Below are 144,179 nucleotides of genomic sequence, written 5' to 3'. Positions count from 1 at the left end.
TTGATCTAGATGGCCTGTGTTCACACTCTGCTTTTGCCATTTACTACTTATGAGACTTTGGGACTCCATTTCCTCATCTGTAAAATAGGGGTGTTGGAATAGATTTCTAAGACTCCTTTTAGTTCTGATGCTATGAAATCTCATTTTTACAGTTAATGAATTTGAACTTCATTAAGATTTCCAAAAAGAAAAGTTTTTGAGCTAGCTAGTTTGGAGGGAGAGGAATTTTCTGATAGCTTTATGGATACTGTTTGAATTTATGACAATGATTAAATTGCATTGTAATTTCTCTGTGTTTATAGGCAGCAGGGTGGAACAGTAGATAGAGTGCTAGACTTGAAGTCATAAAGATGTGAGTTCAAACCTGACCTGAGACAGTTATTAGCTATGTGAGCTTGGGCACATCACTTAATCTTGTCTCAGTTTCTTTATCTATAAAATGGGCATAATAATAGTGTCTACCTAGCAGTGTTGTTGTGAAGCTAAAGTGAAATAATATTTGTAAAGCATGTCACAAACTTTAAAGCACTATGTCAATTTTAACTCATTTTATTGTTGTTTCTTTGAGATAAATTAGTGAAAGTATTGGCAGAATGGAGGCAGCTAGATGGTAGGGTGGATAGAGCACACTGGGCATGGAGTTAGGAAGACCTGAGTTCAAATCCAGTCTCATAAACTTCCTAGCTATGTGGACAAGTCATTTAACCTCTTTTTGCCATTGGAGAAGGAAATGGTAAACCACTCCAGTATCTTTGCCAAGGAATTCCATGGTCAGAAGTCCACAGGGTCACAAAGGGAGACATGTGGCTGAAATTACTGAATAATAATAACATTGGTGGAGTATTACTTTGGTGTTTGCAGGCCCATATATGAGATAGTTCTCATTTTTCTAGAAATTGAGATAAGAATCTAAATATCCTATATATCTCTATCACAAAACTAAGCTAATGAGTGGGTAAAACCATCCAATAGGATATTAATTTAAATGTCAAATTTCTAAAGATTACTATAAGTGGTAGAATAGAGTGATTTCCATTACCGTAAGAAGTTTCCCTACTGAGAATTCCCTATAGCAGTAAAATCACAGGCCCCATCAAAAAAAGGAAGAAAAGACCATGATTAAAATGTATTTCTCTCACTGGAAAAATAATAACAAAAATCAGTCACTTATTAAATCATTTAAGGAAAAGAATCAGCTGGCCAAACTGCAAAATTAGAATAGAACTACTCTAAAAAAAAGCTAAAGGGGTCCAAATCAGAACTATCCTTAACTTCCTAGTAGAATTTTGGTAACTCCCACAGAAAAATTACTCTTGGTGGAAAAAACTAATCATTAATGAGCTTTCCAGTTTAACAACTAGCTTTCCCAAGCCTTCTGCATCTAGTTCTCTTTGCTCCCTGGAAAATAATGGAAAAAATGCTCATCAAAATATTATACTCTACTATTTTATACACCATAAAGATTAAACAGTCAGGAAGTTGGGAATTAGACACTTTTAAATTACTAATAACAATAGTTATACTTAAATAATGCTTTAGGTTTGCAAAGTGATTTTTATCTAATTTTATTCATACAAGAACCCTGGGAGGTTGATGCCATTGTCATTGTTCAGTTGTGTCTGACTCTTTGTGACCCCACCATGGACCATAGCATGCCAATACTATCCATGGAGTTTTCTTAATAAAGATACTTGGAGTGGTTTGCCATTTCCTTCTTCAGTGAATTAAGGCAATCAGTGGTTAAATTACTTGCCCAGGGTCACATAGCTAGTAAGTGTCTGAGGTCAGACTCTCAGGTCTTCCTGACTCTTGACTTCCTGACTCCAAGCCCAGTGCTATTATCCACTGTGCCATCTAGCTGGCTAAATGCCCTTATTTTCCTTATTATCCCCATTTCACTGATAAGGCAACTGATACAGACTGCCCAGAATCACACCACCAATAAGTATATCTGAGTCAAGATTTGAACTCAGATCTTATCAACTCTATATCCAGCATTCTACCCAAAGTTCCCACCCAAGCACTCAGATGTTGTGTGCAGTATTTGTACTTTTGGAAAGAGCAGAGCAAGAAAGTCTTAAATTACATATGAAGATTTAAAGACAAATAAGGAATTGGAAGGTGAGAATAAATCATCCAAGAAAAAAATGATGATAGTATTAGAAGATTCAGTGAGGGAGAGAAGAGGCAGAAAGCTATAGAACAAAAGGCATTGATATAAATTTTTTTTAAAGGCAAATGTAGTGTTCTTTTGGCCCATAGGATAAGAAAAGAAAAAAATGGCACAAATCAAAAGATACATCCTTCTCTCTCTGAAAACAAGTAGTCTATCTGAGTCTTTATGACTTCAGAGCAGTTTTTAAAGTTTAAAAAGAAAAATATTGGACTTTCTACCCATCCATGAATAACAGCATAATTGTCATAAGGGAATTTTGCAATCTTTTTTTGTAATCTCTTTTTTTTTTTGAAGATGGCAGAAGATTATTTGGAAAATCCCAAGAAAAATCTAGGGATTTTAATAAGAATCAATATGTGAAATAACCAAGATGGTCATATATATTTTTTCAAAGTAATTCACATATTGCTTTCTCACCTCACCAGGAATGAATAAACATTAGTTAAGTGTATACTATGAACTGAGCACTGTGGTAAGCCACAGAAATGTAAAAACAAAGCTAAAGAGAATTCTCACCTCCAAGAAACATATTCTATTCTAAAAGAGATGGTGAATGGAATAATAAGAGAGCAGACTGGCACACTCTGTCTAGAATCAGGGGCAGAATTAGTTTGATCACAGCTCATGATACCAGAGCTGGAGGTAAGGGAGAATAGGGAGTGGAAAAAAGGATAGGTACTTGAAACAAGGTGAGAATGAGAGTTGAAGAGTAGGGAATGAAATGGGGCATTGTGGCTAAAGATTTCCTAAAATATTGGCCTAGGAGTGGCAGTCATGGAATAGGATAATGGGTCACAAAAATAGAAACCTAAAAAAACCTATTCCTTTTTTTCCCCTGGACCCATGAATTTCACATAATCATGTTTGTTTTTTATATTTAAATGTTTCCCTTTCCACATCTAGAGAAAGAACTGTTGGAGTAGAAATCCAGATGAAATATATGATTTATCACCTGTTTTTATGGGCATATGATTTGGGGTTTTAGTTTTAAAAGATTACTCTTTTACAAAAATGAATGAGGAAATAGGTTTTGAGTGATAATATATGTATAACCCAGTAAAATTGCTTGTCAACTCCGGAAGTGGGAAGGGGAGAGGAAAGGGAGACAACATGAATCATTTAAGCATGGAAATTTTTAAAAAATTAAATTTAAAATAAAATAAAACGTTTCCCTTGGTTTATCTTCAAGGATGCAAGGTGGCTGCAGATGAGGAAATGACTAGAAAGTAGGGAGCAGCTGCCAAGTGAAGTAGCATTTAATTTTCAAATTAAGTTGTAACTGCTTGCACAAAGAAATTCATTAGACATTTTCTCTGATTCCCCCAACCTCTTAAACTCTTGAAAACAGAAGTTATGAGGGAAAAATAAAGTAACTTCAGCTGCTGTCTCCATGATCTAGGATACCTAGAATCCAAAAGATTAAAGAGAATGAGTTCCACATATGGCAAGGCCTTCCTTGATGAGAGCTATCTTTGAGGGGCTCAAAAAAGAGAGGCAACAAAGCACCTCTAGCTTCTTCTCTGCCCATTCTATAAAGGAGATTTTGTTTCCTGCAAGAAAGGGAAGCAAGAGATCGGGGCCAGAAATTTCGCCTCAGAGAGGAATACTAGACTAGAATTTTACATATCCACTCCCTTAATATTGTTACTCTAGCAAATATGATAGGGTACAAGTTAACTTTCCATCACTTTGCCATTAAGGAAGGTGGAGGGGAGGAAGCGCCAAGTTTTATATCCAAGGTTTAACTTTCTTCCCACCAAATACAAGAAATATTTTAGTAAGAAAGAAACTTATTATCCAAAACATAGCACAGCAGAAATCAGAGAAGGTATACAGAGGAGACTATACACCAGATGATACAGAGTGAAAGAGCTCTCCCACTGGGAGCAAGCTCAGTTCAACCAAGAGAGTTCTAGATCTCATTGAAAGGGAAACTCCCCAAAATCTCTAAACTAATAAGATGAGGAAAATGATCAATACTTAATGAGCCAGAGGATTCTGTGGAATTTGAGTAGAACCCAGAACCATAACATGCTGTTCCTGAGAATATTCTGAAAAAGAAGTGAGAATTTGAAGAGTAAAATTCATGGCCTACCCAGCAAAAATAATGGACAGAGCAGAAAAACTAAAATAAGCAATGGTAAATCTTATTAAAGAAACGAAAGAGAGAACAATAGATTAAGAATACAAATTCACAAAAAGGAAGCACAGCTTAGAAGAAGAGAAGGGAAAAACCAAATAATATTAAAAGAAAATATGCTCACTATACTAGCAAAATATGCTGATCTTGAATACAGCATGTGCCAAGACAACCTAAGGATCATAGGTTATTCAGAAGAACATGACAAGACAAACAAACCTTAACATTCTAATGCAGGAAAAAATATAAAAGAACTGCCCGGAGCTTCTGAACACAGAAAATGAAATATTGAAATAATTCATAGATTGCCTTCAGAAATAAATTGTTATTGCTTCTTCAAAATTGTCAATTGAATTTCAATTTAACAAACGTTTATTAGGGTTTCCTATGTATGAAGAACACATGAGAGGCAGAAAGATATATTGGACAGAGAGTTAGCCTTGGAGTCAGGAGGACCTGGGTGCAAGTACTGCCTCTTAGTCATACAAGCTTTATGATTATGGACAAATCATTCAACATCTTACTCTCAAGTAACCTTAAGCAACTTTCTAATATTACAAAATATAGAAGAATTACCTTTCCTCATAAAGAATAGCATTTCTGCTCACCAAGTTCCCAACACTGATACGGTAACAGGTCTGGATTTTTTTTAATTTGCAAAGTACTTTAGTTGATACCAGGAGAGATGGATAGGTAAAAAAGACATTTCTTGCTATCCACATCGAGAGAAAGAACTATAGAAGTAGAAATGCAAAAGAAAAACATATGACTTATGACTTATCACATGTATATATGGGCATGCAATCCGGGGTTTAGGCTTTAAAAGATCGTTCTATAACAAAAATGAATAATATGGAAATAAGTATCAAGTGATGACATTTGTACAACCCAGTGGAATTGCTTGTTGGCTTTGGGAGGGGGAAGGGAAGAGGGGATGGAAAGGAAAGAAAATGAATCATGCAAACATGGAAAAATATTTTTAAATTAAAAAAAATTTTAACAAATAATTTTTTAAAAAGGAACATTTAAGCAAAATGTGCTCTGAGATTAGAACTGGCATATAAGTGTCAGGATAGCCTGTCTTTTGGAAGATTCATGGTGCCTGTTGAGAGAATACAGGAATACATGAGCAGCTAAGACTAGGGGGCAGCTTATAATGACTAGGCTATAGTGACCTTCTGTTCTAGCCTCCATTTCTGGTTATTGTCGGGGACAATATCTAACCCTCTGGGAAATCTCTGGCAATGATAGAGAGATGATGGACTGTAGGCAAGGAATAAGACATATGTTTACAAGCATGACCAATGTGTTGATTTTTTAAAATTTTGCTTTATTGTACTTAGTTTTACAAAGAAAAGTTCCCTGGGTAGCATGTGGGAGAAGTTTCTGGAAAGTGGCAATGATGTTAGAGGATGTACATTCAAGTTTCACCTTTATTATCTATGCAGCCTTGGACAAATCATCTAATTTATATAGGTCTCAGTTTCCTCATCTGTAAAATAAAATAGACTAGAGACTACTGAGGACCCTTCAAGCTCTAAATCTATGAAATGACAGAGAAAAACATTAATAAAACATTTTAAAAGAAAAGAAGGCAAAAAAGACATCTCTAAGACTTGGTGTAGATTATTGTATACTACTTACTACTGGGAAGAGATCAAGGAACTCTGGGAGAATTATGATGATGTGAAATCAAAGTACTTTGAAGAGAATGAACATATGTAGATACTCTTAAATTGGTTTTGATGTGCTAACCAAATAGCTAGGTGAAGTCTTCTCAAATAGCTGTATAATCACAACTGGCAATTCTTTCAAGAAGCGCTAACAATCACAACCTCAGATTCATTTTCTCTTTGTTCTCTTTTAGTTGGGACTCTTTTTATAATGGTAGGAAAGTCAAAGCAGTAATAAAAGAGAGGTTGGACCCTCTCCCTTCTGAAGCCAACATTGGGACAGGTATTATTTTTATTATTTAAAAAATTTTTTTTAAAACCCTTACCTTCCATCTTGGAATCAATACTGTGTATTGGTTCTAAGGCAGAAGAGTGGTAAGGGTAGGCAATGTAGGTCAAGTGACTTAGCCAGAGTCACACAGCTAGGAAGTATCTGAGGTCAGACTTGAACCCAGGAACTCCCTTTTCTGGACCTGGCTCTCAATCCACTGAGCCACCCAGCTGCCCCCAGGTTATTATTTTTGCTTCTGTGTTTAATTTCCATTTTAGGTAAAAGGTTTGGAGACTCCAACCTTGTGAGTTTCAAAAGGTTAAGAGAGCAAATGTTCCTATATACTACAGATTCTTTAATCATGCATGTATACATACAAAAGATATATAGTTGTTATTTGTCTTTTGTTTACAAGACCAATGATGTCACAAATGGTTGATGGCATAACTTGCTCCTGAGTTGGATTTTAGTGAGACATAGTTGTACAAAGTCATCAGCTTCCCTTTCTGTTCCAGAGTCGTTGAAGTCCAGGGGCAAGACAAAATTCAAGATGACTGGCAATGGCTTAGGATGAAGTGGATGACCTTGGCTTCTTTGACATCTGACTAAGCTCCAAATACTTCAACAGTGCCTGGCTCAGCTACTTTCATGGTCACTGGAACAAACTGTTCTCATCTGACCATTCCACCAAAGGAAGTCTTTGCATGCTTGGGGTAGACATCCCCTGACCCCACCAAGGGGATTATGGCCTGCCAGTTATTCTTAACCTGATTTAAACTATATGCTGAAATGCAATGATCCAAAACATTTCTTTTTTTTTTTTAATTTTTTTTTAAACCCTTAACTTCTGTGTATTGACTCATAGGTGGAAGAGTGGTAAGGGTAGGCAATAGGGGTCAAGTGACTTGCCCAGGGTCACGCAGCTGGGAAGTGTCTGAGGCCGGATTTGAACCTAGGACCTCCTGTCTCTAGGCCTGGCTCTCAATCCACTGAGCTACCCAGCTGCCCCCTAGATCCAAAACATTTCTGAGGGACTTATGAGAAAGAATGATATCTACATCCAGACAAAGAACTGTGGGAACAGAAACACAAAAGAAAAACAACTGCTTGATCGCATAAGTCAAAGGGGACATGATTGGGGATGTAGACTCTGAACCATCACCCTAATGCAAATACTAATAATATGGAAATAGGTCTTGATCAGTGACATATGTAAAACCCAGTGGAATTGCTTGTTGGCTACAGGAGGGGGGTAGGAGGAGGGAAGGGAAAGAACATGAATCATGTAACCATGGAAAATTTTTCTTAATCAATAAAATTAAATTTTAAAAAATAAACTATATGATGAGATGGTTACCTGTGTATGGCTGCTACAGCTTCTTAGAGCCACAGGTAAGAGTTAGGTGGAAGGTGGGCACCAAAGGAAGACAGCAAAAGTTGGATGAGCAGCCCTGAAAAGGACTTGTCCTTCAGACCAAACCATTATCCCTCAAACTCTGCTTGAATAACATTTCCTAATTGCCCTTACCATCTTTTCTTGTTTTTTCTCTAACTCTGCCTCTCCATTTGTTGAATCACTGACAATCTGTAGTATGTAGGAAGGAAAGGTCTTTCCATGTTTCTTTAGTGGCTCTGGTTTTCTGCAAAGGCATTCACTAAGGCTTTAAGGAAGAGGAACAGGATGTTATGTTTATTCAGTTTTTAAATACAATGTAGATGTAATAAGTTTTAAACATAATGCCACAGGCATCTCTTGCTAAGGTGACAAGTGGGAAATAAAGTCAGCAACTCTGGGTGGAAATGAAATTCAAGAATCTCAGAGAGCATCTTAGAGGATGGTGGTCCAACCTCTCCCTTTCTGAGACTAAGAAGAAATCTTGAGTCTTAGAGATATTTAAATATAAAAGATTGTTATTTCCAATGCTGAAGGTCTCAAGGATCAACTTTTCAAAACCCATCAGAAAATACATAAATATATATAGATACTACTACCCTCAGCCACAGTGATTGGACTCTGAGGCTTTTAAATATGCTACACCAAGCAATACTTTACTATTAGTTGAAACTGTCAAATTTTCTTATGCAATGAAGGGAAATTAAATCAAAGAGGAAAGAAGAAATCTTGTTTTGTCTGCTACATATGAAAGAAGTTGGTGCTAAAAATGCTCCAGAAGAATAGTGCAGGTTACAGAAAGTACATGAAATAAAAGATTAACATTGACTCATTTATTAGAATAAGATGAAGCCCTAGAGATTATGTAGCCCTTGAGGTCTAGAGACAAAGAGACAGAGCTGGAAAGAAAACCCATTCCTTCATGAATCCAAGGCCAGAACTCTTTCCACTACATTGTATTAAAGTACAAGGCATTTTTCCTGGAATAAAATACTTATTGATTTTGAGCTAAATACAAAGGCTTTGCAATCAGAAAAGGAATTAAAAATAAAGCTTTCCAAAGGTATTGACCCCTTTTCTAAACCAGCACTGACAATAACAGATAGTTATATCAATAAGGTGAAGAGGCACCAATTTTTTAAAAAATCTGGTGTATATATCCACAAATGTTTGTGTGTCACCTTTTTTTTTCAGTAGTGGTTCTTAGAATGCTGCTTTTGTAATATCTCTGAACAACAATTCTAATTGCTGGCATTTAAACATTACTTTAGGGTTTGTAATGTATATTACAAATTATATCTCATTTTTTCCTCACAACAGTTACATTAGTTAATCTAAGGATTATTATTCCCATTTTACAGAAGAGGATACTGAGGCAGATCAATGAGGTAGTTGACTTATCCAGGTTCTGAGGGGTTTTTTTTGAGTTTAGATTTGTTCTCAGATCTTCTTTACTCTAGGTATACTCTATTCATTGTGCGGCCAAGCTCTTTCTGGCTATAAAACTCTAAAATGTATATGTAGCTGGCAACAGGATGCTTTAGGAGATGCATTCTGTCACTGCCCCAAATTAGGTGATTTTTCAAAATGCTCCCTTTTGAAAATACTATGGATCAAACACTAAAATGTACCTTCTGCCTAGCAAATAAAACTAGTAAGTGCACGATTTATTTTGTACTTCCTTTCTGTATTTATCACATGACTTTATATTATATTTGTGTATTCAACTAACAAGGTAGCAAACATTTGGTGTATTCATGCTACATGTAGGTTAGTGACTACGAGGTTTGTAGAGATTTTTAAAAGTGGAAAAGGGTCTATTTGTACAAAAATATTTATAGCTGCCCTTTTTGTGTTGGCAAAAAAATTGAAAAATGAGGGGTTGTTCCTTGCTTGGGGAATGGCTGAACAAATTGTGGTATATGATCACAATGGAATACTATTGTGTTATAAGGAATGATGAACTGCTTGGTTTCTATAAAAACTGGAAAGACCTCCATGAAATGATGCAGAGTAAAATGAGCAGAACCAAGAGAACATTGTACACAGTAACTGAAACACTGGGACGATCAAATGTGATGGACTTTGCTACTTAAAGCAATGCAATGATCCAGGACAACTCTGAGAGATTTATGAGAAAGAATGCTATCCACATCTAGAAAAAGAAATGTGGGAGAAGAAATCCAGAAGCAAACATATGACTTATCACTTGTTTATTTGGGTATATGATTTGGGGTTTTGGTTTTATAAGAATACTCACAAAAATGAATAATATGGAAATAGATTTTGAGTGACAATACTTGTATAATTCAGGGGAATTGCTTGTCAACTCTGGTAGGGGGTAGAGAAGAAGGGAGGGAGAGAACATGAATTAGGTAACCATGGAAAAATTAAAAATAAACAAAAGTAGGTTAGTGTGGTAGGATAGCCACAAAGATAGTCCTTGCTATTAAGAAGACTATATAGTCTAATACAGAAGATATGACACATGCACATAAATATATTAGAATGTTATAGGGACAAAGGATTCCTAATTCTTAGTACCAACCTTGCATATGCCTTAACTAGAGGTTTTTTCGACTAGAGATGGGAGAATGTAGATTAAATGCTTTAGGAATATATGGGGAGAGAGCATTTTAGTCTGAAGACAAGAGTATAGGAAAAGACAGAGATTATGAAAGATTTCATAAAAGAGTAAGTTCAGTGGCTCAATGGATTGAAAGCCAGACCTAGAGATGAGAGGTCTGGGTTAAAATCTTCCCCAAAGCACTTCCTAGCTCTGTGACCCTGGGCAAGTCAATTAACTCCAATTGTCTAGCCCTTACAGTTCTTCTGCTTTGGAATAGATTCTCAGTATCAATATTAAGATAAAAGGTAAGGGTTTAAAAAAAAAGAAAAAGAAAAAATTCATAAAAGAGGTATTTTCTTGAACTAAGCTATCTATTATTATTTTTATAAGCATTTACTATTGCTGTTTCCCAGTATCCCCTCATGGAACACTTTTTTAAATGAAAAAGAAAATCTCAGTACAAATATGCATAATCCAGCAAAACAGATTCAGCTTTGGCCATGTTAAAAAATATACATCTCATTCTACAATTTAAGTCCACCAACTCTCTAGCAAGAAGTAGGTGGCCTGTTTTATATTCAGTCTTCTAGACTCTTGGTTTGTCATTACATTGCTTAGAGTTCTGAAGTATTTCAGATTTCATTTCTCTATGTTATCATTATGTAAATGGTTCTAGTTCTGCTCATTTGTATTTGTCCATAGATGTCTTTCCAGCTTCTTCTGAGACTGTACAATTATTTCTTATGAGACAATAATATTCATTACATTCATAGGCCACGATTTCCGTAGTCATTCCCCAATAAGTGAACATCCCTCCATTTCCATTTGGGGATTACTAATTATGAAAGGAGCAGCTATAAATATTTTTGTACATATAGCCCTTTTTGTTCTTGTGTGGTATGAGCTTAGAAGTGGTATAACTACGGCAATAGGTATGCATAATTTGGTAACTTTGCAGGGCGAGGGAGCTGAGTTCCAAACTGCTTTACAAAACAGTTGGACCAACTCACAACTATCTTTTTCTTCTTTTATCATCTTTGTCCATCTAATAGGTGTGAAGAAGAACCTCGAAGTTGCTTTGATTTTATATTCTTCAATTACTAGTTATTTGGAGTATTTCAATATAGTGTTTCATAGATTTGAAAGAAAATGATCTCAAAAAGTAGAGATGGGATTGTATTATATTCTCCTGCTAAACTGTAATCAGAGATAGTCTAAAGTTTGTATTGCCTGTTTTCTCTAGGGGAGGCAATAGGCTTCCCACTCAGACCTCACAAAGCACTTTATTTTGAAATTCCTTAATGTATTGATTATGTAGTATTTTGTATTAAAGCTCTCTGAACTGACATCTGATCCTCTGGTCAGTCAGTCAGACAATCAACAAGTATTTATTGGGTGGTTACAATGTTCCAGGAACTGTGCTCAGCCCTGGGATTTACAAAAAAAGGCAAAAATACAATATTGTCTTCAAAGAGATTGTTAGGTCATTCTAGATTGTTAGGTCCATGAGGTCAAGGATTATTATTTCTCAACTTTTTCTTTCCTCAATTGCCTACCATTGTATTCTGCATACAGTGGGTACTTAATAATGTTTTTCAAATTGAATTGAGTTATGCATAGCCTGAATTTTAAGTCGAGAAAAAGTAAGAAAACAACGGCAATCTTCTTGTTTAAAGATCTGGATGTCACCTACAGCAGCAAATACTTGGATCATTTAAATACATTTTTTCTAGAAATTTTCATTTTAAGCCAAATAACATTTTCAGAATCCTTGAGTAATTTCCTTCTTCTTTTTTTTTCCACCAGAAGAATCATGATTAAAAACAAGCAAGTTGACATTATGCAAATTTTTTTAAAAAACAGGATGTCTAGAGCACAAGTAAAACACTTTCACAATGTCTTGAACAGTCAATTATATGCACAAAACTTGCACTTTTTTTTAAAAGGGTTTAATAACAGAAAAGTTCTAAATTGCATTTGAATATCCTTGAATGGAAAAATGATGAGGTAGAGGCAGAGGAGGCAAAAGGGAGATTTTGTTATCTTTTGTTTTGTTTCAAATTGTTTATTGTTCAGCTGTGTCCAACTCTCTGTGACTCTGTGGACTTTTCGGGTCCTTGGGGTTTTCTTGGCAAAGATACTAGAATGTTTTGTCATTCCCTCCTCCAGTGTTTTCTCTGTTTTCTCCAGGCCAATAGGGATTACATGACTTGCCTAGGGTCAGGCAACTAGCAAGTGTCTCAATCAGAATTTGAACTCAGGTCTTTCCTACTCCAGGCCTAGCACTCTATCCACTGAGTCATTTAGAACTCTGATCCTATTAGCATATGGAGTGTAATTACCCTTAAATAGAACAAAGGAGAATAATAAATATGAAAAGAACAAGAAGTACATCTTTATCTTAAGATACAGATTTGTATCTCTGAGGAAGTTTGTTAAAGTCACCCTTTATGCAAGAGTTTAGAGGTCAATTCTTGCCTTGCCTAGGCTTGAACAGTCTCAGCCATATGTTAGTGCTTCACTAAGATAAGTCAACTGGAAAAAACCCTCAGTAGAGTGTAAGAACCTCATTATATGACCTATATCTGGTGTGTCTATAAAATGATATAAAAGCCCATTTTTTTAAATTTATAGCAGCTCTTTTTGTGGTGGCAGAGAATTGGAAATTGAGGACATGTCCATCATTTGGGGAATAGCTGAATAAATTGTAGTATATGTTAGTGATGGAATACTATTGTGTTATAAGAAATGATAAACAGGATGCTTTCAGAAAAAGCTGGGAAGATCTACATGACGTGATGCAGAGCAAAATAAGCAGAACTGGGAAAACACTGTACACAGTCATAGCAATATTGTGCAATGATCAATTGCGAAAGACTTATCTTCTCTCAGAATACAACGATCTGGAACAATTCTGAAGGACTGATGACAAAGAATGCTCTCCACCTCCAGTGGAAGAATTGTCGGAGTCAGATGCAGATCAAAGCAGACTATTTTTCACATTAGTTTATTTATAGTTTTATTTGAGGGGGCTGATTTTATATGAGTATTCTCTTATAACAGTGACCAATATGGAAGTATGTTTTACATGATAATACACATATAACCCAGATCAAATTACTTACCATCTTGGGGGGCAGGGGAGAGAGTCAATTTGGATCTTATAATTTCAGAAATTATATGTTGAAAATTATTATTACATGTAATTGGGAAGATAAAATATCTTTGATTTTTTTAAAAAGTATTTTCATGTATGTCTTAGAGAAATTGTCATTCTCTTGTACTTACTGAGTTGGACATGTTCCTATGTCCTAAGGTAGAATTTTTGAATGACTAGATTTCCCAATGCGTTGTTAGGCAAACTTCATTAATATGCTATAATTTAAGGCACATTAGTGACAATAAGAAACAATGGTTCTTTTTCCCTTAGTCAGGTTCTGAAGATGATATGATTAAAACGAAACTAGATTATGATAATGGTCTGCATTACAAAGTGGAAAATCTGGCCACTTTTAGGGATTTAGGATCTGTGAGGAATATTTGAGAATTATTTTTTCCCTCCACATTGAAAGAAAGATATTATTGAGCATATAATAATAGTTCGTGCTTATATGGAACTTAAAAATTGATAAAATATTTTTTCTTTACATCAATTCTGAGAGATAATACACATAAAACTATTCCTATTTTATGTGTAAGCTATATATGGGGAGGTTGGTCTCCACTTGTAATATTTAGGGGACAGACTTCTCTTTAGAGGGGACAACTAGATGGCACAGTGGATAGAGAGACAGTCCTGAAGTCATGAAGAATTCTCTTCACTTTAGCTTTATGACCCTGGACAAGTCACTTAACCCTGTTTGCCTCCGTTTAGCTATAAAATGAGCTAGAGAAGGAAATGGCAAACCACCCCAATATCTTTGCCAAGAAGACCTCAACTGGGGACAGGAAGAGTTGGACATGACTGAAACAACTGAACAGCATCCCTTTAGAGAGTGGCCTACCAATAATCAAGACAAGGGAGAGGTGGCAAGCAGGAATAGAGTGTAAAGAATTTAAGAAAAGATTTCTTGTAGCATGTTGTTTAGTCAGTGCATAGTGAGGGTAGATCTCCCTTCCCCAAGTTTGACTTGCTTTTGCCTTAGTGTTTATCTCTTCTACACCTCTGTGAGATTATTCTTTCCATGCTTAATGCTCTCTTGTTTATGGAAACTTGCACTTGCCCAACAGGGTATTATTTCATTATGCCTCCATTGTTTTAGGGACTTCCAAATGGAGATAATGTCTAACTTTTTCTTGCCTGGTGCCTCAGCCTTGCTGAAGTAGGAATGTGCCTATTTTTCCTCTACAAAGGTCCAATCTCTCCCCAAGTCTCTATCTACACCAGTATTAATCCTACAAGACAATGATTTTTGTGATCGTTATTGTTGTTTAGTAGTTTAGTCACGTCCAAACTCTTTGTAACCCTACAGACTGACCATGGGGTTTCCTTGGCAAAGATACTGGAGTGGTCTGCCCTTTCCTTCTACAGTAGGTCACCTTTTGTCAGAACTCTTCACTGTGGGCTGTCTATCTTGGATAACCCTCCATGACATAGCTCATAGTTTCATTGGAGCTATACAAGCCTCTTCACCAAAAGAAAGCAGCAACGGAGGAGGAGAGACAATGATTTAGGAGCCACCAAATGTGCTTCTCTATAATAGGAAGAGAATAAAAAGATAACAATGAAAGGGCAATGAGCAATGGGAGCTTGGTGGGGGCAGGGAGGGATGCAGAACAGTTCCTTTGGAAAAGAAAAGCCAAGGGCTTTTCCATTGGCCTCCACTAGAATCAGTTTCTCCTTCTAAAGCCAGCCTTCTCCCTTTGGGAAAAGAGATCATCCACTTGTTCAATGGAGACAAGAGCTTTGAGCTAATCCCTCTTTAACAAGGCTTCCTTTGACTGTTCTGTAATCTCACTATAAAGGCCCCATGAGTTCTCAATTGGAAGGAGGGGAAAACTATTCCTCAACAGCCACTTCTCATTGTCTGCAATCGTAGCTTATTGGGTTATAGAGAATGGAGTAAGGAAGCCTGCCCAGAGATGGGCTACCTGAGCCAGACCCTGCTCATCTGACTTCCTCATGAGTGATGGGGAAGAATGATGGTTGTTCATTCCAGTTTCTAGTAATCTTCAATCAGAAGCCTCCAAAAACATAGTCTCAGGAATCCAGATTCCCAAGATGACATCAACCAACAAGCTCTGGAATAGAATCTATTTGAGTTTCTCATACCCATGGTAGTGCCAGGCTACATTCATATGAAGAAAATCTAACTTCTCCACTAATGTCCTGCTCCCACCTTATCCTAACCTTGTATCAAGAATTCTTGGTTTTAAGAGGCTGTGTCAGTAAAGCAACTGCTCCAGAAGGTCTGATGAAGCCAGAAAGGCTTTGAGTATGAGAAAGGTATTAGACCCTATGTTTATATACTGAGCACCAATTAGATTCAATTTGGAAAAGCTCATCATCAGGGCAGTTACAAGGCAGTATATTTTTAAAATGAATTTTCAGGTCCCAACAATATTAAAAAAACAACTATAGGATAAAGGATGGGGGGAGGGGCAGGGAGTAGGATTTGCAAGTTGTAAGACTTTCAAATCCTTGAAATATTAAATTTTAGATAAGAAACTGAGGCAAAGAATAGTTAAGCAATTTATCTGGGGTCATACCATTATATGAGGTGGTACTGGAAAAAGTCCAGACATTCTAGAGCAGTGATGGGCAAACTACAGCCTGCGGGCCAGATGCGGCCCCCTAAAATGTTCTATCTGGTCTCCTGACATTATTCCTAATCTGATGAATACAATGAGTAGGATACAGTACAATGAAACTTCAAAAGAGTTGCCTTAGAAACAGACTGACAGAAGAGCATTTCCTTTCCTTTGGCCCCCTCTTTAAAAAGTTTGCCCATCGCTGGTCTAGAGACATGGATTAGGAGTTAAGGAGCAGTAACTAGCTTGGGATGAAGACTCACCCCTCATACAAAACAGAGGTGTTCTGATGGATATTTGGGAAGTAGCACTAAATACTTAGTTTAATGTGACTTTGCTCATCCATAGCTTCTTCCCACTGTCCTTTCCTTTTCTTCTCCAGTTCCCCGTTACTGCCTATATGGTATTGTGGAAAAAGAACTGTTTTTTGGAGGCAGAATATCTTAATTTGAATCCTGACTGCCAGAAATTTAGTTGTATTGTTTAACCTCTATAGCCCTTTAGTACCCTATCTATAGTAAAGGAATTAGACTAGATTTTGAAGGTTCCTTCCAGCCCTGTGATCCTAAGTATCAATTTAGATCTCCTGACCTCAAACTTGTGTTCTTTCAGGTGTACCTTATTGCCTCAAATATTTTTTTATATATATTTTTCAACCCTTAACTTCTGTGTATTAGTTCCTTGGTGGAAGAGTGGTAAGGGTAGGCAATGGGGGTCAAGTGACTTGCCCAGGGTCACACATCTGGGAAGTGGCTGAGGCTGGGTTTGAACCTAGGACCTCCCGTCTCTAGGCCTGGCTCTCAATCCACTGAGCTACCCAGCTGCCCCCAGGGGGCAAATATTTTAAACATGGCCATATCCTCAGAAGTCTAAGCTTTTCTGCCTCAAACTGTAAATGCCTCCACCATGAGAATAGCTAGATGATTGGTGAATTCTTGTCTGAAGCTACCATATCTCAGAGGTCTCAGCCAACTGTTCACTTCCTTCCATCCTTGCTCCCATGAAAGTACTCTTCTCCCCAGGAAGACTGTGAAGCTCAATGAGTATGAAGTGCTTTGCAAACCTTTAAGTAATATATAAATAGTAGTAGTAGTAGTAGTAGTAGTAGTAGTAGTAATGGTATTAATAGTAGTGGTGGTGGTGGTGGTGGTGATGGTGGTGGTGATGGTGATGGTAGTAGTAGTAGTACTACTACTAGTACTAGTAGTAGTGGTAGTAAGTAGTAGTAATATCCTATATACCAGTGATGGCAAACCTTTTAGAGACAGAGTACTGGGCCCCACCCCCAAACCATCCTTGACCAAGTGCTGTGCCTGCCCCTCCCCCCACCACATGATAAGCATGCTCTGCCCCCCCCCCCCTTTACAGCACACAGGGAAGGGAGAAAGCTCTCCCATTGGGTTGTTGGGCAGAGGGGTGAGTGATGCGAAAAAATGTCAAGCATGGTGGAGAGGGGGAGGGAAGTAGCTCCACTGGAGTCCCTCTGTCTTTCTAGTAACAAACAGTCAAGTGCCCACATAGAGAGCTCAGTGTGCCATCTTTGGCACCCATGCCATAGATTCACCATGCTATATACTGTCACCAGACCTCCAGGCAGGTGATGACTTCATTCTCTAAGCCTTGATCACTCCCACTGAGCTCATACAATGTTTATAGTATAATACAGAAATGTGCTAGCAAATGTTTGGCAACAAATCTTTAGGGGGTGAAAGTATGTACACATTTTAAAATGTAGTCTGAAATAAATAACAAAATATTTTACCTATTTAAATTACTCCCTAATAAAAAGCAAAGTGGCCAAATTGAGCTCTTTTATGACCTTTTTTGTTAATACACATAGCACCTACATCACCTTCCCTTCTCATACTTAGGACCACCAGATAAGCTACCCCAGGTTCAGGGTGTTTGGAGTCCATAGCTACTCAAAACCCTATCACAAGAGCCCCCCACCAGTGTATTTATATTTATTAGCAAGTCAGAAGACATAATCAGTATTTTTAAGGCATTTAATGAAACATCATAAAAAAAGAAATGTAGGAATAGAATATATTCTCCATGAATTTCCCCCAAATACACTATCAATAGAAACATTAGCCACCTATAGGAAACATACAGAGAGAGTTTATACATGTAGGGAATTTGTGTGACAAGGGCACATTCATGAATTGGTACCTCATGCCTCCAGATGCTATCAGTGCCAATATATGAGGGTAATATCAACATTCTCCTCCCACTGGCCCTTCTCCCAAGTGTTTTTCAGCTGAACTGAACTTTCTGCCAGGCATGTAGCCAATTCTTACTGAGGATGTGAGTATGGCATACAATTTTTGCCAATTCTCTGCTACTGTCATGGTATTAGGTATCACTCTACTAGGTACATGATTATAGAGCTTATTCTAATTTCTCAGCTTCTGATTTCAATTGGGACCTTAGCTATGATGTTCTTTCTCCCCCATAAAGAAAGAAATAGGTTCTGCCATCTCCCTTACAGTTTAAATCCCAAAGGCATGTTGTTCAGTTGTGCTTCATGATCCCACTTGGAATTTTCATGGCAAAGGTACAGGAGTGATGTGCTCTTTCCTTCTCCAGCTCATTCTATAGATAAGAAAACTGAGTCAAACAGAGTTATGTGACTTGCCCAGAGTCACAAAGGCAGGATTTAACTCAGATCTTCCCAACTCCAGGCTGGGTATTCTATCTACTGCACCTTCTAGCTGCTCCAAAGGCTTAAGCTTTAACTATTTTAATTTACATACCCAAAATGAAATTAGAGAAAAATGTTCAGAATATTAAAAAAAAAAGGTCAAGCTTTTTTTTCTCGCTAGAAAGAGGCTCTGTCAATTCATAAATCCTTAGCTATGTGAAACTCTTTTCTCCAGAAAAGGCTCTGCCTCCAGTAGCCAAGTTATTTTCAAACAGAACAGCCAGTCAACCAGGCAAAGACTTCCAAGGAAGTTTTTCTCAATCCTTCCAGGTGTTTCAAGCTCTCTCCACCTCCAATTGTCATCCATTTACTTACTTACATACATGTTGTATTCCCCAATAAAATACCAGCTTCCTGAGAACTATTATGTTTTTGTCTTTGTATATCCAGCACCTAATATAGTGCCTTGCGCAGAGTAGGCACTTAATAAATGTTTATTGAATGGAATTGAATTCTTCTACATTTTAGTAAGCTTGCATTCCTTCTTTTTCTCTCCCCCTATTTGGAGTCAGAAGTTTCAAATCTCAACTCTGCTACTACTACCTGTGTAATCTTTAGATCGTCCACTAAAATAGTCTAGGTTTTTATTTCATCATTTACAAAATGGAAGGATTAAAGTAGATCAGAAGTTCTCAAGCATTTTGGTTTTGAATTCTTAAAATTCAATGAAGATCTTCCCCCAAGAGATTTTGATTTATATGGGTTATATCTATCAATATTTACTGTATTAGAAGTTAAAATATCTTAGTTTCCTTCTAAATACTTAGTATTCTGTTTAGATTTGGCATCAAGAATCCCCTAAAAGGGGCTCAAAAACTCCCAGGGATCCTTGGGCCACATTTTGAGAGTCACTGTACTAAATAGTTTCTGAGGCCTCTTCTAGCTTGAAATTTAAGGTAATTTGTGTTTCAAGAATAATATCAATTAATAAAGCACTGCCCCCTCTCATATCACATAATACATGCTTGAACATGAACTTAAAAGTTAGTTTCTTAGCTTTCAAAAAATTCAATCTCCCCTCCCCCCCCCAGTCCTAGTTTTGTTTTTGTTTTTTTTTGAGACTGGATCTCCCTATTTCACCCAGGCTAGAATGGCAGTAGCCACTCTTACCCTATCCCACAGGCAGGGGAGATTTGACCCATTTTGTTTTCAACCTGGGCTGGTCTGCCCCGACTTAGACAACCTATTGATCCTCTGTTCTCAAGGGCTAACCATTACAGACCCCATAACCACATACCCCACTGTAGTTCAGAACTCCTCATTCAGTTTGTGATCCACTAGCTTCAGACTCCCCAATAGTAGGGATTACATGCACATACTGCCATGCCTGGTTTGTCAATTATAAATCAGATAATGTTAGATTTAGAATATATCATCTAGTTCAAACCTCTAATAATTTGCATGTAGAAACCAAAGATCACAAACCAAAAATCAAAGAAGTAAAATGACTTGCTCAAGGTTATATAGCTAACTGATGAGAGAGCCAAGGCTAGAGCCTAGGGTTTCTGATTCCAAATCTATGTTCTTTCTGTTTCCTCTCTTTTAATTTATATGGAACTTGTTTACAAACTTCTTATCTTGGTAAAAGAAGGGGATGGTATGGATGACTGGAACAGTATATTAATCAAAGCTGGAATCAAATGGACTAATGTGCCTGTCTCTTCACTGGTATCTAAGACAACGATTGCATTTTGAGAAATCCTGTAAAAAACCTCACTAATTTGTACTCTACTAAATGGTAACTGGCCTAGTGACAGGGAAACAAGAGGACAGTCTCTAGATTGGGAAAGAGGCAATTAATCTGACCTAATTTAGCTACTAACACTAGAAAAGGACCGATGAATCCTAGTTGAGTAAAACCTTTGGGATTTGTGAGGGCAGCCTGGCAGTTCTGAAGTATATATTAAGAGAATTATGATTCATCAATACCAGGTTTGAGAATATGGTAGGAAGGGAGATAGCCAAGTACTGGGAATACTGTGTCAGATTTAGAAGGGCAGATCACAAGCAAAATCAGTTAACCTAAATCTGAGTATTAGAGCAAAGAAGAGGCCTAGAAGAGGTTATTAAATTCAGATGAAAAAGAAAAACTGGAATACACAGTAGCCAGGGTCAAATCAAGATGGAAACTAAGAGAATGGGTCATTCTTGAGATTAGTTGTACAGCACCAGGGTTGAGGAATTTGGGCACTGCCTTTGGCAGATGGTACTGGCAAAGCTAGGTACAACAGTGGATAGAGCACTGGGCCTGGAATCAGGAAGACTTAAGTTTAGATCTTACCTCAGACACTTGTTAGCTGTGTGACCCTAGGCAACAACCCTGTTTGCCTCAGTTTTCTCATCTGTAAAATGAGCTGGAGAAGGAAATGGCAAATTACTCCAGTATCTTTGCCAAGAAAACTCCAAAAGGGGTCATAAAGGGTCACACACAACTGAAAAATGCCTAAATAACAGTAACTGGTAAGGTCACTGGCCAGCATTGAAAGAGAAAAGCTTAAGCAGGCTAGAAAGGTAGAGAACCACCATCAGTAGGGGCAAAAGGTGGGAGAAGCATTACACCATATTCTAGTAACTATCAGCTATTCCAGATGTGACAAGCAATGGACTTCTTTACTAACATTATAAAGAATAGGGTCTAGAAGTCTAGAACAATGTCCTCATCAAATCCTGGTAAATATTAACCAAGGCAAATGTTTCCTGAGGGGCAGGAAACAACATCCTGCTAAAGAGAAATATTTTCATCTATTTAACACCATATTATTTATATACACAGCATAAATGTGATTCAATTAAAACTCTACTCATTTTTCTTTTCTTAATGTTCATAGGAGTGATTATTGAATTATCTTATGATAGTATCATTACAAACTTGTGCTGACAATACATGTTTATATTTTAGTATTCCAAATGAATTTATAATAGGACTATTTATATACTATATAACATATGATCAAACATTAAAATTAATAGTGTTTTTTTAAACCTCTTACCTTTTGTCTTAGAATTAATACTAAGTATTGATTCCAAGGTAGAGGAGTGATAAGGGCTAAACAATTGGATTAACTTGTCTTGCCCAGTGTCACATAGCTAGGAAGTATCTGAGGCTAGATTTGAATGCAGGGTCTCCCGTCTCTAGGCCTGGTCTCTATCTACTAAGCCACATACCTACCCCTAAAATTAATAGATTTTCGAAGACAATCCTAAAATACAACTTAGCTTAAACCAAATCCTTAACAACTCAACAGAAGGCCATTTATATAGCTGAACTCATCTGTGTACCAAACAGTCCAGAATATTCAAGGCTTTGAAATTCAAAGATCATTCCCATTATAAAATGTAATATATTATTCTTCACTCAAGATTGTTACACAATACCACAATGAAATGTCTATAGTAATGGAAAAGCAATATTTTAATTAAGAAATTATAATCAGATTATTTACTCTATGGAAAATTAGGGACCTTAAGCCTGCTATTATTTTCATTTAGTGGACCTACATTGGCATTTGTCTTTCGATAGGCTGACTGGTTAGCAAACATGATTTGGCACATCAAGGGCAATTCCGCCCCCCCCCAAATATAACAGAATAAAGTCATATGAGACTCTTAATTAGGCTTTTCCTATTTAGTTATTAGTGATTCTAAAATAAAAATTTCAAAATATTTTCAGATATTGAGATATGAGGTCAGCTGGGTAGCTCAGTGGATTGAGAGTCAGGCCTAGAGACAGGAGGTCCTAGGTTCAAATCCAGCCTCAGGTACTTCCCAGCTGTGTGACCCTGGGCAAGTCACCTGACCTCCACTGCCCACCCTTACCACTCTTCCACCAAGGAGCCAATACACAAAAGTTAAGAGTTTAAAAAAAAAACAACAAATATTGAAATACAGCTGAGTGCTTTTGTCAAAATTGTTTAACTTAACCATCTGAATTGAAGGTCAAATCTAATCAAATCATTTAAAAAACAAAAAAGTATGACAATTTAGTTTTGACTGAAATAAGATAATATCTACACATGCTCTGATTTAAGGGAAGGGTAAATATACTGATAATCTAAGCACTGGATCCGAATTTGCCAGTCCTGTATTACACATTTATTTATATACATTCCTTAAGGTCAATGAGCATGAACAGCTTTATAGCTTGTTTTCTAAAAAAAAAAAAAAAAGTCACAGCTATACTAGCAGTGTAATATTAGGCTTATTTCTCCATATTCCTATCAACATTTAATTTAATCATTTTAATCTGTCTGGTTCTCAGTTAACATATATTACTAGGACCATATTTTTGCCAGATTGGTTTATCTATAGCTAGGACCATACTTTTTCCAAAACAGGTCTTTCTAGCTTGGTCATAACCAGTAGAAGTTTCATTCCAAGGTAAAGCAGAAAGTGTCCTGAACATGATCCAGGGCATTGGTGGGTGAGTCACTTCTCTCTAAAAAAAAAAATGCCTTAAACCTAATAGCTATTCAATTAATGCTTGTAAGTTAAATCAATCAGATTGAATTTATGAAGAGCACTAGTTAGTAACATTATTAGCCAAAAATTTGTGTTGCTGTCAAGTTTATTTATTCTCTTTTCTATATTAATACTTTTATTAGGGGAAATTATCTATCAGATGACTGAAATAGACGAAAAGGATAGTTTCACATTCAGTGTAGGCTCATAATGTCAAATGTGAATTGAATTGAGTTGTTAAATTGAATAGGGGTGGGGAAGAAGATGATGGAATGAGATATTTAGGCTGACTGATACTCATTGGTACTATTTAAAGGTATGGATTTTAGTCCGTGCCTTACTGTATTCTTGCATTATGGGTCAAGCTGTCAAAAATATTATTTCAGGAACAGATAAGTCATAAGAATTTCTCTTCTATTTAAAGTAATATATATTATTTTTTCCCAAGGATTGAGACTCTCCTTGAAATGCTTCATCTCGTTTCCCTGAGCACATTCTGTCCATTATAAAGACAGTTATACATTTTGAATGAAGGGCATTCATTTTCCCAGCTAGTAGGCCAAAGAATTGACCTCAATTACATGAAAAAACAATTTTTAATATTCATTTTTTAAAGTTTGTGCCAAATTCTCACCCTACATCCCCTTATCCCTGCTCCCTGAGAGAACATGCAATCTGATATAGATTTTATATTTTTTACATAGTTTTACATCTTTCCATAGTAGTCCTTTTGTGAAAGAGAACTCAAACAAACAAAAGAAAAATGAAGAAATAAATTGAAATATAGTCTCAGTCTGTATTCAGACTCTATCTTTCTCTAAAGGCAGTTAGCATTTTTCATCATGAGTCCTTGAGAATTTTCTTGGATCTCTGTATTACTATAAATTCACAAATGCTCATTATGTAACATTGCTCTTATGGTGTACAGTGTTTTCTTGGTTCTGCTCATTTTGCTTTGTATCATTTCATATAGATTTTTCCAGGCTTTTCTTAAATCATCTGTTTTAAATTAAATCTCATCATTTCTTATAGCACAGTTACATTACATTACATTTTGTACAATACAATTGTATACCACAACTTGTTTAGCCATTCTCCAGTTGACAGACATCTCCTCAGTTTCCACCAAAAAAAATATAAAATATTTTTGTACAAACAAGTCTTTTCCTCTTTGTAAAAAAAATTTCTTTGGGATACAGACCAAGTAGTGGTATTGCTGGCTATGTGCTGAATATGCAAATTTTTTAATCCCTTTGGGCATAGTTCCAAATCACTCTCCAGAATAGTTGAATCAGTTCACAACTCCACCAGCAGTGCAAAGAATGGACTTTTTGAGCTTTATGAAGTAACACTGCTATCAAGACCACACTATTTACATCCTATTATTTTGTGTTAAATGCCACATATTGGTGGACATAATTAAGTATGGTATAATTATTTCTATGTAAGTTTCTCTGAAGAGCTCAAGGAGGTTTACTAGTTGAATAAAAGTTTTATTTTCTTCATGGGTAGAAGATTATTTCAATGGCTCTATGATCTCCATGATAACAACATTCTGTCCATTGGCATACAGATTACAACCCAGTGATTTCTCATCTTGTGCTTTTCTTACAAATAGCGTTCTATAGATACTGCTCAGAGGATTCACCTCTAGGGCTTTCTCCATTTCACTGGCAATTGATCTGCCCTTGCTATTGGAATGAATTGACCCACTTATATTCGTGATGAGACATTTTCATAGCTAAGATCCTTTATACATATTCACATACAGGTAAATTGGAGATCATTTCAGAGGGAAAGTCCTGGGTAAGGGAGAACACGCGAGAAACCAAGAAAGGCCCGTTGAAGAAAGTAGTACAACCCCTGTCTCAAAATCTATTGGTGTGGAACTCTCCTTATTGACAGAGATGAGTGCTCTATCCTGCAAAAGGGGTTGGGCAGAGTTACTGAGAAGTGAGAAAGCTTCAGTTCTCATTCTATCCCATTGGAACTCTTCAGGGCAAGTCTCCTTTGGGGCCTCATTAAGCATCAAGTCATTTCTTGCATTTCTGACTTCAAGTTTCAAGAAAGAAGATGGAAGCCAATTCTACTTCAGGTTACTAAAGAAAAAGACTCTGAGAAACATGAGAGGCACTGGTAGTCTCCATCATATTCATTTATCCAGTCTGTTACTCTAAAAACATCAGGGAGTTTCCCCTTCACTGTGATCTGGGACTCTTTTTCCAGTTGAGTTAAGTTGTTGTTCAGATGTGTCTGATTCTTTGTGACCCCATTTGGGGTTTTCTTGGCAAATAGACTGGAACAGTTTGCCATTTCTTTCTCCAGCTCATTTTGCAGATGACGAAACTGAGGCAAATAGGATTAAGTGACTTGCCCAGAGTCACACAGCTAGTGTCTAAGGCTCAATTTGAACTCAGGAACCCTGCACCACCTAGCTGCCTGATCTGAGTTATTTCTCTTCCTCACTGTATTATCTGGTAGATATTCTCCTATATATACCTTTTCTGATTTATGTTTTGCTATAATTTGGACAAATGAGTTTCTTTGATATTCTTTATATGTGTACATTATAGAACTGATCTTTGGTGGGGAAAGGATCAAGCCTTGGATATAGAGCTTAGAGTACTTACTCCCCCCAGGAATTAAAGTCTCTCTTGAAGAATGGCGACAGGAGAAGAAGGCTAGAGATGTCTTTTCTTACTTTCCTTTGAGCCACATTATCACAGACAGACAGACAGACAGACACACACACACACACACACACACACACAGAGGCTCTTCTTTCTACATATAAGTCTTGAAGGAAACTAGGAAAACCAGGAGACAAAGTTGAAAAGGAGGAGCATTCCAGGCATGGGAGGTAGTCACTGAAAAAGGAATGAAGTTGGCAGATTTTGGTGTCCTATATGAAGAACAGCAAAGAAGACCAGTGTTGCTGTAGAGGAGAGCAAGAAAGGTAAGGAGGAGCCAAGTTATAAAAAGCTCTAAAAGTCCAACAGATTTTGTATTTGATCCTGAGGTAATAGGGAGACACTGGAATTTATTGAATAGAGACTAGAGATGTGCTATGCATTGTCATACCTGTGTTTTAGAAAAATTACTTTGCCAACTGAGCAATGGGTGGATTGAGTAAGAGTGATTTATGGCAAAAAGACCAACCAAAAAACTATTGCAATAATACAGATGATAAGGGCCTACACCAGGACAGTGACAGTGTCAAAGGAAAGAAAGGGATGAACATCAAACAGGTTAAAAAGACAGAAATGATAGAAGTTTGAAACAGATTTGATATTAGTGGTGAATGCCAGTAAAAAGAAGAAGACGATCCCTAGCTTTTGAGGCTGGGTTACTGGCAGGATGATGGTGTTTTTGAAAGTGATTAAAGAGAAAACATTTTGGAGCAAAGACAGTAAGTTCTGTTTTGGAAATGTTGAGTTTTAAGATGCCTTGTGGGACATCCAGTTGAAGATGTCTAATAGGCAATTAGAGATATGAGACCAGAGGTCAGCAGAGAGATTAATCTCTTAAATAGCCTTGTCTCATTCTTTCTTGACTCCTCTTCAGCACACTGTTAACTACCTTCTCTTTCTAAATATTCTCTTCTCTCTTGGTTTTCCTAAGGATCTACTTCTCCCAATCTGATTGTTAATCTCCTTTGTTGGATCTTTATCCATGTCACACCCAAGGCGTTAAAATGTAGCACCTACCTGAGGATAAATTCAAATGATATTTGTAAAAAGTTTTTTTTAAACCCTTACCTTCCATCTTAGAATCAATACTATGGATTGGTTCTAAGGCAGAAGAGTGGTAAGGACTAGGCAATGGAGGTTAAGTGACTTGCCCAGGGTCACACAGCTAGAAAGTGTCCAAGGCCAGAGTTGAACCTAGGATCTCCCCTGTCTCTCAATCCACTGAGCCACCCAGCTGCCCCATTATAAAGTGTTTTGCCATATAAATACTGGCTATTGTCACTATTATTGTTATTATCATTATTGGGATGGTCAAATGAAATATTGTATATGGAAGCACTTATGACTATAAGTCACTATATAATCATGATTTATTGTTATTAGTTTCAACTCTGCCACTATCTATGAAACCTCAGGCAATTTGATTACCCTCTTTGTGCCTTAGTTGCCTTTTAAGTAAGATAAGGATAATATCTTTTGTTGCTTTGCTGTTATAAGAACTTGATAAAATATAGACTTAAAAAGCCCTAAAAGTTAAAAGCATTATAAATCTAGAATGTTCTTGCTAAAAACTGAACTGAAAGGCATCTCTCACTAATCAGTATATTTCCCAGACTTAAAAGCAATTTGGCTCAGAATCAGTTACTTAGAATGACTTTTTTCAGACTATTGAGAAAAAGGAGAAAAAGTCAGTGTTGCCAAGGACCTTTCAATTCCCTGAGATGGATTAGATTCCTACTATGGGCCAGCCACTATGATAAGCATTGGGAAGAAAGGATAGCAATCTAAGTACCTTAGTCCTAAGTTTTTGCATTTTTTCTAATCCACCTGCCAGCAATTGATTACTAGTTTTATTACATTTAAAAATATATATCCTTGAAGAGGAAGAACATGAATCATGTAACCATGGAAAAAATTCTTAAATAAATAAATAAATAAATGTGTGTATGTATACATACATATATATGTGTATATGTATATATATCTCCTTTGAAACAAGCATCATATTACAAGGAAAGCTGGATAGAAATGCAAACAAATTCTACTCTGTTCTTAGATCTAGAAGACCTCACTATCACTTCTGCCCCTCTTATTCTTCTAAGTACTGAATTCATGTCTGAGGCTTGGGTTTCTTGGAAAATATCCAAATTTCCCCAACTCAGATGACAATTTCATCACTTTATTTATGTGTACGTTTATACTGTCCCTCCAAACTAGAATGTCTAGAATTCCATTATACCTCTGCCTTCCAAAATTTCCCTCAGGTCTATCTGTTCAATCTTTGTCCATCATTCAGGGCTCAGATCAAATGGATCAAATGGTACCTCCTCTAAAGAAACTTACCAACTCTTCCTAGCCATAAATACTCTCTTTCAGATCATAGATAAAAAGACTTGTACAAAAAAATAAACAAGGGTATGTCCTTCAATTGGGGAATGGCTGAACAAATTGTGGTATATGTTGGTGATGGAATACTATTGTGCTCAAAGAAATAAAGAACTGGAGGAATTCCATGTGAACTGGAATGACCTCTAGGAAGTGATGCAGAGTGAAAGGAGCAGAGCCAGAAGAACATTGTACACAGAGACTGATACACTGTGGTAAAATCGAATGTAATGGACTTCTGTACTGGCAGCAATGCAATGACCCAGGACAATTCTGAAGGATTTATGGAAAAAAACGCTACCCATATTCAGAAGAAGAACTGCAGGAGTGGAAACACAGAAGAAAAACAACCACTTGAACACATGGGTTGATGCGGGCATGGTTGGGGATGTAGACACTAAATGACCATACCAATGTAACTATCAATAATATGTAAATAAGTCTTGATTGATTACACATGTGTGTATGGTAGGGGGGTGAAGGGGGTGAAGGGGAAAGTAAAAACATGAATCATGTATCTATGGAAAATTTTTCTAAAAAATAAAATATTAAAAAAAAGAAATACTCCCTTTCCTTTGAACTCTTTACTTCTAGTCATCACATCTGTTCTATCAAGTTTGACTCTCCATAAGGATAATGATTATGCCTTAACCTTTTTGTCTCTCATATCACCTAGTTTTGCAATTGGTAGGTGCTCAACAAATATTTACTATTATTTGAGCTTCCCAACAACATTTTTTGAGAATTTTTCCCTTTGCCTGTTCAAATAAAATCTGATACAACCAATGTCAGTTTCTCAAGCATGTATTCTTAACTCACTTACCCATGTACTTTGCTTATAGATGTCCTCTCTAAGCCTTTTAATTTATACATGAGGAAACTGAAGCCCAGAGATGTTGCAACTTGCTTACAGTTGCCAGGTAGCAAACTACAGAGCTGGGATTCAAATTAAAGTCCATTGATTCCAAAAACAGTACTTAAAAATATCATCAGAATTCTAACTTGCTTGAGTATCTCATATATTTTACACTGATATATTCAGAGTAAAACAAAATCTACTCAAATAAATATTTTATTAATTTAAGTTAATCAAAGCATCTGTGTCTATCCTATCTTTGCAAGTTCAAGTATATTAATCAACCCCTTCGGAATGCCTATGCTTCCCACTATGCTATCTTCTCATGCTTGATGTTATTGTTATTTTTGTTATGGGAAAGGGGAGGGCCAGAAATGGAGGGAGAATCAAGGGGATAAGCTCTCAGATATTTCATCAAACAAATTCAGTGCCACTGTGCTATTTGGGAGTAGCTGGAAATTGCTTTGGGTGTAGACAGCCATTCAACCATCTGCCAGACTGACACTGTAGCACCCTGCTTCAGCAGAACAATGTCCATAATAAACTGCTGGATAGAGAGAAGATTGCCAGTCAGGAGGCCAGCCACTAAATGCTAGTCTTTCAGGATCTGTCCTTATTTTTCACCCACAATTCTCTTTAGCTAGCTTCAACTACTTTTTGGCCTCTTTAGCTAGCTTCAACTATTTTCTGGCTTCTATGTGTCGGTGCTAGGTTGATCTAACTCAGTGTTAAATCTCTGCCCTGACAGAAGTGAGATAAAAAACACTAGCACCAAGGAGACTTTGATCCTGAGGCAAATTCACACTTATTTGGTACTTTGAAAGCTTACAAAGTATTTTCCTAGAGACCTTGTAATTAGGATAGTACAAGTATAAATATCACCATTTGACAGATAAGGAAAGTAAGATTCTAACAAGTTAAATGCCATTATATAATGCTTCTCAATGTGGGCTAGATCTTAATAAAACTGGAAGGTGAGAGAACTGAATAGTTGGTCATTTAGAATTTTTGGCAATATTCTACCTGCTTGGACTATATGAAGTATGGAGTCCATTATGGTCAACTCCTCTCTCTTTTTAGACCTAGAGAGCCCCAAATGGTGGACTAGAAACAGAGGACAGAAGAGTGGTAAAGATTAGAAGGGAGTTGACTAAGCAACTGCTATGGTTCTATATTTAGTGAAATTAATTAAAGAGAAATAGCTACTAAGAGTAGTTGTATTGATATTCTATGTTATTATTATCGTTTTTTTAACCTTCCTTTTTTGACTTCATCTTCCTTCTTACAATCAATATTAAGTATTGGTTCCAAAGCAATAGAGTAGTAAGGGTTAGGCAATTGAGGTTGTGACTTGCCTAGAGTCACATAGCTAGTCTGAGATCACATTTGAACTCAAGACTTCCCATTTCTTGTTCTGACTTTCAAACCACTGAGTCACCTAGCTGCCCCTCTGTAATTTTTTAAAAATTGTTAAAAGACTTGAGAAGTGATGATAAAAATGACAGTGGTAAGTCACTATGGTTCCTCCTATTTGAACCCTGACAACAAATATAGCTTTAAAATGATGGTCCTTGATGATAAAAAATAACTCTAAGAATTTCAGCCTGATTAGTAATCTTTTGTAATTTGTAACTATATATTCATGGCAAAAGTCTTTCTTTTAACAAATTATTTTTTTCTCATTTAAAGTGAAGCAAAGCAATTGTTTCAAACCTGTCTTTGCAAGTTCAGATATAATGTTAATCAACCCCTTCAAATGCTTATGATTCCCAAAGGCAAGTTCTGACAAACTTAGCTTTAGAGACCTACACAATATTTCCAATATAAGAGCCAAAAAAGCTAATGTTTCTGCATCACCCAGAGAAAATCAAAGGGAAAAAATTTTCCACCAAAAATATTTAGACAACATGAATTATTCACTGTTTTAGTGCAAAAGTTAAACCCAGTAGAAAGAAAATAGAGTAGGCTAATTATTTAATAATGCCATCATTTCTCTTTCATTTGTGCTTTAATCATTTTAATTCAGGTTTCACAATGAATAAAAAAGAATTATTTTCAAATTTCTCTGTAATTCTAAAAAAAACACTTTTTAAGCTAAATGATGTGTTAAAGCAAATTTATTTTCAATCTTTTCTCTTGACAATTTTTTTATTTAGACAGCAGTTTTTCCTAACTGAAACTACTTGGGTTTTTTTGGTTTGTTTTTTTTTTGGAGAGAAGGGTTATTTCTTGCCCCAATTCAACATAGGAAAACAAGACAGCATTCTAAGCACCTTAGTCCTAAGGTTTGTCTTGCACTTCCTCTAACCTGCCTGCCAGCAACTGAGTACTAGTTTTATTACATTTAAAAAAATATATCCTTGAAGCAATTATCCTGTTAGAGGAAAATCTGGATAGAGATGCAAACAAATTCTTCTGAGAGTTGCCTTGTAATTAGAATACGATATGGCAGAAGCTTATGCTTTGGATACCACTTTCAGTAGTTTAAAATGGAGAGTCTGGTTTTTAGTTGGTCTTTCACCTTCAGGGATAAGTAAATGACTCTACTTGGGTTGTGAACTCAAAGGAGTTTTGATTGGGCTGTTTTGGGGTGTATCACATCCAGTTCTTCCCTGCTCTTACTTGTCAATTTCAGCTTAAAAGGATTGTGAGTCAGAAGAATTGTCTAAATCTCTGGTACAGCATCCCTCTTGAATATAAAAAGTTATAAGTAATGTGGGCATAGGAGAAAAAGAGCTGGTCCTTGAGCCAAAAAGGTCTCAAACAGTTCAATATTTCTCTCTGACACATAGAGGCTGTTTGACCTTAGGCATCTGATTTAACTATTAATGTTCTAGCTGGGGGTGTTTGCTGGAACTAGCTCCAATCTGCTTGCCAATCGTTAAATTGTCAGTATGAACATTTACACTTTTGAAATCAGCAAATTACAAATCAGGCCTTGGTTTATTGTTTTGTTGATTGTTTAGAATTAAGAAAGCTATGGAAAAAATACCTATACCAATTAGGGCAGCTAGATAGCACAGAGAACAGAGCATTAGGCCTGGATTCAGGAGGACCTGGGTTCATATCTGACCTCAGATATTTACTAGCTATGTGATTCTAGGCCTGTGTTGGCAAACCTATGGAATGCGTGCCAGAGCATGCCTAAGGGGCTGCTCCCTTCTCAAGACCCACCCTCTGACAAGCAGCCCAATGGGAACATTTCCTCTCTCCCCTGTCTGGAGAAAGAGGGTAGAGGGTGGCTCCCATGCTATGTGAAGGTTGTGGTTTGGGCACTTGGTCTCTAAAAGGTTTGCCATCACTGTCTTAGGCAAATCATTTAATCCCAATTGCCTAAGCCTTCTCCTATCTTAGAAACTGATACTAAGGCAGAAGGAAAGTTGTTGTTGTTGTTGTTGTTGTTGTTTTAATAAAGATTAAATTTAAAAGTGTGCATACAGTTATTTGTTTGTTTGTTTGTCTGTTATTCAGGAGAAGCTGTTAAAAATTTATCAGCATACCCCAGGTTCTAACCAACAGACTATTGTAGCAAAGGTGTGACTCTACATTGTTAGAAAGTTTCCTTATCTGTGAGTTTCCTCTACAAATGAAACTAGAGGTCCTAGCCTAATATTTGTCAGTTTTTACCTTTCATTTTCAAAAAAATCAGATGAATACAAGCTAGTTGAATTGTATTTTAAATTTGTTAGCACATTATAACGTAGACATTTAATTCTCCATAACTTAGTCTCTGTTATGCCAAGAAAGAGACCAGAAATTATTTTTTTTAAATCTCTCCTGGCACAAAAATGCACACATTTTAATGACACAGTGGCTCACTTTATCTTAGAGAATCATTGAAATAGAAAGCACAACAAACTTAAGAAACAAGGATCAGAAAATAAGTTAATTTCTTTCCATACTTGGAGTTAAGTAAAGAACAGGGCAGTATTAATTCACTAGTTCTGCTCTCTGAAGCATCAATAAGGCCAGTCACTAGTATGTCTGTTCAGTGTGCTTTTTGAAAACTGCCACTGACTTTGTCTTAATACCCCAGCTTTTTCTCCCCCTTTCTCCATGGCAACAGCAGCAGGGGCAACTTTGACATGATGCCAGATTTGTGACCCGAGGTTTCCCATTCTGCTTGCCCTAACTCACAGTTAACCCCATTTGATATTATCACCTGCAGGTCTCATCTTTGTTTCTCTTCCTTCCTTTAGGGTGAGATTGAGTCCAACCTTTCAGTCATGGTCTTTTGTTTCTCAAAGCTCCCCAGGGGCTTAAGAGAAAGGTTGGGGGAATTTCTGTCCTCTAGAGCAGAAGTGAAACTTATGTGGGCCCACAGTACTTTTGAGTGCCACCTCCACTAGATTAAAATGTAGTTCTCATCTGGTTTCAATGCAGTGATATATTCATTTATATACATACACACACATATATATACATGTAAAGTTTTCTGTTAACATGTGTTAACATGTGGTCCACAGGGATTCTTATGTACATTTTAGTGACTGCCATTTCTATTTGAGTTTAACACCACTGCATCATAGAACAAGTTACTGCCTACATTTTGTAACATACACTTTCTGTCCTTTCTTGTTTATGAATATTAATATTATATTGAACCAGGCTAAGGAATGTCTGGATAACAGAAATTCTCAAATAAGGAAAATAATTCAAATTTGACACTGTGGTCAAAACTGTATGAATTTTAACTAATGAGAAAGGGGAAAAGTACTTGCTTTCTCAAGAAAGATTCAAATGGGAAAAAATACAGTTTTTTGTCCTGATAATAACATTTATTAGACTCACAAAGAACTTTACAAGTGAACATAAAAAGTGAAATCTACATAAGATCTATTTTCAATTATTCAAAGTTGAATTTTTTAGTTTTGGAAGATTTTTTAGTTTTGACATTTTCAGTTGATTTTGGAGGCATTTCTATTAGCTTCCCCATGATAAAGTGAGCAGAAATGAGATTATTTTTTTATTACTATAGTGTTTTGCACTGAATGGGAACTTGATAGTTTCCCAAAGGTGAGTGGGATGTGAAATTTAGTTTATACTGCCACTTGTTATGTTTAAGAAAAAGTCTGATTCAATTAGATAGTAATAAAGTTACAATTTTTAATATTTGCAATTTTTACAATGTAATATTTAAGTTTTCCTGGCACTGCAGCTATCATTCTCACATCATCACTTTTATCATTTTCACACCATCTCAGCCTGATTTCCATGCTGAGAGAAGGCTGATATCAATACCTTCTTCAGTTGTTTTTCAGTTGTATATAACATTTTGTGACCCCATTTAGGTTTTTCTTGGCAAAGATACTGAAATGGTTGCCTTTTCTTCTCCAGATCATTTTACAGATAAGGAAAGTGAGGCAAACAGGGTTAGGTGAGTTACATAACCAGTAAGTGTCTAAGGCCAGATTTAACTCAAGAAGATGAATCTTCCTGACCCTGGCATTCTATTCACTGTGACATCCAGCTGCCTTTGATAGCAATACCTACATATGGTCATTTGCTGGGTAATTTCTTGGAATGGGATGGGTCCCAGCCATAAATTTAATTTAGTGAAATCTAAATTAGAAAGATTTTATTGGAGTTTGAATCTCCTCCGCCATTAAACTGGGTCTTGGTTTCTTTCTATAAGACATTAGTCTATATTAGAATCTGTATTCTAGATCATTCTTTTAGGTCCTTTCTAGTTTTTTATTCTATGATCCTAGCCTTTTTCTAGAACTACTGACAAGAAACCGAAAAGAAAACAGGACACCATCTCTATTAGTGGAGACAGTTAATGACAAAACTAGTCCTGTATTTTGTATGCATCTAATTCAACTTTTTAGTAAGTCCGATACTCAAAACCTCAAAGTAGATATAGAGGATCATAGGCAGATACATTAGCAGAAGCTGGCATGGAGGAGAAGCAAATAGCCACTGAAATCCTGCTGTTCCTCCTTAGAGTATCAAGAAGCCTGTGAGGTGTAGTGGAAGAGCTCTGAATTGGGAGGTATGCCCTATTCAGTCCCTGCTTTGCCACTAGCAAGTCAGATGATCTTTGACAAGTCACTGAGCTTCTCTGACAGTTATGGTAAGGAAATATTTTTAAAAGTATATCAATAAAAGTGACCTAAATTTTTGATCTATTGTTTCTGCTAGTAAGATAAAATAGCTCTAAGGACTAAGATCTACTTTCTAAGGGCTTATTCTTTCCCACTTTCATACTTTCCTTCCCACAAATTTGCTCATTTGACTTCTTCAACAATTGGCTATTGTTGCCCAGCACTTAGAACATGGATATTCTATTAATGTTTAATACTATAACAATAATACATATCCTATAAATCATGAAGAAGGAATCACTTTCTTTTCTAAATACACTTCTTTTAAAATTAGGGCTGTCAGAAAATGGAATGCTTAAAAAATTTTTTTTCATATTGATATCTAGTCAAATATATTCATTACACATTACTGGCATTTCTCTTCTGGACTAGGTAACTTTGCACAGGCCACAATGTTTCTTCCTTCCCCTGTCTTCTACCTACAATGTGATCTCTCTTCATCCCCACCTCTTAAAATCCTTAATTTCCTTCAAAGTTAAGCTCAAATATGTCTTTGTCCTTCTTGAAGCTTTTCCTGATCATGCTAGCTAACATGCGCTTTCATTTCAAATTATCTTCAATTTATTTCTCTATGTGCATTCTCTCTCAAGAGAATGTTAAGCCCCTTGAGGTCAGGAAAGAGTTTTGGTTTTGTCTTTGTATTCCCAGAGTTATAACACAGTGTACATAATAAGCATTTAACCAATATTATTTGAATCAATGTTCAATTATCTATAATTTAGAATGTAAGGTCCCAATGGGAAGAAATTTATAGTTTAATGGCACTTATATCAAAATTATATGTTAAAATGCCAGTCTTCTTTCATTGTCATTTGATCATTTAAAAATTAAATGTATGAAGAAAATATGGTCACTTAATATTTAACAAATATTTAGTAATGTAAATATAATATTTATGATACTTAACTGGATTATGAAAAGAAATAAGCATCAGTGTTAAATACTGAAGAGTTTTGCTTTTCTCTTGTTTCCCAAACTTTAGTATCTCCTTTCTTGAAATGGAAAAACTCGTGGAGTTTGGGGTTTTGAAAATCTTCCAAATGATTTCGGTTTTTGACAAAGTTTCAAAATATCTCCTTTCCTTTCAGTTTTCCACTTGGAAGGTATTCAAGGGGAAATCTCATTAAAGTTTATTACTTCAGTGCATTGCACATAGTAGGTACTTATTAAATATTTTGTTGAATTTGGATTGAATTATTTCATTAACTAAATGGAAATCAGAGCTATGTTAAGGAGGAAAAGCACAGTACAAAATTAAAGCTTTGCTTTGGTATGTCATGGTAGCAATTTGCTGTTGAAGGAATATGAGTTATTTTTCTAATGAACATCATTTAGAATTCAATAAAGTGCTGCTATATAAAGTCAACTCATATTCCACAGCCTGGAAAATGTAGGGATTTTTTCCAGTCTAGATCTTTTTTCATACTTTCCCTTACATTTTACACTTAATTTTATGCTTCTTTATTATGTAGTCATATTTTTATTGGGGAAAAAAACAAAACCTAGAAGCCATGTTATGCCAGTTATTATTAGCCATGGTAGCTTCTTAAATACTGTAACCACCTGAAATTAGGTCAGTTTTTTGAGGTTTACTGGTGTTTCTTATTTTCTGTTAACAACATGAACTTCATATTTTACCTTGTGTTCTTCTGAGTCACTGCCCAACTTTTATTACCATAAAAGCTATGTGCTAAATAATCATTTATAAGTAATCTCAAAGTTTACTCAGGAAGTACTGGTAATATGAATTAGATTGAACCTTGGATACTTGCAAAAGTTAAGAAAAGTAATTGGATGAGATAATATAGAATATTATCCTTCTGAAACAGTGATCTAACTATATTGAATTACATGGGATTGAGGAAAAATAATTCTATGCTTCATCCCAAAGAGTGCTTCTTCTTGGTCACTTTTTATTTGAAATTTTTAATTGATTAATTAATTAAGAATATTTTCCCATGGTTACATGATTCATATTTTTTCCCTCCCTTCCTCCCACCCATCTCCCATAGCCAACAAGCAATTCCATTGGGTTTTACACATGTCATTGATCAAGACCTGGTCACTTGTTAAACACTTTTTAGATCTCTTCCAATGAAAATTGCATTTTTGAACACTTTTAGGACTCAAAGTTTTACCTTCTGTTGATTAAATTGCTATTAGGTTTGTGATTCAGTTTTTGGTAAAAATCAAAAGAAACTTTTGATAGTTCTTAAGAATGACATGTGGAGTTGCTATTATCAATATATATATCTATATATCTATATCTATATACATACATATATATTGATTCTGAAATCACATGTAAATGACAGACTGTGTATAGTTGGTCACTGGCGGTATCTGTGGTAAATACAGTAGTGACAAGAGATCCTTCTACCTGGATGACAACAACATCAGCTTAAGAATGATAAATATCCAAAAGCAACTACAAGATAATCACTGTATAGGGTACTTAATCGGCTAATTTTACGAAAGCCCCTAGTTAATGTAAATTAGGAACCAAACAATTGCTTTAAGTAAATTAAGAGGCATGTATATCAGCATGTACAATCACCAATATTGCCTTGTTACCATTTTGCAAGATGTACACTATATAATTTTTAGACATATCCTTATGTCTGTGTGTGCTGAAAATAAGAGTTAGTAGCTTGGTAAGTGAAGTTGGTTTACCTTGCAGGAAAAAAAAAAAATCCAGCCTTTAAGAATTATCTTCAACTTCTCCTTACTCTAATTAATTTATAGAGTCAGAGATATGCCATACATATATATTAGTTGCCTGATCACAATTGTATGTTTTCTCATTTAGTCCCTTATTTTTATGTATCCCTGAGAGTGACACTGCAACTTTCATATTTGTAAATATTATCCCTATTGTTATGATAATATCCATATGTTGAAGGGTGGCAAAAAACGTTGCATAAGTTTAAGATCAGTTATTTAATTTAGGAGTAGAGCACAGTTCTTCCCAATCTAATTTTCTTTCCACTACAGCATTCATTATTTAAGTTTTCTATTTTTTTAGCCATTAAAGCACCATGATTAACATTCTAAGAAGCCTCCAAGATACCTTACTAAATGAGAATTAGTATCCAAGGCAATGTGTTGATTTTTGGTTTAATAGAGCTCTGTCTTATGGGAGGACACATAAAAATGTACTTAATAAATGCTTTTTGTTTGAATGATGAGTGAACTTCCCTTATTTTCGACTTCTATGTGAATCTAATTGTAAGCAATTAAGCCTGAAAACAGGTGATCCCTGCCCGATCGCATAACTCAACTAAGATTCTCACTTAGTGGAGGCAAGAAACAAACAAAAATTAATTTGGGTTCCAACTAATCGTAGTTCATTCTTTTTTCCTGCAACCTTCAAACTCCTTAGCATTTAAATTGAATGAAAACTTACATAAAGCAATTTTAATATGCATAAGAATACTAGGTTTCCATTTTTAGTGCAACTTTCTGTTTTCCTTTAAACTTTTGCCCAAGTTTTAAAAAAAATTGCATGGTAATAAATTGCTAGCTCATAACATTTAGGATTAAGGAGACATTTCTATTGTATTCTATGCCAAGTATATGGTGATAGTGCTATCTCGAGTATTAGCAATAAATAACCCTTTTGTAATGTATCTGGGCTGAGGACTAAGCCGACAACTGAGAAAAAATGCATTTTTTAAAAAACTAGGTAAACAGTAGGCTCTTGACCGCAGAACATTACCACGCTGCTTTTAAGGAAGGGGAAGGGGACAAAAGTCATGATATAAGATGGAAGAATGTTGCAACAGTAAATGCAAAGACGGCCTAGTACCCAACGCCTGAGATCATTTTCAGCAGGCTAAGCAAGCGAAATCCTGCCCCAACGCAGGAAAAAAAGAAGAAGAAAAAGAAAAAGAAAAACAACCGGTGAGGTCGGGTACCGCAGCCACCTCTTTCTCCCTCCTCTTCCCACCAGTCTCCTCAGCTGCAGCTAAGAGCCCAGCATGTGAACGGTCTCTGCTCATCTCAGCTGTGCCCCCAGCTGACAGCCAGCCGATTGGCTTAGGACCGGGAGGGCTGGGGTGAGGATAGTCCGACTCTAGAGCTTCCCATTGGTGCTTGGAGAACCGGCCTCCCCCTCAGGTGAGGCGGCTATGCGCTTGCGCGCTCTTCAGGCTTGCGCTTGCGCGCTTTTCGGGCTTTCCCCCCTCCCCCCTTCCTTTTTTTTTCTTCCTCCTTTTTACTCTTCACACCATCCCCTCCTCCTTACCGGCGCGTTCTCGCGGCCTTCCTCCCTGCCCAATCCCCCCGCCCCCTCAGTCTCCGGTCCTCCCTCAGCCTCCGCCTCCTGAACCCTCAGAGCAGCGTCTGTGGAAAGAGGAGGGAAGCAGAGAATCGGCGCTCCTGCGCGCCGGTCCAGGCCGCGCTGACAGAAACCGGAGGCAGAGAGAACTAGACTCGAATCCCTGGAGTTATTCTGGAGTCTCCCTTGCTCCGGAACGTTTTGTGTTCCTTTTTTTGGAGCGGGGCGGTGGTAGTGGTGGTGGTGGAGTCGGGGACCGCGTGTATCCTTCCCCTTTTTAACCGCCGCCTCGGGATCGCCTCTCTCCATTCCCCCCTCCGCGTTCTCCCTTTCGCCTCGTGTGTGGGGAGCCGGAGCTTAAACCGGAGCGGACCCGGCCGAGGAAGCGCCTGGTGGCGGGGGCGCTTAGCCATGGAGGGCGCCGAGGGTGCGAACGACAAAAAAAAGTAAGTGGAGATCTCGCCGCCTGGCCCACCACGCGCAGCGGGGCGAAGGTAGAAGGAGGGATGAGGATGTGTGGGTGTAGGGGGGAGGGGGCTGCCTGTATTCAGTTCTTCCTCTCTGCCCCCCCTTCCTCATTCAAGCTCACCCCCCCCCCCCACTGTCCACGTCGCCATCTTGGTGTGGGGGGTTGGAGAGCCATTGAAAGTGGGAGTCCGGGACGACTTAGCCCCTGGTCCCCTCCCCCGGCTGCCACCGCGCGGGCGCGCGCGCGCACTTTCCTCCTCCAGAACTCACCTCCCCCCTTCCTTGAGACCCCAGCCTGAGAATCCAGCCTTGGAAAATAAAGCTGCTTTAGCGCACTCACCGTCACCACGCTCTGTCCTCGGACGGAGCTCCCCACTCCCTCCCTCGTTCCATTCCTATTCTGCTCAATTCTATTGAAAATTCTCTTTGGGGAGGTGGGATGGGGGGGTTGACCTTCTGGCTGAACCCTGTAATTTTTTCCGGGGCCTTACCCTTAGATTTTGCGTCTCATGGTAGTTAGTGTCAAGTGTTGTTCTAAAAGTGATCATGATTGTATTCTGCCGGACTGTGAGTGTATGAGCGAATTGTAGTGTTTGTTTTTTTTTGTTGTTGTTGTTTTTTAGGACCCCAACTTCTTAGTTCTCTTCCTCAGCTTATTTTCTGTCAGATTGGTGGTGTTCAATTGGCTTTTTTTAAAAAAGCGCAGTGTGCCTAGTTAAGGGTGAGATGTTTGCAGCACTACAGATACACCCCAAAATGGTCATTTGTATCAGTTGCAAGTGCTAAAGGTGAAACTAGTTGTGGTTAAATAGATTTGATTATTTGAAATTTGTCTAAGGAAATGTAATGGATAGTTAAATGTCCGAAGTGACTAAAGTGTGAAAAACAGCAAAAGTCTTGTTAGGCTCAGAGAATTTTTGTCCGTGTTCATTCTCCAGTCGGGCTGTCGTTGTGTTACTAGTTATATTAAAATCTTTTTTAAAATGTCAGAAGGAAATAGCCATTTTCGTGGAGCATTTTGAAAGTGTAGAAAGCATAATAAGCTTTAATAAGAACCAGAGTTTTAACGTACAAATATTTAAGAATTTGTAATTAATATTGAATTCAGTCCACTTAGCTCCAAAATGTTATTTCCTAGGTAAGGAAATGGAGTGTGAATTTTAGATGGAAACTTTGTATAACACTGAAGTTATGTTTGCTCTGTTTTGGTAAACTGGTCTTTAATCGTAACTCTTGAGTCTCTATTTGAAAACGATATGTTCTATATTGTTGCTTTTTTGGAGGTGTTATCTCGGCCCCTTTGGAGTAGAGACTTTTAAGGAAGGTGTAAGTAAGGTTTAGATAAAATTAACATTTTTACAGTGTAAAAGTCAACTAAAATTTAAAAGTGAGTTTCTTCCTCTGCACAACGAAGGGGTTGAAATAGATAGTTTCTAATGTTCTTTCCAGCATTACGTCTACGACTTTATGAGAAATCAACACGAGGCTGTTAATAGAATTTGTCAGAATTGAATTGCTGTTTCTTAGAAATGATTATAAAGCTTTTGCCTAAAATGGATTGTACAACTCAAGTTAGAGAATAACTCCATTCTAATTGCAGTTTGTATTTTATAAATGAAGATGCATTAAGCAGTTACACACTTTGCAAAATAATATTAAATTCCATTTTACTTTAGTTCCAATGACCAATAAAATTAGCATTAATGTGAATGAATTTTTTTCACTTGAGCTGGGGCTGTGACTTTTAATGACTTTTTTTGTCTTTGTGTCCCCAGGGCCTAGTAAAAGTAACTTTTACATAGAAGGCACTAAACAAATATTTGGTGAATGTAGAATTTCCTTTTTGAAAGCTAGTAATTTTTGCATGTTGAGATGTTTGAGCAAAAACTATTTTATTTATATCTTTTAACATACGTATATGTTAAATATAGCTGAGTCTAGTGGACTTGGAGGGGATCTTGCCTAAGAAGTCAACTTATTTAGTCCTCTGACTTAGGCAGATTACCACATCCAGATTTTCTAAAGTAGATGTCCAGAGTCATAAATATCTTTGTGGATGAAAAGTCCATATGTTATTTTAGAGCAGGGTTTCTTAATCTGGACCCCCTTGGGTATTTATTTAGATTTCATTGCCTCTGTAAATTATGGTGGGGGGCAGTGGTAGAGATTACATAGTTTCCTTTGTAGAGCATGTATTTTATTTTATGAATTTAAAAACATTTTGAGAAGGGGTTCATCAACTGCCGAAAGGTATCCATGACACACCCTTATTGCTTCTCATAAGTCAAGATTCTTAATGCCTCAAAAAAAATACTTTAAACCTATATTTTCTTGTCCTTCGTTGGAAATAGAAACTGTTTTGATATATCTCCGTTTAGGGTCTTTCAATGAATGCTTTCATTCTCTGAATTTGATTCAACATTATCACCTCAAAAATGTGAAATTCAAAACTAGACCCAGAACCCCCCAAAGAACTGACAAATATATAATGTAACAGAATTGATATTTTTTTACTTCTAACACATTCTTAAATTGTTTTTGAATAGTAATATGATATATACCAGTATTTAGCTCATCTTCTCTGAGACTGCCTTTTTCTTCAAATAGTTGGGGTTTTTTGTTCCTTTGACAATGTATTTTTTTTTTCCAGCCTTACTATTTTCCTGGTATTGTTCTATTCCCTGGGGATACAAACATAAAAGTGAAATAACCCCTGCCCTTGAAGAGTTTACATTTTAATGAAGGAGACAACATATACATAAAGTATTTATGTAACATAATGCAAAATGCATACAAAGTAGTTTGTATGGGATGGGAATTTACTGTTAAGTAGCAGAATATCTGACATTAATTAAAAATATTGTACAACCTGGATTAAAATCCCAGCATTGGGCAAATCACTTAACCTTTTTTTAAAATATTTTAATTTCATGACTGTTATGGAATAGATGAAATTTAAAACAATCTTTGCCAAAAGTGGACTTTTCTTTCCACACGGTGATGTGCTTAATAACTAACTGAGTCAGGGGCAGCTGGGTAGCTCAGTGGATTGAGAGTCAGGCCTAGAGACAGGAGGTCCTAGGTTCAAATCTGGCCTCAGCCACTTCCCAGCTGTGTGACCCTGGGCAAGTCACTTGACCCTCATTGCCCACCCTTACCACTCTTCCACCTAGGAGCCAATACACAGAAAAAGTCAAATTAAATTAATAACAATAAACTTCACAACTTTGAATCTTTTTAAAATGTTTAGTAAGTGCACTGTATCTTTTTTCTTCAGTCATTCACTTGTTTTACAGGATTTGACATTGATTTCACAAGATTTTGACACAATCTTTAATTCTTTAACATGAAAGCATACTTTAACACATTAGATAGTAAGCATAATAAAGTCAGATTATAGCCTATAAGTTTTCATTGGAATTTAAATTAGGCAAGTTTCAAGACCATTGAAACATACTTCTTTCCATCTCTTGGACAGATTTCTTAATCTTTTGTGTTGTGGTAAAAGAATATATTGTAGTGTTCATCTCCTTTTGAGAATTTCTGTAGTTCCAGAATAATTCACTGTAATAGCATTTGTCAAGAGTTCATCACTGCCTTAATAAGGACAAGGCTTCCAGGTCCATTGGAGAATTTTAAAACCCTCAAACACTTTTTTGTTTGTTTTTTGTTTTTTGTTTTTTTAAATTTTAAACCCTTAACTTCTGTTTATTGACTTATAGGTGGAAGAGTGGTAAGGGTAGGCAATGGGGGTCAAGTGACTTGCCCAGGGTCACACAAGTGGGAAGTGCCTGAGGCCGGATTTGAACCTAGGACCTCGCATCTCTAGGCCTGGCTCTCAATCCACTGAGCTACCCAGCTGCCCCCCGTCAAACACTTTTTTTTAAACCCTCTTCCATCCATCTTTGAACTCATACTGTGTGTGTTTTCAAGGAAGAAGAATGGTAAGACAATGAGGGTTAAATAACTTATCTAGGGTCACATAAGTAGAAAGTGGTTGAGATCAGATTTGAACCCAGGACCTTCTGTCGCTAGGACTGGCTCTTAGTGCACTGAGCCTCCTACATATATCCCCTAAAACACTTTCTATACGTAGTTATTTTACAGTCTGATGAAGATACTCATATCCTACACCTTTATTACATTTCTTCTGAAAAGTTTTGATATAGATATAGACTTGAATGAAAAAGTTTCATAGGTAAAAATTACCTTTTTCTAATCTTTATAACTCTGTCTTTACATTTTCTTGCACATGGCAAAGCAGCTGTTATTTTTAAAAAACACTAGTCTTTTTATTCTTCTAACTTTAAGAAGTCTAAATAAACAGTACTTAAGAGAAATCAAGAACCCTTCCAGCTACCAGGTCCTTCTGAACATCTTGACTGGTTTTGTGAGGATTAGTGAAACTTACACAGTAAATAATACCTTACAGTCATTGAATTGTGCTCTTTAATACCTATACCTTCTCACATTTCCTTGGAGATATATATATCCATTCTTAACGATCACAGAATCTAAAACATAAGAAAAGAGAATAATGAAACATGTATATTTGGCATAAAATTCACCACTCATCTCACTGAGAACTAACTAAAAGTGGGAAAACCAGCTCAATCTGGTTCTATCTGATTAAAGTCAGACTTAATGAGTCAGATTACTCCAAGTAAAAAGAAACGGGCATTAACCTTTGCTGTAAAAACAGAAAATATCATTCATATTAAACCAGTCTTTTCTCTGGCATTTAAAGCCTTCCAAAATCCAGGCCCAGTCATTAATTTCTGTTTCATACTTTTTTATAAACTGGAATTCTCAAATCTGAGATTTTCACATCTTTTTGCTTTTTCATAGGTCCCTTACCTTATGCCTTGAGTGTCTTATTCATCTTCATTTTTCAGAATTACTTCTCTTTAGTGCTCAGTTCAGATACCATCATCTCCCTGTGAATCTTTTCCATGATTCTCACCTCACAACTTGAGAGTTGAATTGTAAAATTTCTGCCAGGGTTGGAGAAGGAGATGATGACTAGAAAATTTTAGAGTGATTGATAACTCATTGGTGCCATCTGAAAGGTTTGACTTTAAAATCTTCATTATTAGTTTCACTTTATGGGGTAATTTGTGGGAAAATACTGCTTCAGAAATAATTCAGCCATAGATCTTTCTCTTTTGTTTACAATATTATATTGCTCCCGACAGATTAAGACTGTCCTTAATGCTTTTTCTTAATACCCTGAGTATGTTAATTCTCAATCAGTTTATTTTAAAGACAACGGTCATTTCAAATGAAGGTCATCTGTTAGGTCTAAGAGTTAACTTCAAAGGCCTTATGAGAATTGCACCATGGAAGTCCTTATTATCTTGTGCTAACTAAGAATGATATAATGATAAACTTATTTTGTATTTGAATGTGACTTCTGAAAAACTCAGGAAATACTGTGTGGGTCACACAATGTATGCTCTTTGAGAGTAGGAATTAAAAAAATTTTTTTTTTGTTCTTATATCCCCTGCAGAAGCACATTGCTTGATATGTAATAATCAGTAAAGAAGCATTTGTTAAGTGCCTACTCTGGTGATGGCAAACCTGTGACACAAGGCCCCATACAGAGAAGTATGGGGCCGCATGCCAAGGATGAAACATTTGCTATAGTGTAGTGTAGACACTCTGTGCACTATAGAGGACAATTCTACCTGTATTAATTTACCAATTTTGGTTTATTAAATACAGTTATATATTACAATTGTACATTTTTGTTATTTAAACCATTAATATCATGAAATTATGTTTTTTTTTCTCAAAGTGACATATCACCTGAGTTATGCTTGGTTTTTTTTGGTGAATTTTGTCACACAAAGCTCAAAAGTTTGCCCATCATTGGCCTACTCTGTGCTACATGCTATGCTAAGCACTTACAAAGGCAGTCTCTGCTGTTAAGTTTACACTCTAGTGAGGGGCATAATATGCAGACAACTGTATACAAATAAGATATTTTGTTGTTGAGTTGATTCAATCCTGTTCAACTGTTGATGACCCCATTTGGGATTTTCTTGGCAAAGATAGTGGAGGGGTTTGTCATTCCTTCTCCAAAACATTTTACAGATGAGGAAACTGAGGCAAATAGGCTTACATGACTTGCCCAGTATCACAGCTAGTAAGTATTTGAGACTTGAACTTGGCTCTTTTTTACTTCATTCCCAGTGCTCTATGCACTGCAACCTATAAACAAAATGTAGACAGAATAAATTGAAGAAAATCAACAGCTGGAGAAGCACTAGTACTTGGGGAAAATAGGAAATGCTTCTAGGATATTAGTTGAGATTTGATATGAAGCCAGGGAACAGAGGAGACAGAAATAAGGAGGGAGAGAGGCTAAGCTTGGGATATAGCAAGTGAAAATGCCCAGAATCAGGAGATGGTGTATCTGGTTCAGAAAACAAGTGGTGTATCTGGTTCAGAAATAAGGAGGCTAGTGCCACTGGATTAAAGAGTACACTAAGGGGGATAATAAGGGGCAGAGATGGGAAAGATAAGAATGGGCCAGGTTTTGGATTGATTGGGGGGATTGATGGTCAGACTTAATTAATAGAGAGCATGAATTGGCATGGGAAGAGAGAATAGAGGCAAAGAGACCAATTAGCAGGCTATTGTAATAGTCTAGACAGGAGATGATGAGTACCTTCACGAGAGTGGTTACAACTTTAGAGGACAGAAAAGGATAGTATATGAGAAGTGTTAGAAAGATAGAAAGGGCAGGACTTGGCAACTCTTGGCCTTCAGTGGGATAGAGAATGTGAAGAGTCAAGGATAAGTTGCAAGTTTGAGTGACTAGGAAGATTGAGGTATCCTCCAATGTCATAGTAAAGTTAGAAGAAGTAAAGGTTTAAGTAGAATGTAGGTGATTAATAAATATTATTTATTATTGTTGAACTAAAACCTTATTTTCTTCACTTGTTAAAAATTATTTCTCTGGCTGAATGACCTCTAAGTTATATTTCAGCCTAAAATATCCTTCATTCCAGGATATATCTTTTAGTAGATAATCTTGGAGAGTACATATCTCCCTTTTTTTATGACTCCCTTTTCATTAATAAGAGAATGTTGGACCAACTAGCAACTTACCTGGACCACCACCAAATTATTTGAATAGATTCATAATTCTTACTGTTTCTCTTCCTTTCATCCAGACTTTTATATAGCTGACAGAATAATGATAAAATTTTTAAAAATCACTGATTCTCCCTTGCCTACCAAGTAAAATTCTTGGCATTTTAGAACTTTCCACAGTCTAGTGAGCCTGTCCTTCTAGACTTATCTCATATTACAGATGTCCATAAATGTTTTCCAAACTGAACTAATCCTTGCCTCCAGAAAACACCCTATCCTCTTTATATTCCTGTGCCTGCAGTATTTTACCTTTCCTTTTCCCTGTTGAATTGCTCCCTAATTTCTAAAGCCAAGATCAAGATATCTCCTTCATGAAAATTTCCCCATGGACCCAGTCAATAACCATTTGCTTAATGTACTTCTAAATTCATTTATCATGTAATTATACATTTATCATGTAATTATACATTACATGATAAATGCTACATACTTGTTTTTATGTCTTATCCTCTTACTAGATTAAGATTTAAGGATATAAAGCTTAAATCCTTGTTTGAAGAGTCTTTTAAGGTTTCCTTTGGGTCAAAAATGTAAGAGGTTTTATTTAGTTTTTTTATAACCCACAAACAATGAAAATGTATCAGTTGTTGACTGTAAAGATGTAGTCTGCTCTAGAGAATCTTATATAAAAGATTGCTTTGTTCCTCTCCTACTTTTAAAAATCAAATATACGCTCAACACATGTTGATCATTCTTATGAGATATGATTAAGTGTAAGAATTAGGAAGTAGATATATAGTTTGGTAATTTAGTTCTCTTGATAGCCTTTTTTGTGTGATAGCCTTATGACACTCCTGCAGTTTTTCATTGGCAATATGAAACATTCTTTTAAAAAAAATCTTTGCAGCAAGTTTCTCTGGTAAAATTGCCATTTGAAAGAGATAATATAGTTAAATTTATAAGAATAAAAGCCATTCCCCAGTTGACTAGTTGTTAAAGAATACAAATGGGCAGTTTTCAAAGGACATCCAAAGTATCATCAGCCAAATGAAAATGTCAATCTTCAATAATTGAAGAAAAGTAAATTAAAACACCTTTGAGATACCACCTCACATGCATCAGAATGGCAAAGTTGTCAAAGAAAGAAAATGACATGCTAGAACTGTGGGAAAACAGGGATGTTAATGCACTATTGGTGGAGTTGTGAACTTATCCAAACATTCTGGAAAACAATTTGGAACTGCTTCAAAAGCTATTAATTTGTACATACCCTTTGACTCAGCAACAGCATTTCTTTTACCCCAAAGAGACCAAAGAAAGAGGAAAAAGACTCATACAGACAAAAACCATGTATAGCAGCCTTTTCATGATGGCAAAAAACTGGAAAATAAGAGGGTGTACATCAATTAGGGAATGACCAAACAAATTATGGGGTGTGTAATGGAAAACTATTGTTCTCTAAGAAGTGGAGAAAAGGGCATAGTTTCAGAGAAAAATGGTTATTCTTGAGAAAACGAGTGAAATGAACAGAACCAGGAGAAAAATTTATACAGTAACCACAATACTATAAAGAGAAAATATCTTTGAAAGTGTTAGTAACTTTGATTAATTAGTACAATGGAAATCAACCACAGTTCCAGAAAATTCATAATGAAACATGTTTTCTTTCTCCAGATAAAGAGGTAATGGACTCAGAGTGCATATTGTAGCATTTTTTTTCTTTTTTGGGCATGGCTAATGCAAAAATTTGATTTTCTTGACTATACATTTTGTAATAGTTTTTGTTTTCCTTACTTTCTTAATGTATGGGAGATGGAGGGAATCTGGAACAGAAAATAAAATAAAATTGAATTTAAACAAATAGTATTCCTGCTAATGTCCACAGTGCATCATTCTATTATGCCTTAAATGTCTTGCAGCTTCTTAATTCTCTGTAGACTTTGATTTTCTATGGTTTATGGCCATTTAGCATCACAAACAAATTAGTGTTAAAAAAATGAACATTTACTTTAAGGAGAAGCTTAATGTTAAAACATTGAGAAATTTCCCAAGTATACAACTCTGTGCTATTCAATTGTGAGCACATCTCATCTGTCCATCAGTAGTGTCTTAATTCAATGTACTGGCCTTTTTCAACTTTGCATGTCATTTTTTGGCCAATTGGTATTTTTTTTTATGTAGGTAAGTAGGCCAAACTCCTGAATATTCATCTTATTTAGGAGGCCCCACAGTCTTCTAGTGCTTATATAGTCCCTCTCTGTCTCTTAGAAATACTTTTGCAAAATTGGTGGAAATAATTTTTGAAATACAAAAGTATTCCTTTTTTTTTTTTTTTAAAGACAACTATATTTTTTCCTAATAGCTGAGACTTCTGAAGGGTTGGTGCATTTATGTTTGTTTAAACCTCTGGTGCTATTTTTTGCTTTGAGTTATATCCACTATTTGAAGATTTAAGAAAACTGTATTTTTTTTTTGTTAATACTGAAGATCAGTGCACTAGTCTTAGCTCTATTATTAACTATTTGTGTGACCTTGAACAATCTATTTCCCCTCATTGGTTCTTATCTATAAAAGGAGATGGTTAGACTAGGTCCTTAAGTTCTCTTCCAGAAATAAAATTTTAGGAAATGTTAGAATTTTTTAAAATTCTGAAAGAAAATAGTTTTCAACTTAACCTTGAGTCCTAAGATATTGTTACTGATAAATTTGCTTTCTTAACCCTTACCTTCCATCTTAGAATCAATACTGGGTATTGGTTCTAAGGCAGAAGAGTGGTAAGGGCTAGGCAGTGGGGGTTAAGTGGCTTACCCTTGGTCACATAGCTAGGAAGTGTCTAAGGCCGGATTTGAACCCGTGACCTCCCATCTCTGGGCTTGACTCAATCCAATGAGCTACTTCCAAAAATCCAAGAAAACAAGCGAAAAATCTTGTGTTTTCATCTCATTCTGACTCCAACAGTTCTTTTTCTGGAGGGCCAGCCCATGTTCATGAACAAAATTTCTCTCCCACATACCTGATATATGGCAATACATCTTTTTGTCTTGTTTTGTTTTGTTTTGCGTTAAGAGCTATATTTTTCAGTTCCTCTTAGGCTTAACATGGCATAATCTCAGTCTTTTTACACATCCTGGCCACTTACTTCTACATATTGTCCAGCATGTTAAGTATTTGTTCTTTAAAAGTGGTTGCATAGAACCAAACATATTCCAGATGCAGGCTGGATATGTAACAGAATATGTTGGGGCTTTCACTTCTGTATAGTCCTTTGCACTTCATATCTCATAAAGCTTCCTTATTTGCTTTCTAGGCTACAGATCACACTTCTGATTCTAGCCCACTAAAACTGCAGGTCTTTTTCAAATTGCTATTCTAACCATATATTTTCCGCCTTATACTTTTGAAAATCATTTTTTGAACCCAAGTGTAAGACTTATCATTCATCCTTCTTAAATATATTAGATTCAGTCTAATGGTCTGGTCCAGTGATGGTGAATCTTTTAGAGACCAAGTGCCCAAACTGCAACCCTCATGATGCATGTGAGCTCCCCGATTTATCCCAGACAGGAGAGCGAGGAAGCATTCCCATTGGGCTGCTGGGCAGAAGGGCAGGTGATGAGAGAAATGTCCTTAGGAACCCATGGAGAGGAAGGGAACAACTTCCTCTGGCATGTGTGCCATAGGTTTGCCAACACAAGTCTGACCTGTCATTAGCATGTAAAAAGACTTTTATTCAAAGTTAGGATCACCTCATTATATGTTTTCTCTATTACCAACAGAAATAGTTTCAAACTCATTCAGGGCTATCACATTACTTATAGCCATATAAAGGCATTTTTTAAGTAAGACTTAGTTTCAAAACACAAACACTGAAGGCTGGTTCAACATTTAAAATAAAAAAAATTCAATGTCACAAAAAATGATAAAACTTGATAAAGACTATATGGAAACCCATGACTGAAGTTCCTTGTGTATGTGCACAAAGGCATATGTGTTCCTACCCACAATCATTCATACTCTACAGTGGAAATTTATAAATTAATCTAAACCTGTTTGCCCATAGTTTGAAATTTATTATCTTCTATCTTGCTCAGACTAGGATCTATTCTAACTATTTCATAACAAAAAAATATAACATCTTACCCCAAATAGACATCCTGCTGTTAATGTACCATCATAAAAAAAATAGGGAAAAAATGAACCACATACTTAAATTTTAGAATAGTAATTAATAAGGTTTATCACAGTTCCAATGTAAGATTCAAATCTTCTTGCTTATCCCGCTATGTCTTTCTTAGGCTAAATTGCCCTTGCTGAACAACATAACCATCTATCTTGCCTTTCATGAATTTTTAAGACTCAGTAAACAATTGGAATTATCTTCCTTCTTAAAGACAACACTTTTTTTCTCATATTAGGGGATCTTCAAGCTGAGTTTTAAAAAGAGAGAAAGATCCAATCCAAAGCACAAAAACAGATTTTGTGCTATCACTGAACAAGACTACAGATAGATTTTCTGCTACCAGTTATATAACCCATTGGCCTTTTCCAGATCAGTTAAGCTGAGGGAACAGTCATCTCAATATTTATTATTTGATAATAGAGCTGCCACTTATACATCTTTACATCGTCTCAAGAATTTCAGACAGCATGGCATAGGCAGAATAACAGGGAGAGAGGGCATTTTGAATCTTGTCTAATAATATGTTAACTCTCACTACCAGCTTTGTGTCATATGTAGATATCCTCGTTACAAACTACCTTTTCTGTTTGTAATTTATCTTTAGCCTTGTAATAAATTGAAAGATTAGGTATTTGGGGGTAGGGGATATTTTTTCTTCTAAGATTATTTTCTTTTATGTTGATAAGATTATGTTTCATTGTAAATAAAGTGTTACTATAGTATAATGAGAAGAGCACTGGATTTGCAGTTTGAATTTGTGTTTAAATTGTTACTCTGATGTTTTAATACCCATGTGGTCATGGGCATATTTACTTGCTCGCTTTCTGCCTTAGTTTCAACATTTTAATGAGTCATTTGAACTAGGGAATCTCTAAAGGTGCTTGAAGTTTTTTGATTCCATGGATGGTTGATTTAAAACTGTCATGAAACTCTTGCTAATTGGAGAACAATCAGAAATTAAAATGATTGTTTCTAAAATTTTATTCAAATTATATCTCATTTTGTAAACTGGGCTAAGAATTAAGCATAAACTTGGCTCAATCAACAAGCATTTATTAACCATCGTACTATGTACCAGGCATTCTGCTAGGCACTGAGATACATAGACAAAAATTAAACAACCCTTCCCCTAAAGGAACTTAGCTTCTTACAAGGAGGAGACACACACAAATAAGTGTACCAAAATATATGCAAGATAATGGGGAGAGGAGCTTTTGCTGGAGGTGGCACTTGAGCTAATCTTTGACATACAATAGAGATTCTAAAAGGCCAGCATGAGAAAAATTTTGCCTTCTAGACATAGAGGTACAGTCTGTGTAAAGGCATGGAGATATGGGACATGAAATGTATGTGAGGACTAGGGAAAAGGTTAATTTAATTAGACAGTGGTGTGTTTGAAGAGAAATAATGTTTAATAAGGCTGAAAGAGGTAGGTTGTAAAGGGCATTAAATGCCAAACAAAGGAATCTGTGTTCACTTTTAGAGGTAATAAAGAGGCACTGGAGTTTACTAAACTTGGGGTGACGTCGTAGAACTTAAGCTTTAGGACTACATTGGCAGCTCTATGGGGAATGGTTTTGCAAGGGAAGAGATTTAATGTAGGTATACCAATTAGGAGACTTGCAATAGTTTAGGGAAAAGGGGATAAAGGCAAAAGACAGACAGATATTATTATTACACATGGATTTAGATATATTTTGCTACCAAATTCCACTATTCAGCATCTTATTTTCAGTATCTTATTTTCATTTTGGAGTGTTTAATGTTATGATTCTGGGTTTGTAAAAATTAGTAGTGTTTAACTTTATATTTTGTTTATTAAAAATACTATGCAACATTTTTAAAAAGGTTAACCTGGGAGAACATGAATTCTAACAGTGAAAACTATCTAGGCAAGACTACTCTCTTTTTAGTCTTAGTTCTTTTGGCATCCCTAGGAGTGATGATAGGATAATAATCAGTTGCTACTAGTCTTGAGTTGACTTGATGAGCTAGATTTATCCCAGGAATATTCAGGAATTTTTTTTTGCATGTATAACTAGTCTTCAAGATTTAGCATATCACATCAATGACCACTCATCCTTAGGACTGCTTCATAAAGTCTTGGTTTCAAGGTTATTGTGCATTAACGGACCTAAAGAATTTAACAAACTTAAGAGTACATTAGTGTATTGCATTTAATTTCAGAGAGTAGATGTTAGTGTAAATTTTAAAACATAAGCAAATAGATATAAAGATTGTGAAAAATCTGAGAGGAAATCTTTTCTAGCAAATCATTCACATCCTAGAAATTTGATGAAATCATTATCCTTAATTTTGAGGTTATATTATTAAGTATGGCTAGAGAGCTGACCATAGGGCCAGGAAGATGACCTGGTTGAAGTCCAAATTCTAGCACTGACCGTGAGACCCTGGGGCAAGGCCCTTTGCTACTTAGTGTTCTAGGCCTGAGGTGTCATGCTTGGGACCAAACAAGATTAAGATGTGTAACTGGGAAGTGTTTAATAAAATAATACTGTGCAATATAGATGATACTGATTTGTGGTTTTCCAAGTCAATATTTGTCCATAGCAGAAAAGGTACCAACTGGATAGTTCTGTCCCTATCTCTATATCTCTAAGCTTAGGTCTAATGAACCAAAACATTGTGATAATACATTATTTTATTTACGTAATAATGTAACATCCCTCCACTAATCTCTTCTAATTTGGGAATAACTGGCATAAAGAATAGTCTCACTCTTGGAGCAGAGGAGGTTACCAAGAGAGTAGAAAGCAGGAAAGAGAGCCTAGGATAGAGGCTTGAGGTACACATACATATGGTGTTCATATAGATATTGAAAAGGCAAGGGAGATGTAGATAAAATGTGCAGATAGGTAGGAAGCAAACCTTTCTAGTAAGTAGTGTCGGGATAATTCAGGATGGAAAGAGTATCCTAGAGGAGAGGGTAGTTGACAGTGTTGCTAAAAGGCAAATTGGAAATTGGAAAGGGTTGAAAGAAGAGGAAGTGGAGCTAATAAAAGAAGCTAATATTTTCAGATCCAGGACATGGAGGATATTTTTTTTATTTATATATATATGTTTATACATACATACATACATACATACATACATACATACATACATACATACATTGATAGATACCTGTCATCTTGACTCTCTCTGCTGTCCTCAAGGACATAAATCTACCAAACTATAATCAAGCTAACAACCTTAAGGCTTCAGAACTTTTTTTTTTAATCAGATCAATATATATACTGTCTCAAAGTTCTATTTCCATTACTCTTAAGACTGGACTTCTCAAACTTTTTTGTGCCTTGTATCCTTTTTTCAGAATAATGTGATTACTAAGGAAAACAATTATATTAAAATATTTACCAAAATATTTTTTAAAACCAAATTGACAGACCCCAGTTTAAGGCATGTTGTTCAAAATCTCATTCTACACAGCTATCTCTGAGCCTCTTCTTGCTGTGCTTTATCCTAGTAACTTTTCCTCCAAGCTCCTTAACAAGTTTTCATTCAAGCTGCCAGGTTCTTCCTCGCCTATAATTGCCTGAAGGAAGTATGTCATCAATTCCATTTGATTCCTTGAGAACACAAATGCAAATTCTGACTCCCAACCACCTGTGAATTTGCTGTAAACTTGCATGGTAACATTCAAACTTAAATTATGAAGTAGTTATTCAAATTCCAGAATCTCCTTTGCTTTATTAAAAGAGTTTGCTAAAAGGTTTCTCTTTAGTTCATCTGTTGCATTTTAAAGAATTTATTTGGCAAACCAACTTTTCATGTAATGGGACAAAATTATGCTTATAGTTAATATTTTCCTTTTAGCATTGTCAAAGATAATTTTCCCATCAGTTCCTTGGGGGGCAGAAACTTTCACTGGACTACATGTAAGCAAATTACTTTATAAATGTATTTGGTTGTAATTTGCTTGCTGTTGTATCCTTAGTTCTGTTTTGTCCTTTTTTTTTTATTACCAACTCTTCAAGAATGGTAACTTTCTAGTTCTTTTGTACTCCTTCCTTAAGGTTCCTAGAACAGTGTTCTGTACATACTAGCTTGTTTATTTACCACTGTATTCAGTATAATTATTTTATAACAGTAGCAAAATAAGAATTCTTAATATCTTATGCCAACTTGAATTTTTAATATTTATAGGGGTTGGGTTTTGAGGGAGGGACAGTTGTAAAATGCATATATGTAAGAAAGATCTTATTTTGGTGCCCTGTTGTAATATGAAGATGGCACACTGGGTTTTGAAAGGCAAAGACAACAGAGCACAGAGTCTGAGAAATTCTTACCAAGTTAGAATGTATTTGAGTACAAACCCAGCAACAGATTTGTCCTTAGATCAACCTAGTAAAATCTGAAGAAGCCCATCAGCAGCTGGTGAGGGATTTTATTTGCCTCAGCAATTTATTAAGCAAGACTGAGGCATGATGGTCTTGTTCTCTGCATAGACAGACAGAGTTTTGACACCAGCAAAATGTCTATGATCTTTGCTTTTCTTTCTAATGTTTTACAAATTCTTTGAACTCTATTTTAATAGGACATTCTGGAATTTTGCCAGGAATTAAGGTCAAGCTTATTGTCCTATACTTTGAAAACTCTACCTTTCCCCTTTGAAGGAGTTCAATTTGAATTTTTCCCCTCCAACTAACCCATGAAGTTATGGAAAGATTGCACAAGATCTAAAGGCAGATTGGACTGACATAGTGTGAGTATGCTTAAGTAGTAGCAGCTTGTTTCTAGGCATAGTATCTTTAAGCAAATCCAAATACAGTATATCCTTTAACTAGACCACCTGACCCAAATGTACATAAGTGAACTGAATCACTTCACCATCAAACCAGTTTGGTTTGGGAAAAGAACAGGCATTGTTTTGAGGGAGAGAACATTATAAAAGAACAAAAGATGAGAAAAGGCACACCAAAGGGAGAAAGGGAAGACATTGACCAAGAGGGGGAGGAGGGGTGGGAACAGCCTAGTGAGACAGATCCTTGCTATTAGATCACTTCTTTCCAAAGTATTTTTTACCTGAAATGGCCCTCTACTCTCTTACCTTACTAAATACCCTCAAACTATTTTCTTTCGAGGCCTAACTCAGGTGTTTTTCCTTAAGATTTCTTAAATTCCTCAACCTACTCTCCAAGAAAATGCTACTTACTCTCCTTGAATCTTTCAGATTGTTCTTATCTATCCTAATACATTTCATCATTTTCTAATTTTTATCTGTTACATGTGCCCCACCTCTAGCCCTTAACAAATTGTAATGCTTCTTGAGTGCAGTAATTTTCATCTGTGTATCCCCTAGTATTGAGGATAATGCTGAGCAAATGATGGGCCAGGTGTTGTTTTGGGGTATCTCCTTAAGGAAAGATTAGTTTCTGGATGGCAATTTAGTATGCACATTGTTTTATTCGGATGTAGGTTGTGATAACTTCTTGGAGGCAGTTTTCCTATATGTATGGCATAAATATTACAATGAATTTCTTGAAGAAGACCCGAGAATTTATACTTGTACTTGTAATTAACTTCATTATCTGATGTCATAGTGGAAGGAATATTGGATCTAGCATTAGATAACTTGGGTTCAAATCCCAGCCTTGCTATGATGTGTGATCTTTGAGCAAGTCATTTTAGCTGTTATCTCTGCAAATTGAGGATTTGGAATACATGATATCTAGATTCTGTTCTTTGAGAGATAAAAAAATATTTTCTGCCTTTCAACTCTGTTAGCTTGCCACAATGCCTGAAATTCACTACATTAAACATTCCATTGGGTCAAGACCCTTCAGAAGCCCCAAATGAAATAAAAAAATAATTTATATTTGCTATTCAAGAGAGCTATTGAAAAAAAAATAGAACATCTATGAGACCCAAACTGGAAGATAGTGCCTAACCCGTTAGAAATGAAGCAAATCATCAATAGTGCACCAAGTTTTTTATGTTTCTGAAAACAAATTTCAGATAAAATTTTTTTAGCTTTGATAGAAATGTTTGTTTTGCCAAAAAATTTATATATATTTATATTTATTTATATATATATATCCCTTTTGCTAATGGAGAACACTTATTAAGGTTACTTTTCCCTGAATGGTTTTGTTAGAAACCCCAGATTGAAAATCTCTGAAAGAGACATAGTATAAGAATTTACCTCAGCAGTGGCCCAGGGTACAAAATATATAATAAATCAGCTAATATTTATACTATTAACTTTTTTTGATAGGATTACAAGACTAGTAGGAAAGAACAGTACCATGAATGCTGCTTGTCTGGATCTTTAGCAAAACACTGATAACGCCTCTATTCTATCCTTGTGGTAAAATGAAAAGATAAAGACTGAATGTCAAATAATTTCAACCCACCTGTTGTACTAGCTGGGCCCAAAGAGTGGTGATTAGGAACTCAAAAGGAACCAGTCAGTCTTCACTGGGAGGCAGTTTGTTGTAGTGGAAAGGATTTTGAAACAGAAATCCTGGCAGTGCTGAGCAAGTCATTATACTTCTTTAGACCTTGGTTTTCTCATCTATAAAATAAAGGATTGGAGTTGATGACTAGATCCATTCTAGCTCAAAATCTGGAATATGGTGAACGAAGGGGTAGGTGCTGCAGGGCTTCATCCTTAGTTGATCTTGTTCCACATTTGTATCATCAACTGATGAAAACATAGAAAGTGGTGTACTTAACAGATTTTCCTAGAACAGAGAGCTGGGGATATTGCTAATGAAAGATATTTGTCTCTTGATTTCATGGACCATAGAATCTTATGGAGAGGACAATACAAATTCACATATAGCTAAAACAAAATAAAATATTGAGAGCAACAGAAAGGTTAAAATATGCTATGGAATTTCAGAGAAGAGATAAATTTTAGCCTGGGCATCAGAGAAAGCTTCATGGAGAACAAGGCATTTTGAAAAGTAGATTGAAATTGGATGAGAAGAACTGAAAGAAGGGCATTCCCTAGGTAGGGAAATATTTAATAAAAGCATGATGTCCTTGTCAAGACATGCCAATTTTAATTCAGATGCCAAATTGCTTCATTCTACAGGGCTAGTATATAGTTTAACCTCAGACTTCATATGGGAGGTTCTGCACATTACAAGCTGGCCTATATGTATTATTAGGTGTCTTGGTAGGAACTAAATGTCTCTTTCCAACTCCAGAATTGATAACATTTTCACACCCTTGGAATCTATGTATCTTTTCTGTCTAGACCTGTGATTTCATGGAACTCTCCAAGAGGAAAGTCCCTATATCAATGTAGATTAGCAATAGTTTTTCAGTTTATAGTCTTAATTACCTAGGTATGGGTTCTGAGAGGTTGTGACTTGTCTGTAGCCAAGTGGCTAGTATGTATCAGAAGCAGGGCTTGAACCCCTGCCCTCACACTCTTATTAGTTTGCAAGTCTAGTTCTTCAGGTTTACTGTGTCAAACTGTCTCTTTTATAGATAAGTAAGAAGAATATGAGATTGATATTATTTTAATGACAAGGTTATATACTGTTTATTTTTAAATGTGTACGTTTTAAATAACTAAAAAAGCAAATGTTTTGTAGGATTAGCTCTGAACGGCGAAAGGAAAAATCTAGAGATGCAGCCAGATGTCGTAGAAGTAAGGAATCTGAAGTTTTCTATGAACTTGCTCACCAGTTGCCTCTTCCTCATAACGTGAGCTCACATCTTGATAAGGCTTCTGTCATGAGGCTCACCATCAGTTATTTGCGAATGAGAAAACTTCTAGATGCTGGTAAGTAATCCTACTATGGTTTAATGTGAGTGAAAGCTAGAAAAAGGACTACCTTCTATGCCTGGTCAAAATTTTTAAAGTTATTTTATTTTATTAAGGGTTTGGTTTTTACTAGCAAATTTTCCCACTTAAAATTCATCCCTGGGCAGCTGGGTAGCTCAGTGGATTGAGAGCCAGGCCTAGAGACGGAAGGTCCTAGGTTCAAATCCGGCCTCAGACACTTCCCAGCTGTGTGACCCTGGGCAAGTCACTTGACCCCCATTGCCTACCCTTACCACTCTTCCACCTATAAGTCAATACATAGAAGTTAAGGGTTAAAAAACAAAACAAAACAAAAATTCATCCCTTTTTTTCATTTCTTTCATTTATTTTGAACTGCTTTTCACATTCTAAATTAAGGTCTTTTGAGACAATTTTTAAAATGATAACATGATCCTTTATATTCCTTTTTATTAGCCTGACCCCTTGCTTTACTGTCAACATTCTCAAAGAGCAGCTGGCAGGTCTTATTTTAGATTTCTTGACTTAACAGTCTTGATTTCTATCAAATGGATTTTGGGGGAAAAACAATATTTATTGATTGCATGGGAAAATCTTAAAAATACTAAACACTAAAGAAAGGCTAAATGCATTTAATATTGTTGAGTTAAAATTAATTTGTAAAATTCTTCATTGTATTTAATGTACTTGGTATGCCCCCCTCTTCCTTCTCTTTATGGTATAGGCACATTTGGGATGAACAGTTTCCTACTATTGCTTAGAAATGGCTGTCTTGTCTATGCAACTTGAGGTAGAACATTTCAATAATTTTTACATGATTTATAAACATATTTGTCTCCATACTACTTAGTTCTTATTAAAGCTAACAAAAAATTTTTAAATGAGGCTCCTACATAGATAGTTATTTATATATAAGAGGAATGCAGTTTACTCTACCAGTAATCTGGTCAAAAATACACGGTACACCAAAAGTCTTAGCGCAAGTTGAAGCTGTTAAAGCTTAAAAGGAGTTCTTGCTTAAGCTTAAAACTTCACTAAAGTTTTTTTTTTTAAACCCTTAACTTTGGTGTATTGTCTCATAGGTGGAAGAGTGGTAAGGGTGGGCAATGGGGGTCAAGTGACTTGCCCAGGGTCACACAGCTGGGAAGTGTCTGAGGCCGGATTTGAACCTAGGACCTCCTGTCTCTAGGCCTGACTCTCAATCCATTGAGCTACCCAGCTGCCCCACTTCACTAAGGTTTTTAGGACACTTATACAGGTATAAGTGCCATTTCTTCACAGCTAAGTACCAAGCAGGGACTGATTGCTTTTATATTTAAATGTTGTATAGGTTGATTTCAGATATTCTTGAAGAAATGTGCCATGTGCCTTCACCATATAGACTATGTATATCTAGATGTTTGTTGTTGTCCTTACATTGAAAGTTTTTCTAAGGCATTTAAAAACCTATGAAATGAGAGAGGGTTGTAGACTAGAAGAAAATTTGTGAATCTCTAGGTCCCAATTAGTGCAAATAATGAATCCCATGAGGTAGTCACATATGAATTCACACTGTATAAGTCTATCTAGCTGGAACCTATTGCCGTTTTTACGTATATGCAAATAGTGCAAATTCAGATACATGTGACCACTTTAAAGGATTCATTATTTGCCTTAATAGGGACCCTAGTTGTGCATATATATGAAGGTAAATATAACACTAATGTCAAACTCATAGAAACAGATCCCTGTGGCATTTTATTGACTAAGAAAAACACAAATTAACATTGTGTTGTAGTGTATCTATTTCTTTTGCTAAATATTTCCTACTGATTTAATTTTTTTATTTTGGACATCAAAAAATAAAACTTTTTAACCTTTAATATGTTAGAATTAAATTAATATCTCCAAGTTCTTATTTTCCATAAAGTTTATTAATAATCACTTATAGTAAAGAAAGCATATAGGCATAGATTTAAAATCTCTTTTCTACTCTAAATCTGACCACGTGTAAGTCATCCTGTATAATTCTCCCTCAGCCTCTCCTGCTGCCTTCAGGGAAGTAGAGCCCGGTTCAGTCACACCTATGAACCTATACCTTTTTATTCACGTCATGGATGCAGTACCAGCACACAAAATGGGATGACTCTGGTCAACAATCCAGGAGGGGGAAGGGATGAAACTCCCTCTCCACAAATATAGCCTTTATTAACAAGAATCAATTTAGAATTTAAGGAATATATTGTATTTAAGTTAAAACTCATATTTTATTTAACAATCTTTTTTATAGGTGATTTGGAAGCTGAAGCTGAAATGGAAGCACAGCTAAATTGCTTTTATTTGAAAGCCCTAGATGGTTTTGTTATGGTTCTTACAGAGGATGGTGACATGATTTATATGTCTGAAAATGTGAACAAATGTATGGGATTGACTCAGGTAAAAATATTATGATATTGAGGTGTTCTGTTCTCATGTCCTTATTTCAAGACGTAGAACTTATTTTTCCCCTTATATTTATAGTTTGAACTAACTGGACACAGTGTATTTGATTTTACGCATCCATGTGACCATGAGGAACTGAGAGAAATGCTTATACACAGGAATGGTAAGAAAAAAATTATTGTTTGATTTAATGTGAGGGGTGGTTTTTATGAGTCCTATATAATCAGATTATCACCAATTCTAATATGTTAAGTACATTTTAATTATTGTGATATTTCAATTTAACTCTCACAATTGAAAGATATGCTTTTAAAATGATTATTCAAAAAAGTTTTTAATGGATATTTTAGTAAATTTGTTCATATGGTGTTATGATACTTTTATTGGTGGCTATTTAATGAAAAGTAATAGATAACACATTCTCTCATATCCAGAAAAACATAGTATAATTTACATAATATTAACATAGAACATTATTCACACTTTTTTTTATAATTCAGAGTTATGATGTAAACATAAGTTACTTCATTTATTCAAAGATCAGTACTTTCGTTGTTATAGGTAGGAACCACCTTCACTAATGCAGATCACAACTCCGCTATAACTTAGTAAATGGTCTTCAAGAGCTGTCATGGCTAAACATTTTTTTATCTTGTGGCCAACCTGATTAATAAGACCCACCCCAGAAATTAACTAGGCTTGTCCTTGAACAATAGATACAAGGCCAAATGGGCTTCTACTTAAAGCTTTCTCAACTTAGTAACCTGCCATTGGCATGGTCCTGGCTGGCAAGCAAGAATCTCCAGGGTCATTAATTGAACATCAATTATTATACAGTAATAGTGATGCCTAGAAAGCCTATTAAGATTTGGAGTGCTGTTGACTTCCATAATGAGTCCAGAGTACAGTGCTTCTTGAATTCTTAAACCTGCCTTTTTATATGTTTTCCATCAGATTAACCATTGTTACTTCTTGCTCCTATTAGTATAATGTCCTAAATATCTTCTCCCCACCCCATCTAGTTTTCTTCTCACCTGTTGTGGGCATAGAAATTATATAACCAAACTTGATACAATTGTATGTCAGAATAACCAAGAGTACTTACTGAAGTGTATGCACCTGAAGAACTCTTCTCTCGATTCAAGTACATGGAAATTTTTCTTGTTTCAATCACTACATATAATTATAATTTTGTTATCTGCTTACCAACTTGTTTGATCTTTCCTTGAGCTACAGGCTTATTTAAATTGATATCTTCCTGCAGTATTGAGTAGAGAAACCTAACATGCCGAAAAATGCATCCAATGAAAACTACATCATTCATTTGTGTTGCTTATCTCTCTTCAATATCCAAAAATTAGTCTGGTTCCATTTTGTATCAATAATTTGAAAATAATTTTCAATTGTGAAAATGGAAAAAAGATTCACAAATGGTTTAGATCAGTGATGGGGTAAACTACAGGCCACAGGCTAGAGATGAGGCCCTCTGAAATGTTTTATCCTGTTTCAGGACATTATTCCTAATCTCACGAATACAATGAGTAGGATACAATACAATGAAACTTCAAAAGAGTTGCCTTAGAAACAAACTGACAGATGAGCATTTCCTTTGGGCCCCCTCTTTAAAAAGTTTGCCCATCACTGGTTTAGATTATTGTAATTCTGGACCCATTCTGGGGTATTTAAGCAGAAGTTTCTTGGCCTCCCCATTGTCATATGGCTTATGAGTAAAAGTAGAACTAGATTGATCTAATAATAAGGAAACAAAGTTGATGATTTGTGTAGAAATTCATCTGGATATTATTTTATCTATTGGATCCAGGAACACTGGATTGTAAGTAGACAGACTTAGTTCATGCTTTGCTATGATGACTTAATTTGTGCTTTGGTTCAGAACCTAACTTTAGAGAGGCCTGTTGGCATCTCTCTTCTGATGAGTAAAATGTTGATGCTTGCTACTTCCTTAACAGAGAAATAAGGAAAAATCATATATACTTTTAGTTATTAAAAAGAAAGTTCTAAAGATTTCATCTCCAATTACAAATAAACTGAAAGCTTTCCTCAAACTTATTGTAAGTTTCATGAGAGAAAAGACATTTTACTGTGTTTCTTTTAATGTATGCACTTAATTTTATACCTTCTTCTATTAGGTATACATTAAAAGAAACATAGTAAAATGTAACTGGCTTGAGTAATAAAGTAAGCTTGTGCCACAATTTGGATTCCTTCCTAACTGATTGTGTCCTTTGAGCAGATCAGCATAACAAGTTAAAATTATGACTTTAGATGAATGTAATTCTGTGGCAGTGTGAGGTATTATCATATCAATGAAATAGCATGACAAAACAAAAAAAATGGTATTTTAAGAGGTCTATTTGTATTTTTTATTTAAAAACAAAATTCATTCTCTTTGTTTCACATTAGGTCCTGTGAAAAAAGGCAAAGAACAAAACACAGAACGCAGCTTTTTCCTAAGAATGAAGTGTACCCTAACTAGTCGGGGACGAACTATGAACATAAAGTCTGCTACATGGAAGGTAGTGAGCATGGTTTTTGCCTGTGATTGGTATTTGATCTAATAATAGGTTCTGAAAGCAGCTTGGTGATGTGTTCTACTAGGTACCATTACTGAACTGATATAGAAAATAGCTATTGACTATGTCTTAGATTTATTTTTAATTTAGATAAAAAGTCATCATTTAAAAATGTTTTATTTCAGTTAAAATTGAATATTATCAAAACATATAGAACCTTAATCTGAACAAATGTTTACATTTTTTTCTCTTTAGAAATTTGCTTCCTATGGTTCACTTTCTATACTTTGTATAATAGAGAAAATTTTAACTTTCTTCAGTTTAACTCTGGAAGGGCAGTGGTAATAGTGGGGAAAGGTTAGGGTTAGTTGAACTTTAGGAGGCCCCATCCTCATTTTTAAAACAAGAACAGCTGTAGTTTATGGAATATTATAACTTTTCTTGTGGCCTCTTTTGAACATCAGTAGTCTAAGCTATCCTAATTATGTGTTAAAAATCTTCAAAGATCTATATCTCCTCTGGTAGTATGTACTAATTAATTTAAAACACATACTTATCAATCACCTATTGTGTTCAAGGCATCAAAGATAATGCCTTGCCTTTGAAATAAGACAAATAAGGTATCATCCCAGCCTTTAATAAAATTAGAGGTGAATAGCAGGGGGATATGTGTAAAAAGAACTATTCTTTATTATTCTATAATACAAAGGAAAATCCCAGACAAAATGCTGTGAGAAATTTAAGGAATCACTGCCAGCTAGGTTGTCAGGGAAGCCTTCATGTTAGATACCTGAGTTGGACCTTGAAGGAAGGAAAGAATTTCATCAAGCAGAGATGGGGAACAAAGAAAAAAGAATCCATTCTAGGCAAAGGGGAACATATGAGAAAAGGCAAGGAGATGGGGAAAGATATGTAACTAAGCATCAGTCAGGTTTAGCTACCTAAGTATGAAGCAGGACAGGAAAGATTACTTTGGAGCCAGATTAGAGTAGAATAGACTGAATATGGGGTAGCTAGGTGGCTCAGTGGATAGAGAGCCAGGCCCAGAGACAGGAGGTCCTGGGTTCAAATATTTGCCTCAGATACTTCTGAGATGTGTGACCTTGGGCAAGTCACTTAACCCCAATTGTCTAGACCTTACTGCTTTTCTGCCTTGGAATCAATACTTAGTATTGATTGTAAGACAAAAGCTAAAAGTTTAAAAAAAATTTTTTAACTGAATATTTTACATGGTGCTTGGTAGGAAGCTGCCTGGTGGTTTTTGAGCCTACCAATGAGTGATATCAGAGCACTACATTCAGATGGTTATTAAGCAACTGTACCAGTTAAAAAGCTATATAATAATTGAGGTGAGATATGATGACTACTGAAACAAGATGATTATGGTGAGAATAAAATGTAGAAAACAGCTACTAGAGAGAGATTGTGAAGATAGAATTGACTTGCTTGAAAAAAGGTAACTGAAAAAAATGCATTTACTTCGGTCAGTAGAATTAACTATCATCATTGCTCATCTCCCTTCCTCAAATCTCTTCTTTCCTAAAGCACAAGTCTGATCTGTTACACCCCTACTCAGAAAGTTCCAGAGGGCTCCCCGTTGCCTGTAGGATAAACTACAAAAAAGCCAATCATAACCTACCTCTCTAGGCTTCACACACATTACTCCCTTTCACAGATTGATTCCACTTGTTACATGTATACAAGATTCCAACTCCTGGTTGGTGTCTTCCCCATCCCCATTTGACAAAATTTTATTCTATGAGTATATATTGCTAACACTGATAGAAAGTCTAAGCTCCTTGAGAGTGAGGGTTATTTTATTTTTGTCTATCTGTATCACTGTGTAGAATGTCTGGCATTTAAGTACTTGATTGCTATTGGAGGAAAAGATTTTATTTAGGGGGGAAAATGCTTACTTCCTTCTGCTCATAGGTAAAAATACTAAAAATATGTGATTAGAAAAAGAAGTATCCTTAAACAGTGCATGTTTTTCTCTTAATCTGTTTATCTAAGGAGTAGGCCACAGAGAATGAGCCATTTCATTTGTTAAGGTAAATAGATTAAAAAGTTCATACACAATTATGTCTAAGCTGTATATATCTGAGTTATTTTTTTGCGTTGTTTATCATTTCCTGGCTTTTATATAGAATGGATAATAATAGACATATTTCCATATCTCCACCTAGGTACTTCATTGTACAGGTCACATTCGTGTGTATGATACTTGCAATAACCAATCTCAGTGTGGGTATAAGAAACCACCTATGACCTGCTTGGTACTGATTTGTGAACCCATTCCTCATCCATCAAATATTGAAGTTCCTTTGGATAGCAAAACTTTTCTCAGTCGCCACAGCCTGGATATGAAATTTTCATATTGTGATGAAAGGTAAGTTAAGTACTGAAAACTTGAAAATTATTTGAAAATATTTCTGACTTTCATAAAATCATAGATTAATAAATGGAAAAGACATCATAAATTATCTAGGCCAACCTCCACATTTTATGGTTAAAGAAACTGGACAAGAAAGAGAAATGGTTTTATCCAAGTAAGAAAGTCAGAAGTCTCTGACAGGGTCTCTGAGGCAAAATCTCAAGCCTTCTTTCCTCTGAACCACTCTGTCATTTAGTAAGCAATAAATCATAGACTTCCATCCACTAAGTTCTATATGAATTTAATTACTTTTCTACACTTAGAGAAAAGTCTACCATATAGGCCCTAAGCTATTTGTTCACATTTTTGCTATACTCTTGAATGGGTAGTATCAAAACACAACACATTCTGGCTTACCACTAGTCCCTATTTATTTCTAAAGTTGAGGAATAGGGAAATAGATGAGTAGCAAGCTAAAAAGAAAGGGTACCTTTGGCTCTTGAAATCCCAATTCTGTTTTTCTAATTTAGAAGTATTCAATTTATATAGTTTTCTCAACTAGAAAGGTTGACCTAAAGAGTAATCTAGTTCTTTTCAGCTCTAAAATTGACATTTTTATAGCTGTGTTTTCTGTTTCCATTATATTACTTTGGCACCCAATCTTCCTCTTCCACTTCCCTTGAGCTCCTTTTGCCCTCTCCATTTTAAAGGCTATTATAGTTTTGAAAAGCATAGGGTGTTGTGGGAAGAAAGGAAGAGGCTTTATCACCTTGGTATTATACTAATTAACATTTCATTTTGACCTAAGTCAGAGAGTAGTTGATGCTGAGACAAGACCATTTTACCTTGTCCCTATTATCTTAAGTAAAAGTTGCTTCAGACTTCTATTAAGGAAATTGCCAAAGAAGTACTCCTAAAAATTCTCAGTGAAGAGTTCCACCTATTTTTCTCATAAATTCCAGTTTACGAAGAATGCTGTAAGAATTACCTTTTTTAAAAAACCTAACACGTGGAAATTTAAATTATGAAATAGATTATAAAGAGGTGTTTTTTTTTTAAACCTAGTTCCTTTAAATTTCTGGCCTCTTCATCTTTATAAAATATTTAATTTATATTCAATTTACTTTTCTAAAGCACATGTTATAAAATAAATTTTATAATCACAGAATTCCATGAAAAAACCAAAATATCTTTAAAACTATTGAAAAGAAATTCCATTTATTATTTGAATATACTGTTACATTACTTGAGTTGGCATTGCATAGAAACTAATAGAGAACCTAATTTTATGTTTCAACTAAGACCTTGGTGAAATTTTTTGTAGAAAATTTTAATTAAATATTTAGCAAGAAGCAGCAAAGTTAGAAAGGTGCTAATAAAAGTATGTCAGTAGCATTTTTAGATATGATTTGTGGTGTTAAACTAATTCAAGTGCTATTTTAAAAAAAAATGTCATTGAAACTTGGAAATGTGGACAGCCCATTTTTCCTGTATTTATTTCCTATGTAATACTGCCATCTGGTGGTCATATTTTTAAAGCTTCAAATACTTATTAAGATAAGCTAACATAACTTTCAATTTCTAGTCTGAAAATGTCAACAGTGTTCTTAATTATTTGCTTTTGGGATAAAGACTTCTTTCACAGCTGTGAGCATATTATTTGCTTGGTGGTTATCTCACACTTTCTTTTTACTTTCTTATATTCACTTCAGTTGGAAATTCCATTGAAACCCTGAAGCTTAAATTTAGAAACATTTAACCTGATGCATACCGGCAGTGGAATAGTAATTGTTCATTCTTAGCATGAAGCATATCTCATAATAATAGGATGGGGAAAATTAAATAGCATTCTAGTTAATGTCTGGTGTACAGTATGGAAGCTTATTTTGATTTCAAGTAATTTTTTATTGGTTCCACAGTTAAGTGACTTGCTCAGGGTCACACACCTATGTCTAAGCCAGATTTGAACCCAGAATCTCCAATTTCTGGGTCTGGCTATCCACTAATCTACCTACCTGCCCCTCAAGTAGATTTTAAAACCATTATATGAATCTTCTTCAAGATTGAACAGATTAAGTGATTTACAAATTTTAAATAGCTATAGAAATAAATGTTAGGGATTATCATTCAAATGTAAGTGCAAAGTATTTTTCCAAGTCAAATTTCAGCATTATATATATTATTCTTTACTTTGATGTCTTTGTTTTCCTGCAAAAATGGAGGTGATTATTGGAATTTTGGATCAAATGTTATTCCTGATAGCCTTGGCTCACAGCTTAGAAATTCTGTCTTTCAAAGAACCTGGTGATCCACTGCATATTGTTCATGAGAGTTTAGTTTGCATTAAAATAAGTCAGTAACTATTGTCATTCTGTAATATTGAATTGTTTGCAGGAAGAGTCTGATCCTTTACTTTTATTTGAAAAATTTATGTTAAATTACAATTTAATCCAAACTCATATCTCATAACAAAACATCAAGTATCTTGCTAAACATTCCAAAAATTCAAAATAATTAAGATAGTCTGTGGTTTTACTGACCTAAATCCTGTTTCAGTAGTGGAAATAAGTGTATAAATAATTAAAGGATATTATAAATAATTCAGGGCATATAAGTAGTCTAGTGGATAGAACACTATACCTGGAGTCGAGAAGACCTGAGTTTAAATCTGGCCTCAAATTATTTCCTAGTTGTGTGACCCTGGAGAAGTCACTTACTATTGATTGCCAAGCCCTCACCACACTTCTGTTTTAGAATTGATACTAAAAAGGTTAGGTTTTAAAGGAAAGAAAAAGAAAACTCCAAAGGAGGATTTTTTTTTCTCTTATTTTGCACAGGCATCTCTCATACACATACAGGCTAGTGGGGAAGTTACTGGTACTATTTCTAGATAGACTTGAAGTTTAAACTATATAAGTCAGATTTGGGGAGAGAGAAAGTATGTCCATTATTCAAACCTATACCATAAGTGACAGCTTACAAATTGGATTAGTTAGCTTGCTCACTGAGTGGACATTATATTTGCAGTTAAATATATACTAAAAGAAATAGGAAACGCTTAATTTATCATTTGTTTCAAGATATCTCTAAATCAGAATATACTTTGGAGGGGATGGCTGGGGGGAAAAAGAATTAAGGTTGTTATTTGACTGTCTTGAATTTGGGAATCCTATACAAATATGTATTTAGAAATGCTATTTTATAATTAAATGTTTTTATGTCTTTTCCTTTCTTGTGTTTTATCTAAAAGAATCACAGAGCTAATGGGATATGAACCAGAGGAACTTTTAGGTCGCTCAATTTATGAATACTACCATGCTTTAGACTCAGATCATCTGACCAAAACTCATCATGATAGTAAGTATGATTGAACAACTCAAGAATCCTCCAAATGTTTTTCTTATTGAAACTTAATAGGTGGTAAAACATTTATAGTTTGGATTTAGGTAATAAATTCCATTTTCAACATAATCCAATAAGAAACAAAATGTATTTGATTTCAAAGGTAAACTGTAATAAAATATGATTAAACTCAATAGATCCTTATGAAATCACTAACCTTTAGACTCAAAACTAGTATAGGTGATGTACATAATGTACTTTTGGTAATGAAAAGTCCCCCAAATGAGATTAAACTTTTATATATATATAAAAGTTTAATCTATATATACATAATTCAACACTAATTGCCATAGGACCACATAATTCCTAACACCAAGAGGAATTGATGTTTTATGGTAGAGAATAAAAGGGTTAATGGATTATCTTTGTTGATAGATGTAGGAATCAGAATAAATAGCCTTAGACCTATAAAGGTCTAAATCTATGATCAGGCATCTCCATTAGTCTTAGAAGTATTCCCAGAAATTTGGTGGCTTTAAGTCACCATGCAAAGTTATCTGAATGTTAAAAGTTTTAAGTCTTAGTTTAGGCCAAGGCCCTCTAGAATTAAATGTATTGGTATTTATAGTGGTAATGACAGTGTCAGAGCTACTCCTCCTAGGCCTTACCACATCTTCTACATCAGTCATGGGGGCGGGGGAGATACAGTTGTCATTGCTTCTTATAATTTTGAATTGAAAGTTGAGGTGTGATAGCATAAAGGGAATGATTTAATTGTGGGAGGGGAAAGGAGGTATGTGGTTTTTGAGTGAGCAAGCCTTATTTTTCTTTCCTCAATGGAATTTTAAAGTAACATAACATTTTAAAGGATGACATTAAAATGGAAGAAAGAAGGGGGAAAATTCTCCCTTTTTCCTCTATAACCACATTTTTACTTTTGGGAAATAAACTTTGCTTAAAATTATTTTTTTATTCCTAGTGTTTACTAAAGGACAAGTCACTACAGGACAATATAGAATGCTTGCCAAACGGGGTGGATATGTCTGGGTTGAAACTCAAGCAACTGTGATTTACAATACTAAAAATTCCCAACCACAGTGTATAGTGTGTGTGAATTATGTTGTAAGGTAAGTTTGGGGCATAAACTGTTTCATTTTGGGGGAACTGAATGTATTATTTTCTATGATGCTATTTCTGTTATGAAATTGTTTTTTCTTGTAGAAAAGCAACAAATATTATTTGTAGTTATAAGCATCATGAATTTCATAGGCCTCTATTCTGATTCCCTACTAATTCCTTTTAACAGAACAGTATCTGAATAGTGCCATGTTCTCCAGGTTTCTATGAAGATGATACACAATCTTACTCATTTCATTTTGTTTTATTTTTTAATTAAAAACCCTTACTTTCTGTCTTAGAATGGTCACTAGATATCTGTTTCAAGGCAGAAGAGTAAGGGCTAGACAAATGGGGCAAAGTGACTTGTCCAGGGTCACACAGCTAGGAAATATATGAGGTCCCACTTGAACCCAGGACCTGCAATCTCCAGGCCTGGTTCTCTACTGAGCACCTAGCTGCTCCCCAACCCCCCAAATTTTACTTCATTACAAATATGTATTAAATTCTTACCACGTGCAAAGGCACTGTTCAGGGAACAAAGAAAAAAATAGTCCCTGTTCTTAAGTTCTGGTGGACTATGATAATAATATTCTTTCATTTTCCCAGTCATATTTTAAATAATACTCTTACCTAGATGACATCTTCAATTAGATATTTTGTCCAAATCAAGCCAAATATGGATTATGCCTTCTGCTATCACCTTATTCTTATCTTGTCCTGGACTCTCTTCCTTATTATTCCTCTGTTCTATTTCATTTGGTGATCTCATCAGATCTAATTACTGTCTGTATGCTGTTGATTTTCAAATCATTTTATCCAAACCCAAATTTTCTGATGACTTCCAATCTCTCATTTCCAGCTTCCTATTAGATATCTATAACAGAATGTCCTGTAGAAATCTTAAAACTTAACTTGACTAAAACTGAACTCATTATTTTTCCCTAAAAATTCTTCCCTCTTTCAAATACCTCTTCTATTGTCAAGGGCACTACCATCCAACCTTCCAGGCTCACAATCTAAGTGTTGTCTTTAATTTCTTCCTGTCTCTCACTCCCCATATCCAATCTGTTGATTTCATCTTTGCACATGTCACATACTCCCCTTTCTCTCTTCTGACACTGCCACCACTCTTAATACAGGCTCTCATCACCTCATGCCTTGATTACTGTAATAGCTTGCTAGTGAGTCTGCCTTTCTCAGATCTCCCCCCTACACAGTCCATCATCAATGCAGCATTCAAAGAGATTTTCATCATTAAAGAATATTGCTTTCACTTTGGTTCTCACCTCCTCAGAACCTTTAGTAGTTTCTGCCTCTTGGATTAGAATACTGGTGGAGCTATAACTGCTTCAAAAGCCCAGTAAAGAAGGCTCAAATGCCTCACAAATTTTTTCATTTCTCCAAAGCTTTATTGATTTCACTTCACCATTATCATACCTTTTCCTTTTCCACTTCAGAAAATAATGGTCTGTGCTCTTACTTAATAACTATATATATATATATATATATATATATATATATATATATATATATATATTCTAAATGGGAGAGATAAAGAAAATGTACAAGTAAATGCATGACACCAAAGTACAAGTTAAATATATATAAAGAAAACAGTGAGAAGTGAAATCTTTAGGGCATATTAGTGAAGATTTTGGGAAGAAAGTAATTTTAAAACTATTTTAAAAGAAATTTATGGTTACAGGGTAAAGTGATATGTAAAGATCTAAAGGTGAAAGAGAGCAAATCATATGCAATTCTTGGAAAAGCAAATACATTCCCGTGGTTGAAACAGTCTGGGTGAAGGAACACAATAGAAAAAAAAACGAGCACACCAGCTAAGTACACTAGTTGATAGAGTGTCCCGGTAAATGACACATGCATTTTTCTTCATGCAGCATATGATACATGATACAAAATATCAAAAGTTTGCTAAAATCCAACTTTTCCCATGAAGTTTTAACTGGTTAATTGAAAAAGTGGCATTCATTTCCTTAAAATTACAACATTGACTTGGATCCTTGTTCCCCATATAAATATTAATCAATTCTTGTATTTCTGTATGTCCTCAATCCTGTCAATTTATCATTACATAGAACTATATTTATACCCAACCAATTGGCATTCAGCAAATTATTTTAATGAAAGTATACTTTATAGAAAGATTATGGTAAACTTAGTAGCTCTCATGTATTTAGTTATTATCTTTAGCTTTTCTTCAGGTCTGTTTATCCAGTCCTAACCTTTCTCTCATACTCTAGTCTCCCATCTCTAGCTGCTTTTTGAACATCTCAAACTGGATGTCCTGTAGACATCTCTACTCAACATGTCCAAAATCAAATTCATTATTTTTCTGCCCAAACCTTCTCCACTTCTGAAATTTTATACATTACTGAGGACATTACTATATTCCCAGTCACCTAGGTCAGCAAACCTACCTGTTATCCAAACTCCTGACTCTCTTACCCCGTTCCCCCACCTCATATCTAATCTATTGCCAAGTCTTGTCAGTTTTCCTTCATACCATGTCTTGCATATGTTTCCTTTTCTCCTATAACATCACCACCACCCTCATCCCTATTATAATACCCTGCTGGTCAGTCTGTGTGCCATAGGCCTCTGACTCATTCCATTCAAACCTCCACTTGGCTGTCAAATCGATCTATCTAAAGCTCAAGTTTGACCTGTCCAACCCACCCCCTATACTTCCCAATTCAGTCAAATTCAGTGGCTCCCTGTCACCTCCTGGATCAAAGAAATCCTCAAAGCCCTTTCTTTACAGGCTAGACCCTTCTTACCTTTCCACTCTTTCTATATTCTCTGAGATAGTGATATTGACTCTCCTCAAAGAGAGCTATTCCTCAAACCCAACAACCAAGCACTTTCACTGACCGTCTTCCAAATCTAGAGTTCTTTTCTTCCCCATTTCCATCTCTTGGTTTCCCTGGCTTCCTTTCAGTTCACAACTAAGATTCCATTTTCTACAAGAGCCTTCCTGATCTTCACCCTTACCTTTTACCTTTATTTTATTGATTATCTCCAATTTATCCTATATATCCTCATTTGTACCCAATTGTTTTTGTGTTGTCTCATCATTAGACTTAAGTTCCACCCTAAGCACATAATACAGTTTTTGGCTCATAGACAAATGTAATTATCTGATAGTCTTAAAATTTTTTTTTTACCAAGTTCATTCAGATATTTGAGAGTAGATATTAATTTATAGAGCTAGTATTTCATTTGAATTTTTAAGCCTAGGTGAATATTTGCTATGTAGATTAAGTAGTGAAAATAAAACTGAATAAAACCTTCACTTTTCATAAAATGTCTTATTGGTAAATTTTATTTTAAAAAAGAATGTCATATGAGGGTTTTCCTTATAGTTTCAAATGCTCATTTAGAGCTTACTAATATCTCTTTACCTTTGTCATAGTGGTATTGTTCAGCACGACTTGATTTTCTCCCTTGGACAAACAGAATGTATGCTAAAACCAGTGGAAGCAGTTGATATGAAAATGAATGAGTTATTGACTAATGTTGAAACAGAAGATACCAGCAGCCTTTTTGAAAAACTTAAGAAGGAACCAGATGCTTTAACTTTATTAGCCCCAGCTGCTGGAGATACTATCATATCTTTGGACTTTGACAATAATGGTAGGTATATATTTAATAATAATGTACACACTACCTGTGTTTAGTAAACAGTGAGCTATATACCTAGTTTTATGTATCATTTTGAACAAATTATTTTGAGACCATTGCTTCAGACTAATTTTATATAAAAATGTGTGAATATATGTATGTATATATATATGAAATATCATTTCTTTGATGGGACCATTAGAGCAAAGTGCTAGCTCAGCAGAATTTCATGCGGCTATAACCAACCACTTTTTTCATTTTATTGGTTTTATATAGCTTCCTTCATTAATTTCCTTGTCTGTACTACTCTTGTTTCTATTTGTTACATCTATGCATTTATGCTTCACTGTGCTCTTTAATTTGTTATCCAGCTCATTTAGTTTCTAAACTTGGGAAGTTTAGTAGAGTTGTATCACAAAAAACTAAAAGAATACACTGTTCCACATACCCTCAGGTTCTGCAGTTAAAAGCTGCATGCCCAAAAAGAGTGGTTTACAGGTAAAGAGAATAGACCAAAACCTTTTTTTCAGTGATATATGCAATTAGTAATTATATTCAAAAATAAAAAATTTCCCCAAAAAATTCATATTAAAATGCAAACTTACATTTATTTGCTATATGTCTGTGCCCCTAACTTTTGTAAATTTTTCTCTTTAAACAAGTTTAGCAGTATGATTTTTATTGTTTGAGCAAACTTAACCATGTATTCTGTACAAAGGTATGTTTCTTAATTTAATGAGGTTCTAAAGATAGTCTAGAGATTCACTTTTCCTCACCACCATTCCAGAAACAGATGAGCAACAACTTGAGGTTCCATTATACAATGATGTCATGCTCCCCTCATCTAGTGAAAAATTACAGAATATAAATTTGGCAATGTCTCCACTACCTGCCACTGAGACTACAAAACCGCTTCGCAGCAATGCTGACCCCGCACTCAATCAAGAAGTTGCACTGAAATTAGAGCCAAATCCAGAGCCATTGGAACTTTCTTTCACCATGCCTCAAATACAGGATCAACCAGCTAGTCCTTCTGATGCAAGCACTAGACAAAGTTCACCTGAGGTCAGTATCTTGAACTATAATGGAATATTTTGGTTTTCTTCCAAATCTAGTATTTCTGAATAAGAACTAAATTTAGAAACTTAATTTAAATTTTATTTTCAACTTAAGGACTTAAGGGTCTAAATATGGAATGCTTATGTTCCAAAAAGGAGATAAACATGCAAACATAAATAGTCAAAAGTAAAAAGAAGAGAGGCATCAACTGTCCTGAGCAAGAAGCTAAGTATTCTGAAAGGTATAGACGTGAGAGCAAGTACACTCTAAATAATTGGTTAGGAGGACAGAGCTGAGATTAGAGAAACACCTTGTGCATTGGTTGAAATGCATTATGATGGTATAAGTTTGGAACAGTGATGGGCAAACTATGGCCCACGGGCCAGATTGGAGGGGAGATGGGTGGCTGAAATGTTCTATCCAGCTATTTGACATTATTCCTAATCTGACAAATACAATGAGTAGGACACAATACAATGAAACTTCAAAAGAGTTGCCTTAGAAACAGACTGACAGATGAGCATTTCCTTTCCTTTGGTCCCCTCTTTAAAAAGTTTGCCCATCACTGGTTTGGAACATAGGTGTAAACCAGATTTAACAGAACTTTAATGACTAGGTTGAGAAGCCTGTATTTTATCATCAAGGCAATAGGAAGGTTTTTGAGTAGTGAAGTAACATGGGTAGAATTCATAGGCAGAACTCTGTTTTAGGAATATTAATTTGGCAGGTATGTGGAGAGGATTGTAGAAAAGTGAAGGTGGAAGCAGGAAACAATTAGGAGGCTATTAAAATTGTCCCCCCAAAAAGGTAATAAAGGCCTGAACTGTATATTGGCAGTGCAAGGGAGGGGATAGATGTCCAAACACATAATTGAAGGAACAAGATTTGATAGTAAATTGGAGAACTGATAATAAAGATTTGAAACAAGTTGGGAGATGAATGAAAGGGAGAAATCAAGGATGACTCCTAGGTTGTGAATCTAGGTGATTAGAAGAATATTTCCAGTGGTGCCCTCAATCATTAGAAAGGGAAGTTTGGAGGTGGGTGGGATGTAGAAGGAAAGATAAATTTTTTATTTTGGACATGTTGAATTTGACATACTTATAGGCCCAGGATAAGCTGTTCAGCAGGCAGATAATGATGTAAAACTGTAGTTCAGCAGGGAGAAAAGGCCACAGGCTAAAGCCTTTCTAAGTCAAATTTATCTTTAGAGAGTAGAAGATGGACAACAATTCATGAAAAATGATCCTGAAGGAAGGCAGGAAAAGGTAAGATAACTGTGAGTTAGTGTAATGGATATCAGCAGGAAAGAGTGTATACAGGTCAATAATTTCAAAAGCTTCAGAGAAATCAAGTTTAGAGGAAAGTCATTCAGGGGGGCAAAATGAGTTTTGCTTTAGGTATGTTGAGTTTAAAATGCTGATGGAGCATCCGTATTGAATTTAGCAATTAAGTTCTTTGGTAACCTTAGCAGTAGAGCAGACTAAATCGAGATCACAAAGGGTTGAAAGGCAAAGAATAGGAGATAATTTTTTTCACTAGGAATTTGAATGTAAAAAGGAAAAGGAATGGTAGTTTGATTTGGTAGGTCAGAAGTCAGAAAACAAGGAGTTTGAGAAGATAGGAGTAGAGATAAGCAAGTGTAGAATTTCTTTTCCCTAAGAAATTTGGATATGAAAAGAAGAAAGGAAGGTAACTGGTAGCTGGTAGCTGAGGGACAGTAATCAATGTCTAGTGAAAATTTTTTTAAGCAAGAGGGGAAAGCTGAATATTACATTCATAATATTTTCAGTGCACTGTGCTAGGCACTTAGCTACAGAGATGAATACACTTCTTACACCAAAGTAACTTGTAATTAAGAAGTTAAGGTGAAAGCATCTCCTGTACCTCACCACTATTTTATGTTTAAAGACAGTCAGGAATAAGCAACAGAATTGGGTGGGAATAATGCCAGAAGTTAAGATTAAGATATCATACAAATCTTGAATTTAAACATAGAGAAAAAACTGCCCTCAACACATGAGAAAACTCTTCTGGGGTTGACAAGGTTCAAAAGGATATCTGAGCACTGTTGTGCTATTTCCAGAACTGGAATGATAACGTGGTTTACCATATAAATCTAATAACTTCTCTTGTCTATCAATGAAGGTCTCACTAAAGAAATGGATATAAAACTATGTTCTTCAAGAGTTATTTTGCATACATTTAAAACCTAACAAAATGTGGAGACATTGAAGAGAATAATAAATATAGTTCATTTAATCTACTTTTACAGCCTAGCAGCTCTAGTGAGTATTGTTTTGATGTGGATAATGATATGGCTAACGAATTCAAGTTGGAATTAGTGGAGAAACTTTTTGCAGAAGACACAGAAGCAAAGAACCCTTTTTCTACTCAGGTATGTAATTTGTTTTTCTTTTTTTTTAGTTTTGTGATAATTATTTACATAAAACCTGTGGCAGAGCTAAGAAGAGTTTTGAGACATTTTTTTCCCTTACCTTTAACTTTCCTGATTAGACATAGTATATTTTTAGTAATTCTTTGAACGTGCAGACACGTTTTATTGTTACCAATTGAAAACTTTGTTCTCATAGCAAAATATTTTGTGTATTTTTTAAAGGACACTGATTTAGACTTGGAGATGTTAGCTCCTTATATCCCAATGGATGATGACTTTCAGTTGCGCTCCTTTGATCAACTTTCACCATTAGAGAATACTTCTACAAGTTCTCAAAGTGTGAGCACGCTTAACATTTTTCAGCAGTCTCAAACACAAGAACCTACCACCAGCAATGAAGTTAAAACAGTGAAAACAGAAGGTACAGATGACAATAAAATATTGATTGCCTCTCCATATTCTGTTTACGTAATTAATGAAACTGCCAGTGCCCCAGCATCACCATATGATGGGAATCGAAGTCGGACAGCCTCTCCTGACAGAGCAGGAAAAGGAGTAATAGAACAAATGGAGAAATCTCATCCAAGAAGTCCTAATCTGTTGTCTGTCACTTTGAGTCAAAGGTATTGATATTCTTTATATTAAAAAAGCTTTAATTTTGTTATTGAGAAAAAATGAGACCTTTCTAATAGCATTACATTTTATTTCAAAATAATTTCGTTGAAATTTAAAGCAACTAGGTTTAAAACTTTCTTTTATGGGTTTTTAAACTTTTTAAGTTGATTGTCATTGTTTTTAAAATAAATATTGGGCAGTTAGGACTCCTCTATTGTCTGACCCCTTGTTTTAGGGTTTTAGGGTCTCAGTATTATTTTCAGAGCTCATCTGTATAACTATACCAAGAATTTTTTCATAATCTACACTGCCTACTATAGTGTAATCTTCCTGCTAGTTTAAGCCTCTGGATCTGCTGGACACTAGGATTCTTCTTTAGTTCACTAAAAAAAGTGTTTCACTCTTATTCCCAGTGCACTTTCAACAGCTCCCACTTTACCCTTGCTGTACTGCCATCACTGTCTTGTATCAACAGGCTTTCTCCTCTTGGCTTCTATTCTACTTCATTATGTATTCAGCTGTTTTTTGAGGTTCCTGATGTGCTTGATCCTTATTGAAACTCTTAATATTAATTTCTCTAATTATCTTTTTCTTTATTTTTCTTCTGAGTTTGGTAGAAGAAATAAGACCTAAGTACTATATATGTCCCTTTAAAATTTATTTCATATAATTTAATTTTAAAACAAGTATGTATGGTTTTTGTCTTGCTGATGCTTCAGTGTTCTTTTTGTTTTTCTTGCTTACGCCTTAGAACAGTACTTTTCCTTTTCAGTGGAAGCATTTAGTATTTTAGCAACATTGCGCCCTAAAAAGACTTTTTGGGGATAAGCTAAGTATCTTACTTTTATTCATAGCATTTTTTTTTTATGGAGGAATCTTTTCCATCTTCTAAACAGACTTACACATCTGGAGCTTAAGATAGATAAGTTAGAAATTTACTCTTTAGGGGCAGCTGGGTAGCTCAGTGTATTGAGAGTCAGGCCTAGAGACGGGAGGTCCTAGGTTCAAATTCAGCCTCAGACACTTCCCAGCTTTGTGACCCTGGGCAAGTCACTTGACCCCCATTACCCACCCTTACCACTTTTCCACCTAAGAGCTAATACACAGAAGTTAAGGGTTTAAAAAAAATTTTTTTTTTTTAAATTTACGCTTTAGAAATTTTCATTATAATGAGATCAAAGCTATAATTGAGAACTCTAGGTTAATATGCAAAGTGACTATATTTTCATCCGACAGATACACAGTGGAAATATTGTCTTCTTTAAGTGTCCCTGTGTGCCAGGTACTATTCTTGGAGGTAGGGATGAAATGAAACAGTCTTTACTTGCAAGGAGTTCAAAGTGGGTTTTATCTGTATTTGTATGTATGTATATACATATACAGATAAAAAGAATAAATATAAATTGAGGAAGCCAGTAGCAGTTTGAGGAAATCATTATGTAGGAGATAATATATAAGTTGTGTCTTGAAGGAATTCTATGAGACAGAAGTGAGAGAGTGCATTCTAGGTATGGAGGTTCAAAAATAGTGTCACATCTAAGAAATGGAGAGTGAACCAGTTTGGGCTAAATTTTCAAGTACAAGAGAGTGATTAATGTACACTGAGGTTAGGAAGATGAAGTGGGACAAAGTTTTGAAGGGCTTTAAAAAGCTAAATAGTGAAGTTTATGTTGACTCCTAGGGGAAATAGGGAGCCACTGGAGGTAATAATGGAGTAAAGGGAGTTGATATGGTTAGTTTTATGGTTATGCAGAAGTATTAAAGATGTATTGAAAAAGGGAGAGAAACCTCTCCTCCCCAAATCCCCCCCCCCATTCCAATTTTTAAAAAGAAAAAAACCTTCCCATGTTTCTGTCCAAAAATGTTTCTTCAAAAACCCACCATCCATCTGCTTACATTACATGTCTTTATTAATGACATCACTAAACCTTCCAGTCACCTAGGGCTCAGCAATTCAGTAAATACTAGAATAGTCTCGAACCCTTAGTTTCATCTTTTAATTCTCTTCTTCTCTTATGCCATCCACAAGTCCTATTCCTATTGATCTTATTGTTGCAATATCTCTCAGATTTATCCTTTCTTTCCTGTACCCCCTTCTACCACACTAATTGAGGCACTTATAACCTCAGATTACTACCATTCTCTTTGCCCCCAGAATTTCTGTTCCAGATTTCATACTATTATTTCATACCTAATGCATAGCTCTGATCACATCACTTCCTTTGCTCATTTTTAAAAAAACAAAAGAAAAAAAACTTCTCCCCTTTGTCAGCTGTCTAAAGTACAAACTCTTTCCAGGTATTTAGGGTCCACAATGATCTAGCTATAATTTACTTTTTTAAAGTTTGGTGTTTTCCTAGATCCTCAACATTGCATTCTTCTCCTTTCTTCCACTGCTATGCCTGTTTTATACCCATGGAGATATAAGCAAGCATTCAACTTCCCAATTAAAATGGAAAGATTCTCTTCTTTCAAGGACCAATTCATATAATTTTTACTCCTCACATGTCCCTAGAATACAGAAAAGAAGAATTTTGGAGTCCAAGATGTTGAAAAATCTTGAAATTGTTGTGTTGTATTTTGTCAACTATCATCTCTCCAATTTATTTTAGTTTTTTTCAAAGTAATGTACAGTACTTAATTTTGTCTGTAATTATATGATAGTCTAGAATATTTCCTGTATTTACCTTTCTATATATTAAGTATGTACTAAAAGTCTATTCTCATATAGAATGTCTGCTGCATGTATAAAACACTGAATTGGGCATGGTTAAAGGGACACGGGGAGTGGGGGAGGTGTGGGGGACCAGATAATGTTCTAGGAGCTTGTTCATCCATCAAAAATTTGTCTTAATTTTTAATTCTTAATAGGTGTTTGTATTTGTAAACATAAAAATGTAATTTTTTGTCTTTTTTTAGTTGGGTTTTTTAAAATTAAGTTTGACAGGTTTTAAGCTATGACTTTATTTAAAGACAATTATATAAGATGAAGAAAAATGATTTTTTTTTTCAATTTTGAAGCTGTAGCTGTGATGAGATAGTTAAAACCTTCTCTATCTACAGGTTCTTTGTCCTGAAATCTGAATTCTTTTGCGTGTAGCTCAGAATCAAGAAACAAATGCTACATATCAAAAGAACACTGCACCCCTTTGAAAATTCTCCATCTAAAATAGTTGCTATAAAAAGTTTCAGTATTTCAGTAATATAGACAATTTGACATGCCAGATAAATGAGGCTTGCTAATTTAAAGTTTTTTACAGCCTATTCAAATTAGAATGATTTTATTTTCTCTTCAGAACTACTGCTCTAGATGAGGAGCTTAATCCAAAGATATTAGCTTTGCAGAATTCTCAGAGAAAAAGGAAAATGGAACATGAAGGTTCACTTTTTCAAGCAGTAGGAATTGTAAGTGCTGGTTTGTGTATATATACTTCTCTACCTGACAGATTTTCAGAGCTTTGCACTTAGATGTTTTTCTTGTTTCTTTTTCCAAATATTGAAGTCCTATCCAAATGTAAAAAGATATTTATTTTAGTCTTTTGTTTTCCAAGTTCTTTCCCTTGTTGGTAAAAGGAACAGAAGTACTAGTTGAATGAATCAAGGAATATGACTCGTTTAAATGTGTCCTAGTAATTTTTGTTTGAAATCATTTCCACAGATTGATTTTTGCATAGTTAGTTAGTTCTTTCCTCATAGAAGTAACTTTACCTCTTCAACACAATGACATATTGTTAAAAAGAGTGGGTAAGGATTTTTAGCATAGTCTAGCAGCTGGTGTCCTGATGTATTGTTGGTTTGGAAGTGATTTCAAAGTTTTCTGTGTAAAGATTTCATTGAATGGAATTTCAGTTATCTTCCTGTTTTTAGGGATCGTTACATCAGCAACCAGATGATCCTGGAACAACTATATCACTTTCTTGGAAACGTGTAAAAGGATGCAAATCTAGTGAACAGAATGGAGTAGAGCAAAAGACAGTCATCTTAATACCCTCTGGTTAGTTGTATTTCTGTCTTCTTAGCATCCATTGAAACAAGTAACTAAAACAAGTTTCAGAAAAAAATTATTAAGTTAATCATTTGCACTAATGAAAATGAATGATGCCAAATAGCTTTGAAATTTTGTATTTATTTTCAGTGTCTGAGCTGTTGTGGTTTTCAAAATCCTTATATTCATAGAATTTTAGTCCAAAGTAATCTCTTAAAGATTATATAATCCATTTGTAAAATGTTATATAAAAATTGCAGGAGTTTAATTCTTTGGCCATTTTTAACCAAAAAGAACACTCAAAAGACTTAATAATTTTCTTTAGAAAAGTTTTGGAAGGACTGTCATGTAGAGAGATTAAACTGTTCTTTTTGGGCCCAATAGGCCGAATCAAAGAGGCAAATTTAAGTTTGATGTAAGGAAAAGCTTCGTAACAATTTAGAGCTATCCAAAAGTGCAAGGAGGGGTGGGGGGTGCCTTTCTTGAAGGTTTCTAGGCAGACACTAAATGACCACCTGTTAGATATAATAGGAATTTCTTTAGTTTTGGGGTTAGACTAAATGGTTCTTAAAGTCCTTTGCAACACTCAGATCCTGTCATTCTTTAAAATGAGTTTAGAATGAGACATTGAGGCCCAGAAAATAAGTGACAGTCCTAAAGTTGCGTGGTCTGACAGAGCCTAAAATAGAATCCATATTGTCTAACTATAGAATCATAGTATTTTTTCCCAGTGTTCTATATTGCCATCCACCCCCTTTGCTTGATTCTTCCTTGCCTAAGCAAGTAGAATAACAACACCTAGGTGCTTAAATATTGCTGGTTTTTCTTCCTCAATATATTGGAAATCAACAGCTGCCTCAGATTTTTGCAAATCATCCAATTTAATTGAGTATCTAGGGTTCCTTGCTCTTCGGGTATTATTCTATATGCTAGAGTAAAGAGAATAGAATACGTGTGTGTGTGTGTGTGTAAATAATTAGTTTTCTGTGTTTACATACACACAAAACTAGTCATCAGAGAAGGTCTTGTCAACTTGTTATACACCTTTGTAACATTTCTGCTTTGTCTAAAAGATGTTTCTTTTTCTTTAGATTTAGTAAGTAGACTCCTGGGCCCATCAATGGACGAAAGCGGACTGCCACAGCTCACCAGTTATGATTGCGAAGTTAATGTTCCTATACAAGGAAATAGAAACCTGCTGCAAGGTGAAGAATTACAGAGAGCTTTGGATCAAGTTAACTGAGCTTTTCACAATACTCATTCCTTTTGGACACTGGTGAATCATCACCTAAAGCAGTCTATTTATATTTTCTATATCTGATTTTAGAAGCCTGGCTATAATACTGCACAAATTCAGTTAGTTCAGTTTTGGTCCTTTCTACTTTATTTACTTTAATGGTCTTTTTAGTATGTTCTTTAATGGATCAGAAACAGTGCGTTTTTATAATTCTTTGGTATTTAAACCATATAGTACACTATAGTAGCAATGTTAAAATATGCACCTTTTTATTTATTTATTTTTGGCTAGGGAACTTGTCCCTTGTTGAATTCTTATTAATGAAATGCCAGTGTAGTTAAACTGGTAGTAGCTTTCATCATGATCATAGGCAGTTGAAAAATTTTTACAGTTTTACTCAATTTTTTCATAAACAATAATGCTTTTACCAGCAGTACGTCATAGCCACAATCACACAATATATTTTCTTAAAAAAAAAAAAAAACCAGCAGTTCCTCATGCAATATATTCTGCATTTATAAGACTAGTTTTTAAGAAAATTTTTTGTTTGCCTATGAAGTTGTTAAATCTGGAGTATGTCATTGTTGGTCTAATAATAATGGTTCTCAAATGCTGTATGGTTTATGATTAAAATGAGTGAAGCTATTTACATGGTATAGAAAAAACGGGGGTTTTATCTGGAAGATCTAGCAGCATTTATTTGGATAAATTCTCTTACTTTAGAGAGATTTAACATTTCTGTAGTCACTGCCAGTTCAAAAGACAACAAAACCCTACCTGTAGTTGTGCAAGTTTATGCTAATATTGTGTAACAGATATTAAATCTAAATGTTCTGCTTACCCTGTGTGGTATAGGTGATATTTTGAGCAGATTGTATAAATAAATAATAAATCATGCATTGTTAGCAAAGTTGCTCAATATTTGATGTTTTGGTTTCATGCACTTTGTCGCTATTAACATCTTCATGTTTTTATATAGATTTCAATAACTGAATATATTTTTAGAAACCTTATTTTAGGAATATATAGTTGTCACATTAAACATCTTGTTTTTCTATGGGTATTGTACAAATTTTTCATTTTCTCATTCTTTTTGTTGTTTGTGGTTGGATCTAACACTAACTGTATTGTTTTGTTACATCAATAAACATTTTATGTGGACCAGGCCCTCTAAGAACTGTTTCATCAACAAACAGTATTTGAAATCTTAATGTAGCCACAACTTTAAGAATTCTTCACTTGCCTTTAAGTATTTTGCAAAAATCAAATTTGTCTTGACTATTTCTACTGTTGAAACTAAATATCCTTTATTGTATTATCATAAGTAATATTCTGTGAAATCCTTAAGTGTCATGTTGAGTAAAATTAAGCCCTATTATCTTACCATAAAAGGTATGTTTTTAGGGAATATTTGTTTAGATATTCTAAAAATTATAAATATTAAAATAATGCAATGTCAGTACTTTGGCTGGGGTGAGTCAATAAGAAATAATGGCTATTGTATATATTAATAAACTCGGAACTAAAAGGGACATTTTTGATTATCTAATCCAGGAGATTTTTTAATTTTTATGAACCTTAACTATTGTATTATAATTGGTTTCTTTTGTATTTTCTTTCATGTATTTAAAACTTTATTCTGAAAAAGGGTTTTATAGGCTTCACCTGACTGATATGGGTAGGGGAAGTCCTTCCATGATACCAAGAAAAGGTTAAGAACTCCTATTCTAGTCTAACAAATAGGAAAACTAAGCTCTACAGAGACTGTTACTTGCTTGAGCTTATGCTGTTTGTGATGGTTAAAAAAAAAACACCAAAAAACAGTGTCTCTGACTCCAAAATCTTGTGTTTTCTTGACTATATATCTGTTCGATGTAGCGTGGCCTGGACTAGAAACCAGATCTTCTGGCGTGAAATCTGATGTCTAGTGATATGTACCTTATGGAAAAATAAGGTATTAACTGCCAAAAGATATCAAGCATTATATCTAATGAATTGAGTCAGATCAAGTAGATGTCAAAATAGTTATTTGATCCATACCCCAAAAAGAGAATAAAATGTAATCAATATAAATCAGTGTTTTAGAATAAAATATATTGAAATAGGTTTTTTATGCAGCCTATTTTGAAGAACACTAATATTTTAACTGATCAGATATAATTTTTATAAACTATAACTTGCTTTTGATGTGATAAGCAAACTAGATCAAGCTACCTTGGTGTGGGTATAATCCTTCCATGCAGTTTTAATAAGTTTCTATAGTTCCCCCATCTCTCAAAAAAACCCAGCAAAAGGACCTGAAGAATTTTGCCTTAAGAGAATCCAAAGTTACCGCCTTTAAAAGGAGTTGATAAAATGAGACTCTTAATGGAAAAAAATAAACAAGATTTGGGATCTAAAAGATACTCAGAAATAAAATTCATGCAATTTGGGAATAAGATTTACTGGATCTAATCATTTGGCTGAAAGGAATTATATTTAGCATTTTCAGTTTGTGTGGTAATTGAAACACTTGAAAAATAAGAGTTGGTGATGACTACAATTAGAAACGGAAGAAAGGCAATGTGGTATAATAGATTTAGTATATAGGACCTGGAGCCAGGAAGACCCATGTTCAAATTTGACCCTAGATATTAGCTATGTGACCTGTGAGGAAAAGGATTTATTATACTATATGGGAAAAAATATTATAATGTTTAAATCCAACCTTATGTAACTAATGGCTGTCCACACCAAGAATGATAGTCCACACCCAAAATGTCACTTGACCCCAGTATCTCTCTGGGAATGCTGGAGATTACTACAAGGCATTTCTGATTCCCCCAGGCCCCAGATCCATCCAAAGCATTCTAGTTTGGGGTTACCACACCCAGGTACTCCAGAGAGGTATCCACTCCAAACTTCCCTTTTGGGTTACAATATCTCAGTCTATCTGGTTTTCAGGCTGCCCTCTTGGTAATATTGCTTAACCCAAGTAAGTGAGGTACGTGGGGTTCCAGTCTGGGTAACTTTTCAAAATCTTACATAATGTAAGTCTTCCTGAATCTGAGTAGAGATTTTCCTGCTTGCTCTCCTCTGTCAAATAACCTAATAAATGGCTTTCTAAGATTATTTTAGATTTGAGGATCTGTTTTCATGAACAACAGATCCTGGACTAGTCATATAACCTTTTAGCCTAGTTTCCCTTATCTAAAAAATAAAGCCTATCTCACAGGCTCGTGAGAATTATACAAAATGTTACTTTGAGATAAAAAGTGCTTTCCAAACCTTAAAAGTGCCAATATGTTAACACGTATAGGGCTCTGAGAAAAGGGTAGGAAGAAGCCTCTATGTTTCAAAGTTTTGCTTATTCCTTAAATATACTATCTTATTTCACAAAGGAAGTTTTAAGGTTGTGTCTTATAAAATGTTATTGGGTCACTTACTAAAAGAACCTCAGGATCTCTGGGCCTTTTCTTATGTTCTGTACCTGAACTTTCTTTCGTATGATCTCCCTTTACTTAGATCATGATCTAGGAAACCATCTCAATTTTCCACTTGTACCCCAAGTGCCCAGTAGAGTACTTTGCCCATTGTAGCACTTCATAAAATACTTTTTCATTTTCACACTGATAAATATTGGCATGTTTGGAAATGACCAGGAGAAGGGAAGAGCAAAGGATTATGGTCAGACTAGAAAGATTAAAACATAAAATAGGGTTAGAAGGGAAATAGTCATACAAAGTCCACTACCATTCAAATAGGAAAATTTCGGTTCCTTAAGCTAATTAAAATTTGATCAGTTAAAAATAGGTTGGTCCTAAGGTACAACACATCACCTGATGTGAACTTTACATTTTACTTTAAGTATGCAGCCTAACTTTTGCTTCTACAGAAAAATATTCCTACAAAAATGCCTTATGTAGAAACAAATGAAAGGCCACACTAATATATCTATTTTTCAGATATACAAAATTAAAATGAAATGTGGTTAATTCTGTAATTAATTTTTTAAGTGATTTTAATATCAGGTTTTAAATTTGTTTTGTTATTAGTTGTTATATAATTATCCTATTTGTGAGGATGATGGTACAGGTGTCTTTATTTTATAAATTAGATAACAAGCTCTTGTGAGGTAATTTGCCAGAAATGACACAATTCTAGGGAACCAGAATTCAAATTCAGGCCTTTTTTGTTCATTAAGTACATAACAGTTGATCTGATGAATGCTATTCTTCCACCCTGGTATCTCTAGATTTTCTTATTGATCAGACAACATAAGAATAGATACTAATGCTATGTAGAAATTGTATTAAGACCTCTAGTTTGGTGATTTCCCTCCCCCTCCCCATCCAGATTTCATTTGGCCATCTTGTTTTATTTGTACAATCTGCTTCAGTGACATTTAAATAACCCTTTGATTTTAATTTAACTATCATAACTACCACTATCATCCCAAACTCCGCAAAAAAAAAATGTACTTAGAATGGACATAAGAGCTTCAAAGTCTAAGGACAAAACTTAAAATGAATTGCTCTAAAGGTGCATTATTAAAGTTCATTTGAAAAATCTTCCTATTTTGTGGATTTTAAGTGGTATATTGGGTATATTGGCAAACGGTTTGCTAATTAGATTGATAAAAATGCAATTAATATAGAAAATTACTCTCATCTTTTCCCATTTAAAAAAATAGTTCCATAACCAATGCACGCCATTTTCACCCCTGCAAATAACGCTGGATATTTAGTTAAGTGAATCTAAATAATAGTTGAAGTTAACAGTGATTACTTAATACTAATGTTAACGTTTAAAAAGCACTTTTCATCCATTTTCTCATTTGACCTTCACAACAATCATTTACTACAAGTAGGAAGTTTATCCCTATTTTACAAAAGAGGAAGGGAGCCAGAGAGATTAGATGGCTTGCCATAGGCACCCTGCTCAGTGTCACGGCCAAGACTGGACGTCTGCAATTCTGATTCCAAACCTAGCGGTCTTTTCCCCTTCACTGCAACACATTCCCCTTTACTAACTGTGTGAAAGATAGAATTTAACTTGAGGGGAGGGAGGCAATTGTTGGGATTCAACCGGACTCCCTTTCGAAGGGGCGGACGTAGTTTTATTCTTACCTGTAAATGACGAAGATAGTAGCTGAGCCACGTCTTGACCTACATCATCCTCTCTCGCAATACTTTCGGTGCCCACCTTCCACTGTGACTTGGTAGAGCGAACCTGGCCTTCATTCATCACCAAGACAAAGGCGAAAGTGGATAAGCCTCTTCCCGGATTCCATAGGCTGCACGGAATATAAGATAAAGATGCCAAACACTAGTCACTCTAAGTGACTCGCTCGTGGCTCCGCCCAGTCCAGTTCCTGGCCACTCCCCCGTACGTGCTTCACCGCAGCACAGCAGCCCCTGCCCCTGTCGCTTGCCCCTCAGGCCCAGGGCAGTTGTGGAGCTACCGCTCCGCAGCTTGCTGCTTCCCAACGTGCCGCCCCGAGCTCCCTGGCCGTCTACGTGTGATTGTGCATGTTGGGAGTTGGCGGTTCACTTATCTAACCCTGTGGATGGGAAGAGGGCTGCCGGAGGGTCAGGACAGCCTTTTATCTTGAGTTAACCTTAGGAACCTGACTGATGCAGCCTCTCCCTTGCACAAATTCCATTCATACAACAGATGGTGCAGGAGTCACTGACTTCAAGGATGGGACACACTGGAGCTACTACTTCCTAAGCAGTGATTGTGCAAACTGATCGTGGTCAGAAAGTAAGAATATTGCAAGATTCCTGATGATTTGAATCTTAGTTCGCTCTTAGCCTTGTCTTAAAAAATCAGTTCCCTCGGGAGAAAGCAGAAAGGTGGGCTTGTTCTCTAACTGAAGGGAATGTTTGTAGAGATTACCCAGAGGTAATTGCCAAGCTGGGTTATTATGGCAAAAGCAGGTGGGAAATGTTGCCATTTCACTTGATTATAAATCCAGTAGAATTAGGGAGGTAATATTTTTGGCAAATCGTAAAGGACCTTCCTTTATACCAAGCATTAAGACACTGAATGAAGGCACATTCTGAAGATAGAGATTAAAGGAAAAACAGTGTTTGCCTTCAGTATATCCAGGACAATTCGAAGATAGATAATAAAGGTATCGGGAAAAGGACACATGAGTTGGGTCTTGAAGGATCAGTGGTTCAGTTTTTCCTGCTTTCCCTGTTATATTTAAAGTATCTAAGCAATAACAGTAGCTCTCAGCAATCATTAAAGATAATATTTCATTTTACAGATGAGGATGAGCCTCAGGCAATAAACATTAAATACCTGTTATGTACCAGACACTATGCCAATAAGCCTTGGGGATACAAAGAAAGGTAAGACAGAGTCCCTGCCCTTGACAAGCTCCTAATTAAGTGACAGTGTCACAGAGTTACAATAAATTCACTTGAAAGTCCAGTGTAAAATGTTCCTGGTGATGGGAAAGTAAGCAAAATGTTACAATTGACTCTGACCTAATGGTCTTGAGTATTCCAGTAATTAATAGTATAATTGCATAATTTATATTGTTGTAAAAATCCAGGTATTTATAAATAACTTTACCCTTAGTAGGCCCTTAATCAACCAATAAACAATTATTAGACACCAACCATGTGCCAGATACTCTCTGGAGATACAAAAGAGGCAAAAAGCAATCCCTGCCCTCAAAGAGGTTTACAAGTCTGATGGAGGAGACAAAATGCAAACAAATATATGCAAGCCATATACAGGATAAATAGAAGATGATTAACAGAAGTAAACCACTAGGATAAGAAGAGTTAGGTAAGGCTTCCTGTAGAAGACGGGATTTTAGTTGGGACTTAAAGGAAACCAGGGAGAAAGAGCCAGAAAGAATGAGAGTTGGAGTGTCTTGTGCATGAAATAGCCAGGAGGCCAGTGTCACTGGATCAAAGAGTATTTGTCAGGGAGTAAGGTGTAGGAATGCTGGAAATGTAGGAGGGGGCTAGGACTTTGAATGCCTGACAGAATGTATAAAAGGATATATTCATCAAAGAATCAGACTTTCTCTGTTTCATTTTTCTCCCCAAGAGATCCTGAGAGTGCAATATTTGTATGAATGGCTGTGAGTGGTTTTGGAAAAGCATATGACAGAGGTTAATATGTATTTAACCATGTGACGTGGACATTTGAAGTTGCTTAGGGTTGTTTCTTTAGTATCCCCAAGTTTGAGAGTAGTCAGAATTATTTTTAGTCTCATAAGGAGGATATCAAACTGCATATCAGAATAGAAAGGGAAATTTTCTGGGTAAGCACAGTGGTGAGAAATATCTTTTTTTCCTTTCCTTTTCAAACTACACTAAGTTGAAGAATTCAGTAATCCAGTCTTCTGTCAAGAAAAGGAGAATTATCTGAACACCATGCCTCTTAGGAATAAAAAAAAAAAGATATTTTTGGCTCTGAATGCTGGAAGGCTACCTAGCACATCTTTTGTGGTTCAAATCTGACCTCAGACTAGTTGTGTGACCCTGGACAAATCTTTTGTCTCAGTTTCCTCATCTGTTAAATGATCTGGAGAAGGAAACGGCAAACCACCCCAGGATCTTTGCCAAGAAAACCCTAAATGAGGTTACAAAGAGTCAGACACAACTGAACAACAATAACTAGCTATATGACTGTGGCAAGGCACCGTTTGCTTCAATTTCTCTTAATTACTCTGTTTTCTTCAATTTACTCAATTGTAAAATGGGAATAATAATAGAACCTACCTCTCAGGGTTTTTTTGTGAGGATCATCTGAAATAATATTTGCAAAAGCATTTAGCACAATTCCTAGTGCCTAGTAGGCACTATATAAAGACTAATTCATTTTCCTCCCACCTCATTAAGAAAATACTAGCACCTAGGCAGAGAGTGGACTCAACCTAAAATTTTATTTCAGTCTGTCTCTAGGTGAATCCTACACTCATTGTGGTTGAAGCAAAGGTCAGTTTAATGGAAATAGCAGATTATAATCTATCATTGGATGGACAGGCAACAGGAGGGGCAGTTGAGGAGTTGACCTTTCCTCAGGTCTCTCTTGCCCTGGTTCCTTTTTCCTAAGATGGTTATAGAGCAAATGACTCTCCTTGCTACCTCCCTTCTCTGCCATAGCTTAGTCTTCCCTTTGGTTTTCAAAAGTGTGCTGGAATTGCCACACTTGCTTCAATATCTAAGAATCCAAAGACTCAAGAGTCTCTCTCTTCCATTTCTAAGATAGCTGCAACCTTTTATACGAATTGCTTAGGGCAGTGGCCCAGCTGTCTTCCACAATGGCCTCAACTGATTCAAAGAGTTGGACAGGCCCAAATTCCCTCTCAGATAGGTGATAGGATAAGGAAGGGGACAAGGGGTTCCAAGAAGAGTACAGTGTAGAGTTGAATTGGTTTACCAAGAGATCACAATGGAGAAGGGAAGAGATAATGGCTGGGGAAAGAACTGAAGGGTGGAGGGATAAGAGATCTCAATGAGGTTGGAGAACAGAATTTGGAGTTGAAAGGCAGAAGGAGGTGTGGAATAATAACAGATTTTGATCAGATAAAGAAATGTCAGAGTTCATTAACCTAGATGTGGAATACTTAAAGGTGATGGCAAGATCAAGGGTATGGCCATATATACATGTAGCAGTAGTAGAGTGGAGGAGGAGGTCCAAGAGAAAGAAGGTGGGAGGATAGGATATTTGAGGGAGTATCAATCTGTATTTTGAAATTCCCTTGTATGAAAGCAGGAATTGAGGATATAAAGATTATAAGACAGGCACTGAATTCTCTGAGGAAGGAAGGAGAGCTGTCCTGGAGATCTGCAGACAAACAATCTCCAAAATCTTAAATGGGTGATAAATAAAGATCAATAGGAGGAGAAGTGTTGGTGGAAGAGGGACAACCTGGAAGTGGCAGTGGTGGGCAAGGAGTAGTCCACTTTGTGGGACTGTTCAATAGCTATTTCAGTTTAACTTCCAATCCATGAAGTTTGCACAACTCACAAGTCAGGAACTCCTGGCAGGAGCATCAGTGATTTGGGATTTGTATTTCTTTTAGCTCTAACACCCTTTGAATATTTTCTTCTGTTGGTTTGCATATTTTCATCTAAGAATTAGTGTTTCAGAAAGTAGTATCTCCTACTCATCTCCTGGTCCCAAGTTAGGCACTCCCAACCTCTTGAACTCATGAGTACTTGGTACTCAAGTATCATGGTACTTGGAATGCCTGTCTCTCAGGACTGCAGTTTATCAGCTTGGGCCCAGAAAAAGAAACACAAAGCAGAATTAGTAGAGAGGGATTTGGAGTCAAAACCTCAGGCTTGCCTAGGTAAACATGTATTTCAGAAGCTTTCATCAGCCACTGTGATTCCAGGGATACTGCTACCAATGATGAAGATCATTCTCCCTTTTTCCTTCTCTCTCCTTTTCCCTTTCCACCATGCATTCACATACAAACTGTAGCAGCTTCTTTTCTTAGGAACTAAATTGGTTTCTAAAGTGTCTAAATTAGTCAAGAGGGAGAAATATGCCTTTTGTTTTTCTTGTTTATAGTTTTGTTTCAGTATGCTGAAACTCAAGTTCACAGGCTTTTAGTCCCACGGGAGAAATATGAAATTTCATGTCTTTTCTGAATCAAAACTCATGGATTCCCCATCTCTCTCTCTCTTCTGGAGAGAATTACTTTTGCTAATCTGTTTTCTTTAAAAGTTTAATTGACAAATAATAAATCCATTTATTTAAGCTCTGTTGGGCTTTTGTGTACTTGTGGTGACAGTGGAGTTGGGAAAAAGTACTGAATACAGAGTCAGGAGACCCGAGTAGGAAGCTTGGCTCTGACAGGGAAGGTCAGGATGCATGGTTTCAAGCAATTTACTTCTCTTGGCCTTGATTTCTTAATTTGTAAAAAATGAAGAAGGAAAAAGAAATCTTCGCTATCATCCTTATTTTAATATGAGTAATATAAATATACACATTATGTTATTAGTTAAGTTTTTAAATTACAGAACTTAAGACATATTGCTATGTTAAGATAAATTTGTCCTTATTGTCTAAATATTTTGATGAGGTTCTTAGGTGGCAGGTAGGGCTAAACATCAATCGAATTTGGCTCACCCCCTCTCTAAGGAATACTGTAGCAGTAAAAGGATTACTTGATGTGCTGTCTCTCTGGCCTCCTTCCAAGAGAGGTATCAGGTTAGATTTATATCGCTCTGTACCACCTCCAACATTGTCCATCTAGGTAAACTCTAATTTCAGAATAAAAGCCATTTTCCTGCTTCTCTTATGGGGTGAGGGTCTAAATTTATATTTAACAGCTTAAGTTAACCACCAAATGTGGTTACACAGCCATATTTTTTATCCTGTAAAACCACTTATCTAAGCAAAGAGCAGAAATCAGAGAAGTTATGCAGATTAGAATACACAAAAAATACACAAGTATGAATGAGTTATTTAGATAAGAATATGATAAATTCCCAGTCCAAACCAAGAGAGGGGGCCTGATTTTATTTAAGGAATTTTCTCTCTGTCTGTCTGTCTGTCTGTCTGTCTCTCTCCAGTTTCTAGGGAGGCAAAATTGGAAAGCAGACATATGTTGAAGACTTCGCTCCTCTTACATGTCTGAAACTTTTTTTTTTAAACCCTTATCTTCCGCTTGGAGTCAATATTGTGTATTGGCTCTAAGGCAGAAGAGTGGTAAGGGTAGGCAATGGGGGTCAAGTGACTTGCCCAGGGTCACACAGCTGGGAAGTGTCTGAGGCCAGATTTGAACCTAGGACCTCCCGTCTCTAGGCCTGGTTCTCAATCCACTGAGCTACCCAGCTGCCCCCCATGACTAAAACTTTTGAAGTCTTTCTCTCTCTCCATATTTCTCTCCCTAAGGTTTTCTGAAACCATGACTCCTTCCCAAGAAACTCTGGCCCTAACTCTGCCCATTTCCAGCATTGTCTCACAAATTAAGCATCACCTATCTCTCTATAAACTCAAAAATGTACAAAATAATCCAGGCTTATTTAAAAGCCTGGTTACATTTAATTTAAAATAGAAAATTAAAATTTAATTTTACAAAATCACATAATTTGAGCATTAATAGAAATCTCATTGGCAATGTAGTTCAACAAATTCATGAAAAGAATTCTCACCATGATATATCCAACATATGGCATCCAGCTTCTGATTGAAGTTCTCAAAGAAAGGAGAATCCACCATTCAAGGAAAGTCATTCTACTTTTGGGTAGCTTAAATTGTTTAAAAAAATTTCTCCCCTTAATATCTAGTCTAAATGTTCTTCTCAACAACTTATAGTTTAGTTCTTGAGGCCAAATAGAACAAGTATTATCCTTCCTCCATATATCAGCCCTTCAAATACTTGAGGGCCACTTTTTCTAGCCCCTCCCTCACCTCTGAATCTTCTCTTTTCCAGCTAAACAAGCTCAGTTTCTCCTTTAGCTGAGCATGTTTGTATCCTGGTTGCCTTCCTGAATATACTCTTCAACTTATTAATGCCTTTCTTAAACCGTGGCACCCAGAGTTTAATGCAATATTCCAGCTGAGGATTAGTGAGGGCAGATTACAGAGAAACATTGCCTTCCACTCCTGTTAAGTTGTTTTTCAATGCAGTGCAATATCACATTATCATTTCTAGCTGCCACTTCACTCTGCAGATTTTTAAGGAGCTTTCAGTCCACTAAAATCTTCAGCTGTTTTCCCAAACAACTGCTATCTAACCAGCTTTCCCTATCTCGTAATTGTAAAGTTTATATTTTTGTTAAGCAAGTGCAAGACTTTACATTTATATTTATTGAATATAATCTTCTTAGATTTAGCCCAATGATTTAACCTGTTGAAGACCTTTTTATATCTCAACTTTATAAAACATCATATTAGCTATCCCATCTAGTTTCTGTAAACTCCAAATTTGATGAACATGGCATCTAGCTCTTTATCAAAGTCAATGATGAAAATCTTCAAAAGGCACAAGACCAAATATAGGTTTTCCTAGAATTACATTAGAGACTTTTTGCCACTTGAATAATCAAATATTACTCTTTGAAAGTCATCCAGATAGTTCTAGCCCACTTTTCTCCATCTTCTCCACAAGTTATATTTAAAAAAACTTTGCTAAGATATAACTTATGCCAATATTCCTACCCTTATCTCCTAATTTAGCAATTCTGTCAAAAAAGAGATAGTTTGAAATGACATATTTTTTCTTATAGAACACTAAAACAGTTCTGAACTGTTCTTGAACTTACCATGGCCTCTTCTCTTCTCTAGATATTTCTCAATCACTTGGGTTCCAGAATTTTCCTAGGAATTAAACTTATGCTTACTGGCCTATATTTTGCCAACTTGTCCTTCACATTCATTTACAAGAAATGGTAAATGGCTAAACCCTGGTGTCTTGCTATTATAGGATGAAAATGTCAACTAATTGTGGGTCCTTCTAAGAACTACTACACTATATAACTATAAAATTTATACATATAGATAAAAGTCAAGCAAATTGTTTCCTAGACCAGTGATGGGGAAACTTTTAGAGACTCAGTGCTCAAACTGTGCCCCTCACATACATGTGAACCACCCCCTCACCCCAGACAGGGGAGGGAAGAAGTGCTCCTATTGGGCTGCTGGGCAGAGGGGCAGGTAATATGAGAAATGTCCTCAAGTACAAGTGAAGAGGGAGAGGAGAGCATCCTCCTCTGGCAGTGTGCCATAGGTTTGCCAACATGGTTCTAGCCAGAACTTGGTAACTTAAATGAAGATTTAAATGGAAATAGCCATACCCCCCTGACTATGTCTAGTCTCATCAGAACAAAATGTAAACAAATCATTCTAATCCAATGACTGAAGCATATCAATTATCCTAATTGTTTTCTGTTTTCAGATATTAACCTATAATTTATATAGTTATAACTTAGCTAACATTTGCATTTATATACAAATAAATAATAAATGCATAGAAGGGGTGCTAAGTGAGGGTCGTGTTAGTTATATTTCAATGTTATTGGTTCCTGTACTTTTTCTTACATTTTCTTAAGAATTTAATTATTTTATTCTTCTTGTAAAAAAAGCTAAGTAAATTGTTTTATATTTATGCCAGTAAACTTCTAGAAAAATGGTATCTAACTTTTTTTGTCAGAAGATGGTAGATAAGTGATTGCAATGAGGTTTATTTTTAGAAATTCTCATGTAAATATTTCACATACAAAATAGCTATTTCTATGTTAATTTTAAAGAAAAGATTCTTGTCAGATCTGAATAAAATACTTTGTGGATTTGTCTGATGTTCTTCTGTTTTAAAAATAAACCCTAACGCAAAGAAGGAAATTAAACCAATGAAAATACAGTAACTCTTGGAAATGACTGTTTTTATACTGGTTAGTAACCTAATGAGTTTGAGGATCCCTTGAGCTAATCCAGGGGTCTGCAACCTTTTTGGCTGTGAGAGCCATAAACTCCACATTTTTTAAAATGTAATTTCATGAGAACTGTACAATATGTTTAACGCTGAATACAAGTAAATATGTGCATTTTATGTAAGAACAACACTTTTAAAGTACAATAAGTCTCTGAACTATTTTTAATAACGTTATTATGTGCTAACCAATGATGAATAAAGTACATTAATGTGACTTCTGGTGCTGCATGGTTTGGGTGATTATTAATCAAAATTATTTTGATTATTAATCAAAAAACAAGACTTAATGGGGCACTATAGTACTGATATAACTGCACACATACATATAAAACTCCTTTACACTAAGAAAATTGCTGAAATAAAGAGAGAAAAATTCAGGGAAGAATACTTTTTTCCTCTCCCTCTCTCAAGTCAGGCAACAGGAGAAGAAAAAGCTGCTGGCCTGCTGGATAAGCCATTTGGCCACATAAATTAAGTAGGAGATCAGGAGATTACAGAAAATAACATGACTTGTGTGCAGGCATTAGTAAGTAGTGGGGGAAGAGGGTACCTTTTCATGGAAAACTGGCCAGGACACATCACACACATTTCCTGGTACAGGTGTTTATCAGTGCTGCCTACTCAATCATTCTGTATTAAATGAAACAACTACTGGGGAGAAATGCTTCTCACTAATGAAGCATATGTAAGGATGTAATCTGACTATAGTTTCCCTTTAAGAGCAGGTAGAAAAGTTAAAAACAATAACAATCCCACAATTAGGGAGTGCAGACCCCATGAATGCACTGAGATAAAGGCATGTAAATCAGAGGCAGAGGGGTAGAGAATGTAGACAAAAGTGATCAATCACTATACAGAACCCCAAGATGTCAGTAACAGGTGTGGAAAGAGTAAAAGGAGGGCAGAAGGAGGAACACACAACACACCTACTAAGTGGAACTAAAGACCAGGATTTGTCTCTCTGCAATATCAATGAGGGAGCCTTCTATCTTAGAAGATAGTTGCAGTACCGAAAGGATCACATGACATATCACGTGACGCACGATGTCGTGCGTAAACTGTTAGTTACTGTGCCTCAGTTGACTTTATGGCTCCTGCAGAAAGAGCCATATCTGGCCCTCAAAAGAGCCAGATATGGCTCGAGAGCCATGCGTTGCCGACCTGTGAGCTAATCAGTGGGATATACTATCTAACTACTATATGGCTTCTTGGAGGAGCAAATGACCATGGTGAGGATCAACTCGAATCTTAAAGAATTCATCAGGCATGCTCTGTTGATCTTGGCTGGACCTTGTGATTTGCTTAGAGTAAGACAGTAAAGACCTGAGGTAAAAGTGAAATTTTTGTTCAAAGTGCCTTTACCTTTTGAAGAATTATAATGTACTATTTAACAAAAACTGCTGGGAAAATTGGAAAACAGGATAGCAGAAACTAGGTATAGACCAATATTTCACATCATACACCAAGATAAGGTCAAAATGGGTATATGATTTAAATATAAAGAGTGATAACATAAGTAAATTAGAGGAACATAGACTATAGTTTACCTGGCAGATCTACAGAGAAGGAAAGAATTTATGAACAAGAAAGAGATAGAGAGCATTATAAGATGTAAAATGGATTAATTTTGAATAAAACTATCCATACCCTTTGATCCTATAATGCTACTATTGGGTCTGTATCCCAAAGACATAATGAAAAAGAGGAAAGGACTTACTTGCACAAAAATATTTATATTGGCTCTTTTTGTTGTGGCAAAGATTTAGAAATTGAAGGGAGGTTCATTAGTGGATGGTTGAACAAATTGTGATATATGTTGGTGATGGATGTGTGAATCATTGTGTGAAAATATTAAGACTATGATGTGATATCATTCTATACTATGAATTTGCCTAATACAAAGTTGTTTATATTGAAAAACTACAATGTTCTACATTTTTCTCCTTCTGAAAGACAAAAAAATGTGTTTCGATTTATTCTATAAGAATGAATTAATTCGTAGTTAGAGAGGGGGAAAGTGGACAACTTACAATATTTATAAAATAAAGATATCTTATTACATATATTTTATAAATATATATGTATATAATATAAAACAAGAAGTAATCAACTATACAGAAAGAAAAAAAGATATTTCACTACAAAGTCAGTGAAATTTAGAGATAGAAAGCCAAAAACTTACATGGTCATATTTGGTCACAGAGTTAGAGCTGTGTGTGCAAATGACACCTTTAAAAAAAATACAGTTTTAAAGGAAAAGTTCATGGTAAAATCTATCTGTATTAAAAAATGAAAAATTCAAGATTTTATTGACTCAATATTATACATAATATAGATTAAAACTCTTTCTTTGACAGCATTAGAAGAGTTGCCAAGAACTATCACCAAAGCTTTTTGAGATCTTCTAGTAATATAAGCAAAATTTTCCCTTGGCAAGGTGAAACAGTAGATAGCACTGGACCTGGAGTGAGGAAGATCTAAGCTCAAAATCCTGTCTAAGGCATTTGCTACCTGTGAGAAATCACTTAGCTTGTCTGTCAGGGTTTCATCAACTGTTGAATAATAATAATAATAGCACCTCCCAGGCTTGTTGTGAGGATCAAATAAGATAATATTTGTATAAGCGCCTAGAACATTTTTAACTGTTTGCTTCCTTCCTTTAAAAAAAGTAGAAAAAAGATCCTGTCAAATCAAGCATATACTTCCTTTTCTTACCAGGCTACTCATTCTGGGGTCAAGAAGCCACATTCTTAGATATTTAAGTTTTTTGCCCAATAGGATCTACTTGCTGATACAGTCTCTAACATGATATTCAAAATGTTTAACAGTCACTCTTCCAGAGTTTAACAGTTTTATCATTTTCTAATGCAGCTGATGCAATAATGTTTTCTGTTGGGTGACAAGCTGTGGAGATCACAACGTCTGTGTGACCCTGTAATTTCTGCACAATCTCTTTTGTCTGAAGGTTCCAAATGTAAACAAGGTTATCTTCTGACCCAGACACAATCCACTTTCCACCGGTGACTAAAAAGTTAGCAAAAATACAGTATTTTTCATTCTTGTGGCCAGTATATGTCTTTAGGCACTTCCCCTTGCTGTAGTCCCATAGCTTAAGAATATTATTCAAAGTTGCAGCAAGAATATATTTACCATTTGGAGAGAATTTCACAAAAGACACAAGAGGATTATCATGACCAATAAGTGTTTTTAAACATTGCCCCGACGCCGTATCCCAAATACGGCAGAGACCATCATAACTACTAGACACTATCAAAGATCCATCACTATTAAAATGTACAGCTGTAACTGGGTCAGAGTGAGCAGGTAATGTCTTGAGACACTTTCCCGTTTTCACTTCCCATATCCTTACGCTTTCGTCAAAAGAGCCGGAAACGACGAGGTTGGAGAGGGGATTGAAGCTACAGCAAAAGACGTAATTGCTGTGTCCCTTGAGGGTTTTTAGACATTTCCCCGAGCTCACTTCCCAGATTTTAAGAGTTTTATCGTCGGAAGCAGACACAAGAAGACTGGAATCTGAAGACCAGGCAACATCTGAGATTTCCAGTTTATGCCCAGATATTGTTTTCTCGCATTTTCCATCATATGCTCCCCAAATTTTAATGAGTTTATCTGCAGAAGAACTTGCTAACCATTCTCCATTAGGGCTAAATTTTACCGAAGAAACAGCTTTAGTATGTCCTACTAATGTAAATTTTAAGGTGTAGTTTGGGTTTACAGGGGCAGGTTTGCTCTGATTGGTTGAGGAGGAAGGTGTAGGTTGTGTTTTCCGGGCTTCAGATTCTGGTTTCTTTTCCGTTGCCATCGTTCTGAAATGGACGAGTCTGGCTTCAGGTCCTTAAAGGCGTAGGGGTGAATGAAGATACAGTTTCAACAAGACTTCACGAAAAGAAAACGAGTTTGGGAAGTTTAACCTCACCTTTGCTAGGCTCAGCACGAGGGATCAAGAAGAATCTCTCTCAGCCTCCTCTTCTCTGGAGTGGACTCCGCTCGGCCCAGCCGGGAGAGGACGGAAGCAGCAGCATAGGCTCCTCCTCCTGGCACTAGGCTAATAATGTCTAAGCTTCCCCTTCTTTAGCTAGGGGACTTTTACTCCTCCCCAGCTCTAATACCTGGGCTCAGTGAACTAACTTGTAAGGCATGGCTCCATCATGCTTTACTCTGTTGTGGTGCCTCCTCCGCGCCGGACTACAGATCTCTTTGGCTTCTTTTAATTTCCAACTAAAATCCTACCTTCTACAGCTCAACCCCTCTTAATTCCAGTGCCTTCTCACTGTTAATTTATTTCCTTTTTATCCTGCATAGAGCTCGTTTGTATATAATTGTTTGCATGTTGTCTCCTCCATTAGATTGCTATGCTCTTTGACGGCAGGGCATGTTTATTTCTCTTTTTGTATCCCTGGTGCTTAGCACAGTGCCTGGCAAAGTGATTGGTGCTTAATAAATGTTTATTGATTGATTGCTTCCTTTTGGATTTATTTCAGGGACTTATTCACATCTCACAAAATAGATCTTTTAACACAGTATCTTTAACAGTTAGTTTAATTCATTGTTGGACCCTTTCACCCATAATGTTAGATCCTAAACTTCCAAAGACCAACCTCATGTTTATATGGATGCAGGAGGCCTTTTAGCTCACATGGGTAGAGACTTAGATTTGAGCTCATATCTGGAGGTATACTGGAGTAAACTCTAGGAGGGTGCCATATGAAATAGTTTGAAAGATAAAACCTGTTTTGTATAGACTCAGAACCAGACATCTAGAGCCATAAATAACATGTATAACACTATAGTTATTGAGGGTTTTCTTGTTTAGGTATCATTGGAATAAATTTGAGATAGAGATAACTTCATCATCCTTTAAGATCTCAGCCTGGGTACTCCATCTCATCACTACTTTTTGCCTCTTTGTATGGAGGATAGGGCCTTGAACTTTAAACTTACATTTAAGAAAAGAACTTAGTTCACACAACTCCTTATTTCTTACTTGGCTGCACTACTTCTTTTTCTTTCTTTGCTTCATTTTTGAGCTGGTCAGTTCTGGCTTTTAATACTTTGTTTTCTTGTTTTAGTTCAAGTATTTCCTTTTTCAAATTGTCTTCAGCCTCTCTTTATTTTTTTTAGTTCCTGAAGTTCTTGAGTTGCTATGTTGGCAAAAAAGAAAAAAGAAGTACTCTTTGATATGTAGTCAAAGTTTATAATTTCTTTTTCTGGAGGTGAATAGCATTTTTTCATCATGGGTCCTTTGTCTTATATCATTGTATTGATCAAAGTAACTGAGCCTCTTACTGTTGATCATGATATCACAGTGTAAGATGATCTGATTCTGCTCACTTCACTTTGTATCAGTTCATATAAATCTTCCCAGGTTTTTCTGAAACCACCCCCCTCATTTCTCAAAGGACAATAGTATTTTAACACAACCATATACCACAACTTATTCAGCCATTCTCCAATTGATGGGCGTTCTCTCAATTTCCAATTCTCTTTGCCACCACAGAAAGAGCAGTTATAAATATTTCGGTAATATAGGTCCTTTCCCCTTCTCTCATTAAAAAAAATCTTTGAGCTACAGACTTGGTAATGGTATTGCTGCATTTTTATTTGCACAATTTTATAGCCCTTTAGGCATTGTTCCGAATTGTTTTCCAGAATAAATGGACTAGTTCACAACTTCACCAACAGTGAGTTTGTGTCTCTATTTTTCCAGATCCTCTCCAGGATTTGTCTATTTACTTTTCTGTCAGGTTAGGCAATCCAATAAGTGTGAGATAGAACCTCAGAGTTGTTTTAATTTAACAAGGATTTAGAGCATTTTTTAAATGTGATTATTGATAGCTTTTATTTCTTCTTTTGAAAAATGCCTGTTTTTATCCATTGAACCTTTGTCAAATGGTGAATGGCTCTTATTTTGATAGATTTGGCCAAGTTCCCTACATATTGGGATATGAGGCCTTTATCAGAGAAATTTATGTAAAAAAATTTTAAGTTGGGGTGCATCTCTCTAGTGTGCTCCTTCCCCGCTTCTCTCTTCTTCCTCTCCTCCTCCTTTCTTTAACGTTTCTTCTTAATAGGCCCTTTAAGAGAGTAAGGAAAGCGAGAAGGCAAAAGGAAGCGGAAGTCCACACCTCAGATATAACCTCAATCTCAACCAGAACTCGTTCCCGGATGGAGGCGGGAGTACTCTTAAGTAGTGCAGGACGATACGTGCGACAAGCGTGCTTGCGTCATGGCGTAGATCCTAGAGCGACGTGGGGTGGGCCGGATTTCGTTTCCCGGGAGATTGCGACCTGTTAGCGTCCAGAGCGGGACTTCAGTGGTAGCGGCTGAGGTAGAAGGGTGGCAGCAGCATGAACACTCCAGGGGGCCTGCACTCGGACTTCGAGGCGCTTCTCACACGTTTCCAGGAGACCGACAGCGTCCGATTCGAGGATTTCACCGCCCTATGGAGGGAGATGAAGTTTCATACTATCTTTTAGTGAGTACTTATTTCACTTACCAACTCTTGCGACCAGAGCACGGAATTACCCTTCCATCACCATTACTCGTTCCTACGGTCCCCTCCTCAGTGTTCCATCATATACTTCTCAATTTACCCCTTCCCTCCCCATTATTTCTCTTCCCATCCCCACTGCGTCGCCTTCTCCCTTCCCTCTCCCCTCCCTCCCCCCCCCCCCCCCAGTTTCGCTCTTCTCGCTCCTCAGATTCCCTTTACTATCAGCCTCTCTCTATCCCGTGTTTACCTCCACTCCCCGCCCGGATTCCCCAGTTTGCTTCTAAGAATGTTTCAATAAAAATTTAGTACGCATCTTTTTTTCATTTGTAATTAAGCCCACATTTGTGGATTTGTATAAAAAAATAGGATTATGGCTAGAGGTGAAGTTAATGGCCAGACAAGGAATAGAGAGGACCACTGAAGATAAAATTTTGTTTGCATAAAATGAAAGTTTTTGCACTGAAAAAATGGCTTAAATAAGAAACAGGTACCTGGGCTGTGGGGTGGGGGGGTGGGGGATGGGGATGGGGATGCGACGACCTTTGTAACAAGTTTCTCTGATAAGGATCTCATTTCCAAGAATGAGAACCTTAGCCCATTTGATAAATGCATAAATGCTACGAAAGGATAGATCTTTACTCTTATCTGTCTTATTTGTCTACTTTACTCTGCATCAGTTCATATGTATCTTCCAAAGTTTCTCTGAAACCATCCCCTACACCATTTTTTTTATGGCAAAATATTATTCCATTACATTCATATGCCATGAATGGGCACCCTCTACATCTAGTTTCCAATTCTTTGCTACTACAAAAGAGCAACTTTAAATATGTTTAACAGCTGGATCCCTTTCTCTTAACTTTTTAGGGTTACAGGTTTAATAGTAATCTCACTGGATTACAGGGTATTTAGTTTAATAACTTTTGGTGGACTGGACAAGTTTTAAAAAACTCTGATTTAATGCCAAGTATTTGCCAGCCACAAAGGATACACAAACAAAAATGAAATGATCTCTTCTTTCAGAGAGATTACTTTCTTATCAGAATAAATGACATATATAAAATATATGCAGAATAAGAAAAGGTAGCTTTTTGGAAAAGATACTGGCAGCTGAGGGTATCAGAAAAATCCTCATTTAGGAAGTAGCATTTGAGCTGTGCTTTGATGAAAAGAAGGAATTCTAGAAAGCAAAATTGAGAAGGGGATATAGGTATATGGAGATGGAAGATAGAATGTTTTATGTGAGGAACATCAAGAAGGCAAGTTGGCTGGATTATGGAGTGGCTAAAAGGAGTTTAAGCCTGTGAGTGAGTAACCATGGAAGTAATAATGTAAAGTATGAAGTGAAAGTGTTCAAGCTGAGAAATACAGAAGCAGTAGGAGACAAAAGGAAAAAGAAAAAAAGGAGAGAAGAATGGAGGATTGTGGTCTGTGTCAATTAGAAGCCGCAAGAGGGATGATAAGCAGTAAATTATCAATTTGGATCAAGGTTTTTAGTAGACTTTAAGCCCCACAGCACAGATTGTGACATGCATTTGGATAGACAATGTGTAAAGTACATGTATCCATCAGCATGTATATCTAACAAAGACAAATTGACAAAAATTTGGACTTGAATTTGAACATAGGATAACAAAATGAATTGCTTTTCAAAAATTGAAAAAATTCTTTAAGAACCTTAAGCTACCCATAAAACCAGATTCATCTTTTTAATGTTAACATTCTTCTGGTTGTACTGTATGGTAACAAGACATGAAATTCAACAGTTTCGGAAGAATTAAAAAATAAATACTAAACCGAATGCACTGGAGCGTGTAGAGGGTATGAGCAGAGACTGTATTATATAGCCATTGAGAAATTTTGAAGAACAAGAAGAGTAAAAGATGTTTTCAAGGAAATGTATTATAGGAAGTGGAAGAAGGACTAATATGGCAAGGACAGTAGATTACCCATAGACAGCCAGAATGCTGTGTTGGTATTTTCAGTGTCAGAAGAAAGTGAGGAAATACTCCAGCATGTTTGGATGGTGAACTTATGAGAGAAGGTAGATAAGAATTACACAAAAAGTAGACATGGATGAGATTTGATCTGCATTGGAAGAAGGAACTCTCACATTGAGATCACAGACCCAGTTTAGTTTCTGAAAAGTTTTATTCTTTTAAATCTCAGCAATAAATATGAAGTGAAATTTATCTTGCATTAGAATCACCTTTTTTGTTTCTTGTGGATAAATTTGAGGCAATGACTTTAATTGGATTTTGTTTCTTGTGAATTAATAGGCTTCTGTATAGTTATTCATTATAGATTGTAGCTACATTATGATTTCTGGTCTGGAAGTTTTTTCCTCTGCCCCACCCCAGTTTTAGTTTAAACTCCTTTTCATTAAACTTATAAGATTCCATGCAAATACCAACCCTTGTTATGTGTACTGCATTTGTAGCCAAGAACCCTCACTTCTGTATTTTAACCTTTGTTGCAGGAATCCAAACTCCATTCTCAGATACTTCCTTTCTCTTCTGAAGGTTTCATCTTTGATCAATAGCAGTGATGAAAATACCTTTTCCCCTTAACATATTTAGTCTTTTGCTAAGGAATTCATAATCTTTAGTTGTGTTTTCTTAATGTCTTTCTGGCATATCACTCATCCTTATATAAATCAAGCGAAGCATATTATTTTTCTTCCTCTGTTATAAAAAAAGACAGCTGCCCAATTCTTTTTAACCATTATATTCTTTATTATTTTCTAGTGGCAGAACAAGACATATGGAAAAGAACAAATTTACAAAGGAAGCTTTAGCTCTGGCTTGGAAATATTTTCTACCTCCATATACCTTTCAAATCAGAGTTGGTGCTTTGTATCTTATGTATGGACTGTATAATACACAGCTTTGTCAGCCAAAGCAAAAGGTAATATTTCAGAGTATTCTGAAATAGGTACAGTTTGTAAAATATGTTAATATCAATATTTCTAGTAGAAAGGCTAATGTTTAAGTGTATGCATGTAATGTATATTAATATATATTTAATAACATTTTTCTTTTTTTCCTCTTGTTTTTAGATTAGAGTATGCCTTAAAGATTGGGATGAAGTTATGAAATTCCAGCAAGATCTGACAAATGCACAACATTATGATGCTTCTTATATTCTTAGGAAGCTGCGACTGGACAAAGCCTTTCATTTCACAGCCATGCCCAAACCTGTATGTTAACATAATATTAATTCATTTCAAAAACACTTATTAACCCTCTGCTATGTGAACAGCATTGCCCTACTCACTAGAGGAAATACAAAGTTTGGAAAATAAGTAGTCCTTGCTCTTTTAGATCTTATGCTCTAAGAGAGAAGAGAAAAGGAGAAGGGAATGAGCATTTATATAGTGTGTGCTTCATGCCATGTGCTGTGCTAAGTGCTTTGGAAATATCTCATTTGAACTTCACAACAATCTTGGGAAGAGGTACTGTTATTATCTCTATCTTACAGTTTCGGGAAATTGAGGCAGACAGGTTTAATGATATATAGGGTCATAAAACTAATAAGTGTCTGAAGCTGAATTTGAACTGGGTTCTTCTCACTCCACTGCACCTCTTAGTTTCCTGGACTAGTAGGAACTTAAGATAGCCATACAGATAGCTATGATATACAGTGTTACATAAATACATTAGAATTATCCACTATGTATTATAAAACATTGATTCTTTTCTCAAAATCTTTAAGAGAGATGACTTCTGTGTTCTTTTTTTATTCTCTAGTTTTTTGTATTAGGCTAATCATTAATCTTAAAGCTTCTTGCAGTTTCTTACAATTCAGAATTGCTGAAAAGAGTTCTTTTTTTCTTATGATTCTTAAAATTTTTTTTTACCTAATAACATTTCTTCATTTAATCATGATTGTTTTTGTTTATATGTTTGTTCATTTACTTTACTATTTCTTGTTAGGGTTTTAATTTGACAGTTTCTTTTACTTTTGTTGCTGATCTTTTGTTTTAGTGAATATTTTCTTTTGAAGTTACCTATGGAAACTAGACCTGGGAATGAACACTTAGCCATCCTGCTGGAACACATAAATCTATTAGAGAGTTACAAAGTCTTGTTTGAATTGTCAGGTCTGAAGTGGGAGGAGATGTCAGGGAAATCTTGGAGGACATGGCATTTGAAGAATGGGTAGGAATATAGTAGATGAAAAGAGGGAGGGGGGCCATTACAGGAATAGGAAATTGCTTGGGCAAAGGCAAAGAGGAATGAAAGTGCAATAATTATTGAGGAGCTAAAATCGTCAAATACAGTGAGAGTGTGGAAAGCTAGAAGAGGAGTAAGATAAGTCTAGAAAGGTATTGAGTTGTGAAAAGTTTTCAATGCTAGGGAATAAGTAGTTGCTGAAGATGGTTGCTCAGAGGAGTGATCTGACCATGTCTATGATTAAGAGAAATTATTTTGACAAAAAGTATGAAGGATGAACAAAAAGTGAGTTTAGAAGTGGGAAAACCTCCAGATAATTTTTCCAGATAAGTAGTAAGGAGGATGATTACCAGGATGATTGAGATTAGGGAAAAGGGGACAAAGTTGAGAAATGTTTTATTGATAGAATTTATAGGACTTAGTAACTAATTGGATAATAAGAGACAGGAAGAGTGAAAAATAACTCTCAATTTATAATTATAGAAGATTTGTGGCTGGTTTTCTGATAAGCAGAAATAGTAAAGTCAGAAGGAAGAGCAGATTGGGGGGGGAAGATAAACTCAGGTTTAGACTTGTTAAGTTTGAGGTGCTGGTGGCATATATCTAGGTCAGAGGTCCTTAATCTGTGAACCTTTTTTAAAAAATTGGTAAGTATATCAACTTAACTCATTTCTTTTGTAATCCTGTATTTAACTCTATGCATTATAAAAGTATTATTCTAAAGCATTCTGGCTGTATCAGACCGTCAAAAGGGTTCATGAACAAAGAGGGGTAAGAATCTCGATAAAGATGGATATTAGATCTAGTGCTTAGAAGAAAGCCAGAACTGCAGATATTTGTGTGGGAATCATCTGCCTAGAACAAGTAGTTATAGCTATGGGAGTGAATAAGATTGCCAACAGAATATAAGTGGAAATAGGGTCAAGGAAAGTCTTTTGGGGAATTCCCATGTTAAGAGATTGGGAGATCGTGGTTAGAGAGAAAGAAGAAATAACAGGAGAAGTGGTATTTCTGAAGTCACAGAAGGACAGAGTATCAAGTTGATCTCTTTTGGATGTGACAGAGCAGGTCATGTGTGCATGATAAAGCAATTTAGTAGTAAAATGGTGAGGACAAAAGTATTGTAAGGAATTAAGACAGTTTCTACTGAAGAAGTAAAGGCAACAGGTTTCTACAGCTTTTAAAAAAAATGTAATGTTTGAAAAAGATGAGACAGATGGGATAGTAGTTGGATAGGTTAGAATGGTCAAGGTAAATCTTCTAAACTTGGGATGATCAATTTTGTAGCAGATGGGAAGGAAGCAGTTGTAGTGGAGTGATTGAGGATGCATTAGAAGAACTGACTGCTAACACAAGAGATACCAAAGGGACATATATAGAACTATTAATTTTACGGAGTTATAGAGATATATAGAAGATAGAGATCTTCTGTAACCTGAGGGAAGTGGGAGAGAGAAGGTGATGATACTGGGGAAGTTTGAAGAATGAAAAAAGGGAACTGAGTAAGTTCACCTTGGGTAACTTCAATTTTCTTAGTAATGTAGGACTAACATATCTTTTATAAGAGTGGTGGTGGTGAGAAAAGAAAGCATTTGAAACAGTTGCCATAGAGAATAAGAGAATAAGAATAAGAGAATAATTCATAGGGGTAAGGGACTATTGAAGAGCAGTCAGGCTCTATCTGGTGTTATGTTCCATAAAATTATGATGGATGGAATAACAATTTTTTTTCCAAAATAAGAAAGCATCTTGGTTGAGTTATTGTCACCAGATTCTTAGAATATTTAAAAAACAAAATCCTATTTATCATTGGATAACTTTAAAAGTATGACTTGAAAAGCTTTCTCATTAAATTTTGTCTTTAAAATGAAGATATACGTAGTTTCTAATTGTAACATGTTTCTGGAGCCTGCAGGTACCATAATAATGATATGTATGTGCTTTTACCCTGAATCTTTGAGCATAGTTGCATAGTAGAAATCAAAGAATAAGTTTATGAATGGCAGACTAAAAGGTCTTTTTAAGGTAATATTGATTAAGCAGAATAGCAAACTATGAGTATTTGAAAATAATTAGGGGGCAGCTGGGTGACTCAGTGAATTGAGAGCCAGGGCTAGAAATGGGAGGTTCTAGGTTCAAATCTGACCTCAGATACTTCCTACCTGTGTGACCCTGGGCAAGTCACTTAACCCCCCTTGCCTAGCCCTTATTCTTCTTCTACCTTGAACCAATAGCGATATTGATTCTAAGACAGAAGGTAAGGGTTAAAAAAATATTAAATTGTATGACCATTTTGCCTCACTTCAAATAAGGTTCATTAATCAAAATAATTACTTTTTGGTAGCATATTAGATTTCTTATAAGGCACTAATATAACATCTTATAGTATTTCTAAATGTAAGGCAATTTTTTTCTGTATTATTATCTTGTATTTTTATTGCTGCCCTTATAGGTACTATAAATAAGCACCTGTTTTTCAAAACAGCCAACTGTATTAATTATTTTCATTTTATGTAGCTGTCTTATAGAATGAAGAAAAATATTCCACGAACTGAAGTTACAGAAGAATTTAAGGAACCAAATGACCGGGTAATGAAGCTCATCACTGCTGATACTTTAGAGGTAATTTTATTTTTGTGCTCTGAATGATTATCAGAGATTTTCACTAGGTGCTGCTGATTTCTCAGATGAATTTAACTCATCACAGTAAAGTACTCTAAACATTACTCTATACTCTTGAGTTTTACTATAAATCTTGAAATTTGATGCAGTTTAATGACAGATTCTTAGTTAAAATTTGAAGAGCCAAAGATCGTTTAATTTTTTTTCTTTGATTATATATTGTAATCTGACTAAAATAGCACTCTCCAAGAGATTCCATCAGGCTATTGCTTTTATATATTTATATCAATTCTCTATATATCTTGGATATTGGTTTTTTTTTGTTTTTTGTTTTAATTTTTTAAACCTTTAACTTCTGTGCATTGACCCATAGGTGGAAGATTGGCAAGGGTAGGCAATGGGGGTCAAGTGACTTGCCCAGGGCCACACAGCTGGGAAGTGTCTGAGGCCGAATTTGAACCCAGGACCTCCTGCCTCTAGGCCTGGCTCTCAATCCACTGAGCTACCCAGCTGCCCCCGGATATTGGGTTTTTATTAGAAAGATTTGCTACAAATATTCCCATTAAATTGCTTCTTCTAGTTGTATTGGTTTTCTTGTTTGTACATAACCTTTTAAATTTATATTATCAAAGTGTTTACATTTTATGTTAATTTTATCCCATTTTTAGACATATCTCCTTCCATTTTCCTCCAAGACTTAAATTGCAGAACAGTTGTTTATCTTCATTATTAAAAGGAATTTCCTCATCAGTGTATTTTTTTAATATTAATGAAATCCCAGGTCCATGCCAAAAAATTTAAGATTGATATTTGTATTAAACTTGACAGTTTGACAGTTTTTAAAAAATTCATTCTTAATCTAACACTTTTCCCTAGATTTTTTTCCCCTTAGCTTGAGAATAACAACATCTATTTATGGGAACATGTGATCTATTAATAAAAGATAGGTCTATTGCATCTGCTCACATAGAAAGTCACTAGATTCTTCCTGTTGTTTCTTCATACCATTCTTTTCATAGAGGGCTAACTACTGTTGGGGAACCAGCCCAGTCCTATTTATGGTCTATTCTTACTCTGATTTGTCCTTGCAGGTAAAGGTCTAAATTTAAGGAATCCTACCCACTGTGACTGTCTCATTTTCAGATACAAAGTGTTTGACAGGTCTTCCCTTTATTTTATGCCTCATTCTGAGCGTATCTTTCTGATGACTTTGGATTTAGAATTCTGCCTCTTTTAGTAGTTCTTGGCTCCAGATTGCTGAGCCTGGGTAAAAAGGAGATATTTTGGTAACAGTGCCCACAGGACGCTCATGAATAGATCAAATGCCTAGGTACCCAACACCTAAACTGTGAACCTCTTATATGATTTAGTGTTTTGGTTTTAAAAGATTATTACAAAAATGAATAATATGGAAATAAGTTCTGAGTGATTATACATGTATAACCCACTTGGAATTGCTTGTCAGCTCTGGGAGAGAGGGAACAGGGTAGAGAGAGACCATGAATCATGTAACCATGGAAAATATTTTAATAAAATAAAAATTATATTAAAAAAAGGTCAGAAAGCACTATGACATGGAAAATAAATAAAGTAAAATGTGGACCTCAGCCAGCTCAGTATGTCTTTACTGTGGGGATTTGATTTCTCACAGTGGTCCCTAGTAGTTGTTTTCTCACTTTCTATTGCCTCTTCACAGGGCCTTCTTTCTTATCCTTAGCCTAGAAATATTAATGGACTAAATGTCTTGGGATTCCAGGATGAATAATATATCAGCCATGAGATTTCCTTTATAGGTGGCACTTATTTGTTCTAGTTGGATCCCAGGTACATGGGCTCAAGAGCTAGTTGTCCATTGTTTGATTCTTAGTCCCTCTCACCCCCATCTCTAATCCTTTACATATTTGCCTTCTTTGATATTTTTGACTATCATACAGGTGGACAGGTTTATCATGCAGCCATGTCATGTTGTTAGGGAGCAAGGAACTAGATAGTCTTGAAACTCCTTACTCAATCTTCGCTTTATCATCTCCATTATCTCCATTGGACCTCTTCCCAGACCCAAATGTCTCTAAAATATGGATATTTTTGTGTAATCTCCTTCAGGGACCTTGCACTCTGCCTAATGGTTAATGTTAAAGTTGGAGTGCCCTACACACTATGAAGGTATGCGTTATCCAAAAAATCTAAAAATGCTGGTGAATCCCCAACAACAGATTGTTTTCCAAAGACACTGCCTAATCAGTTATAATCTCTTTTAGTTTGCTAATCTCATATACTGTCCAACCATGCTTCATCTCAAGGTGAAGGGCTACATCCTAAATTCTATCTGGAATTATCTCAAGAACATTGGTGTTTCTTCCTATGATCTCTGGAAAATAGAAGAATAGGATTGGTGGCTCCAACAGAATTATTAGATTGGGGAACAGATAGATTGTATGAAACAATCTTATTTTACAGCTTTTCATCAGTTTTGGTTTTTGGTATGGATTCTCTGGATAAGGCAGAATGGATAAATGGAATGAACTTCAAAAGAAAGCTTACATAATTATGGGGGTAGAGGAAGAGGGTTTGAATGAAGAGGCAGTTAACAAGGATAAGGTTGACCTTTCCTCCAAGCTCATCCTCAAAAAAAATTATTTAATTATTTAATTGTGGTTATTTTTCCATTGTTACATGATTAATGTTTTTTCCTTTGCCTCTTCCCTTCCCCCTTCTGTAGCCAACGAGCAATTCTACTGGGTTTTACATGTATCATTGATCAAGACCTAGTTCCATATTATTGACATTTGTAAAAGACTGATCTTTTAGAGCAGTGATGGGCAAACTGCAGAGGGGGGGAGGGGGGCTAAAATGTTCTAAACAGCTGCGGGACATTATTCCTAATCTGACGAATACAATGAGTAGGATACAGTACAATGAAACTTCATAACAGTTGCCTTAGAAACAGACTGACAGATGAGTATTTCCTTTCCTTTGGTCCCCCCTTTAAAAAGTTTGCCCATCACTAGTTTAGAGTATATATCCCTAATCATATCCCTATGGAACCATGTGATCAAGCAAATGTTTTTCTTCTAGGTTTCTACTTCCACAGATCTTTTTCTTTTTTCTTTTTTTTTAATTTTCTATTTTAAACCCTTAACTTCTGTGTATTGGCTCCTAGGTGGAAGAGTGGTAAGGGTGGGCTATGGGGGTCAAGTGACTTGCCCAGGGTCACTCAGCTGGGAAGTGTCTGAGGCTGGATTTGAACCTAGGACCTCCCGTCTCTAGGCCTGACTCTCAATCCACTGAGCTACCCAGCTGTCCCTACTCCCACAGTTCTTGATGTAGATAGAATTCTTTCTTATAAGTCCCTCAGAATTGTCCTGGGTCATTGCATTGCTGCTAGTAGAGAAGTCCATTACGTTTGATTGTGCCACAGTGTATCAGTCTCTGTGTACAATGTTTTCCTGATTCTGCTCCTTTTGCTCCAAGCTCATTTGTATTAGAGTGGAATCAGACCATCCTAGAGAGGTTGGCTAGGGAAATATATTCGAAGAGAAAGTGAGGGTGCACATCTTTTGGAGATTAGGTTTCTGCAAAAAACAGAAGTTGGAAGGAGATTTGGGATGAAGGGAACATTATTAATAATAGAAAGTAAGTAGTGAAGATATGATGTGTGGAGAGGTAGACCTATAATGAATTGGAATCTTCATGTCTCTGTGTCCAATTCCATGCTTCTGTGTCTTACCCTAATTCCATTTCTGATCCTAATGCTGACCAAAAATAAGGGGAGAAGTAGGAGGAGGAAAGCATTTTGATATCAGTAGCCGGCTAGTTTATGCCATAGAATATGGGAGTATGGCATATGAAAAGTTAATGGAGGGCCTAGACCTCCAGAACTTTTTTCAGTGATTTAGCATTTCCTCGGAGGGGTTAGTAAATCAGTGTCTTTGGCTTGTCACTCAAGATATGGAGATCTGGAGATGGGTAAGTGACATGTGGAGGTAGCAGAGTTCTGGTCAGGAGTATAGAGCAGTAAACACCTAATCAGTGGTCCAAGTTAGAGCTCAAGCTTGACCCTTGCCAACTAAAATTATTCTAGAATGCTAGGGGGATGAAGCAGTTCAAAAAGATAGCCCTATCTGTGGAGCACTTGGATCCTTGAGTACCTTAGGTGCTCTCCTGCTCTAGATCACAAATGAATTTCTGATGGATATCAGTCCCTTCTAGTAGAAGCCTTTTATTGCTATTTCTTAAAGCTCAAGATCTTTGCTAGATATCTTCTTAATCACTTTTTGTGTGTGTAATATTGTCTGATTCCTTTCCCCATCATTTTAATATCTTTCCCTTCCTGTGCTATCTTGTAAAATAAGATTGTGTTAACTTCATTGTGTGGCTTTCTTTGGTCTGTACTTGGTTTTGTACTTGTTTTCTTCCATCTTTTGTGTTTTTGCAGCTTTATCATTCGCAAAACCCTGTGTTTACATTTTATTTTTCCTATCCTAAACTATCTAATGCCCTTGATCTATCCAGAAAGATTGAAGAAATGAGGTTTTACTACTTGAAATCTTTTGTATTTTGTAGAAAGCTGAAATATCACTCCCATATTTAAAAAAAAATTAACGTTTTTCTTTTGTTTCCAGGAAATTATGAATATCCATGATCATTACCAGGAAATGAAGCAGATAATTTCAGCTGATAAATCCCAACCTGATAAAGCCCTCAGCTTGATAAAAGATGAGTTTTTAGTTAACATTAAGAACTTGGTTTTAGAACATAAACAGTGGCATGAAGACAAAAAGGTATGTGGGTTGCCCCTTTCCATAAATATGAAAGAAGGTAATAACCAAAGTGTGTCCTAATTTTTCATAAATATTAGTTACCAATAATGTACATAAATATGTATCTCCTAATTACTATATGTAGTACTCATAGTTTCTACAATAGGAAATTGGCAACATTTTTGTGTTTATAAAATTTTTTGAAGCTATGTTTAAATTCACCTTAGTTTTTAATACAATTTAACATATTAACTGAACTTACCTTTTCTTAACTTAAATTATCCTTTCTAATCAGGTACTGAAACTTATTGATTCTTTTATTTTTTTTTGTAGAATTTTTGAAATATTCTCTGAAACCCTACTTTCTGGTCCACATCATTCTGTCCTATGCTACTATAATGTTCTTCTCATTGGTCTCCATACATCCAAACTGTTCTTCATTATATCCTCCCCATAAGGATGAAATAATAATATTCCTAGGTCATGATTCCTCTTCACCCTCCCCTCCCTCCAATCCTAAACTGTTAGTGGTTACTCATTTTTTTTAGAATAAGACTCAGCCTGACCTCACATCTACCTTTCCAGGTCTATTCTATATTATACTGCTTTTTCCCAACTCTTTTTTCCAAACAAATTGCATTATTGAATATTTGCATATATCCAAACAAATTGCAAACTTGACACTCATCTTCTGCCCCATACAGTCTTATTGCCCTCTGTGCCTAGAGTACATGTTTTCATAATTTACCTCAGGAAAGCCTTGTCTCTCCTTAAAAACATAGTTCAGATGTTACCTTCTCTATTTAATTACTTGAAGTTTTCCCTGAAACTCTTCTCCTCTCTTCCATTGTTATCTTTTTCTTCTAAAATTACCTTATATTTATTTTTTTGGACCCCCACCCCACTCCTTTGAACAATGCAAGTTTTTTGAAGGCAAGGACTATTTAGTTTTTGGCTTCGTGTTCCCTAGCAAAGTGCATTACATACAGTATGTACTTAATAAATGTATGAGCCCCATAATAAATAAATAATATTTTCAAGGAGCAAATTCCTTACCAAGGTTTTATCCTAAAAACTGCATTGATTGATATTATACCATTCCCAAATTTCTAGAATTTATATTTTTGTATATTTAATATTTTATTACATATTTATACTTACATCAATTTATTAATTAATTTGCTTTATTTTCATAAATTATAAATAAGTTTATTTATAATATATAATACATAAAATGTATAAAAATTATAAATATATTATAACAGTAAAATGTAAACAAAATTTTCATAAATTATAAATAATAAATTAATTGATTCATTAATGTAATATTAATACATTATAAATATATAAATATTTAATGTATTATACCTTTTCAATTTACTGTATAGCTTCATGCAAGAATTATTGAAATTGAAGCAGCCACATCCATTGTCAACTACAAATTCTTCACATTTTGTTAAATACCTTCAGGTGCTATCTCCTCAGTGGTAATGCTTGTTTCACAAAGTAGAATTAAAAAAGTTAAAAGTCAAGTTTAATATTTTGAGTACCAAATATTAAATATTGGATCTTTGTGTTGAAAAGTAAAGTAACTTGCTTTTCTCTGTTCAGCTGGTCTTCCATTTTCATTTAGCTTGATTCATCTTTCTAATCTTGATAAAGAACTTTTAGTCTTTGGGATTATGTCATAGAGACTTCCTGCTTGCTGGTTTCCTCTTGTTTTACTTAAAATGCTGGTATATTTCTTCTATGTTAGCTTTCTAAGATATTTCAACTTTTAGGGCCAGGGTATAGAATAGTAGATAATTAGAGATGGAGATCAAGGTTAATGGTAGAAAGGAGGATGCCATCCAAATCATAGGATTTAGGGCTAAAAGTGGATCCTTGAGACCATCTAATCTCAAATCCATATTTTACAGGTAAGAGAATGGAACCTTGAAGAAGACTTATCCAGGATTACATAGGTAGTGAGTGTCAGAATTAAATTGGAGCTTTGGAGTTCACTTAAGAGCAGTGTTCTTTTCATTGTTCCATGCTGCCTGAAGTAACTTACATTTTACTAACAACATTGACTAACTCCCTTAATTTCTCCAAAATCCTAGATAATAAGGATTTAAAAATATTTTTCATACTATTCTGCCAAATTAGATGATCAGTCAGGCATTTAGTTATTATTCATCCTTTTGTGAACAAGATGTTTTTACTGAAAGTTATGAAAGTACACATCTTGGCACTTGTGGAACCCAGAAGAAAAAGTATATTATAATATGATTTCTTTTATAGTATTACATTTCAGTTGCTTTCCATAATATTTCATGTTGCTATGTTAGAAATAATAAAATAATATTACTAAGTGTAGCTTAACTGAATGAATTTAAGTGTGGAGAGTGCTAGAAAAATGTGATGAAACTTTTTAAACTTTTAATCATTAGAAATAATTGTTTTTAATTCTAAAGTTAATTGCCATTGTTCTGAGTTACTTTAAATTCTGAGATATTATTCTTTACTGTCACAGAAGCTATTAACAAAAGTTAAAAATGAAGATGACCAAAAAGAAAAGGAAGGAAGTTCACAAGAATTGGAAGTAAGGAAAATATTTTTCAAAAATTTTTATTATGGAATAAATAAATTTTCAAGTCATTAGAGTTTTTATATATCAGTCAAAATAATTACCTCAGTAATTCTGCTTCAGAGTTCCCACATGTTTTGAGATGAGACATCTGACTTCTTTACTCTTCTAATGCCTTATGATTTAAAATGGGAAGTGGGAATGCTGACAGCTCCTTGGAATGGGAGAGGGGATTGATGATAGGACAGCACCTATATGTACCCTTTTTGCTCCTCTTTCCATAACTTTTTTTTTTAATATGGGAAACATTTATTTCATAGTCTGGATGTTAACAGCCAACAAAGCATTTATTAAGCATTTACTATGTACCAGGCTAGGGATACTTAAGACAGAAGCAGTCTTCATCCTTAAGGGGGTCAAAGCATTAACTACATATAACTATATATACATAACTTTAAGATAAACAGTAGATTGGTAATAAGGGAGGGGAAGGCGCTCACAGCTGGGTGGTCTGGGAAAGGCTTCCTATAGAAAGTGGGATTTGAACTCAGTCTTGAAGGAATCCATGGAAACTAAGAAGTAGAGATGAGGAGAGAAGGCATTCCGGTTATAGGGGACAGCCAGTGCAAAGGCACAGAGATAAGAGATGGAATGTCATGTTTGGGAATCTGCACATAAGCTAGTGTGACTTTATTATAGAGTGTGCAGAGCAGAGCAAAGTGTATGAGTAGGAAGGTCAGTAGGAGCTAGGTTATGAAGAATTTTAAATGCCTGAGAGGATTTAAAATTTAATCATGGAGATAAGAGGAAGCCACTGGAGTTGATTAAATAGAAGGGTGACATGGTCAGACCTATACTTTAGAAATATCAACTTGGAAAATGTAGAAGGTGGATTGGAATGGGGAGAAAATTAAGGTAGGGAGACCAATTAGAAAGTCATTGTACTAGCCAGGTGAGAGATCGAGGCCTCCATAGAGTGGTGGCTGTGTGAGAGTGGAAGAGACATAGTCAAAAAATATTAATATAGAAATGACAGTTTAGATATGGAGGGTGATTGAGCATGAGGAAGGGAGGTAGTAAATCTGGATGATTGGGGGTGGGGTGCTGCTATCTTAAAAGCAAAAGGGAAGCCAGGAAACCCTGAGAGTTTGTGGGAAAAGATAATGAGTTCAGTTTTGGACATGTTGAATTTGAGATCCCTATGGGATATCTGTTTTGAGATGTCCAAAAGGCAAGTTGGTGATCCAGCATTGTAGTGTGGGGTTTATACAGATTGGGGAATCATGTGCAGAATAATAATTAAACCCTTGGGAGTTGATCACCTCACTTTATAAGAGAGTATAGAGCAGGGATCGGCAACGTATGGCTCTCGAGCCATATCTGGCTCCACCTCCTGACCGGCCAGTCCAGGCAGAGCCCCAGGATGTGCCTCAGGGGGCCCTTCAGCCTACGCCCCATATTCCAGCGCCTTCGGCCTCCATCCTCCTCCTTCCGCAGACGTTTATGGCTCTCACAGCCAAAAAGGTTGCTGACCATTGGTATAGAGGGAAAAGAAGACCTAAGACAGTCCCTTGAGGAACACCTAGGGATAGTGGACATGATATGGATGAACAACCTGCAAAGGATCCTGAGAGATCAGATAGGAGAACAAGGAGAGAGCTGTGTTGTGAAAGAAGAGATCATCCAGGAAGAGAAATTATTGAATGCTGCAGAGATGTTGAGAAGAATGACAATTGAGAAAAGACCATAAGATTTGGCAATTAAAATATTTTTAATAACTTTGGATAGGGTCATCTAATTTGAATGATGAGGTCAGAAACTAGACTGCAGAAAGAGAGTGAGGGAGAGTTCAGAAGAGAGTAAGAAGTGTTAATATTAAAAATGATTAAGGCTGATATAATAATAATTATTAGTATTTTAATTAAAGCCATACTGATAGATAATTAGGCCACGCGCTTATAAAACTGCCGCCTCCATTACTGTCTCGAGTCTGCTGGCCAAGAGAGCCTACTGGCAAAGAGAGCCCACTCCCTCCTAACGCAGGAGATTTAAGCTCTTCCCTGCGTCAAGACGTCGGCCTCCCCAAGCCCAAAGACCCGGAAACGGAAACCAGTTGGACCATGTTGGATCACAGGAATTGTAGTTTTGATACATTTCCCATGTCCATAGAAATATATACATTTTTAGATGGCATTCCCCAAATTTCACTTTTACAGAAGGGAGGAAGTGGAAACACTAAGTGTCAATGGCTTTCTTAAGGGTTGTAGCCTTTAGAAAGGGAGGAGAGGAAAAGAGCTAGTTGGGGATGTTTGTACAAGTGAGACTCTTTAAGGATGGAAGAGGCATAGGCATATTTTTAGGCAGCAGAAAAAGAATCAGTGGATGGGAAGAGACAGAAAAATAAGAGAGTGGGAATGATAGCAGGGGCACTCTTCTGGAGTAGATGAGAGAGAATGAGATTAAAGGTGCATGTACAAGGGTTGGCCTTTGCAAAGAGAAGGACCACTTATTCATCTGATACAGAAATGAAGGAGGAGATAGTAGAAGATATCTGAATGATGTGAGATGAGAGAAAAGTGGGAAGCTCATGATAAATGGCTTTGGTTTTTTTGATGAAGTATGAAGCATGGCCTTCAGCTGAGGGGAAGGCCATGCCAGGGGAGAAATAAAAGGAGAGAAGAGAAGGTTTAGAACAGCTGATTTGGAGAGTATGAGGGTGAATTGATTAGGAAAACTTATTGGCTTCCTGCTGTGAGGGCCCATTTGAGATCAGATAACAAATTTATTGTGGACCCAAGTGGCACAGTTTCCTGATTTCCTTTTGATCTGTTCAGCAGTACTTGAATAGGAGCTAAGAAGGCAGATGGAGGAAGTAATCCATGTTTGGAATTAAGCTAGGCTTGGTCAGTGGTAGGGTAAGGAATTCAAGAGTAAGTTATAGAGTAGAATTGAGTTGGTTCACCAAGGGAGGGGAAGGGACAAAAGTGTAATCAGAGCAGGGGCAATATCCTTACATTGTAATGGGGAACAAGAAGTATTCTGACTCCTGCACAGTGCAAGCAGGCCTGAAAATGTGTTGAGGAGGAAGTTGTATCATCAGGAAGGAGCCCAGTATCAATGAATTAAGTTAAATCAACAAGCATTTAAGTTCTCACAGGCACTGTGCTAAGCCCTGGAAATGCAAATATAAGCAGAAGGAAAGATAATGTCTGCCTTCCAAGAACTTTTATGTTCTAATAGGGGAAGACAACATATATACGAAAAATAAGGGGAAGAGAGCATACAAGGTGCCATTGTATGGAGAAGTGACATGGAGGCCTCATATCAGGCAGAATAATGTGACAGCTTACCTATTAGAGCCTATTGACCTAAGAGCAGAGTCCAGGGTTCTAGTGGGACATGAATGAAGATAGTAGATATAATGCAGTCTGCTGGCTGTCTTGCCTGGAAATGCTGGTGAACTTCAGTGAGATGAGGGTGGTGCCTGTTACCTGCTTGTGGTAGTGAGAAAGGAACTGATTTGAATGATTTTTATAGGCATTCTATCTCAATATAGTGCTGTAAGTGTTTTTTACATTTTGAAGGTAACTTTTAAGTAGAAGTCATGTGAAGAATGACAATAATTTATACAAATTAAAGATACTGATCCTAAAGTCTTTGTGAAATTTAATAACTTCACTAATCTTGCTTAAATGCCATTTCTGATACTAGTTGCATATAATAATTTCCAATGGTTGTGTTATACTATTCATATTTAATTTCTGTTTAATTCTTTTGTTTCTTTTTGGTTTGTTTATAGGGTTCTGAAAGAGCAGGAGCATTAGCTAAAATAAAATCGAAGGCCTATTCAATTGTCACTCAGGTAAATTATTATTTTCACAAGGTAACACATTTTTAGGAATAACTTTGGTCATATTTTTAATTAAGGGATTTTCAGCATTTTAGCTGTAAATTTAATTACTAGAAGGCTACATTTCTAGATTTGTAAGTCATTTTATTTACTTAATGCTCTTTGAAACCTAGGGTTTCTTTTTTCCAAATTCTAGTTTTAGTTTACTGTATGCAGTAGATCACTACATTCATATAATGAGAATTTTATGTGGGTAGATTAAATAAATGTAGTTAATAATTTCTTACCTTCAATTTCAAAACAATTATCAGTTGATTTAATTCTGATATGTGCTAGTAGCTGTAAGAGGGAAATTTAGGTATTTTATATATATATATTTAAAACGTGGCCGCCAGGAATCAACAATTCAGGTTGATTCCGTAATTAAATCAGACCCAAGTCAGCATCGGGTTGAGGAGTTTATTTATAATCAGGAAGGTAAAAGTATAGGAATAAAGAGAAAGGGAGAGGCTAGTCCAGCCTTGGTCAGGCCTGGATGGAGAGAAGGTTAAAAGGCTAAATAAATGAAGCTGCAAGCCACAAGGCCCAGCAACCAGATAGGCAGAGTTTGGAAGCGGCCTAGGTAGGCCAAGGAAGTCAGCCTAACTTACCCACGTGACAATACAGAGTAGAAGCTGTCTGTGGTCTCAGGAGATCCTTCAGCACCAAGTTCAAAGCAGGAACTGCCTCCACAGGAAGTAACCAACTTAAAGAGATAGTGCCTTTCGTCACTTCCCGTGGGTCCACCTCTAATTCAAATGGACAAATGGCAGTCTCTACATTTTATTCTTGATTTGTTACTTATTGTCACGTGTGGGTAACTCGTCTCCCCTCCCCACTAAGGAAGGTGAGGAATTACATCATTTTTACGGCTAGGATGAGTAGATTTTTGACTGAATGGCTAGAGTTAATTCCATTTACACATAGCTCTTTGGTAAAAAAAAAATTTTTTTCTCTAGATTTGGTCTATAGGCTGAATGTTGGTTTCTTGGCTATTAGATCATTTAAAATCCTATAAATACACAATTATAAAATTTATCAGATTCCTCTATGGACCATATCTATTGATTATAAATACCACAAAAATAAAACTTTCTTTGATAAATATTTTTCAGCCTCAGCTGATGTTGCAAATCTTTGAACATGTTACCATTTTCATTGTGGTATTGCTTGACCCAGTTTTGAGAATCTCATGGAATTACATTGTAATGGAATTTGAACTTTAGAGTTTGAAAAGAGACCTGTTTATTTCTAATCAAGTATTTTTCATTTTCATAACCTGGCCAAAATCTCATCAATATTGTCATTTTTATGATAAAAGAATCATAGACTTAGACCTAAACAGGACCTTGGAATCATCTCCAACTCTTTCACTTTAGAGATGACAAAATTGAGATCCAGAGAGGTTAAGGAACTTAACCAAGATTGCCTAGGAACAAATGAAAGCAGACCTGGAATTTGATTACAGGCCTTCTCACCTCACAGTTAGTAGTCAACTACTCTATAATACTGTCTCCCAAATACAAAAACTGGTTAATTTTCTAAAAAAATATTTTACTCAGAACTACTCAATGCCATCTCATCTATTGTCTTCTGATATTTTTATTATTCGTTACATTGAGGGAAAAGCACTTAACACTTGTATGACTTTAGTCAAATTAATTATCCCCTGTAGCCCTGTTTCCTCATATACATGTTGGGTCAGATTTGGACTAGATGAGCTTCAAAGTCCATCTGGCTCTACATGATTTTAAAAGAATTACTCTTAAATGCTATGTTTTCTTAACTTCAACACCTCATTTTCTAACTATGCCTGATAAAGTTTATTAAATATTTGTGCTATCAGACATTGTGGGTATGAGCAACTAGTAGAAATAGTCTTTCTTCTTAAGAAACTTGAGGTTACTCTTAAATTTTTGGTTTTTTATTTATGATAATATTGATCTCTGTCATGTTTAGTGCAAGCTCATGCTTCCAGAATTCAGAGTTAGGAAAAATGTTTGTGGGTTGAAGTAATCAGGGCAAGTTTTGTAGAGGAGTTAGATAGGATTTGGATTAGTGGAGGGGGAGGACATTCTGACTGACAGTAATAGCATGAGTAAAAGGCATAAAAGCTGGAATGAGTATAGTCTTTGTGGGAGAGAGTAGAAATTAGGTTGACTAAAGTAGAGGGTATGAGTGGGTTGTATTGGTTAAAAAAAACAAACTTCCTTAGATAAGGATGATGTTATATTGTGATGTATGCTAGGTGTGCAATAGCATATAGGGGACATGAGGTATAAAATACTGGAATTTAAAAAATATATACATTTTCCTGTAAAATTTTCCTGATAAAATATCTTTGTGCTTTGATCATATTTTTTGATTTGGTCTCTCTATTGAATATGTTTCTATTCTATATACTTGTTAGAACCAGGATTCATTGTGACATCATAACTTTAATATTTTAGGCATCCAAGTCAAGAAGACATCGTCAAGTTAAACTTGAGCCACTCGAATCAGAATTTGTTAAAAAACTAGTCAAGACACCTTATAATAAAAGAAACAAAGAAAAACTAGAATCAGGAGAGGAAACATCATCTCAGAATAAAGGTAACTTAATAAGTTCCTTACAGAAATGAGAGACAGTGATTTTATATCTTTGTCATAGACAAGATTTTCTTTTGATCTATTTTGGAACCTTGTGAACGTTAATATTAGGAAATTAGTTTTTTGAACCACAGAATTTTAGAGTTGAATGAAGTAACTTAGTCCATTTTACAGACAAAGAAACAGACTAAGCAATTACTTTGCTCATGTCTGTGTAGTTACAGGTAGAACCAGGACAAGAACTGTGCCCTTGGAATTTTTTCTAGCCTTTTGGCTTTTTTTGTCGCCTAGGCTGCTACCAGCAAGTACCAGAACAAAGCTTATCTGTGCAGGTTACAACTCTCTTTACCTGCTTTTCTATTCAGCATGATGCTTTTACTACTTTGAATGTTTGGCTCCTGTGGAAAGAATGTTTTAAACAAGCAAACTCTTAAGGAGCAGCTCTGAAAATAAAGTGAAAATATTGAAGTTATATGTGCTTTGAGTTGTATTTGTTTTTGTATGAGTGATAATTATATGCATATATAACAATCACTTATCATAAATTTTATCATATATAATGCAGTGTTCTCTTGGGATCTATATGTGTATATTTGTATTTACATTAAATATCCTTATAGTGCTATTTTGAATTTGTGTCTACTTTTTTTTCCAATTTTTTTTCCCCTGTAACTTCTTATTTTTATTATTACATTAGTATTTCTAAGATGTCAAGGGAACTTGAAACCATGATGATCAGCTGAAGAAAAGACAGTGACAGTATCCTCAAATATTTGGAGGATTGTTAGGTGGAAGAGGAGGGATGAGTAACCTTGTTTTACTTGACCTTAGAAATTAGAACTAGGAGTAATTGTGGGAGTTGCAGAGAGGCACATTGCTGGTTCAATATAAGGAATACATTTCCTTAAAAGTAATTTCCTTAAAAACAGAGATCTAAAAGTATAGTTCTGACTCATGAAATGTTGAATTTCCTATCCCTGAACATCTTTAGGAGGAGGCTGAATGATAATTTTTTTATAGAGGATTTGTATAAATGATTCTTCCTCAGTTATATACTCTGAGGGTGGTCCCTTCTAGCTCTCATTCTGTGATTTTCCTTCCCTTATAGCCAAGTGATTTTACTATGTCATGACTCTCTAAACCTCATAACCAAGCCCATGAGAATTATGTATAAAATATTCCCAGGATGTGCCAGAGTGGCTTTCCTGTGAGTGGAGAAAGTTACCTTTAGTGCCTAGATTTTGTTACTTCTGTTTTGGCTTTTCAAAGGGCTTTCTGCTTAATGTCCTAACACTTGGTATGTTTGGTTTAGCCGAAGTGTTGTATTTTAGAGCCTCTTAAAATTTGTTTCTCTTTTTCCATTTTGAAATAATTCATTTAATGTTAATAATTTAATTATCCTAAATATAATTAAACTATTTCTTGTTTTTATTTGCTTATTTCATATTTTTAAAATAAAATATAATGTTCTGAAATGTCCACTTGCTTTTCAACATAATTTAACCTAACTTTGTTAGAAATTGGTCACCTGGAGTTGATAGTCATGCTATGTAAAAAATACCAATTTTTTCCTTTTTTTAAAAACATTTTCATTCATTATTACATTATAACAGTTTAGTTCAAAATCTTGAATAATTATTGATCTAGAACCGTGCAAAAAGTGTCATGGCTAAATTATTTGGTATAACATTCTGGTGGGAATTACAGTATGGATTTATGCTGTATACATTTTGAAAGTGATGATTAAGAAGAGTTCATGTGTTAAATATAAGAAAATGAGGTCATCATGATTTACATGTTTTTACATACTCTTTCTACCACACACACTATTTTTGCAAAGGATTTTTTTCCCTTTGGGACTTGGTATGATGGAATCTGTGATTGGACTATCATTCTAGAAGGATATCTTTTTTTAATTTAATTTAAATTTTTTTTTAGAATATTTTTCCATGGTTACATGATTCATGTTCTCCACTTTCCCCCAGTGGCCGATGCACAATTCCACTGGGTTTTATATGTATTATTGATCAAGACCTATTTCCATATTATCACTAGGGTGATCATTTAGCATCTACATCCCCAATAATATCCCCATCAACTCGTGTTCAAGCAGTTGTTTTTCTTCTGTGTTTCTACTTCCACAGTAAGGATATCTTTTTTAAAAGGAAGAAGATAGTTAAATAGGAGCTAGGGAAGATGAGATAGGAGCAGAGTAACAGTATACTAAGAATTTACATGAAGAAATTCTAGGAATCAGAGGGAAGTTATGAAGAATATTTGGGTCAAAGTCATTTGAGACAAAGAGGAAAAATACTGGCATCAGAGTATATTACAAACCATCTCAATAGAGAGCTCAGTTCAAAGACATAGATTATTACCTGGCATAGAGGTATGATATAGTATTTATGGGAAACTTCATTTATCTGAACTGAATATAACTAGGTTCAAGCCCACTCTGACAAAAACAAAAGTAAAATTTTTCTTTTCTTTTTTAAACCCTTCTGTTTTAGAACTGATACTGTTGGTTCCAAAGCAGAATAGTGGTTAGGGCTATAGGCAGAGGGGGTTAAGTGACTTGTCCAGAGTCACACAGTTAGGTGGGTAACTGAGACCAGATTTGAACCCACCAGTTCTCCTGTCTCCAGGCCTGGCTCTCAATTCACTGAGCCATCTAGCTGCCCCAAAAGTAAATATTTTGTTGAAAAGGACTAATTATTTCCTGTGATCAAAGTGATGGGGAGCCATCCTTTGTGATCTTATGAATGACTGCTTCATCTTAACATTTTTGTTAGTGAAGGAAAGGAAAGGAAAGATGGTATAGTGTTAAATTTGGGGAGAGTATATTTTGGAGGGTTTGGGCATAATATAAGTAGAATTCCATGGCCTAAGACTTGGTATGGAAAGTCAGGCCTAGAAGGAAGGGATGCTCTTAAGAATGAAATTCTGAAGACACAAACAGAAATAATTACTTTGAAAAACGAAAGTGGGAATTTTCTGAAGAGATTATATGGGAATGCATAAACCAACAAAAAGAAATAGGATCATTTCTAAGGGAGATTGAATTCCTTTCTTAAACACTTTCCAGGTGCTCTCTATTGCCTCTAAGTTTAAAATGTAAACTCTAGCATTTATTACCTTTTACTACAAACTTATTTTATATTATTTACCTTCATACATTACAGTTGAATTGGCATATGTGGTGCTTTCCACATTTGGCCTTCCATCTTCCATATTGATACCTTAGTACAAGCTATTAACATGCTGGGAATATGTTCCTTCCTAATGACTGCCTTTTATAATCCTTATTAGTTTTCTTTGGGGGTTGGTTCAAGTTCCTCTTGCTTGATTCCTCTATTTGTTAGAATTTTCTCCTGCCTCAAATTATTTTGTAATTGCCTATCTGTTTACAGATTGTATCTTGCCCTCCTTAGGAGTAGAAACTGTTTTCCATATTTTTCTTTGTATCCTTAGCACCTAGTTCAGTGCCTAGCACAGAATAAATGCTTTATAAATGTTCATTTGATTTGAGTGAGTAAATGTAGAACTCAATTATTTTTATTTGCTTTTAATTTTCTACAAAGAATGACGTCATTGGGGCTGGAAATCACAGAAAAGCCAAATCAACCAACAAGCTTTTAAGCCCCTATTTAAGCACTGAGTTAGGTGTTATGGACATAAAATATGATGAAATAATTCATACTTACAAGGAGCTTATGTTCTAATTGGATAAGAAACTAAAATTACATATAGAATAAATATGGAGAGAATAAGTAAAAAATATTTAAGTACAATATAGATTGGGAGAGAGGGAAGCTAGCATTTGGGAAGAACAAGAAAGATTTTGTGTAGAAAGCAGTGTTTGAACTGCATCTTGAAGTAAAAGAGGGACTGGAGTCTATGAGGCAGAGGTGAGATGGGGTGAGAGAGGAGCGAAGGAGAATCCTTAGATTATAAACTTGTTAAACTGGAAGTCTAGTGGTGTCTTCTATATAGAAAATAGGGTTTGGAGAGAGTTATGAATTTAATTTTGGATACAGTAGGTTGGAGATACATGGAGTCATTGCATTTGAAATATCTAATGAGCAATTGGTGATATAGACAGAAGCCAAGGGAAAGAGTTTATGGAAAGATGATCTAGGACAGAACATTGAAGTTACTTTCCACAATTTAAGGGAATGAACTACATAGTGCAAAGGAATTGGAGGGATGGTCATACAGATAGAGGAATGGTCATATAGGTAACAGAATAGTGTCATGAAAATTTGCATTTAAAAGTGGTTAAGAAGTAAGAAGACAGACATGAAGACAGTGAATATGGAAAACTTTTTCAAGTATTCTGGCTGTGAAAGGGAGGAGAAATATAGAATGACAGCTGAAGGTTTTTTAAGGATGTGGGAGACTTGTGCATGTTGGAAGGCAACAGAGAAAGAATGAGTAGATAGGGAGATGCTGAAAATTTTAGAGAGGGAAAGGATGATAGAAATTGCATTCCTTTAGAAAAAATAGGAGGAAGTGGGATGAAGTGTATGTGTTGAGGCTTTGGCGATAAGAATAGCCATCTTTTTATCCTGCATGAAAGGAGGAAATGGTGAAGCATGATTCAGGGGGTTTTGAGATGAGGAGAAATAAAGAAAAGGAATTTCACTTTCAGTGAACTCAATTTTCCCAATATAGTACAAGGCAGGGTTCTTAGCTAAAAGAAAGAGGGGAGGGTGAGCTATAAAGAAGGAAAGATTTGGAATAGTTTCTGTGGGTAGGACTTCAGATGAGCTATAGCCTAAAGTCCTGGAAGACATTAGTGGACATTATTGTTTAGCATGATCTTTGAAAGATTATGAAAAATGAAAGAGGTTTTACAGAGTTGGAGAATGACAGATGTGGGAAAGTGGAACTTAAAAAATGTAAGCAAATGAACCTGGCTGGTTCTTGGCAAAATTTAGATGATGAAGTGGTGATCAAAACAACCAGCATGGTCACCTTATTTTCCTTTTTTGACAATGTAACTAAACAGGTAGAGGAGGAGGCATAGTTCAGAACTGATTGAATGTCAGCAGCCTGAGTTGGCATTAATGGTTTGATACCTGGCAGGGAGTTTCTAAAGTGGTACCTCAGGAAAATGCCATGATTGTGCTGTTTCACATTTTTGTCAGGGATTTGAATAAAGGCATATGTGGTATTCTTACCAAACTTGAAGGTGAAACACATCTAGGAGAGAGAACTACTGTGTTGGATGACAAGCTAAACATCCAAAAAGATCTCTACAGGCTACATTATTAGGCTAAATCTAATAGGATTAAATTTAGTGGTGATAAATATAAATTTTTACCCTTGATTTTAAAAACATTTAAAATAAGTACAAGCCAGGAAAATATGATGAGGTAGTTGGTTTGAAAATGACAGTGTTTTACTGAATTGCAAGCTTAATGTATATCAGGATTAGACTATAATATCTTTTAAAAAGCTACAACAGTCTTTTACTTCCTTAGAATAGTCATTGTATCCAGAACTTGAAAGGTTAGAGTCTTGCTGTATTCTTCCCTGGTCAGATCATTGATGTGTAGGGACACACAGATATGTAAATGCTGTTTTCCAAATGTTTCCTTCTAGGTAGCAAGCAGAGTATAAAGAAAGAAGCTTCATATCTCAGTATGCCAGTTATTACTAAAGAAGAAGAAGAAAATGAGGTTTTTAGTGAAATGGGTAAAGTTGAAGTGTCAAAGAATTCTAGAAATTTAATTTTAGAAATTTCAAGTACTGATGATATGGCCTTTTCCCCTGAGCATTATTCAGATATTTTATCTCCCTTCTGAAATACTTTTACATTTAGTATATTGCACTACTTCAGTATTAATCCATTCCAAATATCATGCCATTTAAAAGAATAAAGAATAATAGTAAAGTCAGTATGCTCAAAGTCTTTAATGTGATCTAATAAAATACTAAAAATTTCTCTGATTCTTGGGGCATCTTTTGCAGATATCAAGGTTTATTTTATTGTATTTTTAGGTATAATTTTTTTCAAGTTCTATGAATAGAAAAGATAATGGCCACAGTAAATGTTCTTATTTTTAAAAAACTAAATAACACTGTAAAATTCAACTAGATAAGGTTAAATTAATTTTTAAAACCTTCATTTCATTAAAATCTCACTTGTAGAAAAGATGACATAGCAGAATACTAATGATTTTAGAGTGAATTATGAAATGGTTCCTGAATGTCTCTTCACCTTCTCATTTATGCCATTTAAACAATTGAAGCAAAGAATTAAAAGATAGCATATTTTAAAGGGGACATTTCATTATTTGAGAATACTAAAATTATAAGGAAAGAAAAGGGATTACTTTTTCACATATTTTTGTGTCATAATGTGAAATGGGATTAAAAAAAATATTAACGAGGGGGCAGCTGGGTGGATTGAAAGCCAGGCCTAGAGACAGGAGGTCCTAGGTTCAAATCCGGCCTCAGACACTTCCCAGCTGTGTGACCCTGGGCAAGTCACTTGACCCCCATTGCCTACCCTTACCAATCTTCCACCTATAAGTCAATACACAGAAGTTAAGGGTTTAAAATTTAAATATATATATATATATTAACGAGCCATCCATTAAAGACTTTTGGTTGACTTGTGCCATTATAACCAAAATCTGGCCTGTGGGATTAAAGGGAAAAAATTCACCCAATTTTTATAAGCCTTTTTCTCTTCACACTTATTATTGTCTTTAGTGATTACCCCACATATAATTAAACCTCCTTTATCCAGCACGGTTGAGGAATAAGTTATTTTGGACCACAGAGGTTTCCAGGTAATTAAAATTACCTCTTTACACATATAAGTCTTTAGTTTAATTATTTCTTATACTTACTTGCCTCTTCTTTCCCCTGCCCTCCCAAGATGTATTGCACAATTTCTTGGATTTGGGAAGAAAGTGTACTTTTAAATATTACATTATTTGATAAAGGTAGTTATAAATTTCAAGCTACAAGGGATCTCAGAAACCATCTTCTTCAATCCTCTTATAGCACATGGTATGTAGATTTAAAATTAGAAGGGACCTGAGAAATCATCCATGCAGGCTTATTTATTTTACAGATGAGGAAACTGAGGGCCCTGAGAGATTGTAATTTGTTCATTGTCACACACAGAATAAGTAATTAAGTTGACATTTGACCAGATTCTGTGTTTCCAAATTTGGCGTTCTTTCTATTGCCCCCTGCTGCCTGTAGAATTTCAGGTCACAAGCTTGTAGAATAGGAAATTATTCTCTTTCTGAACTCAGGATTTGTTTCCCAATCTAGAATTTCTCTCCTGCTTTGCCCACATCTGTCCTTTGCTTTGTTCTGCTTCTCTTCTGATTTTGAGATACTCAAATGGCTTACTTAAAGGATAGCTTCTAATGTAATGATTAACCTTGTCTTTTTGACACGTGTATCAGCAATTTCCAGATCTTGCATGTATATCAGAGATGTTTTTTTTAGCCCATTGTTTGTCACTTGGAATACTATTTTGCAGGGACAGCAGATAGAAAAGAAAAAAGGAAAAGAAAAGCAGAAAGCTAGACCTGACATTCGAAAACATGAGTGAGAGCCTGGTGACCTTGGGCAAGCCACTGAGCCTCTCACACCCCACTTTCTCCATTATAAAATATGGATGATAATATTTGCACTACCCATTTCATAGGTTGTTATTAATGTTGGTTAGGTTTCTGTAGTATCTCATGAAAATTTAATTTGTGTTATAGCTTAACTTTAAATCCAGTCATGTTCCATAACATTGTTTCTTTGGACAGGTTACAACTGTGACACCAGGAACAGATTGCTTTCTTCTCAGAGAGTGAAAGGAAGAACTTCTTTACTGTGTTCTTTCCCTGATCTAGCAGTACTTTCTTGCTTCTCACTTTCATGATACATGTCATTATAGGGGTCTAAACCTTTAAAAATTCATGGGATTGGATATCATTGAGGCTGGTTTCAAGTATAAGAATTTCTTAACCGAACCCACAGTTCTCTTGGTGTGATAGGGAGTGTAGGGACTCCTACCGTGGCAGTGGTAACAGCAGTTTGGGATTTAGATAGGGGTTGGAACTTTTTCCCTATTGTCTTTGAAGTAGGAAGTGATACCTTTGATGACAAGGGATTTTAGAATGGCAGCAGCAACTCTGGTGGTGGTGGTGGGAATCAACTTCTGACTGAAGGGGTCGTAGAATAGGTTGGAAATTTTGTGGCAGTGGTGGTGGATTAAGAGTACACAGATGCCAGGGGTTCAAAAGAAACTTCTTAGTATTATGAACTTGACAAATACCAACAAACATGAATGTTTCCATATACCAAGAAGTATAGAAAAAGAAGATTATATGTGAAACTAAATTGCAACTATGCACAGACAATTTTTTAAAGCCTTTATTAATTTATGTAATGTAGTACCAAAAGTGCCCTACTTAGCTATATCCCCTTCTGAACTCTCTTTTGCTCTCTTTAGTTTTAAAATATTTGTCTCTTTTTATTGGTATCATTGTTAATACCTTAATTCCTTCCTCCCTCAAAAAAAAAATAGTTCTTTGTATAGCAAAACAAATTCACACGTTGACTGGATCAGAAAATGTTATTATCTCTGCCAAAAGATCATTACATTGATGTCATTACATTGATCAACATTCTTAAGTCTTTCATAGTAGTTTTCCTTTGTTATATTGTAGTTATTGCATAAATCGTGTTTCTGATTCTGCTGTCTTACTTCTCTGTCAATTTGTACAAATCTTAGGTTTCTTTGAAGCTGTTCCTTTTATCCTTTTGATGCAATCATTACTTTCACATACTATATTGCACTGAGCATTTGCCAGGTTATGGGTACTCATTTGGTTTCTAACCTTTGTGTAATTTGATTGGGATAGCACTGAATTTGTAAATTAGTTCAGGTATTGTTGCCATTTTTATTATAGCTGTGTGGTCCAACAATGAGTGACTAATATTTTTCTAAGTATTTAGTCTTTTTCTAATTCTTAGTCTTTCAGTGCTTTATAGTTGTAGTCCTATAATTCTTTTGTATCTTGGTACTCTCCATTCTCTTTCTTCCTGCTGGATTTTGTTGATAATGCAGAAAAACTGTTGATTTTTTTAGGTTTATTTTATGTCCTCCTGCTTGGCTAAAGTTATAAAATTTTCAAATACTTGTTAGTTGATTTTTAGGTTCTTAGTTGAATTTTAGGTTTTTCTAGGTAAAACCATTATATCTGAAAAGAATAGTAATTTTGTTTCTTTTTTGCCTAAGCTTACTCCCTCAATTTGTTTTCCTTTTTTGCTAATGCTTGTATTTCTTGAGCTATGCCAAATGATGACAATGGACTGATTTATAAGAAAGATCATTAGTGTTTCTCTGTTACAGATAATGCTAGTTACTTGGTTTACATAGTTAGATAGTTAAGAAATACTCCATGCCTGTATTTTAAAAAATATTTTTAACATAAAGGACTATTTTATTTTTCCAAAAGCTTTTTCTGCATCAGTTGATTGATGTGTTGTTATTGTTTATTGTTTACTGTATTTGTTATTAACATGGTCCATTATATTTATAGTTTTTATAATGTTGAACCAATATAGGATCATAGATTAGGGCTTATAGAGTCCTTTAGAACCTTTAGTCCAACCCCTCCTCATTTCATAGAGAAAACTGAGGCCAATAGAACTTAAGTAATTTGTCCTGTGTCACATAGCTACTAAGTGCCTGAGGTATTTGGATTCAGTGACTAGCACATAATTGGTACTTAATAAATGTTTTCTTCCCACCCCTCTTTCTTCAAGAGCTCCTTGTCTATTTAGATAGGCAGGACATATATAAAATCTCTAATGCTTATAAATTTCTTTATTCCTATGTTTCAGGATTTTCCATTTTAATGGAAAAATTTTGCTCTAAGTACTGAAAAGTAATTTTTCACCTTAACATATGTTCTTGGATGACTACATTTCATATATCAAATGAAAGTATTAAATTTCTTTAGAGTCATTCTGAAGGAAAATCTCATTTGCAGATCAGACTTGCATTTTCTTGGATTCTTGAACCAATTGGCTATGTATAGTTAGAAAATTTGTTTCTGTCCTGTTGCTTAATATTTTCAGTATTAAATTTAAAAACCTTTATTTAAGCAATGTAGTTCATGTAGAATATAAAGGAGTAAATGTCCCCAAGTCGCTAGCTATCAATTCTCAGAATGAATATATCTTTATATTTTTATGCCCTGAAAAATAAATTAAATTATTTATAGATGATAACACCACTGCTATAATTTAGGAAGCATTGTTTAATTTCTGATGCCATCTATTTAGGTCTAATGAACTTCTAAATTTTCTTATGTCTGTTTTCAGCACCTAAGAGGAAAAGAACATGTTGAACAAGAGCCTGGACTACAGAGTTTTGTGAAATTTGAATTTTTGGACAGGTAAAACTTTTATGTGCTGAGCATGAAGACAGCAAATGTGAAAGAAGGCTATTCCCTGTTTTTTTCTGGATTACCACAGCAATCTTTTGTGGAAATTGGTTTACACTGGTGTACATGCACTCAAAATTGCCTTAACATAGTTTTGGCCATATTCATTATTACATATTCTTATTTTAAATTAACCTTTAGTTTAAATGAGATGTACCTTACATTATATTTACTCATGGATTAATTTATAACTTGAATGCAATTCTCATATACCTTATGGGTAAGTGCAATAAATACATTTTTCTTCATTACTACTAGACTGTAAATTCAGTGAGATAATGCCAGTGGTTATCACAATGCTTTGCATATTGCAGACACTTAATGTTGAAAATATGAGTGTAGCAGGTTCTTAAGGTTGAATCGAAATGTGCTGTTTTATTTTTAAATGAAACTCCTATTGATACTTCCTATTGTAAAAATCATAACTAAGTTATTTTATAATCAATCTTTTATTAGTTACTTTAAAGCCTCCTTTGTTTTAATGATCTTTAAATATCTAGACCAATTAAAAAATATATTGACTAATCTTAAGCAGATTACATGTAGATTTTAATATATATTTTTTTCTTTTTAGGCAGTTATCAAAAGCCTCCAAATACAACTTTTAAAAGTAATAGCTTAAGTACTGTTCTTTATTGAACAAAAAAAGATCGTGACATTGATCATGCTAAAAGATTTCTTTTCTGTTCTGTAATAGGCATATTTATAAATTTTAAGATTTTAGACATTTAGTGTAAATAGCACCCAGGCTATCAGTTAAGACCTAAAGGTTCCAATTATGGAATAGTGGCAAGGGAGGGAGTTTTTCCTGAGGATTCTGTTATGGAGGGAACAGTGTGATGCTGTTTAACTGCCTCTAGGGGAGAGCCCAGGAGAGGGGATTTTCCTCTAACAAGGAGTCATCTGTTCTGCCAGGAAGTGCAGCTGTGGGCATTGATCACAGCTCTGAAAGGTGGACTTCCAGACTGGGTCAGCTCTCTGCCTTCATTCTCCCTTTGGATTAATTTTGCTGAGGACCTGTTTTCTTGGAAACCCTGGATCATCGCTGGAACAGGAGTGAATTCAGATGTGAGACATCCATTCCCCTTCCAGCCAGTCAGGCTAAACCAGGAAGCCTGGGCTAGTATAGTGTAGATCCTGACCCAGTTCCCAGTCCCTGAGTTTTGTCCTTATATATCTAATTTAGAGTGACCTCTCCCTACATCTCTTACCCTTAAATACATTATTAAATAGTGGTTTTTAACTTTCTTTTGTTATTCCTTCTTCACAATCTAGAGGGCTCATTATAAGTTAATAGGTAATCCTTAGCTGGGTAGGTCTCAACTGTCTTCACTCATTTCCCAAGTCCTATATTTTGTGGGTGTGGATATGATTCCCATTTGTATTTGTCTCAGTTAGTTATCCCTCTTCACCCAAACATTCCTCCTTCTCCCCTTCTCTAAACCCAGTGTTTAATTTACCCATTTACAGTTCTTGACAATAGTGTATCTCTTTTCAAAGAAATAGTATGGAGGCTTCTCACCAATTGCCTAATCCCTTGATGTGATGGATTTCTTGGCCATGGCAATCCGAGAAATGAATAAAAAATTAAAAATAGCTCCTAATACTTTGGGACCCTTTCCCAAATTTACATTGATGATGACAATGTTGGACAAAGGGACTGAAGGTGTTAAGAATCTCAACATTTTTTAGACAATCTGTAATAAGCATTAACTTAGCTATTGGTTTCTTGGATATGAGATTAACTATTAAATGGACTATTAGAAGAACTGAATTGTAGCAATCAATCTTGACATCCTCATTATAAATAAAATCAAGAAGACAAAAGGAAGTTGCAGTAAAATGAAAGGATGACTCAAGGTCTTTAAGCAAGTAAAGGAATTGCCATAATTTTTTTTTCAACAAGAGAATTATTATTTGGAATATTTGGTTATCTTGCTGTGCTCAGTTAAACATTTATAAGACCACCCCGAAAATAATTTCCACATGTCCTATATATATTGTCATGGGTTCAGAAATTAGAAACATTTTATTAAAAAATTCATGATATCTGTAAAATTAAATCAATATGTATATACTTGGTGACTTCAATGAAAGGTGAGCATAAGGAGAATGGCAAAAATTATAATGGAAAGTATGGTTTGAGATTAAACAGAAGTCTTAAATAAATATTTTCCTCAAGAAAAGAATTGGGAAATGTTCAACATGGTAAATACCAAGTAATATCACAGAAATTAAAACTGAATGTATTTAAACAGATAGGAAGCTACTGCTTGCCAATAAGGGAAGTTATTTTCAAATCAGCTGTCTTTGTAGAATCAGACTACTGATCTATTAGAGCAAAGACCAAAGGCCATGCCAAACTTAAAAGGAAGAAAGAAACATGAAAAGCGATGGCATGAAATTGAGGCAGGGCCAACCCGGTCCGTTTAAGTTGTTGATGCCTAAAAATGGGAAATAGATTCTTTAAAAAGAGACATTTTCTAAAAAAGTTGAACAAATTTAAGTCAAGTGCTACATCAAGAGATAAAAAGTGTCTCGTAGAGAAACCAGCCAAGAGGGCAAGGTAAGAGGAAGCAGTGGAACCTAGGTTCCCCACAACTATATGAACAAAGCTCTCAGAAGAAGGCCAAATGGCACATCCTCTTCATTTTCTCCCACCATGCTGCACTCTGGATTTCTCTATCATGCCTCATTTTTTCCCTTTCAGCTTGCTTTCATATATCGTCTTCCCCATTAAAATGTAAGCCCCTTGAGGGTAGGGAATGTCTTTTTGCTTGAATTTGTATTCCCAGTGCTTAGCACAGTGGTTGGCATATAGTAAGCCCTTAGTAAATGCTTATTGACTCACTGAGATGAAGTAGTGATTTGAAATCAAAGGAGAAACTACAGTAGATCATCAGCACAAGGTCAAAAGTTCAACCCACAAGCAAGTGGACAGGAGATTTTATGGAACAAAGGCAGGCCAGGATCATGAAACCAGACTGGCTACAGGACCAGGTTAGTGGATATTTTGGACTTGCTCCTGGACAAAGATCAGGACCTCAGCACTGCTGTAACTATCTCTGGTCAACAGAGGCTGCTCCCAAGGAACTCATGAGGAAAACAACTTGCAAATGATTATGTATAAAGATATATGTAGAAACAAATTGGATGATCTCACAGAGATGGCATCAAGATAAAGGATTAGAAGGGAGGGACTTGGGATAAGGGAAGTCAGTAAGAGACTTCTAGGCACTGGATGGCCAAATGCCTCCTAATAATGTGTGATTGCTAGAATCCTTTTACTCCTCTTGGCAAGTCCTTTCAATGAATAATTCAGTGGATAAAAGAGGAAATATTGAGAGCATCAGGTTCATTATTCCCTGGTTATTATTGGTCATCCTGTAGAAGCTGAACTGCTAGTGCAAAGTAAATTGGACCAATATATTAAGTATCTAGAACAAGAATGTTCAGCTATGTGCATTCTGTGTGCAGTGAACAAACTGCAGGGAAGGCCAAGAGTCAGTTAATTGAATTGGGGTCTGCATAGGTGAAAAGGGATTGGAAACCAGTGGTTTATAGCTTGGCAATCTGACCTAGAGGCTGCACTGTATCCCTCTGATATCGGAGCAATGAGAGGAAAATGAGAATAGTATTTAGGAAGTCTTTGAATATTTACACTGATAAGGTAGTTCCAGGCTTACCCTATGACTACATTCCAGAATATGATTTCCTTTACCAATAGATAAATAGATGTGCCAGTTTTTATTAATTATACAAGATTCATTGAAAAGTATAAGTAGAATCCTAGTCCCCAAAACCATGAGTATGGGACTCTTCTCACTAGTGAAGATAAATGCTCTGCCCTGAGTGAGATGGAATGAGAATAGAAAGCAGAAGTCTTCATTTCTTTTGTCTTCAAGTATCTTCAATCTCTTCAAGTTGCTTCAGGTACTTTGACTTCCATCTTCCAGAAAGAAAATGGAAGATGCCAACTTCAAGTTGCTGAAGAAAAAGACTTTGGGGAGAAATGGCCATGAGAGGAGTTGGCAATCTCCTTGTTCTTCTCTGTAGCTTGCTACATTAGAGACTTTAGGAAACTTTATCTTGGGGGTGAGTTTCTCTGTCTCTGCCTGTCTCTGTCTCTCTCTTTCCCTCGTTCTCCCTCTCTCTCTTTCTCTCTTCCCCTCTCTCCCCCTTTCTCTCCCTCTTGCTGCCCCCCCCCATAATATATAACCACACATTTCCATTTTTAGAATCTTCATGTTAGCAGGTTCTTCTCCAAAGATTTGTTATACAGTGAAGCTGCTCATACCTACCATACCCATCACTTTTGCCTTTAGAGTTAGTAACTTTCAATTCTTCATCGACCATAGTATTTAATACAACAATCCCAGAAGAATATTATTTTGAAAAAAAATGGGCGTTTTATTCTGAAAGAAGTTGTAAATCATTAAAGGAGCTTTGCAACTTCCCTCAAATAATTCAACCTATTCTCTCCTTCCAATTTCCTTCTGAACCTAACTTATGCTGATGGATGAACTATAAAAGTGTCCAACATGTCAAAATATGAACTACACACTGTCTTTATACACTTGAGTTTTCCTATGTTGATGGTAAGATTATCAAACTCTTTGAGGTAGTTACATACTTTATCCAAGGGGCTCTGCAATGGTCCAGAACTTGATGCAAGGGACATCATCAACTACAAACAGGAACATGTGGACAAATTCTTCAATCTGAACTATGCATGGTCTTCTCCATGATAATGATAAATGTCTTTGAAAAGAATATGCATCCCTGATGTCAGAGGCTAGTAAAACAAAACTTCTATTGTAATATCTCAAGGAATTTTGAATAAATTTTAAATCTAAATCTTTAAAAATTTATTTTCCCTGATTATATGTAAAAATATTCTTTTTTAACCTAACAACTTATTTTTTTTGCTGCTATTTTAAAAATATTTTTTCTAGTTATATGTAAATTTTTTTAATATTTAAAAAAAGTTTGTTACAAATTCCACTTCCCCATTCTCTTCTCCCTCATTGAGAAGGCAAGCATTTTGATATCAGTTATACATATGCAGTTATGCAAAACATATTGGTCATATCACAAAAGAAAGCAGACCAACAAACAAAACCAAGGCAAAAAAAGGGAAAATTTAAAAAGTGCACTTTGATCTGTGTCCAGACTCCATTAGTTTTTTCTCTGGAGCTGAATAGTATTTTTCATTATAAATCCTCTGAAACTGTCTTGAATCATTGTATTGCTAAGAATAGCTAAGTTGTTCACAGTTGATCATCTCACAATATTGCTATTACTGTATACAATGTTCTCTTGGTTCTGCTCACTTCACTTTACATGAATTCTTAGTAGTCGTTCCAAGGTTTTTCTGAAAGCACCTGCTTGTCATTTCTTATAGCACAATAATATTCCATCATAATCATATATCATGATTTGTTCAGCCATTCCCCATTTGATGGACCTTCCCTCAATTTCCAATTCTTTGTCACCATGAAAATAGTTGCTATAAATTTTTTTTACATATTTTCCTTTTCCTTTGATCTCTTTGGAATTCAGACCTAGTGATGGTATTTCTGGGTCAAAAGATATGCACAATTTGATAGTCCTTTGAGCATAGTTCCAAATTACTCTTCAGAATAGCTGGATCAGTGCACAAAACAACTCCATTACTAAGTGTGTTGCTATTTTTCCATATCCCCTCCAATATTTATAATTTTCCTTTTCTATCATATTAATTTGATAGGTCTGAGGTGGTTTTAAACTGCATTTCTCTAATCACTAGACAATTTTTTCATATGACCATAGATAACTTTGATTTCTTCTGGAAACTGCCTATTCATATCCTTTGACCACATACCAATGGGGAATGACTTGTATTTTTATATATTTGACTCAGTTCTCTATATGTTTGAGAAACAAGGTCTTTATCAGAGAAACATTCTGTAAAAATTCCACCCCCCTCTCTAGTCTCCTGCTTTCTTTTAAAATCTTGGCTGCATTGGTTTTGTTTGTGCAAATTTTTAATTTAATGCAATAAAAATTGTCCATTATATTTCCCATGATTCTCTCTAACTCATTTGGTTTTACTTTGGACTACTTCCTCAATCTGTCCTTCCTTCTATTAGCATCTTTCCCACCTCTCTGCCTTCTCTTCTATTTCCCTTCTCCTATTTCCCAGTTGGGTAAGATAGTTTTCTATACCCAACTGAGTGTGCATTTTATCTCCTTTTAGAGCCAATTCTGATAAGAGAAAGGTCTCTTCTCCAATATAAACTCTTCCTTTTGCACCTTTTTTATATGAGATAACAGTACATGCTTCTTTTTTTTACCCTTTAATATTTTATATTTTTGAAATCATCCCATCATAATCAACTCACACCCATGATCTTTGTCTATGTATAGTCCTTCTAATTGCCCTAAAAATGATAAAGTTCTTAGGGGAGTCAACATTCCATATAGAAATGTAAACAGTTTAACCTTTTTGAATCCCTTATGATTTCTTGTTTCATATTTAACTGTAAAGATTAAAATGAATATGCAATAACTATTATATTTTATAAAGTTTGTAAATAAAAACTAAAGTAATAAAGCTAGCTAACCAAGCCACAGTTGCAGGAAAAAAAAGAGAGAGACTGAGTTGCCCACAACTACATATAGAACATGACCATGCAATGTGGTGGAAAGATTAAAAGAAATTCTGGGAAATACTGAAGGATTTCTAGGGGATGAAGTCCAGGGTACAAAAATTCTAATCAATACATAAATTTTTGTGCTTCTCTTGATTCTTATATCTGAAAGTTAAATTTTCTATTCAGCTCTAGTCTTTTCATCATAAATATTTGAAAGTCCTCTATTTCATTTTTTTCTCTTTGAAGAATTACATTCAGTTTTGCTGGTTCAGTTAATTCTTAGTTGTCATCATAGCTCCTTTGACTTTTGGAAAATCATATTCTAAATGCTCTCATCCTTTAATCTTAGAAGATGTTAAATCTTGTGTTATCCTGACTGGCTCCCCAATATTTGAATTATTTCTTTCTGGCTGCTTGCAATCTTTTATCCTTGATGTGGCAGCTCTGGAATTTGGTAATAATATTCCTGGGAGTTTTCATTTTGAGATCTTTCAGGATTCTTTAATTTCTATATTACCTTCTTATTCCAGAATATCTGGACAATTTTCCTCAATAATTTCTTGAAATATAATGTCTAGGTTATTTTTTTAATTATAGTTTTCAGGTAGTCCAATTCTTCTTCTTTTTTTTTATCCTTACTTTCTGTCTTAGAATTTGCTAAGTATCAGTTCCAAGCCAGAAGAATGGTAAGGTCTAGGTAATTCGGGTTAAGTGACTTGCTCAGGGTCACTCAGCTGACTAAGGCTAGATTTGAACTTAGGACTTCCCATCTCTAGGCATGGATTTCTATCCAATAAGCCACCTAACTGCCCCATTCCAATGATTCTTTAATTATCCCTCCTTAATCTGTTTTCCAGGCCAATTGTTTTTCCAGTGAAATATTTTATATTTTCTTCTATTTTTTTCATTCTTTGATTTCATTTTTTTTTTCAACCCTTGTACTTCGGTGTATTGTCTCATAGGTGGAAGATTGGTAAGGGTGGGCAATGGGGGTCAAGTGACTTGCCCAGGGTCACACAGCTGGGAAGTGGTGGCTGAGGCCGGGTTTGAACCTAGGACCTCCTGTCTCTAGGCCTGACTCTCATTCCACTGAGCTACCCAGCTGCCCCCCAATTCTGCTTTTTTAAGAAGTGCTTCTTTTCAATGCATTTTTTTTTGCCACTTTTAACATTTGGCCAGTTTTGTTTTTTAAGGTGTTATTTTCTTTAGTATTTTTTAATGTCCCATTTAATAAGCTATTGACTCATTTTTCATAATCTTCTTGCATTATTTTCATTTCTATTCCTATTTTTCCTCTATTTATCTTATTTAATTTTTCAAATCCTTTTTGAACTCCTTCAAGATTTTTTTTGGGCTTATAGCCAAATCACATTTTTCTTTGAAGTTTTGCTTTTAGCTGTTTCAACTTTGTTGTCTTGTGAGTTTTCATCTTGATCTTCTATGTCACCATAGAAATATGGTCAAATTAAATTTTTTGTAATTTATTATTTTTTCCAGCCTGTTTCTTAATTTTTTTACCTTTATGTTAAAGTTAGACTCTGCATCTGGGGTGTAAACTATCCCAGACTTCAGGTTTTTCATGCTACTATTTTCAGAGATAGTTCTATGGATTTGTAAATTTTTGGTTCTTCCCAAGCAATATGATCTAGGGAAAGATGTGGTCATTGTTCTCCTGGCCTATGCTCTGGCCGAGTTACCACAAGCATTCTTCCCTACCCTGGAATTGTGGAGCAGGGCCTCTGCTTCCCTGAGGCCCTAAATGTTCTTATTTCTTTTGACTCTGGAAATATAACTTAGCTCTTTGCTCTCTTGCAGCTGTAAGCATTAGTGTTTTTCTTGCTTGGACCTGAGACCAAGGCTTCTGCTCCCTTATGAATGAGTGCAAACATTCTTCCCTGTCATGAAACTGTGACCCAGAACTGTGTATGGGCAGTGCAATAGGGTCCTGCATCTAGTGCCAGCAAAGGGTCCCCTGCAATCTCCTTCTGACCAGTTGTTGGAGACCCACTATTACCTATGGGATTAGAGTTCCCGCAGCTGGAAAATTATTTCCCCCGACCTTTTCTTGTTTCTATTACTTCAGAATTTGATTTAAGGTTATTTTAAAGTTGTTTGGAGGGAATTTGGGAGAGCTCAGTTGAGTCCCTCACTTTATTCCACCATCTTCTATTTTATCTCCCTTTGAGTTATACAATAACACCTTCATATAACCAATGTAGGAGCCGGCCCTAGCTTCATGGCAACAAACAACTTTTTTAGTGACTACCTGGTTATTAGCATGAAACAAAGTACAAATATGAGAGATGAATATTTTTTTGCCAATGGTGTTTTCCAGTGTCATGGAGGCAATCTAGCATGGTGTCTAAAGGTCGTGAGGTCATATAGATGGTATGTGGATAATATTGTGTTGACTAGGACAGGCAGAGTATGGAAAAGTCTCCTAAATGAGATCCATAACTAATGAAAAAGTTTGGTTTAACTATCTTTGCAGGAAAAACCAATCAAATGAAGAAATTCTATTGTTTAGAATACAATACAGAATTGGATAAGACAGCTTCTAGATTTGGTTTATCATTCTATGAGAATTTGACCCCTACACCTTTTTAAGTAAACCCTTGCCCATCTTAAATGAATAATTTTATCCCTATGATTAGTTCTAAACAGTAATATCTAGTTTACTGTGATTCCAAAGGGATGGTGATTAGTTACTTATTAATAACAAACAATAATCAGAAGCAGCTAGTTATAGTTTATAGTTGAATATTTTCTAAAAATAAGAGTCTTTCCTCTCAGAAAACTCTATTTTAAACTCTAATTTGACAGCATAGCTTGACAGAGGTCTCCCCCCAGAAGCCACAT

General features: G+C 35.6%; 3 protein-coding genes across 4 annotated transcripts; 2 read left to right on the top strand and 1 right to left on the bottom strand.

Moving 5' to 3' along the window:
* The first annotated feature begins 39,544 nt into the window (after positions 1–39,544).
* HIF1A (hypoxia inducible factor 1 subunit alpha) lies at positions 39,545–84,851 on the top strand. Its single transcript, XM_044664865.1, has 15 exons — positions 39,545–39,898; positions 58,774–58,964; positions 61,234–61,379; positions 61,464–61,548; positions 63,810–63,922; positions 66,106–66,308; positions 69,544–69,650; positions 70,615–70,762; positions 74,188–74,408; positions 75,157–75,461; positions 77,731–77,853; positions 78,076–78,476; positions 81,765–81,873; positions 82,336–82,462; positions 83,545–84,851. The coding sequence occupies exons 1-15, from the start codon at positions 39,864–39,866 to the stop codon at positions 83,694–83,696; spliced, it is 2,466 nt and encodes an 821-aa protein (XP_044520800.1). The 5' UTR covers positions 39,545–39,863; the 3' UTR covers positions 83,697–84,851.
* A 14,570-nt stretch (positions 84,852–99,421) lies between these two features.
* On the bottom strand, positions 99,422–101,094 carry LOC123235805 (WD repeat-containing protein 5-like). 2 transcript variants are annotated; one of them, XM_044662015.1, is made up of 2 exons: positions 100,726–101,094; positions 99,422–100,596 (listed from the first exon to the last, which is right to left on the bottom strand). In XM_044662015.1, exons 1-2 carry the CDS (start codon positions 100,910–100,912, stop codon positions 99,911–99,913), a joined length of 873 nt encoding a protein of 290 aa, XP_044517950.1. In that variant the 5' UTR covers positions 100,913–101,094; the 3' UTR covers positions 99,422–99,910. The 2 variants fall into 2 exon arrangements, with proteins under 2 accessions (XP_044517950.1, XP_044517949.1); XM_044662014.1 differs by having other exon boundaries at positions 99,422–101,094.
* A 2,363-nt stretch (positions 101,095–103,457) lies between these two features.
* On the top strand, positions 103,458–135,913 carry SNAPC1 (small nuclear RNA activating complex polypeptide 1). The gene is made up of 10 exons (XM_044662012.1): positions 103,458–103,585; positions 106,351–106,510; positions 106,662–106,802; positions 110,296–110,400; positions 115,023–115,181; positions 117,676–117,744; positions 121,529–121,591; positions 124,069–124,210; positions 134,564–134,637; positions 135,601–135,913. Exons 1-9 carry the CDS (start codon positions 103,458–103,460, stop codon positions 134,587–134,589), a joined length of 993 nt encoding a protein of 330 aa, XP_044517947.1. The 3' UTR covers positions 134,590–134,637; positions 135,601–135,913.
* The last annotated feature ends 8,266 nt before the right edge of the window (positions 135,914–144,179 follow it).

This window comes from Gracilinanus agilis, chromosome 2 (assembly GCF_016433145.1).
Source record: "Gracilinanus agilis isolate LMUSP501 chromosome 2, AgileGrace, whole genome shotgun sequence".
Taxonomy (NCBI): Eukaryota; Metazoa; Chordata; class Mammalia; order Didelphimorphia; family Didelphidae; genus Gracilinanus; species Gracilinanus agilis.
The sequence above is the reverse complement of the archived record's forward strand: the minus strand, read 5'-3'. Positions and strand labels throughout refer to the sequence as shown.

What these genes read in the sequence shown, in the direction of transcription:
- SNAPC1 (XM_044662012.1), top strand. Translation starts at nt 103,458, where the DNA reads ATGAACACTCCAGGGGGCCTGCACTCGGACTTCGAGGCGCTTCTCACA. An exon ending in TTTGTCAGCCAAAGCAAAAG is followed by an intron (nt 106,511 to 106,661) that starts GTAATATTTCAG and finishes TCTTGTTTTTAG; the next exon opens with ATTAGAGTATGCCTTAAAGA. An exon ending in AACATCATCTCAGAATAAAG is followed by an intron (nt 124,211 to 134,563) that starts GTAACTTAATAA and finishes GTCTGTTTTCAG; the next exon opens with CACCTAAGAGGAAAAGAACA.
- LOC123235805 (XM_044662014.1), bottom strand. Translation starts at nt 100,912, where the DNA reads ATGGCAACGGAAAAGAAACCAGAATCTGAAGCCCGGAAAACACAACCT.
- HIF1A (XM_044664865.1), top strand. Translation starts at nt 39,864, where the DNA reads ATGGAGGGCGCCGAGGGTGCGAACGACAAAAAAAA. An exon ending in GGTGCGAACGACAAAAAAAA is followed by an intron (nt 39,899 to 58,773) that starts GTAAGTGGAGAT and finishes AATGTTTTGTAG; the next exon opens with GATTAGCTCTGAACGGCGAA. An exon ending in GACCAAAACTCATCATGATA is followed by an intron (nt 69,651 to 70,614) that starts GTAAGTATGATT and finishes TTTTATTCCTAG; the next exon opens with TGTTTACTAAAGGACAAGTC.